General features: G+C 43.2%; 1 protein-coding gene and 1 long non-coding RNA gene across 2 annotated transcripts; one reads left to right on the top strand and one right to left on the bottom strand.

The window, feature by feature from the left end:
• Nucleotides 1-41,748: 41,748 nt before the first annotated feature.
• Nucleotides 41,749-142,635, bottom strand: FNDC1 (fibronectin type III domain containing 1). The gene is made up of 23 exons (XM_025422664.3): nt 142,527-142,635; nt 116,402-116,596; nt 114,017-114,103; nt 113,517-113,585; nt 97,821-98,027; nt 92,277-92,375; nt 90,604-90,721; nt 88,547-88,734; nt 87,703-87,810; nt 84,735-84,923; nt 80,368-83,058; nt 78,578-78,678; nt 76,306-76,417; nt 74,948-75,367; nt 63,652-63,720; nt 61,712-61,855; nt 59,408-59,638; nt 56,079-56,187; nt 51,434-51,513; nt 48,051-48,080; nt 47,089-47,250; nt 45,401-45,523; nt 41,749-42,539 (listed from the first exon to the last, which is right to left on the bottom strand). The coding sequence occupies exons 1-23, from the start codon at nt 142,633-142,635 to the stop codon at nt 42,424-42,426; spliced, it is 5,757 nt and encodes a 1,918-aa protein (XP_025278449.3). The 3' UTR covers nt 41,749-42,423.
• On the top strand, nt 95,461-98,498 carry LOC112644382 (uncharacterized). The gene is made up of 2 exons (XR_003126342.3): nt 95,461-97,178; nt 97,348-98,498. It is a non-coding gene; the product is annotated as an uncharacterized LOC112644382 (long non-coding RNA).
• Nucleotides 142,636-144,179: the final 1,544 nt, after the last annotated feature.

Here is a 144,179-nt window from a genome sequence, read left to right as displayed (position 1 = left end):
CTGGAAGAAATGTCCCCAGGGTGTGTCAGGACAGTGGGAGGCGGGGTGGGGGCAGCAAGTGACAGCAAAGAACAGTCCCTCATGTCCTGTGTTTCGCCTGTTGCCTCAACCCATTTTCAAATCTGAAAACTTTGCAAACGTTGCTACAGCCCCAGTTGAAAGTTTTGTCATGGGGATGAAGATGGGCCATTGATTAGAGACTCTTCTCTCTGAAGGTGGAAGGGAGGCCGTTGGGGCACCTCAATGCCATGTGGGCCTGAAGCTGGCAGGCTCTCAGCTCTGTTGCCACAGGTGGGGGGCGGGGGGCAGCTTCCACAAGACACACTCACCTCCTGGAGCTGTAGGAGAGGAGTCACACCTGAAGGGGGATCCTGAAGCAATTCGGGATGACACAAAAGCTTTGTCTGAATGTTTACTTGAAAGGCAGCTGCTAAAAATTATGTGCTCTGCTCCACAAACACCTGTGTGAGGCGTACTGTGTGCCAACACTCGCTCAACACTTTCTAAGTGCTAACCCAGTTCTTGAGACAATCCACATGGCAAGTACTGGTTTTGTCTCCACTCCACAGAGACTGCAAACAGTGTCCAAGAGCAGAGCTCCTGAGGGGCCCCACCAGCCCCTTTTGCCCAGGCCTCAGGATGTCTGTGGGCAGAGGCCCCGACGGGGACTCCACTTTGTCATAGCCCAGCTATGGGGAGGCCTCCCCAGAGAATCAATGCCAAGCTGGGATAACCCTTGTCAGGTTTTTTATTGTGTATTAGTGACTGTGACCTTCCCATCACCACCACAGGGGCCAGCCGCCAACAAGAAGTGTCAGGTGAGCAGCAGTGCTGGTGATGGAGAGCAACCTCTTTGCTTCTTTTGGGGAGTATGAGGAAGAAGAATCGGCAAAGTAGGGCCTGTGAAGGTTTGGTTCTAATATACCCTGAATCCTCAGCTAGAAGGGTTTCCACATCTGTTTCCATTGTCAAGCTGGATGTTTGCTTTTTCTTTCTTTCTTTCTTTCTTCTTTCTTTCTTCTTTCTTTCTTTCTTTCTTTCTTTCTTTCTTTCTTTCTTTCTTTCTTCTTTCTTTCTTTCTCTTTCTTTCTTTCTTTCTTTCTTTCAGATTTATTTATTTATTTATTTGAGAGAGAGAGAGATAGCATGAGCAGGAGGGCAGTGGGAGGGAGAGAGAATGTCAAGCAGACTCCATGTCTCGTGCGGAGCCAGATTCAGAGCTGAATCTCATGACCCTGAGATCACAACCTGAGCCAAAACCAAGAGTCAAAGGCTCAACCGACTGAGCCACCCAGGGACCCCAAATCGGATGTTCTCTCCTTGTTATTTCCCACTGTTCTTCCTGGGGAAGGTCAGTCTCTGCTGTTTCCGGCTCTAATCTCGTGTACTTTGAAGCTCTGTGATTAAGAGCATAAACATTTAGGATTCTCTATCATCTTGGTCATTGGAGCCTTTACTATTATGAAATTACCTTCTTATCTCTGAGAATTTTTCATTTAAAATGGACTTTGCTTGATATTAATATAGCCTGCCCACTTCCCAGTTTTCTTTGATTAGTGTTAGCTTGGCATGTCTTCTTCTAGGCTTTCATTTACAGCATATTTGTGTCTTTATATTTAAACCGTGTTTCTTGCAAGCAGCAGAGAGTTGGGCCTTGCTGTTCAACCCCATCTGACAGCCTCTGCCTTTTCGTTGAGGCAAAACCCTTCTGAGGACTCTTCTCGCTGCTGCAGCAGGGGTGTATCTAATCTGGCAAGAGAAACAGCACCATGACCGTCCCGCATCAGCCCCAGCTGCTGTTTCCTCTACCCTGTGTGGGTCTTCTTCTCCTGCAGCTTCTGGGTTGTGTGTGCACCAGCTGATGGGTTCTCTGCAGAGCACCCGAGCAGACTCCATGGGTGGCTCGCCCTCTCTCCCTGTGAAGTCCTCCCCTCCCTGCCCTGCATCCCAAAGACTCTCAGGGCCGCACACCAGGGCGATCATGGGCCTCAGTTTGCTGGTTCCCTGTTTCTCAGGGATCATTGTCTTTTACTGCCTGACGCTTAGTGCCTTGAAAGCAATTGTTTCATATATTTTTCAGTTCTTTCATTGTTTGAGGAGGGAGGGCAAGTCTATCCCTGTTTCCCTGTCTTGTTAGAGGTGGAAGTGACCAACCTGGGCAGAACCCACCGCTCTGGATGAGCAGAGGCTGAGCGCAGAGGGCAGAGGTTGAACAGGAAAGGAGTCTGATGAGCGCCCCCCCATTCAATTTTGAAGAACAGTGTGCTATTATTTTTGAAGCAAGCCCGAAGCATTTATAAACTGAATTTGGCCACTTACTTATTAGCTATTTCCATCTCAGATTTTACTGTCTCGGTGATTTCCCTTTTCTGTGAAACATAAAGAAAATCTAAAATCATGGGGAAAAAATATATTTTTTACAGACCCCAACAGACAAATTGATGCATAAAACCTCAAGGGTATTGGCCAAGCATGTGAATCAATCCTGGATATATCTGTTTCCCCTTATAATCGGGAGAAAATCTGCTTCATGTAGAACTACTGTCATACCTCATAACAGAACAAAATATCCATGCTATCCAAATATCCAAAATATCCAAAATATCCATCCAGTGAGAGGACATGACTCTACTGGCAACTTTCTTTATATTTAAGGATTATCTCCATGTAGAAAAAAAATGGACAATTAAATCTTTCTGCAGGGATAGGAAAAATTAGATTTGCTGCAGGTTCTCTCTTATCTCTGTTAAAAAGGAATTGAAATGTTTCTTGATTTTGTAAGGACCCCAGGGATCGGGCCTTGCTACTTGCTGCAAGAGGGAGCAGGATCCCTCTCAGAGACAAATCAGAGAGGTGTCAGGTTATAAGTACTCAGCAAACCTTACAGAGGCCGGAAGGATACTTGCAGTGGGAGCAAATTGTCTGGCATTAGGAAGAAGGAGGAGACCAGGAAATTGGAAACAAGGAGGGTCTGTACTGGGAGTAGCGATAGGAAACAGGAAAGCAATGACTCTGAGCTGTCAGAGAAGGCCTGAGCATGCTGCTGGCGGTGAGACCCAGACCATCAATCGAACTCACTCCAATTTCCTTTGTTGTTAGAAGTGAGACATGTAAACATAGTGTCTCTAAGGGTGTTTTAACTGCTCAGAACATTTGTTTAATTTAACGAGGCACCAGGTCCCAGCCATCCTCCAGCTTAGCCTTCTGTAGGGCATGATTCTCATACCACCCGATTTTGAATCATTCATTCCAACTCCAGGCAGAAGGGAAAAGATCAAACAGTGGGTGGGACCTTAGGGAGGTCTTCATCTGAGAGGGAAAACACTTCCTGTTGTCCTGCTGTTTATCAATATCCAAGACAACCTTCCTTCCCTGTGCCACAAAATGCATCTAAGACTAGACAGCTGTAGAGGCCAGATCTAGATGTGTATGGAACAGAGTTTTGGAAGAAAGCTTTATTCTCGACTCTAAAAAGAAAGCATGGGTGACTAGAATATTAAAACAATCACAGGTATAAAAAAAAAGACACTGTTTAGGGTAAATTTTCTATTGCATTAGACTCCTAGATAAGTGTGTTGATTTTCATATCCCTTGAAAGATCCACTGGCAAAAGCAGCGTGTGTCTCCATCCCCGCTGCGAGTGAAGCTGATTCCCTTGGGCTGCGCTATGCTGGGCTCTTCTGAAACAATGCCAGACATACTTTGTCATGGCTCAGGTCACACTTTGTCTCCTCCAACCTGCTTTGACTGGGTTTGTAGAAGTGGTTACATCCATGAGTGACCACCCTATCAAGACCACTGTAACGGCACCCCCAAAGGCTCTCAGGAGAAGCAGCTCTTCAGGAACTCACACTAAACTTTGGGCCATGCCTAATAATTTAGCTCATTTACTGGAATGAAGAAGTTGAGTGGATTTCATTAGCTGGAACTATACCCTGAGATTGCTCATGACAGTTCTCCCTAAGTGATAGTGTCTTACTTAGTAGTGCTTAGTAGTCCTCATTGCTACCAGCTCAGTACTCGTTTTTTTGAATATTCCAGAGGTGGCCTGAAGTGATTGGCAGGGAAAAGCATGAATCAGCATCAAGTGAAATCAGACCTAGTGGAAAGCTCACTAAGCAGTCATCCTTGGGGTGAAACAGACATGTCGATGTTTTGCATGCTTTTCAAAAATACTCTGACAAGTAGGACACAATTTGGGAAAAGTTCTCTCAGTAGTGAATAATGCCAAAGGAAAGACAATAAAAGTTCTAAAATTAGTAATAATCACCTAAAATGGGCAACTTGATGTAAAGACCTAAAGTAAAAGCTTTACTCATGTGATTCTGAACTTTGCAACATAAAATACATTTCAGGGAATCACTGCTTCTACCCCCAGATGTATTATTAGTGTCCACTGAGTCAGAAATAGGACAATGTTAAAAAGCAATACTTTTAAACTAATTTATATTTTGCTAATTCTAAAAACATCTACATACATTTTAAAAATATTATATGATGCATTTATTGTCCATATGGCTTTATGAACCCCATGCCCTTTGCCCAGAGTTTGGGGATAACTAGTCCATTTGATGCAACATCAATGATACTAAAAGGTTAACTATAGGAGAAAGTGAAGCCTCTGGGATTCACTTAGCTGTGGTTTCTGTAATCAGTGGTCCACTTACCTAGGTTAACTCTCAAAAAAAAAATGATCTCTAGAGATGCACACTTTCCTCTTTGCTAACCACATTATCTTGGTTGACTTTGACCTGAAAATCCTAAAAACATTCTCTTAAATCAAAGATTGCAAGGGAATCCCAGTTCTTTAGGCAATTTGGTTTCCAGAAAAGATAAGAATGGAGATTATGTTTCTAGAAGGAATCCATTTATTCCAAACCTGAGCAGATCCAAATTTGTGTTTGTCTAGACAATGCTAGGCCCTTTTACAGATAGTGCTGTAAAGTTTTATGCATAAATTGCTCTTATGAAATGGGTTTTGCCAATTATATAAATGTTTTTCTAAAAGTTAAGACATTTGTTTTGCTTTTTAAACTTCAATAACTCATATTTCAATAAGAAAACATATTTCACATAAAGCACCATTTTTCAAAAGCCTGAACATATGTAGTTATGAAAAAGTCATAGTGTGCTTTTTTGTTGATTTGTTTTATGGGTCTTAATAAAATAGCTGGTTTTTATTAAACCGCCCTAGACACTGTGGACAGGTAAGAAACCTTACTGCAGAGCTCCAGACAGGAGCCAGGGCTACCTGTGTATGTCTGACGTTAAAGCTACGCACATGGCCAGACCATTTGTATCAACCACTGAGACCATTTTCAACCACCAAGATGGTGTTGGACCATTTTGCCTATACAGCACCCTGACCGAGTCTCAAGGTGAGTTCTCAAGCATCAGGGACTCTCCCTGGGAGTTAAATGTCCCCTCGTAGACATGATCTCTTTGGAAGCACACTGAAGAAGGTCTGTTGGGGAGAAAAATATGTAAATATGTTTTCTCTCTCCCTGGGCATTGTTTGCAAGGAACGAGGAAGAAGCTGTAGATGACTGAGGGCAGGAACAAAGAGAATCTAGAATGAGGGGCTGAGAGCAGAATGAAAGGAAGCTAGGTAGAGAGAATAGGAGGAAGCAAGTAGAGGGGATGCCTAATGCAGCACCACCTTCCATGGGAAGAGGACCTCCCAAGCCACCTGAGTTCTGCTGGAGCAGGGGACACAGGGTCATGGGCATGACAGGCACCACTGGGACCCCACCCCTCAGCATGGCCAGAGCAGAAAGAGTGGGATGCCCATGCTCATATGCCACAGAGCTGCATGGGAGTGACACATGCCACAGTTGGGATTCCCTGGACTGCCATGGGAGAGCTGCCGAGTCCGCCAGAGATGTGCCTGCAAAAGCCACATCAGCAAAGGCTGGAAAGCTGAAGGCAACTGCATTGTCCCTACAAAGCAGCCAGCTGTCTCTCAGCTGCCCACTCCCACATGGGGGTCCTCGAGGGCTGGAGAAGGGGAATAAAAAGCCACTGTCACTGGATTAGGAATTGAATAGGACTCTTTTGCCACAGATCACAAAAGCCTAGGATGCTCTCTTTGGCATGGCAAACACTCACTTGTGGCCCTGCTAGTACTGTCACCTGCTCTGTCCTATTTCTCTGGGGAGCATCAGGGAGAAAGCAACTCAGCTGACAGGAAAGCGGAAACCCACTTTTGTTATTTCTGTGCTGAAATATGTCATCATTTCTCCCCTTTCTTGCTACCTTGGCCCCATGGGCCCTGTGATACTTGAAAGGGCAGGGGCACCCTGACACTTAACTCCATCCTCTTCTACAGCCCTGTAACACCAGGTGTCGGAGGTTTGCAGGACAGGTGAGATCCGCTGGAGACTGTGGACACAAGAACAGGCTGGGAAGAAAGCCCTGGGCTTTAGTGGTGGTTCCCAAGGTGGAGGAAATTTCTGTAGAGTCAATGTCTTTTTTATAGCCATCCAGTTCCATCCAGTCTCCTTCTAAACGGCAGCATTTCAGAACATTAAGGCTCAGAGAGGGTAGCTGACTTCCAGGGTATCACAGAGTGTGTTCAGTGGCAGAGCTGGGGTTGGAACCTGCATCTCTCGTCTAGTTGCAGGGCTCTTTCCAACTAAGCCACTTTTTCCAAATGTGGTGAGTCTCGACAGGAGAGCTTCCCACCCCCTCCCCTCTCGCAGCCTCAGTGTGCATTCTCTGGTGTCTACTGTACTTCTATTCTGTTTACAGAATTTCACATCTTTGCCTGCTTTTTTTTTTTTTTTTTAAATTTTTATTTTTTTTTATTTATGATAGTCAGAGAGAGAGAGAGAGAGGCAGAGACATAGGCAGAGGGAGAAGCAGGCTCCATGCACCGGGAGCCCTACGTGGGATTCGATCCCGGGTCTCCAGGATCGCGCCCTGGGCCAAAGGCAGGTGCTAAACCGCTGCGCCACCCAGGGATCCCCTTTGCCTGCTTTCAAGCACACAGCTTCCTGGTCCATCTCTGATTGCTCCCTTTTCATTCCTCCCAATTCTGGAATGATTTACATAATCCTTGACTGGTGGTGTTCACAATGCAAGGGCTGCCAGCCCCACAATATCACACGTAGACTCACATGCACACAGGCAACCGTGCCCACAGCTGCCACCACAGCCTCCATCACTGAACCTTGGACCTACTCAGCCATTCCAATGAGAACACTTCACTGGAGCATCAGAGGAGGGCTGTCCCCACCCCTCTCTGCATTGTCCATCTGGCAATGGGGGTGCAGCATGAGGGGGAGTGGGACAGGAAGAAGGAAGGGAGAAGATGTGGATGTAGCCTGAAATCAATGAGAAGTGGGGCTGCATGCAGACCAAATCCACCCCCACCTCTCATCCAGATCACGGGATAGTGTCCCCCTCTTGTACACAAGCACCTCCTGATCCAGTGGTTATGATAAGGCACCAGGAAGCAGCACAGCTCAGGCGCAGTACATCAGTGGGCAAGGAAACACAGGGTATATTGTCTTTGTGGGCTTCTGCTCACAAAACTGTCTATAATCTCTGCTGCTGGGAAGCCCATTCAGTGATTAAGGGCCTTCTTTCCTTTAGTGGCTCATCCCCACCCTTCCCATCCCCTGAACCACACACGTGTCCCTGTCCGTCCTGGTCCTCCTCTGGTTAATTTCACAGCTATCGGTGGAGGGGCAGCCTCCTGCCTTTGAACATGAGCTCTGGGCTTTCCTTCCTCGTGTCACAGTCAGCCAGCTGCCAGCGAGGCCGGCTAGCAAACAGGGCGATGGAAATTCAGCTGACGAGTGGAGGAGTGCCAATATAAATTTCCCTTTTCTCGCCACAATTTTATAGAACTTTGCAAAGATGCACATCAGCACTTTTGCAAGCCTGGGCTTCCTTCTGAAAAGAATCAAGCCTGTCAAAGCTCTAAACTTTTATGCTGTTATTTTTAATGGTTTGATCAATTACCCAGCACATTATGTTCCTGTAACCCTATCCTATGCCATAAGAAGAGGGTTTAAATTCCAGAGTTCCAGAAAAGTCTGTTGGCCACATCAACCCGAGTTTTATGTAACCCACCTTTCAAGCTCAGGGACTCTTAATTACATTTTCTCTTGCATTCTCAGATACTGACCTCCTTTTATCCTGACATCTCATTACCATTTCTTTAGTATATGGGAGTACATTTAAGGCCTGGCTATACAAGGCAGCATTTCCATAAACCTTCTTTCTAGTCTTTGTTCATAATTGAATCTCCAGCAGGGAGGGCTGGCTTGCTTCAGCTGACCCATTCCATGGGATAGGACTGAAGTGAGAAAGGGTTAGCAAAGAGACAGTGCTAGATAAAAACACAAGAAGTTCTAGCAAGTTCCAAAAATGCTTTAGAGATTCTTGATTGCATTATGCCCTCTGTGGCAAAGGAAGTTACTGTGTACTTAACTTCACATTTCTGCACTTCACAGAGGAAAACTCAGAGTTTTCAAGGGGGAAAGTCGACTTCATTGTCTTGACCTTAACCCTTCAAAGTGAATCAAACAATAGTGAGTGGCTAGAACACACTTCACAACTGATCATGGAGATTTCTTTAAGTTGTAACATTTTCTCATTTAATGTGCCGAAACAAAAACTTGGCAAAAAAAACTATTTTGACTTAGACATCTTACTGGTCTTATACAAATGAGCTCCTCAAGGGCAAAACTGATGGGTCATTACCTTGTTGTGTGGACATCTCAAAAAGCAGTTTTTGTAACTGAATGGAGCCTAACACCAAAGGCTGGACAATCTCCCAGATCCCAGGAAGTCACAGCATTCCTCAGCCCCTGGCCTTGACTTGCCTCCCCGTGTGTGTCACCTGACAAGGCAATACCTGCTGTCTTTCAAGACCTCCATTTTCCAGACATCTTCCTGGAGCCCCTCCCATCCTCTTGCATAGAGGAGATGTGATCACCCTGCTTGTTGAATCCCCATTGCATCCTGAGCAGTCCTGGTACCATCACATACTTAACACTGTATTGCACTTGTAACTCTACCTGTGCATTCCTCTTTCCCAAACAGGGGTTCTCAATCTCTCTACTATTGACATACTGGGCCACATTTCTTTGCTGTGGCGGCTGTCCTGTGTGTTGTGGGACTTTTTTTAAGAGACAGAGAGATAGGTCACAAGTGGGGGTGTAGGGGCAGAAGGAGAGGAGAAAGACAGAAAAAATCTTAAGCAGGCTCCATGCTGAATGCAGAGCTTGACATGGGGCTGGATCTCATGACCCTTGGACCATGACCTGAGTCAAAATTAAGAGTCAGACACCTAACTGGCTGAGCTACCCAGGTGCCCCTATTGTGGGATATTTAACATCATTGCCAGCCTCTACCCCCTAGATGCTACTAGAACCCCCTCCGTTAGTAGTGACAACCAAAACTATTGTCAGACAGATGTCCCGCAAGAGGGAAACTCACCCCAGTTGAGAATCACCATTCTAGACACTAAGGTCATGGGGTGATAACAACATTTTATTTATCTTTAAATCCCTCGCACCTAGCATAATCCATGCTCTATGGTGGCATTTGGTGAGTATTTGTTTAATTTTGAGAATCAAGTAAACAATATATGCTCAGACAGTATTAATACTCAACATATTTCTATTACTTTTTGCTGCTACAATTATCCGGAACTATCAGCCAATCTAAGCTACAGGTAGTGATGATGACACCTACTCAGTAATAGGGGTGAAGATTTGCTATATGGTGCAAGTGCTTAGCGCCTGTGGTTTGCAGTATTGATTGACTCTGAATTTGGGCTGGCCTCTGCAATGGGTCATGATCATTGAACCCAGACCTCTGGTGATCCTGGCTTCTGGTCTTCATCATGGTTACTGGCTTTAGTTGCTAGAGCTTGCTTCTGACTTCTGATGGCAGGCCTGACCTAGCTCTGCAGCCTCCAAACCTCTCACCTACCCTGACTGCTCTTGATCTGAACCACTGCCCATGCTTTCCTGTCCCAGTGGAGCGAGCCCATGTCCTACACTGATTTGTCTTGCCACCTTGTGGGCCCCAGAATTAAGTTCTTTGCAAGCTGTACAAAACCTGCAAGATCTCATATATTTGCCTTGGCCCTGTGTATATCTCCTAAATAGAGCCAATTGAAAACTATCTGGTTCTGTTCAACAATTAAGCTGGGGGCTCAGTACCATGTAAAATAACCAGACCAACTGATATTTTGGTATCTGACTGCCTTGGCGCTATGCAAACATCATCCATGACAGGATTTAGTAAAATACCTAATGAGAACTGGTGATCTAACGACTATTGCCACATTATAAAATTACCACCACAGAAACTCCACATTAACTATTCTCCTTTGAGATCCAGGCTAATGTAAGACAAATGATGAGCTAGGCTCTCAGCCTGGGCAATATTGGTCTCCAGCAGACATCTATGGCCCCTATTAAGCCATAAAACAACAAGCAGTGCCTACTCAGAGGTGTCACCTTGACAAAAGTTAAGGTAATTTGTACCTTTCTCCACTTTGCAACCTCCACTCCTAATGCTTACCCCCTTTCCCTAGTCATCATAGCAGCATGCATCCCACAATAAGGAGTATTGACATCAGTAGAGATTGGAAAATCTATCCATAAATGGGACTTTCACCCCTAAGAGCATTCCCCACACTTGGCTGTTCATTTTTTCATTTCTTTGGCCATTTATTTATTCATCCCCTGTCTATACATTCACTTATGTGTTCATTCAGCAGACATTTATTCAATCACTGAGGTGTGCCTGCTGCTGTGCCAACACTAGCATGCTGTGGCGAGTGAGGATGATCTTGTTCCTACTCTCCTAGACTTTTGGATGAGTGGCAAAGACAAATAATAACAAATAACCATGAAAACAGAGGTACAATCAGCCCTGCAGTCAATTCTACCTCAAAGTCAGGGAAGGATTCGCTGAGGAAGCAATGCTGAAGCTACACCCTGAAGGACAGGTAGGAGTTCACTAGGCAAAGTGTCAGAACAACAGAGGCAGCTTAGAAAACATACTAATTTCTAGGAGCTGCCTTCAGCAATTCTAATTCAGAAGGTTTGAGGTGGTCCCAGAGTGGGGTATTCCTAAAGACATGCTGGAGGACTGCCTCAGTCTGTGCAGCCTTTACAAGGGGCAGGGTCCATGACCAATGAAGGCTCATCCCATCTAGGTGACACATGTTGCCTAAGAATTGGAAGCACATCCATGTGGAGACCGGGTGAAGGTAATGCAGGTTAGAATAAGCCTGATATATCCTCCAGCTACAAGACCCCTCTTCCTAAGTGAAGAGCCCAAAATATTCTGATTCTCTTTGACTCTTCCCCTTTTAAAGACAATTCCCATTAAAAAAAAAAATTCTAATGCTCTTGGCCTCTAGCTCAAGTGAGCATTGTTGGTGTTGGTTTCCCGTTCTGTTGGATATTGGCCAAGCTTATTTATCCTTTTGTTCTTGTTGCTACCGTTGAGTATCTGTGTGAGGCTCTGGATCCCATGTAAGAGAGCCAGTTTCTTTAGAACCCTAGTGCTTGAAAAATGTGTTATGAAAACTTATCCCAGAAAGGGAGTCCAGAGTCCTCTTTAGATATTTATGAGTGAGCAATCAAAAAGCAGATTTGGTTAAATGATTTAATTTGTCATTTTTTCCTTGTGTGATTCCAAGTTCAAATCCAGCAAGACTGAATCCACAAATAGTATGATGTAAGTAACCTGTAAAGGCTCTCCAGCACTCTCACAGCCAGGTCAAGGTCTAAACAGCTCTAGACCCTGTGAGGCAAGAATCCAATTACCAGACACCTGTTCTGCTACCATTATAGCACAAAGATTCTGTTTCTCTTTATTCTTATTTTTTTTTACTCTTACATGTACCAGATTTAAGGAATGTAGTCAAACAGTAAGTTCCAGAGGCCTAACTCTGACCTTAATGGTTCAATGAAGTGCAGAATCCAGTAAGTCCGTTTAATGGCATTATGATAAATATGGCCCCTGGAAAGTCTTTTAATGTGTTACTGAACTGGTGTCAAGAAGAAAATGTCAAAATACTAAAAATGGACTGAAGTTAACAATCTGGACTCCAAGTCCACTAGAAGTTTATTCGTTCTTCTTATTTTATATATACAGAGGTGATCTCACAGTCACATGGTAATGGGAGCAAAGTAATATGAAAACAATCAGATGGGCTGCAGAAAGGTCCAAAACCAGGACCTCGTGAGTACATGACGAAGCAAATGGCCCTGAGTGGTGCTAAGGGCTGACTATGTGCTCAATCTGCTCAAATTTTCCCTCAGGATAAATCATTTCCACAGTTTGTTATTTTTATCAATTCCCACCACAACTGTATGAATCATATCTAGCTGATTTACGTTCCTTAACATGTGTAGAGCTGGAAGGATAGCCAAAGATCCTCTCATCTAGGAGTTTTCAAAATGTGTTCTTCAAATTGGTAAAATGCCCTGCAGATGCTCCAGGGGCCTTCAGAAGACTGAGGTGGAGGCTGAGGGGAAGCGAGATGGGAGTCAGCACTCAGACTCCAAGCTTCAGTTCCAACAAGAAACATTGTGTTTTTGTTTGTCATTTTTATTAAGGTGCTGAATTTGGATCATTTTGAAAACAAATGCTTTAAAAATATTGTCTTCGCTAACCCCATCATGAAACTCAAATATATAGAAGGGTTGAGAATTGCCCATGATTATACAATTGATTAGTGGCAAAGCACAATGGAATCCTGCTCTTCTGAGTCTCAATACACTTTGCAGGTTTTGAAATTTTGATCTCGATTTCCAATTTCAAAACTCTGATTAAGCTCTCAAATGCTTCTTTGCAATAGTGTATGAATCTATGCTATGAGTTGTCCGGAAAAAATTCAGTAAAGATTCATGTTGTTTTAATTCATACTCAACTGACAAAATCTTGTAATTACCAAGCCACTTTATTTTCTTAAGCACAAAGCCTGCAGGCCCAGACCCAGATGAAATTCTCCAATTTGGAATCCATCTGAACATTTATATAATTTATTCCAGGGATGGATAAAGGTTTAGTTAACATGCCAACACTGATCGATTGGTAGTGACTAGTTGAGAAAGATCCTGGGGATACCGCTGATTACAGAGAAAATGCAGCAATGATTAGCAATGTCTGCCATGGACATGGGAGTGGAGTGTGGTATGATTGTCTTATCTGTGTCACCCCTTCTCTCCTAAGAACCACTCTTTGATTTATAAATTATCTTGAAATTTTCTCCTTTCCCTATTAGACTACAAGTTTTCAAATTTAGGGACCATGATAGAAATTCTTAACAAATTGTTATATATAAATGTAGGTGCTAATAAATATAAATCAGTGAGATGGAACTGAACCACGTTGAACTGAATCAAATCAAATTGAATTAAACGGTTTATTTCCAAGGGACATCAACATAAAACTCAGTGAGGGAGGCACATTTATCTACTCAGTGACCAAAAAGATATTTTCAGCAAGCCTTAGAAGTCAAAACATTCTATATTTCATTTAAGAATATCTCCCAACAAGTACATTTAAATTGGCCCATGATTTCCAAAATTTTTTTTGTCTGTAGGGTATCAAAGCACAGGGTCTTGGAACAAAATTAAATCCAAACAAAATTAAATGTATTTATAATTGTGCTTTCCTTGGCTGCTGAATTACCAGTAGTCATGAAAAATGGAGATGTAATTAATGGAAAATGGATTCTCTGACACTTTTTAAAAAATGATTAGAAACAGGAATGAGTTAGATCACAAAAAGAAGCCAACTCTACAGAGATTTGCAAGCATCACGAGGATAGGATGTTCTTCCCTGTAATGTTATTTTTGAGAAAATTATCCCTTCTCATACCTTTACTCTCATCTCTCCTCAAAAGCTTCCTTTCGTCTAAGCAAAGTGGAGAGTAGAGTGTGTCTGAGTCAATTCGGGCTGTTATAACAAAATACCATGGACTGGTGGCTTAAACAACAAACATTTCCCTCTCACAGTTCTGGATGTTGGAAGTCTGAGATGCATGGTCAGGTTCTGGTGAGATTTTCACTTTCTGGCTTAAAGCCAGCCATTTTCTGGATGTGTCCTCACATGACACGGGAGAACGAGCTCTCTGGCATCTCTTCTTACAAGTGCTCCACCCTCATGACCCAATCACCTCCCAAAGGCCCTACATCCTAATACCGTCACATTGGATTAGAGAATTCTGGAGGGACACAAACATTCAATCCGTTGCACAGCATGGAAAAAATGGGGGTGAGGTGTCTAGGGCCAACCTTTAGGGCAGTCTAGCTCTTCCCAACTCATCTGATGAGGGCGCATCAGCAAAGGGGCAGAAGAGGTGAGGTCACAGAGGTGGGAGGGAAGCTGGGAGGGTGCCATGTCACAGAGGCCATGGAGAACCACCTATCCTTCCCCTTCTTGCAGTGGTGCCGGCACCCTAAAGCATCTTTCTGTGCTGAGTAGTATATGAGTCTATGCTATGAGTCGACTGGAAAAAATTCAGTAAAGCTTATTTTTGGCTTACAGATGTGTTAAATGTGCTTTGCTGCTCTTCAACATGGGTTTCAAGTACAGAATATCTCTAGGAGGAAATCTTATTTGTAGCTAATAGATATAATTCTTAGTCTAGTATATGAATAAAAGCATCACTTTTGTTTTGAGCCTAGCAGCCCCTATTCCAGTGGGTGGCAAAAACTGAATCTTAATTAATTGGATCCCCCCTCCTCTTACTCCAGGGGTTGTAGCTAAGTTCTGTGGGATATACATTGAAGCAAGCCACCATGCATGTGGGAGTGTGGCAGAGGACATACTGGTCTCGATGTTATCTGTCCAAGAGTGTCTGCTGAGATAACCATCTTCCCGACAAGTCTGAGTTAATCAACTCATGTAGGTTCCACTCATCTGACCCATTGCAGACACAGGAGCTTAGCTGTCACTTCTATCCATTGTTTTGATGCACAGGGATTATTCTGCTCCTGGCTTGGAAACCTTGGTGAAACTTGCCCTTTCTGCCTGGATTTGCTGATCCTTTCTCAAGACCCAGCCATTTGGGCAGGACTCTTGCAGGCCCAGCACATAGATTCCCTTCTCAGATTCTTCTGATCTACCCCAGGTTTTGTTGCCTTGCCAGGAAGCAGAGTGCAGGACCACTATCCAGGGGAAAGAGAAGGAAGACCAGCCATTGTCTTCAAAGCTCCTGTCCCCAATGTCTCAGTCATGCTTGAACTCTGATTCCCAGTAAAGATGCTGGAAGCACAGAGCTAGAAAATAGCATGGGCTCCATTATTCATAGCTTAATCATTAGAACTAATATCTGTGTCAGGCACGTAGCTCAATAAGTATCTATGGAATGAGTTCATACCTGAATAAATGAGTCAATATCTGCTCTCCACACCACTACACCCTCTTGAAACAATGAACACAAAAGCACCAGCCCTGCCATTTGAGGGGAAAATAGAAGAAAGAAATCTTGGGGAGGAGAGGAGAGGATAATATTTCTAAAATATTATACAATCACATGTACTTTGACCTGGGTTTGTAAGGAATTCAAAGACAAATCTCTGTATTTTAAGATTCCACTTTTAAAATAAGTTAGACATCGCCTAGAAAATAGTTTCCTGTTGACTAGGATTTATATTTAGGTGAATTGGGAGCTAATCCTAATATAAGAGGATAAATATTATCCTCTCCTCTCCTCCCCAAGATTTCTTTCTTCTATTTTCCCCTCAAATGGCAGGGCTGGTGCTTTTGTGTTCATTGTTTCAAGAGGGTGTAGTGGTGTGGAGAGCAGATATTGACTCATTTATTCAGGTATGAACTCATTCCATAGATACTTATTGAGCTACGTGCCTGACACAGATATTAGTTCTAATGATTAAGCTATGAATAATGGAGCCCATGCTATTTTCTAGCTCTGTGCTTCCAGCATCTTTACTGGGAATCAGAGTTCAAGCATGACTGAGACATTGGGGACAGGAGCTTTGAAGACAATGGCTGGTCTTCCTTCTCTTTCCCCTGGATAGTGGTCCTGCACTCTGCTTCCTGGCAAGGCAACAAAACCTGGGGTAGATCAGAAGAATCTGAGAAGGGAATCTATGTGCTGGGCCTGCAAGAGTCCTGCCCAAATGGCTGGGTCTTGAGAAAGGATCAGCAAATCCAGGCAGAAAGGGCAAGTTTCACCAAGGTTTCCAAGCCAGGAGCAGAATAATCCCTGTGCATCAAAGCAATGGATAGAAGTGACAGCTGAGCTCCTGTGTCTGCAGTAAATGTATTAAATGTGGTGAATGTAGCAAAGATTGGATGAAAAGGCCTTTACTGCTAACCAGCTGTGTGAATTCCCGGGGCTCAGATTCCTCATTTGTAAGTAAGACAGTTGGACTTTTCTTTTATTCATTCAACAAATGTTGGTTGCCTACTTAGAGCTCCAGGCACTGGGCTGGGTACAAGGATACTCGCTCCCAACTTAGAGAAGACATCAGCAGTTAAACAAACACATAGTTACAATATATGTCAGATGTAATGAAGAAGTCCAGAGGATTGTGAGGAGACCCAAGGCCCCTCCCAGCTCCAATAGTCTGATTCTGTAGTGATTTCTGTTGTTTCCATTCTGAGGTCTCCACATTCTCACAACGGGGGCTCTTTTAAGGTATTGTGGGTACCATCAGAGGCATGAAGAGATGCTGGAGTCTAGTGTCCTGCTGGAATGCCACCAAAGGCACGTCTCATGAAGTCATCTGATACATTTCTTTTCCTCAAAGCCTTACAAGGAAGATAAAAGTCAGCTGTATTTAAAATATTTTCTTGGATGAGAATGTGACATTTCTTAGAAGAACTTTCACCATTAAATTCTTCCTTGGCTGTAATCTAAATCTTTCTAGTTACATCATAAACCCATCTGTTGCTGCTTGTCCCTTTGGAGATGGAGAACACCTGGCTGTGGCCCATTATCACCACCCACAAGGCCACTCTCGAGGTCACCCCCCTCTGCCTTCTCTGCAGACATGCTACCATTTCTGTAAAGCTAACTTTGCAGGTTTCCTTGTCCTTTCCTTTAGACACTGCTCCCCCTTCCCATTCTTTCCAAATCTTCACAGGGACAAGAGCAAAACTAGGTCCAATATCTTGGACAGGCTTTCACCAAAAATAAAGAGCATTAGGTCTTAACTGTCTTCTCTGCTCCTTTTTAAACTTTGGGCAACAAACATTTCTTGATCTGCTAGATCTCAAATAACATTTATACTAGCTGGATTATTATTCATTTGCTAATATATAACCTCCTAAATACTGGCATTCAAAGTTTAAGACTTCAAAACAACATGAAAAGCCAATAATACAACCATAATCCCATCACCATAATGGTATTGGCTTGGTAAACAGAAGGTGCTCTGGACAGGTCTATGTCACATTTCTGAGGCAATGAGCACATAAGTAAGTCATCATCTGTTTGTATTGCAACCCAAAATTTGGCCTTCAGAAATATATCCAAATCAGTTAAGACAATAAAAACAAGAGACCTTAGTTTGGCATAGATTTCATTATGAAATGCGACACTTATATTTTCTCAAAAAGTCTCTGGATAAAATCAAAATTTTTGTTAGTCTGTTTTTAAATAAAAATATACTCGAAACTTGGACGATTCTGTAGTTTCATATTATTCCTTTCCTAATTCTACTTTATCATCCTTCTAAGGATATTAATACTGGGCAACAATGAAATTTGTAGACTTTTTTTAAAAAAATTATTTATTTATTTGAGAGAGAGAGAGAGCAAAAAAGAGAGAGTGTGCAAGCAGAGGGTGGGGCAGAAAGAGAGGGAGACAAGCAGACTCCCTGCTGAGCAGGGAGCCTAACATGGGGCTCAATCCCAGGACTCTGAGATCATGACCTGAGCAGAGATCAAGAATCAGATGCTTAACTGACTGAGCCACCCAGATGCCCTGAAGTTTGTAGACAGTTTTGAAGATTTCTCAAGTCAAAACAAAAGTTGTAAATAGAGGAATTGAAATTGAGTAGAAAGAAAGTATTCTTTGCTTTACAAGCTGTGCTCTACAAATTTAAGCAGCCCTACAAACTGTGCTACACAAAATGTATAAACCTAAAGTCCTATGTGATCCATAAACACAGTAATGTCAGGTTCAAGGAGCTTAGTTTAGAGGCCAAATGCAATTTAAAAAGACTTCCACCCTTCCAGTATCTCTGAAGAATATTAAAGAAGATCTAAATACATGATTTTATACTCTAGAATCTTTACTAGATTTACTAGTAAATTTACTAGAATCTTCCCATCCCCTCCTCCCCTCAGCTGCCCCACCACCTCTGCTTCACTCATGAACTCATCCTGTAAGACTCATCCACCCGAGCTCCACGTCACTCAGCACCCACCATGCCAAGCCATGTAACCTCTCTTAATACTTACTTAATAATGTCTTAGGGAAGTTTAAGACTCAGGGGAGTCTGTGAATGTCTCACCAGTCATGTTTTTCCTGGGTCTATTAGTCAGGATTGCTTGAATCTCAAGTCTCAAAAGTCCAACTGATATATACACAGAAAGCTAAGCTATTGGCTTGTCTAACTGTGACATTACAGAGTGTGTTCCTGCAGACGTAATTAGATCCAGGTGCTCAAGCCATGTCTTCAGGAATCCATTTCTCTTCATCTCCTGATTTTCTGTGTGTGTGTGTGTGTGTGTGTGTGTGTGTGTGTGTGTTAGCTTTGATATGTAACAGGCTTTTTCCAGTTGGTGGCAAGATGGCCACTAGCAGCATTAGACTCATGTCCTATCGGCCTGATGACCCTGGTGGAGAGAGAGCATCTCTTTAAAAAATGTTACAGAAAGAGTGCTGGGCTTGGGGCTCATTAGCTTACTTGAATTAGGGACACCCTGACTTGTAAAGGATGATATACTCTTTTTTACCTGGCTCTTCTTATCCACCCATTCCTGGAACCAGAAGATAGTACATCTCCAGATCAGATGGGCAGTGGATGGAATCTTGGTGGTCTCTTGGAGAAAATGGAGGAGCATTTATTTGAAAAACAAAAACAAATACTGTGGATGCCAAAACAACAGATGGAAGTTAGGATAGAACTGGCTGATCTAGGGGTAACAAATAACCTCCAAATCACAAGAAAAACCCAACAGAAGCCGATCCTTCCTCCTGCTGCACATACAGTATAAGTTGGTGGGAAGCTCTGTTCACTGTGGTCACCTAGAACCTGGGTGGTCAAGGATCCATGACAGCACTTGTCTTCACAATCCCCAAAGAGGAAGAGGAAGTGTTGGGATGCCTCACATGGGCGATGAAACACTTCTGCCTGGAGGTGATACACATCACTTTTGCTGAAAGGACTAGGAATTGCAATCCTACCAAATGCTGGGAAAGAGGAGAACCAGAATATTTAGGAAGAGCTGCAATGATAGCCACTGTCCACTTATTAATAAAACCATAATGTCTATAACAGGGAAGGACTCTGGACACTATGGACACCTTTCTGCAATGTTCACACAAGCCTTACATCCTACTGTCAGACCTGAATTGACTTCTACAGCCAAAGATGCAACTCAGAGAATGAAAACAACTCACCGGCCAGAACTCTCCTACTTTCCCCCTTAAATATGCAGGCTCTCACGTTCCTACAAGGATTCTCAATGCTTTGTCATATCTGAATTTTCTCCTCACTCCAAAAGAGCAAAGAAACTTTGGAGGAAATGAGATTTAAGATTTTCCTTGCAATGCCTCCATTTGGAAGGGCCGTAGGTTCCATTTAGCTCTGTTAGCTCTCACATCTGGTCAGCAGCCAAGATGAGAGCAGCCAGTGGTTCTGGGGCATTTGAGTAACTTGGTACATTTAATGAGAAAAGTACTTTGTATATTCTAGTCTAAGTGAAAGTTAACAGTTCAATTTTACTTCAAATTTGGCAACAGGTTTTGATTATTTGAAATATGAGAAACTAATATAAAGTGGAGACTGAGTTCTTAAAAATCTTCTTTATAAACCTGTCTTCCCACATTTTTGCTTGGTGTGCAGCCTATACACTGCTACATGCATAACTATAGCAGCTCAGTCTACCTATTGTGCAACCATTTTTATAGATCATTAAGGCATCATTAAGTATAAGTGTCTAGAAAATTCTCCCAATGTTCAGGACTGGCTGCATGCTGGGTTTACAATGCTAAGGAAAGTCATACATGTAGGATTCACCCAGGATGGGTTTTGAGACCTTGTACAAGTAACTTGATTTTTCTGTAGAAACAGACCAGTGTAGCTTCATAATTCCTAGCTTACGTATGATATTTTATTTCCATATTTACAAAATTTAAGAAACTCTTTTGTGATGGCGGCAAAATTCAGGTGATTTTCTTTAATTAAGTAGGTTCTATCAGCAATATTTGATAACACATGGAAAAATCTTCCAGGATCTTGGTGGCTTTTTGGAAGAGAACGAAGCTAGAGATATCTACTTTGCACTCGTTACCACAGCAGAAAACAAGGATACTAAGTATGAATCTTTCATAAACTGAGGGCTGCCCATATTGGCCCAGATCAGAAACCAGTAAAATTAGTGAGGTCACTGTTTTAGATGGAATTAAGATTTTTGTTATTCTCCAGGTGCAAAAATGTAACTTTTGCATTTTTTTCACAAGGAAAAGACCATCTTTTGGCTCCAAGAAAATAGAATTTTAGTCAATGAGATAGAAACAGATTATCAATGTAGGGATCAAGTTTCTGTTAACAGGTGGATGGTATGCAGAAGCATAGAAAGGGGTGCACAAATGCATTTGGAGTTTTAATCAAACCCACAGCAGATGATAATTTCTCAGTGATTGATGAGCCCATAACTATGTCAGGGTTTCATCTGCCATAACATGGCAAGAGACAGGAAACAGCAGCAATCATGAACATGTGACAGGCTGTGACAGACCATAGACCTGAGTAGAGACTGTTCATCAGATAAAAGTAGTTGCAATTTACCGAATAGTTACTATATGAAAAGCGCTAAGTACGGTAAACAGGTTATATCCGGAGCCCTCACCCTGGTCTCCTGAGGAATTATCCCAGTTTCACTCCTTCCTACTGCGTGTGTCACTTTGGGAATGTTACCTCACCACTTCTGCCTTGGATTTTGCACATACAAATGGCCTGGAACAGAATCTGGCATGATTCATTCAACTATGTGCCAGACATTGTTCCAGGCACTCAGGATACCCCAGATCCTCCCTGCCCTCTTGGTGTTTCCATTTGTGATGGCTACTTTTACACGCAGCGTTGACTGAGCTTGCGGGGGCCGGGAGGGGGGCAGATATCTGGTAAAACATTACTTCTGGATGTTTGTGAGGGTGTTTCTGGAAGAGATTAGCATTTCAGTAGGTTCCCTGCGTAAGGCAGATGATCCTCAGAATATAAGTAGGTATCATCCTCATCCTTCATGGGTCTAAATAGAACAAAAGGGTAAAGAAGAGCAAAGCTGTTCTCTGTATGAGCCAAGACATCTATCTTCTCCTGTCCTCAGGCATTGAATTTCCCACTTCTTGGGCATTCAGACTCTGAATTGCACCACTAGCTTTCTTGGTTTTCCAGCCTGCAGATGACAGACCATGGAACTTCTTGGCCTCCATAATATTGTGAGTCAATTTTTATAATAAATCCATCCATCCATCTCTCCATCCATGCATCCATCATCCATCCATATCCTATTGCTTCTGTTTCCCTGGAGAAGCCTGATTAAAACACCATTTCTGGTGTTTTAATCTGAGACTGACAGTAAATAAACATAGTGTGTTACAAGATGGTAGATGTTGTGGAAAAAAGAAAAAAGGGCAAGGTAAGGAATATATGGAGCACCTAGATGAATACAGAGGTGGACATGGGAATTTTAAATGGATAGTAGGGATAGACCACACTGAGAAGACCCATCTGAGCAAGGACTTAAAGGAGGAGAGGGAGTTAGCTTCACAGATATCTATAAGACTATTCCAGAAAAGGGACCAGTCAGTACAAGGCAGGACTGACATGCCACGGCTCATGCTTTAGAAAGCCCTACACATCACAAACACTCTCACAAAATAAATCTATTGAAACAATGCCCAGGTGCCTGGGTCATTGGGCATCTGGTATGCAGAGCTGGCACAGTGCCACCCATAACCCCAAACATCTGCCGTTATAGCAAGCACTGTTCAGGCTCTAGGGCAATGCCTCTCCATAGGTCTTGCTGTATGTCTTTGAAACAAGAGGCAACTGTGTGCCAAAGCACCAGTGTTGGGCTGAACTTTGGCCACCATCAGAGTGCAGAGAGGCTGAGCATGTAGGGAAAAGAAAAGACAAGGTGATTAAAATGATCAAATCCTCAACATGAATGCACTAGATTCTGGAGTTTTTTGTTTTTGGGTTTTTTTTTTTTTTAATGCACTGGATTTCTGCATAACAATTTTTTTTCTTTTCCCAGTGGTGTCAAATATCTATTTTTCTTTCTTCTCTTCATATTCTAATTCCTGATCTGGAGTTCTCATAGATGACTGTGGTGTTTGCAATAGTTTCACATGGAGGTTGAAGAATATTTTACAATGGTAATTCATCTGACTCCTCAGTTTGTATATATATGCATTAACAAGCATGAAGCACTGCACCAATTCTTTCCATTGACAACGAAATGTTGAATCTTAAATTACAAAATGGTAAAATTTCTATTAAAATATTCAAGCTGCCTTTATTAAAATCCCAAAATATTTTGGCTCTACTTAACTGATATTTTTTAAAAACTGTGATATTAATAATTATGTTTTACATTTTGCCTTAAACTTCAATAGATAGTTCTGAATAATTTAAGAGAAAAATGACTGCTGAAAACATGAAAAAGTTTTCAGTTTTCAATTATTTACATTTAATTTATATTTGATGAAAATGCCTTAAATTTTTATATACTTTGATTATAATCAGATGTTAATTTTTTTACATTTATTTTTCTTAAGATTTTATTTATTTATCTGAAAGAGTGAGCAAAAGTGAGAGAGAGAGAGAGAGAGAGAGCACAAGCTGGGGGAGAAGCAAAGGGAGAGAGAGAAGCAGGCTCCCCACTGAGCAGAGCTTGATCCCAGGACCCTGGGATCATGCCCTGAGCCAAAGGCAGACGCTTAACCAACTGAGCCACCCAGGTGCCCCTCCTTTGACTGATTTTTATAGATATACCTAATTTTACTACTTTTGTGCTTCCTACTCTTCTTATTCATAATCCTTTTTCACTCAAAAAGTCCCATTTAACTAAAGGCTGTTTTAGTGATGAAGAATTCCTTTAGCTTTTGTTTGTTTAAGAAAATTTTTATCTCTCATTTTATTCTGAATAATAGCTTTGCTGGATAGAGTATTCTTGGTTGCAGGGTTTTTTTCTTTCAGCACTTTGAATAATTCATGCCACTATCTTCTGGCCACAAAGATTCTGCCAAAAAATCAGGTGATGGCCTTAGGGGGTTTTCCTTTGATGTAACTGTTTTCTTTTCTATTGCTGCTTTTAAAATTATCTCTTTATCACTACATTTTGCCATTTTAATTACCATGTGTCTTGGTGTGGACCTCTTGGATTGATTTTGATGGGGGCTCCTTGTGCCTCATAGGTTTGGGTTTCTGTTTCCTTCCCCAGATCTGGGAAATTTTTAGTTATTTCTTCTTCAAATAAATTTTCTATCCCCTTTTCTCTCTCTTCTCCTTCTGGTATCCCAATAATGTGAATGCTTGATGTTATTGTGCTTGGTGATGTTGCTGAGTTCCCTTACCTATTTTCATTTTTTATTTTTCTTTTTGCTCCTCCCTGTTCAGCTTGATTGTTTTCCATTACTCTGTCCTCCAGGTCATTGATGGGTTCTTCTGCTTCCTCTACTCTACTATTTCTTCCAGTTAGTATATTTTTAACTTCAGTTACTGAGTTCTTTGTCTCTGATTGGTTTTTATATTTTCTATCTCCTTGTTGAGGGTCTCACTGAAGTCCTCCATTCTTTTCTCCAGTCCAGTGAGTATCTTTTTTTACCATTACTTTAAATCTTTATCAGGCATAGTTCTTATCTACATTTAATTTAGGTCTCTTGCTGTGATTTTATCCTTTTCTTTCATTTGCAACATATTACTCTGTCTCTCCATTTTGTCTAACTCTGTGTCTGTTTCCATGTGTTAAGAAACTCAGCCATGTCTCTTATGTGGTGCAACGTCTCCTGTTCACCAGAACCTGGTGCTTCAGGCATGTCTCCTATGTGTGTTTCATGTGCCCTATTATTGTGGTTGAACCTCTTTAGTCTTTTGTCCAGTCATCTGCAATGGCTCTCTTTGCCTGTTGTGGCCAGGGTTTGGTCCCTGTGTCATTAACTGGCCAGTCTAGGGCCACTTTATGCTTGAGTTGAGTCAGACCACACATGTATTAGAGCTGTGGTAGCACCAAACTGTAGGGTGCTCTTCCTGTGTTGTCCCTTGAGAAGCTTTTATTGGTGGGTGGAGCCTGCACTCAGACCAGATGTCACCACCCAGCCACAGTTGAGCTGTTATGTATGATTTTCTTTCCTTCTTCCCTTGGCAGGAGTCACTTTGGAGTGGTGCTGACTCCTGTTGGAGCTGCTGGCACACTGCCATTCTTGTGGGACCTTTTGGATGGACACCTGCCAAGGGTGTGTTGGAGGGGCCAGGACCACAGAAGAGTGTGGGGACAAGGCACACTGTAGACAAGCTAGGTGAAATGTTGGCACTGCAATGTTTCCTGCAGGTGTCTAAGTAGTTAGGCTGGGGGGTGGGGTGAGGAGAATAGCACCTGCCCACTCTTTTATTCTTAGAGAAGTTTCCCAAAGATCCATTCCCCTTTAGAACATGCTCTGATATTAGTAAACAAATCTCCCTCTTGTATCCCCCCTGCATTTTTCAAACTGCTGTATGTATGCTGTATCTCCATAGGCTATTTGTTGTGCTATTTCCTTAAGGGAGGGAATTCAGTTTCCTATCCTCCTCTGGCTCTCCTAGAGCTGAACCTACTGACTTTTAAGTTCCAGGTGTTAAACCCCAGTGATTGTAAGATCTCATGAAGTTAGGCCCCTCTGGTTTTCAAAGCTAAATGTTACAGGGGTTCATCTTTACAATGCCAGTCCCTCATGCTTGGGTTGCCTGATATGAGGTCTGTTCTTCTCCCCTTACCATCCTTCCCTCCTTCCCACAGATAGTGCTATGGTTGGATAGTGCTATGATCTGGAAAGATTGGGAGTGTTGCCTTGAAAAAGTTGTTTGGTATAGCCGAGTCTCTTTCCCACCTTGGAAAATAGAGCTGGTAGATCCTGTTCTATAAAATAATGTGGAGAGGAGAGGATAACAGATTGAGGACATCCATTCTGTCTGCTGGAAAATATCTCCAAAGTTTGAGGAACTCTTCTCTTCCAAGCAATTCATTTAGGGCTGATTCCATCTCCTGGCTTCGGGGGGCTACATGGGCCTAGGTTTTCCAGGTCTACCAGTAAAGAGTCAATCCCTGGATTTTTGTTGAAACCATTGGGAAAAATCCATTTCAAATAAACCTGCTGAGTGTCCCCCCCCCCCCCCAAAAAAAGTGGTTTTTCTTTTTTAAATATTAGAAACGATTTATTAGAAAATTCTCGCCCTGAACTGGTGTAGCATGTGATATGGAAACTGCCATTTACTAAAATTGACTGGAAATACATTCATTTCCAAAGTGGTCCTTGTACAAAATGTATAAAAAGCAGCTTCTGGGGTGACTTGTGCTCTGCCCCTCAATATCCCAAAATATCCCACCAGTAGCTCTGGGTACCCATTTTACAAATGGGGAAGCTGAGGCACCAAGCTGGCTCTTGCACTGGTGGTTACACAGTGCAGTGGGCGTTAGAAGCTGCCTTTCTCTGCATGGCCCAGGCTGGAGGTGATGGGGTAGAGGTTGATGGGACGGTGAGGGCAGGTCTGTGTGGTGTCTTCCCCAGTCCCTGAATCCAGGAGAGAAGGTGCTCAGGGCAGGACCACCATGTAAGTGGGGAACTTCTCAGGAGCCACCGAAGGTCTGCAAGGGACAGTCTTTGGGAGAGGCAGGGAGTTGGGTAGGTGAGAGGCCTGTGCTGCTGTGTGTTCTTTTAGTTGTGTTGACTGTGTCTCCACCCTTCCTACCCTCTTCAGGATCATTCTTTCTTTACATTTAAGTGTGGGGAGTCTGTTCTGTCATCTTCTGGTTATTTTCTTGGTTATTTACATTGATGTGGGTGTTTTATAGGTATATCCTTGAGCTGAGGTGAGCCTAGGATCCTCCTATTCCACCAACTTCCCTGGAAGTCTCCAAAAGCTATTCCTTTAAAATGATCAATCAAATTAATAAAGATATAAACAGACAACCAAGAGAAAGAGAAGGCAAAAATTAGTCTTGTTATAAACGGATGAGAGGATACCAGTATAGACCATGCAGATATTAAGGCAATAATAAGAGAATGCTATGAAAATTTTATGCCATGAATTTCACAACTTATGTAAAATTAATTAAGTTTTTGAAGGCACAAACCATCAAATTTTATGTTAAAAAAAAACAGATTAAATTGAAGTGTCCTCTATCTACTAAAGAAATTGAATATGTAGTTAAGAACCTTCCAACAAAGAAAACTCCAGACCTAAATGGCCTCATGGGAGAGTTTTATTTAACACTTAAGGAAGAAATAATAACAATTTTATGTAAATTCTTCAAGAAAATAGAAGGGGATGCAACTTTTAGAACTTATTTTATGAGGCCAGAATTACCCTGATATCAAAAGAAAATTAGAGTTCATTATCTCTCATGAACATAGATACAAGAATGGTTAACAAAAATACTAGCAAATTGAAATTATCAAAATAATAATAATATATTATATATTATATAATATATCACATAATGTATAATAATATTTATTATTATTATTCATCACGGTGAGATGGGGTTTGTCCCAGGAATGCGATAGTGATTATATATTTAAAAAGCTGATGATAAAATTCAATATATCAACAAACCAATAAAGAAAAGCTATTGAACTATCTGAGATGCAGGAAAGTTTTTGAAAAATTTAATATTCAATGTGATAATAACTCAAAGGAAACTAGAAATACAAGGGTGTATCTACAAGAGAAAGGGAATCTATAATGTTAACTTACAGCTAGCATCATACTTAGTGGTGAAACACTAAATGCTTTCCTCCTAAAATTAGGAACAAGGCAAAGATGCCTTTTTTCATGATTCTTGTTCAACATCATACTGGAGGTCAGCCAGAGTGATAGACAAGAAAAGGAAATAAAATGTATATAAACTGAAAAGAAAGAAAGAAAACTGTCTCTATTCACAGATAGTATGACTGCTTATGTAGAAAGTCCCAAGATGTCAACCAAAATATCTCCTAAACTAATAAGTGAGTTTAGCAAGGATGAAAACACAAGGCCAACATACAAAATACACTGCAATCCTACATATTAGCAATAAACAATTGGAAGTTTTAAAAGTTTTAAAGTACCATTTATAGTAGAAAATCCAAACAGAATGTGAAATACATAAAGTCCAATAAAATATATGGAGGATTTGTATCCTGGAAACTAAAAACACTGATGAAAAAAGCAAGCAAGTTCTAAATAAATCAAAAGCTATACCGAATTCATGGATTGTGAGACTCAGTTTGTTAGGATATAAATTCTTTTCAACCCTATCTTGGACTCAATGCAGTACAAAATCTTACAAGGAATTTTTTTTTATAGAAACTGACAAACTGATTCTAAAATTTATATGGAAAGGCAAAGGATTCTGAGTAGCCAAAATAATTTTACAAAAGGACAAAGTTATATAACTCATATTACCTGATTTCAAGACTTATTCTAAAGCTACAAAATTTGTTTTCAAAGACTGTGGTATTGGCATAATGATAGGCCAAAAGACCAGCAAAATAGAACATAGAGTCCATAAATAGACCTACACATATGTGGTCAACTGGTTTTCTTTTTTTTTTTCATTTTTTAATTATTTTTTTATTGGAGTTCAATTTGCCAACATATAGCATATCACCCAGTGCTCATCCAAAGTGCTCCCCTCAGTGCCCGTCACCCAGTCACCCCCACCCCCCACCCACCTCCCCTTCCACTACCCCTTGTTTGTTTCCCAGAGTTAGGTGTCTCTCATGTTCTGTCTCCCTTTCTGATATTTCCCACTCATTTTCTCTCTTTTCCCCTTTATTCCCTTCCACTATCTTTTATCAAATGAATGAGACCATATAATGTTTGTCCTTCTCCAACTGACTTATTTCACCCAGCATAATACCCTCCAGTTCCATCCATGTCGAAGCAAAAGGTGGGTATTTGTCTTTTCTAATGGCTGAGTAATATTCCATTGTATACATATACCACAGCTTCTTTATCCATACACCTTTCGATAGACACCAATAATAACACAAAGGCAATTGAATGAAGAAATTTTTGTTTTTCAACAAATAGTGCTGGGAACATCATTGAATATACAGAAAAAAAGAAACCCATACCTGTATCTTACATAAAAATTAACTCAAATTGGTCTTTTATAGACCTAAAAGCTAAAGCTATAGTTATGAAACCACCAGAAGAAATTATAAAACTTCTAGAAGAAACTATTTGTAATTTCTTATATATTTCCCTTCAGTCATAATCCGTAAAAGAAAAAACATGATGCATTAGACTTCAGCAAGATTAAAAACTTTTGCTATACAGAAAACATTGTTAAGAGAATTAAAAAGTCAAACTATACCCTGGAAGAAAATCTACACTAATCATATGTCTGACAAAAGACCTGTTTTCAGACTATATGAGACACTTTTATGACTCAATATAAGAAAACCAACAAACTGGTTAGAAGAAATGGGTAAAATATTTTAAAAGACATTTCACCAGGGAAGATATAAGTATGGTAAATATGCACATGCAAGGATGCACAATGTCATTATACATTAAAAAAGTACAAATGAGAGACGCCTGGGTGGCTCAGTGGTTGAGTGTCTGCCCTCCACTCAGGGGAGGATCCTGGGGTTCCGGTATTGAGTCCTGCATCAGGCTCCTGACTCAGGGAGCCTGCTCCTCCCTCTGCCTATGTCTTTGCCTCTTTCTCCGTGTCTCTCATGAATAAATAAATAAAATCTTTTTTTTTTTTAAAAAAAAAAGTACAAATGAAAACCACAGTGAGATACCACTCCACACCTGTTAGAATGGCTAAAGTTTTAAAAATAAATTGACAAGTCCAGGGCTGGCAAAGATGTAGAGAATCTGGAATTCTCATACATTACTGGTAAGAATGCAAATGGTACTGTCACTTCGGAAAAATAGTTTGACAGTTCTTACAAACTTAAACATGCATATATTTACCACATTACTAAGAAGTCTCCTCCTACAGAAATAAAAACTTATGTTCACACAAAACCTATACATGAGCATTTATAGTATGCATTCATAATCACCCCCAAATTAGAAACTAATCACATGTCCTTCACCTGATAAATGAATAATTAAACCATGACACTTATATAATGGAATAGCAACCTACCAAATTGGAGAAAATATTTGTAAGTCATATACCTGAAAGGTGACTAATATCCAAAATATATAAAGAACTCACACAACTCCAAAGAAAAAACCTCCAACCCAATTAACAAGTGGACAAAGGATCTGAATAGACATTTAAAAAAAAAGATTTGTTTTTCATGAGCGACACACACACAGAGGCAGAAACATCAGCAGAGGGAGAAGCAGGCTCCCTGCAGGGAGCCCGATGAGGGACTCAGATCCCAGGATCACATCCTGGGCTGAAGACAGATGCTCAACCGCTGAGCCACCCAGGCGTTCTGACATTTTTTCTAAATAAGACATACAAATGGCCAACAGGTACATGAAAAGGTGCTCAACATTATTCATCGTTAAGGAATGAGAATTAAAAGTAAATGAGGTACTGTCTCAAAGCTATTAGAATGGCTAGTATCCAAAAAGCAAGATATAACAAATATTGGTGATGATGTGAAGAAAAGGGGACCCTTGTGCACTGTTGTTAGGAATGGAAATTAGTGTAACCCTGTGGAAAACTGTATGGAAGTTCCTCAAAAATTTTTTTAAAATAGAAATACCATATATCCCAGTACTTTCACTTCTGGGTAGTTATCCAAAGAAAATGAAAACACTGAATTGAAAAGATATATGCATCCCTATGCTTATTGTAGCATTATTTACAATAGCCAAGATTTGAAAGCAATCTAAGTGTCCATCCATAGATGAATGGATAAACATACACAGTGGACTATTACTCAACCATAAAAAGAAGATCCTGTCATTTGTGACAACAAAATGGACCTTGAGAGCATTATACAGAATGAAATAAGTCTGACAGCAAAAGACAAACACCATATAATTTCATTTATACATGGAATCTAAATAAAATAAAACAAAACAGAAACCAAAAAGCTGAACTCAGAGATACACAGAACAGATTGGTGGTAGTTGAGAGTAGATGAAATGGGTCAAGAGTCTAAAGGTATAAATTTTCAGGTGTGAATAAATAAGTCCTAGAGATGTAAATCGTGGTAACTATAGTTTAAAAAAAAGAAAATAAATAAAATCATATGGTGCTTACACACAATAGAATGTTATTCAGCCTGACGAAAGAAGGAAATTCCGCCATTAGCAACAATATGCATGAATCCAGGGGCCATTAGGCTAACTGAAATAAATCAGATACAGAAGGACAAATACTACATGACACCACTTATTTGAGGAATCTAAGAGTCAAAACCATGGAAGTAGAGAGTAGAATGGTGGATGCCAGAGGCTGGGTGAGGAGGAAATGGAGTCAAAGTGTATAAAGTTTCAATTATGCAAGATGAATAAATCCTAGAGATATGCTGCCCAGAACAGTGCCTGTAATTATTGCTACTGTGTTGTATACTTAAGATGTTACTGAGAGGGTAGGTCTTCTGTTAAATGTTCTTATCACACACTTGCAAAATAATAATAAATAAAGAGGGTGGAGGGAACTTCTGAAGGTGATCAATATGTTTATGGTATGGATTATAGTGATGGTTTCTCAAGTATATTCTATCTCCAAACTCATCAAGTTCTATACACTAATTATATGCAATATTTTGTTTTTCCATCTTACCTTAAAATGATTTAAAAGCCAAATAATAATAATAATAATAAACAAACAAGGAATGAATCTGTATTTGGAAGTCTTTGGCACTTGGTAAGGACTTACTGAAATTGGATGAGTATGAATGTGTGTATGGATGCATTAATAGTATTCACTTTGTATTTGAACTGTGAACCAATCTATACATAATCTATATACAAAATACAATCTATTTTACAACTCAGTAATTACCAATTAACTCAGAAATATCCTGACTACAGATAAAACCCTAAATTAACATCAAAAAAATCTTCTGGCCTGGTCAACAAGTGTTGTACCTCCCAGGACACCATTTGTTTCTCATTAACTAGAGCATTCCCAGTGGGGAAACAGCATTTTCTAATTCACTATCAAAAACAGAACAGAATTCTGGTCATCAAATAAATATTTCCTATAAAACAAGGCGACCCAAAAATGCTGTAAATGGAATTTAGAGTCTGAAAGCCCCTGTGCTTCACATGAAACAGAACAATCAAGATGACAACACAGAGATACAAATAAATACAAAATATCTATCATATAGGTGCAATTTTCCCCAATCTTTTAAAGAAGTCCAGTTTTTCAGGTATTGTTTCAGGGTAGACCATGAACCCTGAGATAGGCATGAGCTATGTGTATTTGTTATTCATTCAACCCCCCTGGCACATATTGCTGTTGAAAATTTGTTGAATCGAAGAAGGGACAGGTCGACACATTGCTTCTAAACATCATCATGTGCTGAGGGCCCAAATGAAATTGCACCCACTCTCCCGACATTAACTTAAGTCTTAAGTTGAAGCCCTTGAAATCCTGTGTCAAAGTGAAGTGTAATGCCAGGGACTCTGCATCACTCATGCTTATTCCTGAATGAACCTCAGACCTCTACTAGAGTAGGACTACTTCCCATACAGAACTTTCAAGATCCATCTTGGAATTCATCATCAAATTCATGTTTTTTCAACTGAACCAAGTCCATAAATTTCCAAACCTTCAAAGGAGATGGTAGTGTGATGGGGCTTGTTAGGGTCTTATAGGGTGGGCAGATGGTCTGTATGGAGCCTGTGTGGAGCCAAGTGGGAGAGCAGTGAAAACAGTGTGATGGCTCCCCACTGAGGTAGGGACAGAAGGAACACAAAGCTCCTCTGAATCTGACATCACAGAAGGTGGCTGGAAAAATGGCCAAAAGTAATGCCAGGGTCAGCCCAGCCACAGGGAGAGTGGAATGTATGCTTTTCTCCTTAAATTTGACTAAACCTGTGAGGGCAACAAACACACCTCTCTCCCTTTGGCCTTAGCGGCAGTAGCACAATACCAAGTACATAGTAGTGGCTTGTGAACAAATCCTTGATAAATTGAATTAATCGAGGACCTAGTGCTAAAGAAAGCCAGAGTTGTCAACTAAACCCCCAAACTGAACACTGTTGGGGAGAAAACACTAATTTGATTCAAACTATCATCCCCCTCCCCCGCCATTCTGACCACACATCAAGGAGCCCTGAGAGTAGATTAGTTCTTGCCAAAAATCCAAACAAAGAGACATTTACAGCACAAGATGGCAAACAGGTTTGAACTTGACTGCTGGCACTGTTCAGTGAGAGAACTGGCCAGAGTGATGCCCTGGTTAAATGCAGGTTGTTGGGGTAAAACCGCCTTGATTGATTAGCTGTCTTCATGGGTCAGGGGAAGCCGAGTGGTAGCCTCTGTGCTCATATTTGTCACTCCTGCCAGTGAGTAGAATGGGACCCGTGACTCAGCGGGTGGCTTTGGCACATTATTTCAGCTTTCAGGGTCTCAGTTTCAACTCTATAATGATTTAGGTGAGATGCCTTGTGAAGTCTCTACCAGCTCCAGGAAGAGAAGGGAGTTTGAAGTCTCTTTCTATTTAAACGAGTGCTCTAAAAGTTGTCCTTAACTCATTTTTGCTAATGATATCATAACATGCTAAAAGTAACTAATGATTGTGAAAAATGAGTTATCAATTCCCAGATGTGGTGCATGCTTCTAATTTTCTGTCTTCAGTTACGCTCGGTTGCTTCCTCCACCCTATTCTCTGCTGCAGGGCCGACCTGCTTCAACCTCATCAGCCAGCTTCCTTGTCACCTGGCTTCCAGATGGGTTTGGGCAATGGGGAGCTGGCAGGAAATAGGAAGAAGTGGGAAGGGAAACAGAGGAAGCCAGGAGCGGCCCCTTGACTGAGGTCATGCTTCTCTAAAACTGGCCTTTTCTATAGACCCTCCCTCTGGATTCTGCTAGTCATTTCTTCCTCTGGCCCTTCAGACTCAGGCGCAGTCACAGCCCACTGCCACAGTATTCCTTGGGGGCCTCACCCACACCTGCATAACTACTCCCTTCCTTCAACCTCCTTGAATGATTCTAATTTGAATGTGACATCTGTTTACCATTGGAATGCTGATCCACCATCACCGTGCCTTATACAAGTTAGTAAGTCATAAATGTTTGCTTAATTGATGAAATATGTATAAGATCTGTGTCTGCTTGGATGGTTGTATCATCTTTGAAAAGGTCTGACTAAGGTTGTGGAGAATAAGGATAGAGAATTGTGAGCAAACATCCTGAACCAAAAAGCTTGGCTCTTCCCATGTGTCTCTTAATGTCTAAGCCTCACTCTTGGTGTTACTGTTGAAATCATGGTGGGTTTCACCCTCTGTACACCTATTATCTATCTATCTATCTATCTATCTATCTATCTATCTATCATCTATCTATCATCTATCTATCATCTATCATCTATCTATCTATCATCTATCATCTCCCTAAAGGGATAATCTGATGGATGCATTTGAGGGTCCCTACAGTCACCCTCTAGTTCCAGCATCATCCTTGTCCAATGAGACTTGGATAGGACACCTCTTTCACAAAGCTTCTTTTCTCAGAGAGGGACAACAGGTGAAAGTGTAACTTGCAGGTGCCTTGAGGAGTCCTGGCCTATCCAGTACAAGTGGACTGCAAAAGAATGAAAACAGGCCAAGGGAGGAGTAGGAAAGCAAGCAGTCAGTACAAAGACCCATCTTTAGAATCCTTTCTAGCCATGCCTTCCCCAGTCTGAGACCCAGCTTCAACCCAGACCCTCCTGCTACCTAATGTCAACTGGCCTTCTGGAAGACTAGGCTAGGAGAAGATTTTAGGGGGCTGCTATTTGCGTGGGGTTTCCTCTCCTGCTCAATTGTTCTTGCCCTTAACTGCAAGTTCTCCTGCTTTTCTGGGAAAAAGAAAGGAAACATAATAGTCTTGAGTCACCAAGTGTTTATATTCCAGGTTTTATGTTATAATGGTATATAATGCTATTACTATTATATCAGGTCTCCAATTTCCAAATGGAAAAAATTGCATAAATGAGAAACATTATCACAGAACTGGGAATAAGCTAACTGAAGACCTAGAGAAGCTACTAACTGGAGACACTGGAAGAATTTCTCCATGTTAGTGAAACTTCCTTGAGAGAATGATCCTGGCCTCATATTCTTTGCCCTTTGAAAAAAGCTGAACAGAGCCAGTAGATTGAAAAAAGCAGCACACCTAGAAGAAATGCAATCAGAGGAGAGCAACAGAGAATGCATTCATCTATTCATTTGCTCATTCATTCTTTCACCAAAGACTTATTTATTGAACACCTGCTATGGGCCAGGCTCTGTGTGTGATGCCAAGACATGACAGTAAATGAAAGAGCAGATGTAGCCTCTACCTTTATGATGCTCATAATTCAGTAGTCAGTGGAGACTGATATGGCAAGTTCCCCCAAAAGATGGACATCAATTGATCTCTCTGTTTAAGGGGAGATACCCTCTGTTTTGAGAAAATTACAGAAGAGGCCTTCAGCCATCCAAACATAGAGTAAGTACCCAGTCTCTATCTGAAAGGAGAATGAGGTCTAGCTCTCTGATCTCTGGATGAAAAAGCCGGGCATCCTGGGTGGCTCAGCGGTTTAATGCTGCCTTCACCCAGGGTGTGGTCCTGGAGACCCGGGATCGAGTCCCAAGTCGGGCTCCCTGCATGGAGCCTGCTTCTCCCTCTGCCTGTGTCTCTGCCTCTCTTTCTCTCTCTCTCTCATGAATAAATAAATAAAATCTTAAAACAAAAAAAGAAAGAAAGAAAAAGAAAAAGACTCACTGTCCCTCCCCTCTTCCCTGGCGATGTCTGGGCTTGAATATGGGTGACTAGTTCAGTGAGTGGATCTGGACTGTGGTCAGCAGTCTCTTGGGTGGGACGGGATCTAGACTCCCTTCTTATGGTGTTAGGATTATAGCAACATAATCAATGAGGATAATCCTACTGCGTTCAAAGACCAGGAAATGAGTATTATTTTATTTATTTTATGTGTCAAGTCTGAGATCCCATATGCCCAAGTAGAAGCTCTTTAGGTCCAATAATTACTGGTGCTTCCTCCTACATCCCACTTTCCTTCTCTCCCGGCAAATGGTATCCTAAGTCTGTCCCAGAACAGAGCATTTGATGGGCATTTCCTGCCCCTAGCCCTCAGTTGCCTGTGACACAATCATCTTCTCTATGTTCATTCACTTTTATCAGCTTACATCTGGTATACTTGTTTGCATATTTTTCATCTGCTCCATAATATATAATCTCTGTGAGGACAGGGATTGGGTGTATAGCCACAGTATCTAGAAGAAAGTTTGGCACTTATTTTGATTTTAACTGACATTAGCTAGGTGAATGAGAGAAGGAATGACTTGTTCCTAACTCTGTGTTCACTCCCAGGCCAGCACAGCTGAAGGCAAACACCCTCTTGCTCCCTGCTGTGTGTCAGTGGAAGAAGGCTCAGGATGGGGTCAGCTAGAAACCTCCAGGAGCCCAGCTCTAGTCTTAGTGGCTCACTGTAGTCATCCTCAATCTACCACAGCTCCAGGCAGGCAGGTAGGAATGGCCTGCAGGGCCCAGATACATCTACCTACCATCTTGGGGGACATATCTCCTTCTCTACTGTAACTTGTAAGGCAATCATCCTTGCCCTTGCATATCTCTTTAATATGCCTGTATTTTTTAAAAGAAAGTCAGAGGAGAAAGTTGTCTTCAGGTATTGTCGAAAGTCCCTTAAACAAAAACCGAGAACACTAGGGTGGTCTTTTGGATCCACAAAAGGAAGAACCATGTAGAGAATGGTTCAAGAAGGACACCCTGGTCAGCAGTCAAGTGTTCCAAGCCTCAAAACTGGAAAAGACTGAGCAGTGTTCACTGGGTTGAGCTACCAGAGAGACTAGGACCTGGGAGAGCTGAGTGTGAGGTGGGTCACAGAAGCTGGGGTTTGGTGGTGTTGAGACAAACATTTAGGAATGAGGTGGAGGGCCAGGGAATGGAGTGCAGGTGATTAATTTAGGGACTCAGCTCAAAGGAAAGCACAGCGTGAGAGTGGCCGAGGGGTCACCTGGGGTGGTAGAAAACATTTTTCAATTCAAATTTAAAACTTTTTTCTAAGGTGAGAAAGACTAGAGCATATCTGAATGTTGAGGAAGAGTCTTTCAAGACAAGAGGGAGGCACCACAACATAGAGATCAGGGCACTGAGCCTGGGCCTGGGGGGCATCTCAACAATAGGATGGGCATGCTGTAGGCTCATGGGAGACCAATGGCTCCCAGAAGTGAAGAGAGATGAGGAGTCTCCTGAACGAGAAGCAGCAGAGGATGCAGGTGAGTGCTGATGGGGAGTAGATGTCAGGACCCTGATAAATGTTTGTGGAAAATTGCAGGGAGCTGAAGTAATCCGAGACTGGAGGGTATGTTTTGCTCATTGATAATCTTGGACTGAAAAGTTTTGTCTCTTTAATTCCCATCTATATCTTAGCCATATGTTTACTCATTTGATGGATATTTACTGTGAGTCCACTCTGTGCAGCAGATGGGTAGGCAAGCGGTCAGAGTAGTGGCAGGATTGTTGGTGTCAGTGGGTATGTTGGGGGCAGGTGTGGGGTGCCCAGATCATGGAGCATCTTGGAGGCCATGTGAAGGACCTAGAAATTTACCCTGAAGTAGCTGGATATCTCAGATCACTGAACAAAGTGCATCCTCTCATTTCTCCAGAGCCTGGAGTAACCACCTCCCACCCCCATGGGTGTTCTGGGTCAGTTACTTCCAGGGCTTTCAGAATTTTATTTTCTTGGGACGCCTGGGTAGCTCAGTGGTTGAGTGTCTGCTTTTGGCTCAGGGCATGATTCCGGAGTTCCAGGATCGAGTCCCACATCAGGCTCCCTGCATGGAGCCTGCTTCTCCCTCTGCCTATGTCTCTGCCTCTCTCTCTGAGTGTGTCTCTCATGAATAAATAAATAAAATCTTTAAAAAAAGATTTTTTCTTTTTTTTTTTAAGATTTACTACTTGTTTGAGAGACAGAGTACATGGGGGAGGGGCAGAGGAAGAGGGAGAGACTCTCAAGCAGACTCCCTGCTGAGTACAAAGCCCAACACAGGGTTCATTCCCATGACCCTGAGATCATGACCTGAGCTGAAATCGAGAGTTGGATGCTCAATTGAGAGTTGGACGCCACCCAGGAGCCCCTCAAGAACTTTCTATCACTGGTAAATTCATTGCATCTTGTTCAGGAAGACTACGTTAACATCAGTTCATTCATCATTGGCCTGGTAACAGAAAGCTTCAGAAACACTGTGTATTGCTTTCTTATCTCTCTTCAAAATTTTAAAATTTCCTGGAGCATCTCAGACAGCAGAAGGAATGTACTCATTTTTTTCTTTAAAAACATAGGTGTGGTAGAGTGCATCTAGTCTATAATTTAATTATAAATATTTGAAATTGTTCTCAAACTTCTTTCAGTTAAGAAGGAAGGCTACCCCAACGGCAGCTAAAAGGACTAGAGATTATGAAATGTAAAGTCTTAGTGAACAATCATGAAATTTTGTGATTTCCTATGTGAAATTTTAAATGCTCAGTTGCCTTATAAAATGACTCACTTTTCTTATTTGATTTCTCATTCACCTATGTATGTTTGTCCTAAGATATCAGTCATTATCTTTTTCCACATGCAAATAGCCCCTGTGCAAGGGTAGGCATAGGCAGCCTTGTTTCCACCAGGTGACAGTCCCACATAGGAACGGCTAATTAGAGCAGCTGTTGGGCCCTTGCCCCAAATCTCCAATCAGAGCCTGGTCTGGATATTTAGAACTGGATGCCGAGGGACTTAGAGAGTTAGCTGACAGAAGCAGAGTTCCAAGGTCTTGTAGACAGATCTTTGCATACAGTGCAGCAGCTGGACACTGCACTTGTACATGGCAGCCCTGTGTGAAGCTAAGGTCTGGTGGCATTTGAGCCTCATGAGTCCAGAGAAAGCCATCTGTAGGGAAGAGAATGGGGCCAGGCATATAGAGCTCGAGAGAGAACAGACTAGAGAGAAAAGGAGGCAAGAGCAACTACTCGTCAACCTGTCAATCCCTGCAACCCCACAGTATCTTCTGCACATTACTGCCTGTTCTGAGACTGTGTGGTCCAACCTTACGTAAACCCTTGACTTAACTCTGGAGGTATTTCTATTTTTGGCCATCAAATCGTCTGTGCCTGAGAGAATGTTGCTTTTCCAATCTAGACCAAGATTTGTGTGTGTATGTGTGTGTTAAATTTATTGGCTTCCAATTTTATGTCAAATTTATTTCCCCTTTATCATAAACCCTGTGTGCTTAGCTCTCATTATGATTTTTTAAATTTTGTACATTAATAATCTTACAACTAAGATTTAAAATCATACCTTCATTCATACAAGTATGCTCTGTGGTTTCATACAATTTTATTGAGCTCAGTCTGATCTAAGAATGATTGGAAATGGATGGTTGGGAAGATACCTTGCTTTCTAAATTCCCTTATCTCCAACTGCAAAACAGTTACACCTCAAGGAGATGATTTGAAGGCATCCACAACATCCAAGATGCTACACAAGTACGGGCTAGTTGATTCTATCAGCAGAATCCTCGTACTAGAGACTAAGAGCTGATTTCTGTGCTGAGAGGAACACCATTGTAACTGCATTCGTCAGCACATTCCCAAATTCCCCAGCCCCCTGAACTGAGCAGGACACGTGGCTTGAGTAAGTCAAAGGGGAGAAAATAAGTCAAAACTCATTTGGTAGAAACTGGAAATTATGTTTTAACCAGATGGTGATAAATATGCATGAAGTCTCCCAAAGAGCTTGTCACCTCCTGAGACCTTAGCACAAACAAAGGGCTTGCCAAATGGAAAAATTGGGAACCCAGGATCCAACCACTTGGAGAGTTCAGGCGTTAGGTGCTAGAGATATTCAGAAACAAATCTAACTCCAGTAAGAGAAAATGGAACGGGCATCTATTAAGTAGTATGTGCTAGTATTTAAATTAGGACTATGCTTTAATCTTTCAACCTCAAGAAAACGGGTACACAAACTTTTCCTTACAGGATAGGATAGCATTTTAGGCCTTGCAAACTACGTAATAGGGTCTCTGTCACATATTACTGGTTTTTTGCTCGTCTGTCTGCTCCGTTTACAACTCTTTCAATGTGTAGACACCGTTCTGAGCTCACAGACCGAGAAAAACAGGTGGGGGCCTCTCGTGGCGAGTTTAGATGTTTCCAGGTATACCTAAGCTTTTTGGTGATGGACATTGCGCTATTTTTTGACGAGGCCCATCTGCTAATGGACTTTTCCAAAACTTCATCACATTGAACCAAATATTCTTTTAATTTCCACTTGTACCTACTTTTGACCTCTAGAGCTGGCAAGCTCTTCTCTCTCAGAGCCTTTGAAATAGAGGAAGCCTTCTTTAGGGAACCAGTACAATAATTTCCTCCTAATCTGATACGAAATGGTTTTGAGACCTGTGCCCTCCAGATCGGACACAGAACTGGAAACTTGATGTGGCCACTGTGCACTCATTTGGACGCTTATGTAACCTACTTTGGACCGAATATCAGTAATGATACCATCTACCTATGCTTATATTCAGTGGTTGGGTTTTTTTTTTTTTTTTTTTGGCTGCATTTTTATCTGGGGTTTGTAGTCATTTCCATCAAAAAAAAACTGCAAACATTTTTTTTTAATAGAAGTTCTGATTTCTGTAACGAAATACAGTCTAAGGATCTAGGCAGGGCTCGAAAATCATTGCACGAGTGAATGCCGGGGAATTTCTTTGTATTTCTGTGAGGTGAGCATAAACTCCTTTCTGAGGGACACATGTCCTTTAGGATGTACATGACCATACAGCCCTTCGGGGGTGAGGCAGGGAACGCGCCCTTCAGTGTGTGAGTCACAAAGGAGGTGGTGCCTGCCTTTCAGTGCTGATCTGGATCTCTGTGTCTTCCAAAGGGGGCCCCATCACCAAGACAGGCTTGTGGAACAGACCAAATGGCTCTTCTCTTGCACATGCTAATGAATTATTTATACCGGGGGAGGCACTTTCAGGAAATGTGCAATCTGCTGGTGCTCTCCCAGACGAGGGCCTCATTTTGGCATCTATTCTCTGGTCTCCGATAGCAGGCAAGTGGAGGCTGAAAGCAGACAGAAATTCGGAGGGGTGGGTGGGAGAAATGAAGGAAGCAAGCTGTGTGTTTATCAGGAAAACTCACTTCTATTTAAAGCATTGTGACATCTGTTTGAATGTTAATTTGTGTGAAAAACAAGGTTTTTAGGCCTTTTTTTTTTTTTTTTAATAATCCCCCTTTCATGGACAAGAGCCCTAAAAGCTACTTAGAGCTTCCCATCCTGGTTTGCGAAACTGTAACACATTAGAACTGGGTATCTAATCTGTCCCCCTAAGGAATTCTAGTATCTTCCCAAGCTGTCAGAATGCTTGCATTTTCTTTACTGTGGCTTATTGTGGAAAGGGGATCGTGGAATCTGAGGAGAACATTGGTTTTCACAGCCCCATGGAAAGGACCCTGCTAAGTCACTTGTTTCCTTGGAAGTTTTCCCTTCAAACCCACCAGATACACCAGGTTGCACCTCAACACAGTACTGGCAGTGAAAGTGACCCCAGGAGGCTGGACTGCATTCTGCTATTAAATCATGCATTACTGGTACAGTCTGGGGGCCCCAGAAAAGGATATGCTTCTAGCTCATTCCCCCCACTGCGTCTCCGATGCTGAAAGCTTTATGAAAGAAAATAAAACCTTCATGCCACAGAGCTGCCTGAGGACACAAGAGAGCCAAGCACATGGAAAGGACACCATGTTTTAAAAAGAATTAGAATAAAATGTGTCTTTAAATAAATGTTCTTGTGTTGCAGTCAAAAGGGACAATATGCTCGTATTTCAAGGAGGAGATACTCGGGCAGGAAAGGGGAAAGGATTTTTCTTCAACTGGATTTTTAAATCATTTGGGACCTCAAATCTTGATTATTCTGGAAACATACTGGATATGTCCCCATAGAGGCAACTAGCCATTTTCACCCGGGTCTGGAAAGATCATCTCCTCAGGTAGAAAGCACTTGGTTTGCATTTAGGTCACTGGTGTTAACTGCTGTTACCGCCAGCTCCCCATCACTCCCAGAGTCCAGCAGCATTCGCTCCGTTGTTCTCATCACATGGAGTGCAGATTCTTTGGACGCTTCTAAAAGATGTTAATAAACAGCACCTTTGCTCCAGAAAGTCCCACACACATTTATCTAGTGAACAAATACAAATTTAGCAACTTTAATCAATGTTCTTGCAGACAAGTGAGGATATGTATATGCCTATATACATATATATAATATCAAAATTGAGAATTTACAAATATGATTTGATACATTTGGTCTAGCAGTGGATAAGTCCGCGGAATAAATCTTAGGATATATTTCCTTTGGTGGTGTTTTTAGTAACTCAGTTCTACCGCATAGTGAGACATCTGAAGCTTAAATTCGGCTAATTTTGGAAGAGTCCAGTGAGAAAGAAGAAAGCGTGTAGCATTCCACGAAGCAAGCACAGCAAGTTTATGCTGTTCCCTGGAGACACCGATGTGTCTGAATTTTGGGCCTAAAAAGTAGGAAGCCTGCACTGAGTCAGTGGGCATCCCCTGTAGCTGTGTGTTTCTGCTGTCTCTGGAACGTGCTATTACAATCCAAACCTATGGAGAAGCCAAGTTAACAGCAACACTGAATTCTGTGTGTCGTCCAGGCCAAGAAGTAGGACTGAGTTCCCGGCTGAAGATGCTTGAAATGTGCAGTGTCCGTCACATGGCCTTGCTGGTCCCAGGGTCAGTGGGGCGGGGGACACTGTCTTTTCCTGCTCACAGTCTCTAGTGCAAGTTAGTCAAGCGGGTTGGACGGGCGAGCCCTTGGCACGATTGTCCCGTGGTTACCACTTCCCTGGAATGGAGACCCCACACTCATACCAGCCCACATAGTAGTAGGGAGTTCCAAACCCGATGTTGCCAAAGCTGACCGGCTCCTGGCGATACTGGCGGAAGTAGCCTAGAGGGTAAAAGAAAGAGAGGGAACAAAAATGGAGTCTGTGATATTGTGATTTATAATAAGAACTATATATTTGGTCTTCATCCCTGTTCCTGGCACACAGCTCCTAAAGCCCTTGGATTTCCTAGTGATAAGAGTGGTAAAGGTATCCTGATATTCCTAACAAATCCCTTTAGACTACACCTGAGTTTATGTTAATGGGATTACTTTCAGAAAGCATCTTCGGATGGTGCTAGTCACCAGAGAGGCCAACCATGGGATTAGAGAGGCCCCTCCTGGCCTCTGTGGAGGCCCTTCAATCATGAACGGCCAATGATTTCTTCAATCATGCCTATATAAGACAGTTATCTTATATAAATTATAGTAAATAAATTATCTTATGTAAATTGAATTATATAACTATAATACATGAGATAATTATGTTACATAAATAATAATAACAAGAAACCCCAAAGCGCAAGGTTCTAAAAGCTCTAGGTTGGTGAACATGTGCTCCCAGAGAGAACATGGATGCTCTGCGTCCTTTCCCCACATTGTGCCCTTTGCAGCTCTTCCATCCAGTTGCTCCCAAATTGTACACTTTTATAATAAACTGGTACGAAGCCTAGTAAGTAAAACATTTTTTCTGAGTCCTGTGAGCTGCTCTTCCAAATTAATCGAACCCGAGAAGGGGGCAGTAGGAATCTCCAATATGTAGCCAGTAGCTCAGAAGCTCAGGTGGCATTCTGGACTTGTGACTGGCACCTGAAGTTGGTCAGGGGAGGGCGTCAGTCTTGTGGGACTGAGCCCCTAGCCTGTGTGATCTGACGCCACCTCTGGGCACAGTATCAGAACTTGTGTGAATTGTAGGACTCCCAGCTGGTGTCCAAGAATTGCTGTTGCTGTGGGGGGGAAAAAAACCCATGCTTGGAACTGATGTCACAATTGTAGCATCAGAAGTGCCCAAGCCAACAGAAAAAATTCTCATCCTTACAAACTCCATTCAAACAGAAGACCTCTGATAAATTGTTTTTATGAAAAATACTACTTCCAAATAAACACTACCATTTTACGGGAAGGGTCAATAATCCCTGAGGCTTATACCAGGCATGTTTTGGAGGGATAATCCAGTCCCCACATATGTGTGACACAGGTAGGAAAGAGTTCATTAGTGCCCTATTTCTCTCTCTCCATAAAGGAAGATCATTGTAGCCGCTTGCTGTGGAGCACTCGCTGCAGGGCGGACAACTTTGGGCAAAATTCCCGCTTGGTCCTCACAGCACGGAGGGCCCCCGACGTGCCTAGAACTCAAGCCTCCAGGTTTAGTTCTTGAAGTCTGTGGTAGGCTTTTAGATCTTTCAGGTAAATCTCTCAAAGGAAAGAATTTTTGAGTATTTTTGAGCAACACCTCTTTGGCCCTGTTTACTCTTGCCAGATGAACAAATACCCACCATCCTACCAGGCAGCATGCTGATTAAGTAGCGTCTCTGCTCAGGGCCAAAACTGTGACCACGGTCATGGAAACACAGTAAAATACAAGTAATGCTCAGTAACCAGGTCAATGCAAGATCTTGAAAAAAATGAAGAAACATGATAGATTTTATGTGACAATGGGGCTAGGCCACAGTACCCAGATATTTGGTCAAGTATTATTCTAGATATTTCTGTAAAAGTATTTTTATATGAGATTAACCTTTCAATCGTCAGACTTTGAGTGAAGTAGGTTACTCTATAATGTGGGTGGGCCTCATCCAATCAGTTGAAGGCCCTAATGGGAAAAGATTAACCTCCCATGACAAAGTGGGTATTCTGCTAGCAGACTGCCTTCAGGTTCACACTGCAACACTGACTCTTCCTTGGGTCTCCAGCCTACTACTGGCCTGCTCTGCAGATGTTGGACTTGCCAACCACCATAATCATATGAGCTAACTCCTTAAGACATTGCTCTCTCAGTCTCTCTCTCTCTCTCTCTCTCTCTCTGGTTCTGTTTCTCTGGGGAACTCTGACTAATATACTTACTTTACTGTTCTATTTTACCCTATCTTAATTCTTTGAAAACAAGTAATTTGTGTTTACCAAACTATAGTATTTTTTTTCCAAATTAAAAAAGTTGATAGAACATCTCATGTCTGGAAATCGCCAGATCACTGAGTTGAGTGCATAATGGAAACAGTGCTGGACTTCATTCAATTGTTCTGTTTATTTTATTTTTTTGTTTTGGCAGTTGAGGGAGTTCATTAAATACTGTGAGCTGTTAACCTTTGAGATTAATATATTTGTTCTCACCCTGTGATACCATAATGAAATAGTTGCTACATTACCTACTGAAGTATATGGTAAGCTACAGTTGGTTTTCATGTTTGTTTACCTTTCCTTCTCTGTACCCATGTTCATGTCATTCTCTGCCCCCAAAGACTCTAATCTTTGCATGCCTAGTTTTTTCTATGACTCAGCCCAGACTCTACTTTTTTTCTGATAGCCTCAAGCAGCCTGACTCCCTTGAATTCAGAGGGTGACTACAATCTGCAAAACTACCTAACAATGGGACAACTATGTGACATAACTCCTGTCATTATCTGTACTTTAAGTTGTTCACTCTTAGTTACCTTTCACATATTTATTTTCTTTTCCCAGTTATGGAGCAGGAAAGAGATTTTTCTGAGAGTAGGGACAATGTCTTATATTCCTTTTATCCCTGCCTCTCCTAGGTTCACCTCAGTTCCAGCACATGGTTGGAGTATTCTGTTGGTTCCTTATTTGTATGATTCAAAATGCTGTTAACATCCATCTTTAAATGATAAACAAAATGGTGGTTTTCCCTGTATATTAGCTGACCTCTCCCAACCCGCAGGATAGTATAATCAGGCCTTTGTCTGAATTACCTTGAATGGTAGGGAGAGCTTCTACGTAGGACTGAGGCCCTGTTCTTCCATCAAGGTGTGAATCCACAAACTGGCAGTGGTCTTCCCCTCTTCCCCAGCTGTCCCCAATGCTGTAGAATGTATCTGCATAAGGGAATATCATAGGTTAGTGAGTAGTTGAGAAATATACTTTAAGAGTTTTCCCGAGCTTTGGAGAACATTTGAACTGTGTACTTAAACTTGGTGTGTCATATTTTCCATGTTGGAAAAACAGTGATAATAGCACCAATGTCAAAGTGTTGTAAAGATTCAGCAAGATCACGTATGTTAAATACTTAACAAGTCCTCAATAAATGGAAGCTATTAATATTATAGGCAATTTCAGCCTATACATGGCAGGCCTTTTATACTCCTTGGTTTTAAAAAAGGAATAGATGAAACTGTGATAGATGAAATAAATTACAAAGGGCATGAAGATCTGTAAAAAAAATAGAAGAACCTATTTTCATACGTCACTAGAAGTGGGGGGTGTATCTGTGGCATAAGGTGCTGTCCATGGTGCTGTCCATGGTCCATGTGGTATAATGTCCTGCTGCACAGTAGGGCAGGTGTTTCTGTTGACACTGGGATACTGGAGCTGCTGTGTAACTGCTGCCAGGAATTCTGATGCAGGGGATGGAAAGTACAGTAGTGAGAGAGAAAAGAAAGAGCAGAGTGAAGCATATAGGCAGTAGGTATTGGGAGAGGCATGTACATCGAGAAAGTGGAGAGTGGTAGGAAAGACTTTGTTTTGACATTGTCTTTAAAAGATCACCACTAGCAAGAGAAAAAAAAACCTATAGCAGCTGAGAAAAAGTTTTAAAAATATATGTACTAAAAATGTAAAAGGTTGCACATTTAAGAAAAAAAAACAAATTTGTGTAGGTGAGTGAATCAAAGCCAGCTGGGTAGAAAGGGCATTTTGAAATGTTAGTAGTTCAAGGTGTATATGGTATTGTTTTAATCCCCTCCCATAATGAAAACAATGTAATTTTTATTCAGACACAGAACAAGTAACACTGGTGTATGTTTCACCATTTACATTTTTTCTTCATAAAGGTGAAGGCAAGGAAGGAAGAGTGGTGGATTTTTCCTTGATACTTCTAGCTTACACTCATATTTATTATTATTGAATTAATGTCAAAGAAAATTGGCCTTTAAATTTCTTTTTTTTAAGATTTTATTTATTTATTCATGAGAGACAGAGAGACAGAGAGAGAGAGAGAGAGAGAGAGGCAGGCAGAGACACAGGCAGAGGGAGAAACAGGCTTCACTCAGGAAGCCCGATGTGGGATTCGATCCCAGGTCCCCAGGATCAGGCCCTGGGCTGAAGGCAGTGCTAAACTGCTGAGCCCCCCGGGTGCCCAGCCTTTATATTTCTAACAGAATTTGGGATCTCATTTCTAAAATATAGTGGACTTTTAAAAAATTATATGTATATAAATGTATATATTTATATTTATTTATTTATATATTTCTAAGTGTCAAAGTAAAAACAAGTAACTCCAAAGTAGAGCCTGAAAAACTGATTTATGTGTGAGCCACTGTGAAATATAATGGGTCCACAGCTCAAATACAAACGTTCTGATGCACCTGTTATGTCAAGTTAGTACCAAATAAAATAAAAAATTTCCATACCTTCCCATACCACACCATTCTCAAAGACCTACCTTTCAGGTTGTCACTGAGGTAGATCTTATACCGCAGTGAATTACAAAGAACAACTCCCACAAATTTTCTATACCACGTCCGCTTCACATACTGCCGGCCGTGGCAGTCGGTGTAGCTAGGGTCATGTTTGAAAGCAAATGGGATCCAGATGGGCTCACCACCTTGACAACACAAGACACACGCACTGGGTCACAGCATTCCACGGTGTTTCGTCTCACACAAAATATCAGAAAACTTGACTTATTCATTGACCCTTCCCTCCTCTCTGGGCTTTCCCACCTTCCCAATGGGCACTCTTTCCCCTCATTCTCCTTCTTTCTTGGTCCGGAAGTACAATTAAGGAGATCCTTTTACCTGAACATATTTAGTATATTTGAATTTCTATTACAGGATTCTTAAAAGTAATAAAAACCCCTTAAGTCAAGGAAAATAAGATATAATGACATATTTGATCTTTTGGGACATGCCATCCTACCTGCTCCCTCCAGAAGCCCCTCAGCATAGACTCTTACTGTTCTCATCACTCCTAAGATCTGTCTTGAACTTAAACAACAGGGCTTTCACAGTTTGTTTGAAATACAGAGTAGAATTCTATTGCATATTTAATGCATTTGGCTATCTTTTCAGCAATTTCAATTTCATTGAATTTTCTATTAAATTTCATATGAATTCCAATATTCAATGAAATTATGTAAATAAAGTTATCGATTTTATAGCCATTGGCCACCACACAGTGGTTTCTTTTATAGATATTGGTTGCTATGGTCCTATAAAAAAATTCCCAGGTCACCCTTTTCCCTAGATCAGGATAAAGGGTACAAGGAAACCAAAGAAGTTGTCACGAAATCATAAAAATGCAAAAGTGGTCTAGCATTTCTACTTGTGAGTAGTCACAGCAATCTCATATTCAATATCCAACTTGATTACTAGAATATCAAGTTTGTCAAGAAAAGAAACTTACCTGGTGGCCTCACAACAAGCAGAGGATTGTCTGCAGAATGAAAAAGAAATAATTGACTTCACTATCATATTTCACAACCATGTAACTGTCGAAATGTTTATTGTGACAGAGAGAGCTAACCAAAGAGCTCCCTGGAAAACATACAAATGTAGTTAATTTGAACTATGCCAATGCTTTCCTTTGTTTCCTAGGAAATATCCTTTGCTAGTTAAACTGCCTTGTCATTTTATAGAAGTTGTAAGTCAATACAGTAGGATTTTGATTTAGGGTACTACAGAATAATTCAGTATTCAGCATTTTTAGAAGATGCATCTGTCTTGAGAAAACAGTTTGGTGGTTTCTTAAAAAGGTAAACATATACCTACTATAGGATCTATCTATTCCACTCCTAAGTATTTGTCCAAGAGGCATTAAAACGCATGACCATGCAAACACTTGTACAAGCATGTTCATGGCAGTTTTATTTGTAATAGCCAAGAATTAGATGTAGCTCAAATGCCTATGAACAAATGCATGGGTAAGTTATGGTACAGCCATATGACAAAATACTGCTAAGTAAAGAGAATGAACTATTGGTAATAAAATAATATGGATGGATCTCAAAATGATTTTGCTGAGTGAAAGAAGCTAGACAAAAAAGTTCATACTGCATTATTTCATTTACATAAAACTGTAGAAAGTGCAAACTAAAGTGAGAGAAAGCAGATGAGTGGTTGCCTGTTAACAGAGGAGACGATGGGTGCATGGTGTGGGGCAGGGGAGCCGGGCTGAATAGCAGCAGTGAGTATATTGGGGTGACAGCGATGTTCACTAATTTGTGATGACAGCTTCAAGGGGGAAAACATACTTTAAAACCCACTGAGTTGGGGACGCCTGGGTGGCTCAGTGGTTGAGCGTCTGCCTTTGGCCCAGGGTGTGATCCTGGAGTCCCAGGATCGAGTCCCACATTGGGCTCCCTACATGGAGCCTGCCTCTCTCTCTGCCTACGGGCTCCCTACAAGGAGCCTGCCTCTCTCTCTGCTTATGTCTCTGCCTCTCTCTGTGTCTCTCATCAATAAATGAAAAAAATCTTAAAAAAAAAACCCACTGAGTTGTACTCTGTACACGTGCACAGCTGATTGTAGGCCACTTGCATTTCAATAAAGCTGTATGTGAAACATCTCTATATCTTAGCCCAAGCAATGCCACTTGAGAAAATACAGTGGCACCTGGGTGGCACAGTCGGTTAAGCGTCTGACTCTTGGTTCCGACTCAGGTCACAGTCTCAGGGCTGTGAGATCAAGCCCTGCATTGGGTTCCATGCTCAGTGGGGAGTCTGCTTGAGATTCTTTCTCCCTGTGCCCCTGCCCTCCACTCTCTTTCTCTCTCTAAAAATAAATAAATAAATCTTTAAAAAGAAAGAAAATATAGAACTAGTTTGTAAGGAATTCTGCTTTAGAAAAAGTTCATTTTTATAAAATAACATGGGCCATTCTCCTTTTTTATTTAAAAAAAAATTATCATTGAATAAAATTACTCTTTTTAGGCAAATATCCTATGAGTTTCAACACATGCATTGATTCATGGAACCCTACTATAATCAGGATCCAGAATATTTCTATCACCCCCAAACCTTCAGGCTGTCCCTCTATAAAGACCATTCATTCACTCCCACAGAAGAGTGGCCTTCCATTAGCTGTAAGTGTAAATGCTCATTTTGCTCTCCTGCTCTTACATTTCATTAGTCTGCCGAAAAATTTTCAAGTGCTCCAGGGTGGAGGGGAGGGGAACTTACAGAACAACAGCACAACACAAACATGGAAAGTTTATCCCGTGGTGCAGCCTACGCTACACATATACATCCGCTTCATGTATTTCTATCTTTGGCAAGTGCCATAATTCAATTACCTGGCAATTTTCCTGTTGTTGACCTAACTGCTTTCAGCAGGGTTGTGCAAAGTGAAGGAGGAATTTGAACAAACTGACTGAATAAAGTGAAGATGGCCAGAGCAAATAATTGTCAAATTCCAAGTAACTGTCAAATTGTCAAATGGTGTGCATGAGGATCTCCTGGGAGCTGACTACAAAAGAGTCTTATTCAGAGGTCTGGGTTGGGGGGGCCCTGGGGTTTCATCACCCACCCTTTAGAAGCCACAAAGAATAGGGTGGGTGTATGGTGGGGCTTTTCTGAGAGGGGGAGTAGAAAAGAGGGGTCTTTTCCAAATTATACTGCAGTCTCAGAAATTACATTTATATTTCTGTTCTCAGATTTTGGGACAGAATTTCTTGGTAGCTTTCTAGATTTGAATTATTTTTTTCTTATAGATTTGTATCATGTTAATTCTGATCATTGCCAAAGATCCATTCTTTTTTAAGGAAATGTAGCCATGAACACAGACACGTTTCTTACTTTAGCAAATTAACTCTTGAAAATGGTTTTCTTTGACTCTTTCTTAATTGCTAATGAGGAACACACTCCTTAAATGAAAAAAATGAGAACACTTTTGAGGTCCTTTGTCAACATTTCCAATATGAAGCATATTCTCAGGAAAGATTTTATTTTTTTCCCACTTACTGTGATTTGGTAGATTTCAAATCATCACACTTAAAAATATCTTCCAATTATAAATGTTCTGGGGTCAAGCTACATGTGGGAAACAATCTAACCAAATAGAAGCTAGAGCAACTTTAGGGTACAGCTGGTTCAGTCGAACTTCTGAAGGGGGCCTGGCATAGAGGCATAGGTACCAGCTCCCAGTGTGACTTCCTATGTGGAAAGGCTGCTAAGCCAGGACTGGCCAGCTCTGTGCATATCGCTTCAGACCACGACCTCAGGAACATCTTACAGAAGGGCCAGAGAGCTTTTCTGTATACTAGCATCCCCCAGGGCAGAGCCATCCTCCAAGTGACACTGCTTATAAGACTGGATAGTATTCTAATTAAACTTTCCTTTTTAAGTAAAGACATCTTTATCTCCTAGTAACAGAACCATCATGGAGACCTGACTAATTGGAAGAAGCAAATGCCTCTCAGTCCCCATGACATTTATATTCTTCAGCTGTTTGTAATAAAAAAAAATTAGCTCTGCAACTAAATCTTTCACAGAGAGATTCAAACTTATCTTTCCCACATGGTTGAAAACTAGATTTTTTTCCCTTTTATTGGAATGTGACCTTTCCACTTTCCAGGCAGCTCCAGTGAAGATTACTTTTAATTTTATTAACCAGATTTTAACACAGCACAAAGAAAACGATGTTTCTATTATAAAGTGATATCCAATATGAACTTATTAAATAGAAAAGTAAGAATTTTACTTCTTCGGTTTTTGTGCTATTATAGTCATGATTCCAAAGTATTTGTCTTTGAGAAAAAAGAAAAAAATGAGAATGTGAAGGCGCAGATACCTGATTCTGTAACAAATGAGACCGAAGGGCTGATGGGTCCGTAGCCATGTGGATTTTTGGCTTGAACCTTAAAATAATACCTGAAATTAGAAGAAAACATTTTTTTGAAAGAGAAGCTTGTTTAATTTCTGAGTAATAAGACAAATTCCCAAACTATTGAGCACTTACTCTGTGGCAGGGTTTGAGTGTTATTTTTTTAAACAAATGTATACATCATGGCAATTCATATTTTTGGTGGAGCTTTCTCATTTCCCAATAACTTTTTGAAATAATACAATTAATAGTATTGACTAATGTGGCTCACAGCAGCAGGAGGAGCATATCAGGCAAATAAGCCACTGGGAGAGCATATGTTCCTTAGTGCATCAAAGCTGCATGGCCCCATGCAGGCTTGTCCTTGGATGAATGCCCCTCTCATCCTGTTCTCAACCCACTTGAGTTCCGCAGCTTAGAGTCTAGAAGCTGGAGCAGCAAGACACTTACAGAGCAAAATTCACATTTAACCTAATTCTTATCACTGCACTCCATGTGAAAAAGCAGGATGTTTGACCCAGTAATGATGCAACTCGTTGTTGGCGGGAGTCGGGCAAGCCAGTCCCAACGTTGGCCTTCTCAGTGGAACTAACATGACAGTGATGTTTTGGGTGCATGCCACGTGCTATGGTTGGCTCTGGAGCTTTAAAAGTCACTGAGTTTTGAGCTTCTGTGCCTCAAGTAAAGAGAAGCAAGTCCAAGAAGTGGAAGTGGAAAAAGCCCGGAGAGCTTTTGCTGCCGGATTAATCCTTGTCTTGGAACAGAGACTGTCCTCCATCATCTAGAAGGAGACTGATAGGCCAGGCAGGTTGGGAGTCCCCAGATATCTTGCTCAGTGCTCTTAGGAGCTACAGGACAAAAAGTGGTGGCGAAATACTACTGGAGACCAACACCGCAGTTGTGACCCACTGACTACGCCAACTGTTATCTTCGTGTTTCATGTACCTCTGGGACCCCAGATATTATCTGTACTCTCGCAGTCCCAAGCTACTCACAGGTGAAGAAGAGGGTAAGAGGGTAAGAAACCCCTGCAAGTGGTGGCACTCTGCCACTTCAGAGAGCTCCTAACAAGCTTTCTCTGCCATGAGTCTTGGCACACGGGTTCTGTGCACTAATTAAAGTACACTAAATGTTCACAAGGTGAGTTATTTAATCAGAGAGCAAAGGTGTCTGTCTGTTACCCCACTGTCCTGGCACCAAGCCTCCAAAGCTCCTAAGATCATCAAGGGAGCCAGGCTTCACAGTTACACAGAGATATTTGACTTGGGGTTTGATTAAAGAGAGCCAAGAAAGGCTCATTTGGTAAATTTAGCCTTCTTTTAAGCCCTTCAAGAAAGTCATTCACATCTCATTTAGAAGAGAATCCTTTTTAAATTTCATTAAAAAAAAAAAAAGATATGCACAATTAAGTACATAAGAGTTTCCAAGTCTCAGTTTGCTCAGTAGTCCGTGTTTTCCCAATTATGCATACTTTATTCAGCGGTTATGGAGTTATTTAAGGCAAAATCCTGCAGGCAGTGGGTTTGGCATACGTCAATGATACTGGTCAAACTTTACAGATACTTTTTCTTTTTCCTTAAAAAGGGAAATTAAAACCTAAGGGATGACATATCCTCAGAGGCTACATGGGATATTGCTGCTGAACATTTCCTCAGCTGTTGCTTGAGTGGTCCTGACACCAGAAGGAATCAGGGCTTGACGACTCTGGAGATGGCACAGGATGCCAGACTGGGCTGACGCCTTGACTGTATCAATTCTGTCTCCCTACTGAAACCCAAGCATTCTTCTCGTCTACTTTCTCCATCCACACACTCTGTCCTCCAACAAAGTCCACAGTGGCCCAATTTCAAAGATGTATTTCCATTTGAACCTCACCTAATGTGTCAAAGCAAATTTAAATACACAATGCTGAAAAACATGAAATTATGAGGGAAAAATAAGGTTCCTATGTTCAAAACCACATTACATTTAGTTTCTTCCAGAAACCAAAATATATATCTCACACTCCGAATAATCTCTGCCTCACCCAAGTTACAAGAGCAACCCATGCCTTATCTTCTTAGATGAGCTCTTGACACCTTCTTTTGAATAACCTCCCACAGTTGAAATCTTTGTGTTTTAAGTATTGATGAAATATGCAGGTTCAGAAAGTGATCTGGGACAGAATTAGGTGAACAAGGTGTGCAATACCCCCGTAAAGTCAAAAACAACATTCAGTTATAAAGAACCAAAGCTGGTATTTTCTATTCCAGATCATCTTGAGGGGACTGACTTCTTGTGTTTCCTATAGGGACTCTGCGGTGCGTTCCTGAGAAACCCTGAGGACAGTACTAACAGGCACATGCAGCCTCCATGGAGGCTGGATGGAGGCATGGAAGAAGGTCATGGATCACTAACATGGGCCCACCAGAGCTGTTCTGCATCAGTGTAATGCAGGGAAACAATGAGCATCCTTACATCAGGCTGTTCACAGGGGTTTTGAGGAAATCTGTGGAAGAGCCATGTGTGGTCTGTGCCCCGGCCAGCACCTTCCATCAGAAGAAGGAATAATTGAGCAGGCATACCAGGGAGAAGCTACAGTAGCAGCTGCTGTTCCTAACCTGTCTATCAGGACACTGAACATGGGTGGAGGGTAGGACAGAAACTACAAGAGACTCCCAAGCCCACTGGGACCAGCCTGTCCAGTCTCCTCTCCTCCTGCTCCCACCATACTGGCTTCCTTTTCTTCCTAGAACACACCATGCTTTCGGCATCCCTTTTCTGCCCAAAGCTTGGCATCACCCCACCCACCTTCCCTAAGTTAAATGCTGCTTATCTATTTCCCCAGGGAAGCTCACCTGACTGCCCTCCAATCCCCACAAGCTCAGGAAAAAAGTCTCTCTTAGGATACTGATTGGTCAAAGTTTGTATTTATGCTGTTGCTAAATTATCTGTCTACCAAACTGTGAGCTCCATGAGGCCTGGGCCATGGTGTATCTTACAGCCCACGCCTCCCACCCTACTGCACTCCCCCATCCCCTCCCCCTGCTGCTCCCACCCTGGGTCTGTCCTCAATGCAAAACCTGGTGCCTGGTGCAGAGCAAACTCTAAGTGCGGATTGAAGGAACGGTGGGCACTCCTCTATACCTGTTCAAATAGTGACTACACAACCATCTCCTGATATTCAAAACTCAAGATCAGCCTGGCAGCAAAAGTTGTAGAAAGAACATTGGCAGGAGGGGTAGGGTGGGGTGGGTAGCGGGGTCAGGAGAGGGGGATTCAAGTTCTACCCCAAGGCTGTGATGGGAAAGCACTGTCACTCTGCACACAATGCAGAAAATCGAGTGTTGACCCCACTGTCTTAAATGTGTTGTTTTTGTTTGCTTTAATTAATCCATTTTTCCTCACTATTAGGGAAAAATAAAGAAAAGTATTTTCTCAGGTTCCTGTGTTGGTCCTTGCTTTTTATTTGTCAGATCCTCAAATTCATAATAGTTTGTGAATGTTCAGCTCAGGTAAGCTCACATGGCACCTCCAATGCCTGGAGAAAAGTTCTCAGCTAGTTCGGAAGTGTCTCGGTACCCATGGCTATTAACCAGTTTTTATCTCCCTTGGCACATTTCTATCGAAGGAGAGTGTTTTGTTTCAATCTTCTCCATGTTCCTACAACTATATAGGAAATGATAGGTCTCAGGCTCACAGACCCATCACTTAGAGCTCTTTGCTCCATAAATTTAGGGATGGATGTGACCATGGGATGCTGGACTCATTTGCTTGGGCTTGAGAGAGACAATCATTAAATATTCAAGAAACTGCAGGCCCCCTGGAAGCCTGGAATTGACCATGGTGGAAGTATTACACTACAGAAAATGGTAAGCACCATAAACCAGGGATTTTTTTTCCCCAGAGAGCTGGTTTGCACACACACCATGCATGACCCTCACATGCTTGGTGCTTTGCTCATTTTCACCCACCAGGAGAGCTTTCCTGATGATCATTACTATCAAAACCAGATAGTGTAAAGGAGGGAATATACCCACTCTCTTTGTAACGGTGGAAACAAGCCTTGTAGCTTTCATACTGAGCGCCACGAACTCTGGCTCCTACACAGACCTCTGGCCAGCCAGCGCCACCCAGTTCAGTAAGCCATGTTTGTGCCCTTATTAGTGTGTAAAATTCACCTTTCTAAATGGTCTTAACTTCCACATCATAGAGTCTGAGTACCAGTTAACTTATATGTTTAGCAATCGCTGCCCCATTAATGTCACATATGATACACATAATTTCACAATGAAAGCTATGCTGCCTAATGCCACCATCTGCACATGGATCGGTTCTCTTTCAACACACAGAACAACTTTTCTTTCCCCAATGGTAGGGAGCATTTAGTCTCTGTAAAATCAGTAACAGGATATAAACACAATAGACTAACAACTATAATGATACAGTATTTTCTTCTAAGAGAGATATAGTGACATATGGTGCATATTCATTGATATTCCATGGGAAGTAAACAGACTACAAAATAAATCATAAAACCTTTGCATCGATCTTTTCATTTTCAACCTGAGGATACCTGTGACCACACACCCAGATCCTTCTCTGTCTCTTTCTAGTGACTGATACATCATACCTTGTGTTTGGCTTCAGGTTCTCAATGGGCAAATGAGTTACTGAGGAAGCTTGGGTGGACCACTTGTTCCTAATGAAGTCTTCATAGGATGCACTGTAAACCAGGTAACCTGCAAGTGGAGACAAAGAAGAGCCTGCTGAGCATCAAGGAAACCACATCACCCAGGAGGCATGCGTGATGGAGGAGGATGGGGAGGAGGCAATGGCACAGAAGCATTCCCTTCTGAGAGAACAGTTGAAGAACAGGAGCAAGTGCATGTTGCGTCTGGATGGGGTATAAAGTTGGTACCTTCTGGTGAATTCAGATGTGGATAACAAAATTGCACACACTTCTTGACAACTGCTGGTTCCCTACTTCTCTTCCTTCTCTTTATCTCCTACATTTCCTGGCCTTCTTCATTTCCTCAGAACTAATCACCTTGACTGACCTTGACAGCACAGAGGAAAGGGCGGCAGAAGAAAAAGTGGTGACTTCCACACAGGTATTTAAGAATTTCCTGGCAGAGATATACACAATTGTCCTTCACATGAAATGAAGGGATTGTTGATGGTGAGTGCTGTGTGTGTGTTTGTGTGTGTGTGTGTGTGTGCACATGTGTACAACTGAAAGACCCCCAGACTCTTGGTGGCCTCCTCATCCATCTGGTGAAGGCTCTCCTTTGGTTGCTAGTTGTTGAATATCTGTGACTGTCCCTGACCTCAATGTCTGGTGACAGCAGTCAGGCAGCTCTTTCTGCCCTCTTTGCTATGTATGGACGCCAGCGGGCCCCTGACACATGCTCAGCCTTCAAGGAGGCCTCAGAAGGGCCGAATGAAATTATGTCGCAGCTCAGCACCTCCTCTACATTAGTCTCCCATGTTATACACAAAGGAAGAAAACATTTGTGAGGCATTTCCTTTGTGCCAAATATTATTTTAAACACATTCAACCAAGTTTTATTTTGATTAGTTCTCTGGCTCCTAATATGTAAGCATTGATATCCCCACTTTGACACAAGAGACAACTGAGTCTTAGAGATGTTAAATATTTTAGTTCACATCCATGAATTCATTTAACAGATATTTACCATGTGCTTACTATTTGTCAGGCACTATACTCAATGCTGGAGTAAATTGATAAAATGGCAACTCATTTTATCAGAAACTGAAGGAGCAGCAGGGCAGACAGACAAGCAGAATTATACGGCTGTGATGAGAACCACAAAAGAGTAATCCATGTGCCTGGAGGGGTGTTCTGAAGGGGTTCTGAAAATAGGGCCAAACGCTGAAGGATGGAAGCACTTAAGGAGCATGATAGGAGGTAGGGAAGACTCCAGGTGGAGGGAATACCAGGAAGGAGGATAACGAGGGAGGAACCAGTAGGAGATGGTCTCAGAGAGATATGGTGGGGGAACAAGCATGAGATGAAGCTAAGGAAACGCAGAATAAAGAAAATGGTCAGTCCCCTTGGGTCATACAGGTTTTTGCTTTTCATTCTAAAAGAAAGGGGAAGACATTACAGGGTAGCACAACCACATTGTCCTGGATGCCTCCCTCTGGTGCTGAGTGAAACAGATCAGCTATGGAGTATGGATTGGGTGGTCTAGCCAGCCAGCCACTTTTAGAATATCCAAGTGACAAGTGGCAACAGCCCAGGTTAACCTGGCAGTTAAGGTAGAGAAATGGATGGTTTCATGAGAAACTTGGAAGGTAAAATTGATAGGATTCAGTGATGAATTGAATATGGTGGGGAAAATTAAAGAAGATCTAAAGACAATCCCATGCTTACAGAAATGGGGTGGGGAGTGGAGTCATTCTCTGAGACAGGAAACCCAGATCAGCAAGTTTGGGAATAAGAAGGATCATGAGTTTGATTTTGGATATGCTGAGTCTGAGATGCTCTGGAGACATCCTGGTGATGATACCAAGTGCCGATCCCATTTTAGTGTTTGAAGCTCGGAGGAAAAGCAGGCCTAGCCTTGAGCTATAAATCAATGACTCATCTCCAGGATGAATTAAAACCATGTTCCTTGGGTGAGATCCTGGACAGAGAGAGGATGGAGCAAAAAAGAAAGAGGAGTTGAGACCAAGCCTTGAGAAGTTCCAACATTTAATGTTGGGGCAAAGCAGACAAGCCTGGGAGAGAGACTCAGAGGTTGAGAGAATAAGGTCACAGGTCGAGGAGGAGGAGGAGGTCAACAGCATTGAATGCATCTAAGATGCAAGCTACTTTACTGAGCAACCTGTGACTGCTGATTACTTTCGCAAGAGCAATTTTGGTGACATAAAGAGAATGGATTGGAGTCACGCAGCTAACCAACGGCACACCGGAACTAGAAGCAGGTGTCCTGGGCCCTAAAGCCCTTTCCACACTGTTCCCCAGAGGAATTCATTCTTCTCTTTCTGAAACAAATACTGTGTGAGAACTTGTGAAGAGCTGCGGCTCTCTGCACAGGATTTCCTCCTCTGATGATGACAGTGATGTCAAGCCATGTGTGCTTATAGTGGTGCGGTACGTTACAACGGCTGGTGCTCATTTCATTTACTGATAAAGAACTCCCATTATTTCCTCCTTTAGCCTTTTGGGGTATGTTGCTTTTCCTGCGCATTGCAGGGCTGTCATGTGCTGAAATGTTCTATGGTAATCAATTTAGCAGCAGCTGGCATGGCTTTAAATTGGGAATGTCCAAGTCCCTGTAAATACCTCATCCACATTATCTATGCTAGGGGCATGAGTACCTGTGATTAGGGCCCTGAGGTTTAGTTTCAGATTAGGTGTAGGATATATGATACCAAATTTTCCAGGGAGCTTTGGACAGCTTGGGACTCACATTAATAAGAACACGTGGTTCCAAAACATACCCTCTATAGGGTAATACAGGAATCCCATCTGAATTAAGTCCAGAGACAGTCTTGGTCCCAGGGTTGACTCTTATACGAAGCTGGTGCACATTATGAGGTCTTTCATCACCTGTGCTGCAGGATCTGACCTTACAAGTGGCTATGTGGACTCCCTGACCATGTGTGGGATTATAGAACGTTAGAGATACAATCATATTTTGTAAGGAAGAAACCAAAGTCCAGAGAGATGAAGTAGCTAGTTCAAGGTCATACAAACCAATCTGGGACTGAGATTCAGAACTTCTGACTTCCACCCAGTACTCTTTATACTACTTCACAAGGCTTCCCTTGTGGCCTATATTTCATCCTTTTAGAAGGAGGCATTTGCATTCATCCAGCCAGCCAGCCAGCCAGCCAGCCATCTACTTATCCATCATCTATTCATCCCTTATATTCTTGATTTTCCACCTATAGATCAATGGGAACTCTGAGCATCTGCCTTGGACACACCTGTTACCACATCTCCTGGGGTGGCTTTGTCCCAGTCCACAATGACAAAGGAGTGGCAGCCTTCCACAGCGACCACAGTGATGTTGCGAGGGGGATGCTGAGGAGCAAGGTCACTCTTCCTCATGTCATTTGGAATGATTTCATCCAGGCTATCCACTTGAAAGTGATCCAGAGCATCCGTCAGAGAACATGGGGCTGATGGGTCTTTACTTAGGTATGTCACATAAGGAGCTGGAAAAGAAGAGAGATACCCAACTGTATTGTTGGAAGTTTTCTCCAGAGGCAGAATCATAATGTCTGGTCCATGGAGCAGATCCACCATTCAGTCTTTCCATGCTAGACGGAGGCTCCAAGTGCCATCAGCCCTGATGCTAAACTCAGAAACACATCCTTAGCTCTCCTTATTTGATCCACACGTTTACATCTTCCAATGTAGTAGTTTGTAAAGATCCTGTCAACTCATCAGCATCAATGACTATGTGTTCAAAGTAACTCTGAAAGACCCCCAAACTATAATTCAATGTAGTATAAGTCTGCAGCATTCTGCCTTTTGTATGCCCAGACATTTGGGAAGGTATGTGTTGGGTCCAACTAAGACTTACCTAGAGCTCTCTTGGCACCATTCACTCCCTAGACTGTCTTGGAACAAAATATACAAACAAACAAACAAAAACCTTGATCAGGATATATAGCTTCTAGCCTTCCATCCTGGGTGGCCTTCCCTAGAGCTTCAGGGATACCCATAACCATCTGGAATATTTGCACAAGGCCAGGTCTGATCAGCCTTTATAACATTACTGCTAAATACAATAAAGTTATTCATATTTATGGACAGGTTCAAGGTTTTCTACACACATTATCTCATTGGATACAATTTCTACACTCTATCCCTGGAAATAAAGCAGGACATGGACTGATATCCCATGTTTCAGCTGAGCCTACTGATGCTGAGAGGGCCCACGAAGTTAGGGTCAAAAAGGAGACTACATCCAGCCCACATCTCCTTATTATATACCCTCTTACATATAAGAAATGTCAAGGAATGGGAGCTGGGGCTTCATACATGCAAGACTCTCAAGTGCTTTTAAGTAACAATTTCTAGTACTTTCTAAATGTTCCATTGCATCTTTTGGTACAGATTCTCATTCTTGGTGGCCACTGGGGCTAAAAGCAATTTTTAGATCTTCTATTTTCCAATAATTTGCATGCAATCAGGTCTTGAGAGCCTGTCAATGGATCTAATCAGGAGGTTCTGGGGTTTAGATGAAACCACTAAAATCTTCTGTGCTACAGACATAGGACCAGCCAGACAAAAGTAAGCCTTCTGGTCTTCGGTAGAGTTCTGTGGAACAGCAAATGATAGCGCTGAAAGCATTTTCATTTCTGTCCTGGAGCCACAGAGAGGAAGACCAGAACATCCAGTGAATTCAGCCAGGCTGCTTAATGCCATGGGCCAGCATTAGCGCTTGCCTCAGGAATGCTACCTCACATTAATATTCTTGTTCTTCAAGCACATGAAATTTAGACACTCAATACTACATCTTGGCTGGCAAGAGCAGTTCTCTGCTTATGGCAGAACATTTGTTTTGGAAACAGAAAAGTGTGATATTGGTTTAAGCTGTTGCCTGTCTCCACTTGGTAATATTTTTTTCCACTTAGTAGTGTATTAATCTAACTGTCTCGTTAGTGAAGTTCATTAAGGGCATGGGAAAAGAAGACTCCCGAAGGGAGTGAAGCACAGTTTAGTGAAATAGAGTTTTCTCTCAAAATTGTTTTATAACTGAGAAAGAAGAGTAAACTTCTAGATCCCAAGTCCCCGAGGCTAATGAAAATTACAGAAACAGAAGAAAACCAGCTTTGGCTCTGTGGCACCGTAAGAAGTATCAGTAGCTCAATTCAGTAAGCTGCTCATCTTTTAGGAAGAACTTAACAATGTATAGGCAAGGCTTGGACACCCCAGCTTGGGGAAAGTTACTGGAACAAAAATAGTCATGTGTTCTGGTCCTGAGGATGTTTACGAGTGTTCCTTCCCCTTGGTCTATACGAGGCAGCCTCTCAAAGCTCAACTCTGTTGGATACCAAACATTTTCCTGTATAATCCCCTCCCTTGACTCCTGCAGAAAGCAAGCTTATGTGCCTTCAAGCAGGACTGACTCACTGAGTCACCCCAAATGGAAACTTCACTCTGGGAAAGCTTCTGCTCCAAATGCGCTGCCTCAGCCAGGCCAAGAAATTAGTTATGCTCTTCCTCAAAGAAAAAAAGTTAAAAATCCATGTTTCTCTGATTAAGGAAGTTCTATTTACCAACAAATCGTTTCTTTCCAGCCAGATCGAACTCTTCTCCAGGAAAGGAGCTGATGGAGCCTTCCACCGGGATGACCTCGGGCACCGCAGCCGTGGTGGAGGGTCTCGTGGTGGTCGGTGGCCTGGAGGTCTCAAACTCATAATCTGAAATGATATGAAGGCTTTGCATTTGGGCCCTTCCAGAAAAGGAGCACCATGAACAGCCAAGAGATACCATCTCAACATTCAACTCAAAACTAAAGCGCACACACATACACCCCAAAAGAAATGCTGTGCCTGAACATAATCTGTTCCTAATGAAACAATATTCTTCCCACTCAGTCCCCTCAGAAAAGCAGCTGTAGATAAAAGAAAGGAAGAGGAAAAGGAAACACGTATGAGCAGAAAAATGAGGTTTTACAGTTAGAGCTGGAACCTTAGCATTCAACCGGTGTAGCATGCTCCTGTTCCTGGCCCCTGGCCATTCTCCGCCTACATAATTTTCTCTTTCAGAGCCATAAAAGATTCACATCAGAAAATAAACTTGATTTTTAAAAAATTTACCTTCTGCCTATGGGCCTCTTTGCTGGGGAGGGGGTGAGATGAATTCTATTTTAAAAACTAATCCTTTAATGTTTAAAAAAGAAAACTCTGCTCCCTTTCAACTGCTCAAGATAATAAGAAAGTAAGAAACAAGCACAGTATTTTCAAAGGTGCTAAGAAACTTTTTTCTTCTGACATCTGTTGTTTTTAAGTTAGTTTTTTTCTTAAACTGTGAGATGAGGGGCACCTGGGTGGCTCAGTGGTTGAGCATCTGTCTTTGGCTCAGATCTTGATCCTGGGGTCCTGGGATTGAGTCCTGCATCAGGCTCCCTGCAGGGAGCCTGCTTCTCCCTCCACCTAAGTCTCTGCTTCTCTCTGTGTGTCTTTCATGAATGAATAAATAAAATCTTTAAAAAAAACAACTGTGAGATGAAACCACTAATTCAAACTTCACTATGACTGCATCAAAGGTGACATTATTCTCACATTGGTGGTTTGATGGCACTGGAGCCACATATATCAGCAGACAAGGAAGAACCAAAGTGAGAATATCCTGAGTGTCAAAGGCCAGCCTTACAGTGGGGACAAGATGCCCAAGCAAAAACTGCAGACACAACTTATAAAACACACAGAACCGCCACAGAGTCATGAATAGAATAACTGCACTGGTTACATTTACTGAATGGCTGCTCCAGATTCTACCCAAGGCAATTTGCATTCTTAATCTTATAAGCTTACCCCTACTTGAAAAAATTCTGTGATAAAAAAAAATCAACATTTCCATAGCATTACTTTTTTTTTTTTTTTTTTTTTTTGAGAGAGAGAGAGAGAGAGAAAGTGACAGAGCATGGGCATGCTCACAAGCCAGGGGAGGGGGGGAGAGGAAGAGGCAAAGGGAAAGAGAGAATCTCAAGCAGGCTCCACACCCAGCACAGAGCCCAGCGGAGGGCTCCATCTCATGACCCTGAGATCATGACCTTACCCAAATCAAGAGTCAAATGCATAATCAACTAAGGCACCCCAGCACCCTCAGAGCACTGCATTTTTAAAAAGAAAAAATCTAATTAGAAAAGGAGAAAAAAGAGAACAATGAAAGGAGCCAAGAGAGAAAGCAGAGTGATGGGTTCAACCAGTGACAGTAGAAGTTCACAAATGGCGGTGGAAGTGGAGGTCCAGACAAGCAACCCGGGAATTCCAGGGTAGGGAGAGAATGAGAGCTGCAGTATGGGGGCCACATTCACATATGAAGCCCACTGTTTTTCTTTGGATCAAATATGAACGGGGATGGTAACTTATAAGCTGGGTTATAGCTACCTTCCCTGAGTATTGCCATGCAGCCCAAGTTCTGAAGGAAACTCCAAAAATTGAGATCCACTTAGTAATCAAAATGAGAGAAACTGTGTAAAATCAGTTCATACCTTCGTCATAGATAACGTACGCCTCTTCTGTGGGCATTGCAGTGTCAGTCTCCAATCCGGAGAAATCATCTAGTGAACAAAGAGGGGTGAAAGGCTTCTTCTCAGTGGCTGGGAATTGTGCCTGGGGCACAGTGTTCAACCCCTACCATCCTTCCACAGGGGTCAGCTGCCAGGCCAGGGCCACCCAGCTTTCTCAGAAGGAAGACTTCCTCTCCTGTACTCTCAGAGAAGGTGCTCAGAACACCACCTGGGCATCAGAGGAAAGCCACCTCTCTCAGCAGCCCACTCCCCAGTATAGAGTGCCTTCTGACCTCCCCTCCACACACCGTGTCCACCCACCCACCTGCCCAGGCAGCTCTCAGGAGGCTGGCTCAGCAGGTCACAGGCCTGAGAATAGGCATTCTCAGAAAGCAGGAGAGTGGGAACTGCTGCCCAGGGTGGGGATAAAAATCCTTCAACCTGTGAGCTCCCTCGTTCATCACCCCTTCATCCTCTCTATGCACTCAATCTTGCCACAATCACATGTTCTGGAAGCAAGATGATTTTCTGCCTCTCCTACATTCTACCTTCGGGCAAATCACACCAATGTAAGTTCCCTATGATTCACTGCTTGCCTTCTAACCCCCCACCCTTTCTGGTAGGAAGCCCACAGCCCAGGGCCTATGAGATGCCCTGACACCTGCTTCACTATTGAGATGGTGACCCTCGGTGTGTTCTGATGGGGCCAAAGGATGTCAGCAGGACAGAGATTGTAAATTACCATCTACCCTTCAGGGCTCAGACCTGTCATTTCAAGAACTATTAAGACATAATCTTTCCTTAGGTCATTCCAATGTCAATATTCTTGGATCCAAGAGGAATTACTTCTGGGTTGTTTCAAATCAGACAGTTTTCAAGTTCACACCACCCAGTTTGGGGCTATCTTGCCTTTGTTTCCTTGGATGCCATTTTCTTTTCCTTGTCAATTTAACTTTTAAGAACATAATCTTGTTTTTCTTCATTCTTGGTTCACATTTGTTTCTTTTCATTATTATTTTTAGCCAAATCAAAAAGGAATAATTGAATAAATGAATACTTTTTACATCCCAGAGTGAAAAAGAAAAGGGAAAATGATAACATTTCCTTGCTGGATTCTCTCTGTTGAGTATAATTCCTGAGGTGCTGGAATACTGGAGTATGCACAGCAGGCCACAGAAATAATGCCTTTTACCTGCAAACTGGGATTGCCTCTTCAGAGAGTGTCGGTTAGGTCTTCTGGCAAAAGTAAACATCCTACTGAGAGATTTAGTGCTCTTTTTTTCCCTTAAGCTCAAAGTCAGGCATAATTTTCCTAAAATAGCACCATCTTAGCTCCAAGTAAAAGTAACTTCCAGATGTAAGAAAGTGTATTTTTTTAAAAATTGGCCATAAGAATTTGTCCCACCTGATTGCCATTTCGAAGCATTTGGAACTACATAAAACTAGATGCTTTCTACATCAACTCAGCGTCAATGTCAAAAGCTTCCACTTCTTCACATAAAAGAGCCACAGATGGCAGCCACCAACATGGTAGTATGGTTCATTCTCTTGAGCAGTGTATCCAAATGGTCATGAAAAAGAATGAGTGTAAGATGTCACCAAATATTTAGGGCTTAGCTCAAGAGATATTTAACAAAACTATTTAAAAAATTCTGAGTAGAAGTTTAGAGAAAAGGTAAAAGCCATTTGAAAACCAAGGATATCTGTAAACTGTACAGTTGGTCCAGTTCCACTGAATTTTCAATTATTCCCCTTGTATTTTCTGTCTTGAGAGTGAGCTGTAGATGGGTAGAATGGTTTTCCATAATGACTGATATTTTTCTGACACATGTTCCAAGATCATGTTACAAATTATTGAAGATGTTCAGCTGGCTCAAGCATGCATGATAATCCACTGTAGAAATGGAACCTGAAAAAAAAAATCACTGACTTTTACTTCTCAATTAGAAAAATGGAGAATGCCTATAGCTTCAGATATTGCTTAGATACCTGAAGATAAGTAATTAGGTATCATGAAGAATATGAGATGAAGTAGAAAACACTGTCTCTACTGCAAGAAGTTTATTATCTAATGGGGAAGTCAGATCAAGCAAAAAGGAGGTGTGTGTGTGTGTATGTATGAAGAGAGGGAAGTGTAAAATCAACAACTGAAAACAAGCATATAATTTACATCTGTGCTTCCAGGAATATACATAAACATATGGCATCCATAACAAATGAGGAAGTACATAAATACTGCTTGAATTCCTGGAATGACTGAATGACACCAGGTTATTCCTAGAATGTTATTTTAAAGTAGTGCTTTAAAGGAAAAGGGGTGCATGATTTAACCAGAGGAGTCAAGACTTTGATATTTGAAAAGATTATTTTAAAATTGGAGGGCTAGAAACAAAAATTTTGGACTTTGCCAGGGGAATGTAATAACAAATGGGTGACTAGGTGGGGGGTGTGGAGTAGGGGGTCTTAAACGGCAGGTATTCATTCAGTGATCACTAATGCAGGTGCTAGAACATAAGCACTATGACAATGAACATTTCAGGCTACTAGCCTGCAAAGTGCCATGGCCAAAATGTTGCTCACTAAATGCTGGCTATGTATGCCTGGAGCTCCAGCACTAATGGACTGCACTAATACAACAAAAGAGAAAGTGCATAAGGAAAACACAAACTTGAAAGCACAGTTAAGAGGCATGGAGACAGGATACAGGTAGTTCTGCAGTTCATGTGTGAGGGGGAGTCTTGGGACTGTCCCTCAGCTGACATCAGAGCCTCTTAATCTCTTTGCTTTTGGTATCATTACAGGAATTACAAAATAAATATCAAGGCCACTACGAGGTGTTTGACCAAGAAATGACAAACTCCACCGTATTTCATAGATAATGCACAGGATTTTCCAGAGTAATTGTGACGGCTTTTCATATTATAAGCCATCTTTAGAAGCTAATTCCCACTGAAGATGCCTGCTCCTTTGCTTCTATCCAACATTGGCCCTGACAAGTTTCATCCCAATGATGAATGAAGCAGGGACTCTGTGTGGTAGCCCCAGGCAAGTGGAGGCTGGTGGAAGGAAGCCCAAGAAAGAATAACAATTTGAGTATTGGGCCAAAAGGGCCAGCCTAGAGATGGAGAGAATAATGCAAATGTAAGAAGTATGATGAAGGGGAGCAGATGATGGCAGAGTAGGAGGACCCCTAAGCTCCCCTTGTCCCATGAATACAACTAGATAACTATCAAATCATTCTAAATACCCCAGAAATCAACTTGAAGACTGACAGAAAAAAACTTCACAACTAAAGGGAGAGAAGAGGCCACACTGAAGAAGGTAAGAAGTGTATAGATTCAGCTTGGAAGAGAAACAGATCATGGCTACTGTGGTGGAGAGGGAGCCACCGTCACAGAGAAGGGCAAGAGACATACTAGCATGCATGGGAAAAATGAACCCCCATAGCAACTGGCTTAGAAACTGAGAAGGGCCAAATTTTGTGACTTCTAGCAACCAGTGGAGCTTAAAGCCTAGAGTTTTAAAGGTCAGTGGGTTTGGCTCTGGGAGAGCCCAGAGGACATTGAAGCTGCCCTTGAAGAAAAGAATGAGCAAACAGCCATGGATATACAGCGTGGAAATAATGATCTGGAGAACACCTGGAGCACATAATGAAGAGGTTATTTACTCATCTCGGAGTGAGTCCCAGAGAGTCAGCACTCACAGAGAGACCACTCCAGGAACAAAGGAACTGTCAGGCATTATTTCCCTCCCCTGCCTATCCACATAAGCACAAGGCCACCTACAGGAAGCAGCTCACAGACACTAGCTACCAGACTTGCTTACACCAAGCCCCACCCCCCAAACTCTGGAAGAACTGCCCTTCTGAGTCACAGATGCCTCATTCCCAGCATGACAGGCCCCCTCCACTAGAAGACCAGCCCAAACTGCCGCCAGCACCTCATCTTCTGACCCAGGAGTTTTGCAGCGCCTCAGTTCTGGCAGTGGTGGTGACAGGTCTCATTTCACAAGCAGACCAGGACATACCTGGTCGAAACTTGCCAAATTCAGACTAGGGACCAAACACTACCTACAACAGACAAAGAGAGCTTATGTAGATGGCTGGCCTGAAGGACAAAGTGGCCAGGACACAATAGCAGTAGAGCACATACAGCCCATATTGGAGATACTCTTAGAAGTACCAGGCCCTGATGAATAGGGGATACTGCTCTGCAGGGCACTAAAGGACCTCTTCTTCATAAAGCCATTATCTTCGAGAGCAGGAGACATAGCTGACTTTCCTAATACACAGAAATAGGCAGAGAGACTTAGACAAAATGAGAAGACAGAAGAATGTGTCCCAAATGAAAGAATAGAACAAGGCCACAGCCAGAGATCTAAACAAAACAGATATAAGTAACATGCTTGATGGAGTATTTAAGGCAGTGATCATAAGGATACTCATCAGACTTGAGAAAAGAGTGGAAGACATCAGTGATACCATTAACAGGGAGATAAGAAATAACATAGCAGAGATAAAAGGCTCAATAAATGAAATGAGAAACATGCCTGATGGAAGGAGTGGCAGGCTGGAGGAAGCATTGGGATGAGTTAATAACCTAGAAGACAGAATAATGGAAAGTAATCAAGCTGAACAAAAGAGGGGAAAAAAGAATTATGCAAAGTGAGAATAAACAGGGAACTCAGTGGCTCCATCAAATGTAATAATATTTGTATTACAGGGGTCCCAGAAGAAAAGAGGTAAAAGGGGGCAGAGAATTTATTTGAAGAAATAATAGCTAAAAACTTCCCTAATCTGAGGAAGGAAACAGAAATCCAGATCCAAGAGGCACAGAGACCCTTCCTCTGCCAAAAACCAACAAAAGCAGATCTACACTTAAACATATTGTAATTAAAGTGGCAAAATTTAGTGATAAAGAAAAACTATTAAAAACAGCAGGGAAAAGAAGACAGTTACATGGAAAGGAAATCTGATAAGGCTATCAGCAGATTTTTCAGCAGAAACTTTCCAAGCCAGAAAAGAGTGGCATGATATACTCAAAGTGTTGAGTGGGAAAAACCTGCAGCCAAGAATACTGTATCCAGTGAGGCTATCATTCAGAATAGAAGAGATAAAGAGTTTCCTAGACAAACAAAAACGAAAAGAGTTCATAACCACTAAACCAGCACTGCAAGAAATATTAAAGGGACCTCTTTGAGTGGAAAGGAATGACAGTATGAAGGTAGGAAACACAAAAGCAGTAAAAAGGAATAATTCTGTAAAAAATAAGCCAGGGAACTCACAAAATAAAATATGTAAAATATGACGCCATATATCTAAAACATGGAGGGGAGAGGAGTACAGAATGGGTTCAAACTTAAATGACCAGCAACTTAACATAGACTGCTACATGCAGATGATGTTATATATAAACCTAATGGTAACCACAAATCAAAAACCCCTAATAAATATGCAAAGAATAAAGAGAAAGAAATCCAAATATATTACTAAAGAAACCCAGTAAACATCGAAGAAAGACAAGAAAGGATCAGAGAAAATCTTCAGAAACAATCACAAAACAAGTAATAAAATGGCAATAAACATATAGCTATCAATAATTACTTTGAATGGAAAGGGACCAAATGCTTCAATCAAAAGACAAATGATGACAGAATGGATAAAAACAAGATCCATCTAAATGCTGCCTACAAGAGGCTTATTTTAGACCTAAAGACACCCGCAGATTGAAAGTTAAGGGATGGAGAAACATTTATCATGCAAATGGATATCAAAAGAAAGCCAGAATAGCAAAATTTAAATCAGATAATATAGACTTTAAAACAAAGACTATGATAAGAGACAAAGAAGGGCACTACAAATAATAAAAGGCACAATCCAATAAGAGGATACGTTAATTGTAAATATTTATGCACTCAACATAGGAGCACCTAAATGCATAAAACAGTTAGAAACAAACACAAAGGAACTACTCAATAATAATAAAATAATAGTAAAGGACTTTTTTTTTTTTTTAAGTAAAGGACTTTAACATCCCACTTACATCAATGGCCAGATCCTCTTAACAGAAAATCAATAAGGAAACAATGGCTTGGAATGACACTAGACCAGATGCGTTTAACAAATACATATTTAGAACATCCCACCTTAAGACAACAGAATACATATTATTTTCAAGTGCACATGGAATATTCTCCAAAACAGATCATATATTAGGCCATAAAATCAGCCTCAACAAATTAAAAAAAATTGAAATCATACCACACATTTTTTTCTGACCACAATATATGAAACTAGAAGTCCACTAGAAAGACCACAAATACATGGAGGTTAAATAACATGCTACTAAACAATGAATGGACCAACCAGGAAATAAAAGAAGAAATTTAGAAAGTACATAGAAACAAATGAAAATGAAGCATATATACACACAAAAAGAAAACACAACAGTTCAAAATCTTTGGGATGCACCCAAAGCTGTTCAGAGAGGGAAGTTTATAGCAATACAGGCCTACCTCAAGAAGCATAAAAAAAAAAAAAGTTTCAAATAAACTTATACCTAAGTGAGCTAGAAAAAAAGAAGAACAAACAAGACATAAAACTATTAGGATAAAGGAAATAATAAAGATTAAACAGAAACAAAAATAATAAAACAGATCAATGAAACCAGGAACTGGTTCTTTCAAAAGATCAACAAAATCGATAAACTTTTACCCAGATTCATAAAAAAAAGGGAGAAAGAGGACTCAAATAAATAAAATCAGACACAAAAGAGGAGGAATAATAACAAATGGTACAAAAATACAAAGGATTATAAGGGAATATTATAAAAAACTTTATGCTAACAAATTGGACAACCTAGAAGAAATGAGTAAATTCCTGGAAACATATAACTTCCCAAAACTGATTCAGAAAGAAATAGAAAATTTGAACAGACAATTACCAGCAAGGACATTAAATAAGTAATCAGAAAATTCCCAACAAACAAAAGTCCAGAACCAGATGGCTTCACAGGCAAATTCTACCAAACATTTACAAAATAGTTAACACCTATTCTCTCAAACTATTCCAAAAAATGAAAGAGGAAGGAAAACTTCTAAATGCATTCTATGAGGCCAGCATTATTCTGATATCAAAACCAGATAAAGACAGCACAAAAACAAAAAGAACTACAGGCCAATATCTCTGATGCAAAAATAGATGCAAAAATCCTCAACAAGATATTAGTAAACTGAATCCAATGATACATCTTTTAAAAAATCACTCACCATGATCAAGTGGAATTTATGCCTGGGCTGCAAGGGTGGTTCAATATTTGTAAATCCATCAACATGATATATCACATCAGCAAAAGAAAGGATATGGGCAGCCCTGGTGGCTCAGCGGTTTAGCGCCACCTTCAGCCCATGTGATCCTGGAGACCCTGGATGGAGTCCCACTTCAGGCTCCTGTATGGAGCCTGCTTCTCCCTCTGCCTGTGTCTCTGCCTCTCTCTCTCTCTCTCTCTCTCTCTCTCTCTGTGTGTGTGTGTGTGTGTGTGTGTCTCTCATGAATAAATAAATAAAATCTTTTAAAAAATAAAATAAAAATAAAATGTGTATGGAACTACAAAATACCCTGAATAGCTAAAGCAATCTTGAAAAAGAAAAGCAAGGCTGGAGACAACAGTATTCTGGACTTCAGAGTTGTCTTAATCAAAACAGTATGGTACTGGCACAAAATAGATACATAGATCAATAGAACAGAATAGGAAATCCAGAAATAAGCCCACAATCATATGGTCAATTAATCTTTGACAAAGCAGGAAAAACTATCCAATGGGAAAAAGACAGTTTCTTCAACAAATGGTGTTGAGAAAACTGGACAGCAACATGCAAAAGAATAAAACTGGACCACTTTCTTACACCACACACAAAAAGTAAATTCAAATGGATAAATGACCTAAATTTGAGATCTGAAAGCATAAATATCCTAGGAAAGAACATAGATAATAATTTCTCTGACATTGGTCATAGTAACTTTTTTTCTAGAAACGTCCCCTGAGGTAAGGGAAACCAAAGCAAACATAAACTACTGGGACTACATCAAAATAAAAAGCTTCTGCACAGCAAAGGAAACAATCAACAAAACTAAAAGGCAACCTATGGAATGGGAGAAGATATTAGCAAATGACATATCTGATAAAGGGTTAGTACCTAAGATATATAAAGAACTTCTACAACTCAACACCAAAAGAAATCCAATCAAGAGATGGGCAGAAGACATGAACAGACATTTCTCCAAAGAAGACATCCAGATGGCTAGCAGACCCATGAAAAGATGCTCATGATCACTTATCATCAAGGAAATGCAAATCAAAACCACAATGAGATATCACCCCACACCTGTCAGAATGGCTAAAATAAAAAACACAAGAAACACAGGATGTGGCCAGGATGTGGAGAAAAAGGAACCCTCGTGTACTGTTGGTGGGAATGCAAGCTGGTTAAAAATAGAAGGACTCTACAATCCTGCAATTGCAATGCTGGGTACAATCCTGCAATTGCAATACTGGGTATCTACCCAAAGAATACAAAACTAATTCAAAGGGATGCATGCACCATTTATGTTTACAGCAGCATTATTTACAATAGCCTGGTACCCTGCTGGTGGGAATGTATAATGGTGCAGCCACTAAGGAAAACAGGTTAGCTGTTCCTCCCAAAGTTAAACACAGAGTTACCATTGGACACAGAAACTCTCTTACCAAGTATATGCCCCCAGATAATTGAAAATGGTGTTTTAAAAAATTGTACACACTTCTCATAGCAGCATTATTATTACAGCCAAAAGGGGAAAACAACCCAAATGTCCAATCAATAAATGGATAACCAATAAATGGATAAAATGTACTTTACCCACACAACAGAATATTAATCAGCAGTAAAAAGAATAATGTACAGATCTGTTTTACAACATGGATGAAACTTGAATACAAATCAGGCTAAGTGAAAGAAGCCAGACATCTTGTAGGATTCCATTTATATGAAATGTCCAGAATAGACAAACCCATAGAGACAGAAAGTGGATTCGTGGTTTCCCAGGCATTAGGAGGAGGAGGGAATGAGGAACAGCAGCTGATGGACATGGGGCTTCTTTTAGGGTGATGAAATTGTTCAAGAATTTGATGGTGGTGATGGCTGCACAACTCAGTGAAAATACTAAAAACCACTAAACTGTACACTTCAGAAGGGCGAACTTTATGGTATGTGAATTAAATCTCAAAACTATAATTTAAAAATTTTAAAATAACTATGATTAGAATTAATACAAGAAAGAAAATAAATTTGTTAATGGAGCAGCGTAAATAAAAAAGGGAGATCAGCCATATGGAATATTTTTTAAAATAATAATTATCGTACATCATAACATTATATAAAGATTATATGTTCCTCTCCGTGAATTTACTTTTTTCCCAAGACTTTGTATTGATTTGTACTCATTTTGAAAATGCTGCCTAGAGGCAAATTAATAATTAACATTTGGCTACTAATTGGGCCTGGGCTCGGGAAGTGAAAGGATGACATAAGTGAAGTGAAAAACATAACCATATATCATGATTTCCCCCTCAAAAAAAAAGAAGAAACAAAAATACCGATAAAAACATGGACTTTCATGCCAAATAAAAGTCCAAAAATCCGAAGTAAATGAAAAGAAGATGCCATAAGCCCTCCATAAATATAGACCAAAGAAAATGCAAAATATTCATAATGGTTATAATTCAATCCAAATCCAATATAGTTACTCTTCTGTTTGCAATTATTAAATAAATAATTGTTCCAATTATACTTAGATTTAAAAAAAAAAAAAAAACAACACATCAATGTATGTAGAAGTAAAACGTCAAGGGAAGCACATAATATTTTCATACCAGAAATCCAAAGGTAAATTCCAATTCGTGCTCACTGGAGAAAATGATAGTGTGCGAATCTTCTTCACGATGGCCCTCCTATCAGCATGTTTCCTTGTCCTTTGGTGTCAATTTTTAGATGTGTCCAATGTTCCTGTGTATTTGGGGCTTTTCTGTGAGAAGACTGACTTCAAACAGAATTCCCATTTTGAATACAGCATTCAAGTTCAAGCTTATTACAGTCAACAGGGCTGCGTAAAGAATTCTGGGCGTGCAAAATGATTCCTGAAACGAAGCACCTTCACTCTGTATCAGCTTAAAAAGACGTAAGTTTCACAGCCTACATTGTGATTCATTTCAACCTAAGGGAAAGAAGGTGAATTTGTCTCCTCCGAGCCTGACATAGATGCAAGATGACCTCTTCCAAAGCAGCCTGAACAGAGACTAAGCCTAAAAGATGATGACTTTGCAGCTCCACGATGACCCGGCCAAAGTGTCCTTGCTTCCATTCTTCAGGGGGTACTGGCCATTTTCAGCAGGAAGACCCGGCGGGGGCAGAGGACAGTCCTGACTGGGTGCCCCACAGCAAAGGAAATAGCACAGTCCTACCCTGCTGCCCCCAGAGGCCACCTATGCAAGGATTAGCATTTTGCAAAGGGAGAACTGATGGAGAAAGTGTTCAGCTGGCAAATGCACTTAGAACATTCTACTTTTCTTGGAACTCACAAGGAGCTTATTCAATGATCTGAACAGGGACACCTGGGTGGTTGGCTCAGTGGCTGACCATCTGCCTTTGGCTCAGGTCATGATCCCAGGGTCCCGGGATCAAGTCCCACTTTGGGCTCCCCGCAGGGAGCCTGCTTTTCCCTCTGCCTATGCCTCTGCCTCTCTCTCTGTGTCTCTCATGAATAAATAAATTTTAAAAAATGATCTGAACAATCCAACAGTAAGAAATCATTAACCTTGTTTAAATCTAATCACAGAATCTTCTTTTAAAATAAAATGACATGTTGAAATCTACAAATGTCTAGTAATGCACACTTGGGGAAACGCTAGTGTATACTCGTAATGTTTCACATTTTAGCTAAATTTTTGACGTGGGTTATGATAAGGGTTGCCAGATAAAACACAGGATGACCACTTACATCTGAATTTTAAATGAACAGCAGATAATTTTTCATATTAAGTATGTCCCCTGTCATACTTTTATTTGCTAAATCTGACCACCCTGGTTGTGACACAGGACCCCTGAACGAAGCTTGGGTGACTAGAAACGCCTCTAGTTGCCATCCTACTGTGCCCCCTCCTTACTCCTCCTGGAGCCTTTGGGACCTTACTCTGAAATGCTATATGCTAGTTGCTCAGGCCACCATGACAATGAAGGCTGTTACCTTCTTCAGGGTAGCACTCTGGGAGCCCACTGGAGCCCGTTATGAGGTTGCCATCTTCATCATGCCGTTCTAGGGTCCCAGGGGGACAAGTGGGAGTGGGGGTGGTGGGTTCAGGGGTGGTGGTGGTGGTGGTGGTGGTGGTGGTGGTTGTCTGTGTAGTGGTTCGAATGGTGGTTGTTGGGCGCGTAGTGGTGGTCGTGCGGCGGGTGGTAGCAGTCGTTGGCCTCGGGGTCGTCGTGGTAGGTCGTGTGGTTGTGATGGGGGCACGGGTGGTTGTTTTGACAACCTCCAAGCCCACTAGAGGCTTCCCTCCAAGACTCAGAATAGGCTTATCCTGGGCACTGGCCAGGGGTTTGCCGTGCCGCCCCTGCCCAAAGAGGGGCAGGCCATCAGGGCTCACCACAGGGGTCCCTCCCAGATCTGAAACAAAATCAGACAAAAGCTATCTTTGGAAATCATCCAGAGAAAGTAAAAACCAACTGCAAAGCATCTTCTCAAAGTTTATGGCTTCTTAGATTTGAATCAGTAAAAAGCAAAGGAAATACTAAAAGCATATCCAGCAAGGGTAGCAGTATCTGCTGCGATCCAGAAATTTCTGGCCTTAGTATATTGTCCCTTACTCTGTATTACCTTAGATACTGTGTGAATATTTCATCAATATGCCCATTACCCTGAAACAGCTCTTAGTCTCTAGTCCGGAAAGTAATTCTTTCCTCCTCTTGACTCCTACAACTAAGGAGGAAGAGTGTTACATTGTACTCAGGGTGGCAAACTTAATCTGTCAAGGGCCAGAGAAGATAGAGGGCCAGATATTTTAAATTTCATGTCTCAGCCTCTCAATTCTGCCATTATAGGGGAAAAAAAGCATAGAGAATATACAAACAAATGAGTGTTTCTGTGTTCCAATACAACTTGGAATATGGATACAGAAATGTGAATTTCATAGAATTTTCACGTTACAAATATTATTATTCTTTGATTTTTTTTTTTTTTTTTTTTGCAATCATTTGAAAGTGCAAAAACTATTTTGAGCTCACAGACAGTACAAAAACAGGCAGCAGACAGGGTTTGGCCTTCATGCTGTCATTTGCTGACTCCTACTGCTCTACCCTGTCCTATCTCAAGAAGGAAGTCAAGCATCACCTTTTCTGGAGGGTGGAGTCTGTAGGGTGAGGTCTGTAGAAAGAGTAGAACTATAGCTGTATCAGGGAAAATGCTAAGCTCATCCCCTTTGGGGTACTCCTTTCCATCTGGCTAAAAGTAACTGGATCAAGGGCCCCCATTAAAAGTGAGCAGGGGGTTGTTATTCCACAGCTAATTCAGAACACTTTTGTTGCCCTAAAACCATCCTCACTTACCCACAATAGTGCGACCGTCTCCTCCTAGTTTAATCCGAAGAGGATTTCCTTGTGAATCCTGGAGGTACCTTCCTTCTGCATTCAATACTAACCCACGATCGAGATCCACGACCTAAACCCATGACACAGATTACAGAATATTCTGAGCGTGAATCCACCTACACAAACATAGGCACGAAGCTTCCACAGAAGGAAACCATAACAGGAGTAAGAAACATTATTTTTGCCCACATCATTCACAAGGTTTAATAAGAACAAAGTGCAAAAGGGTCCCCTTTCATATGATAATTGCTTAGAGAATATATAAAGAATATATAAATTGAATATATAAATTGAGAATATATAAATTGTCTTAAGTTTCTCAAATAATGCAAAAGATGTTGAAAATACTGCTCTCATTTAGTATGCTGTGTGTAATGCTGAAAAGCAGCAAATAACTAAGTGGTCATCAGTGGAGGGAACGGATTAAATAAAATATGGCTCATCCATACAGTGGAATACTAGGGGCCAATGAGAAGGATTTGGAAATTCTGCATATATTGACATCCACTGCTATGGACTCATATTACGGACTGACCATTTTGCAGAATAAAAATATAATCAGGGTTGCTTGGGTGGCTCAATCAATTAAGCCTATGACTCTTGGTTTTAGCTCAGGTCATGATCTCGGCATCATGAGATCGAGCCCCATTTGGGCTCTGCACTCAGCACGGAGTCTACTTAGGGTTCTCTCTCTCTCTGAACTCTCTCTCTCAAATAAATAAATAAATAAAATCTTTAAAAATATTTTTTCATTTGTGTATATAACATATATTCATTTGTGTACGTAAGCTTAAAACTGCAAAGAAAAATAATCTAGATGGACATATCCCAAACTGTTAGCAGTGGTTCTCTCTGGGGAGTGGTTTGGGGTGTTTATTAGCTTAGAAATAATATTTTCCCTATATTTCTGAATTGTTTCAACTTCTTGACATGAACATGTATTGCTAGTGTATTAAAAACATGAAATGTTTCTGTCTGGCTGTTCATGTTGAAAACTGAAGTTGCTATAACAAAGACAATTTAATTTGTCATTAAATTGCCCAATACAGAATGCAGGCAAAAATTCCATATTCTAAGGAATTATAAAACTTTTGGGGTGGGGGAGAGAAGCTATTATTATCCCTGTTAGGGATAAGCTCATGCTCTACACTGGTGGTGTAATGAAAATTGCTTACAATGACATTTTGCTTTAATATACATTCTTCCTTTGTAAATTCCTGTTCCTTTGAGAAATGACAAAAATGTATCTTTTTATCAGTGACTAAAAATTTCCTGAAGTCTCTCAGTATGTCTTCCTAAAACTTACTGCCATAAACGGGAAGTTTTGACTGGGAATCCCTAGTCGTGATTCTCTGAAGAAATATTTTAAATCTGGTGAACATTTTAGTTGTTCTGCCCATTACCCTCTAACCTGCTAAAACAAACAAACAAACAAACCCTAAACAGCCCCAGGAAGTGAAAGTCATTTAGCTTAAACTATATAGAACACTAGCAGCTTTTTTTCAGCCAAACAACAATTGTTGGAAATTTTCAAAAGGTGATCTGATAAAAACTGCCCATTTGATCCAGGGTTTTCTGGTTTGTTCATTTGCTTTTACCCTGCTTTCTTTTACAAAGGATTTGGGACAATTTACAGAAAAATGTGTATACACATTTGGCACCGCCTGCAGCCAGGGCGTGATTCTGGGGGCCCGGGATCGAGTCCCACATCGGGCTCCCTGCATGGTGCCTGCTTCTCCCTCTGCCTGTGTCTCTGCCTCTCTCTCTCTAGCTGTGTCTCTATGAATAAATAAATAAAATCTTTAAAAAAATATTTTAAAAAATGTGTATATTAGTTAATCAAATAATAAAAAAATAAAATAAAATGAAAGCTATCAAAGGTGGAGGAAAAGAAGTCCATTTGAGAGGCTAAGCATTGGGGCCCATGTAATTGCTGTGGGGTTGGAACATACATTTGTGTGATCTTCCTAACCAGTCAAAGCAAACAAGAAATAAAGGCCCACTTATCTTATTAGCTATGAGAAGAAAGCAAACCAATTACTCAGGAGAATAAAATAAAAGATCTTTCTGAGTACTGGAAGAAACAATATACAAGTATATTAATGTATGAGTGGTTAAAACTGGAGAAGAGAAACGAAAGACCATTTCATTTATTTCTACACAATGCCCACCATTTTTCTCTTCCCAGCAGCATGAAAACAACTGGTATGTGTAAAGAAGTTTACCCTACCCACTTTGTTCCTTGTGGGCCATTGATAATTCTTTGTCCACTTGGTTTTCCGTTACTACCAGGAAGCACTTTCCCTTCTACATTTGGACTGCCATTATAACCTACATGGCACACAAAACAAAACAATAGCAACAACAACAACAAAAAAAAAACAACAGAATCTGGTAAGTTCAACACTCCTGTAAAGTTGGCTTCATACCACACTCTAACTAGTAACATGTCATTTTGAACAGAAATACTAAACAGAATTTTAAACCAATAACTGGTATATATTAGATGACAGTCTTAAATCAGGACTTCTAAATACCAAATACGGACATCTATTAAAAGTACAATAAAGTCACAGTTTTCTGACAATATTGAGGAGAGGAGTCCAGCATAAGTAAATTTTCTCAATAAAGCTTAAGACGGTAGTGGCTATAGCATTATTTTAGCCAGTTGGAAGATAGAGGGAAGGAAGGTTAGAAGGATCAAGAAAACTATCTCTAAAATAGACTAGATGCTGTCCTGGTCTTCCCAGCAGCTTATACTAAACCCAACATCTATTTCTAGCTGAATCAGGTCCAATCATCAATCACCAAGTGTAAATGCTCAGTGCTGACTTCTGTGGGCCTGCTTGAGAAACGTTTGCTCAGAGCAAAGTAGAAGGTCCAGTTAGCTGTGCCTTCATTTGCTGCTCTTTCTGTTCCTAGCACCTGCCCTTCCTCTTTATCTCTGCATTTCTTATCTGTTTCAGTTAGTAGAGGTCTGTTCTGGAAGCACTGTGATCCAGCCCCACCCATGGCACAAAGTATTTGGGCTTTCTGACAACTATTTGTAGGTCAGAGACTTATTTTTCTTGCTCAAATCGTTAACAAAAATTAAATATTTATTGAATTCCTGCTATCTACAAGGGAATGTGGATTTTATATCTGTTATCAGGGTCTTAGGTTTGCTTAAAATAGTCCATTTTAAATAGAGAACTGACCTCTATATAGGACATTGTTCTATGTCTTTACATTGGGCTAAACTAATAACAAAGTACAGAGTAATAAACACTAATGCATTCATTCAACAATCTTCCATTAAGTACCAATAGCATGCAAAGAGAGTGCAAGGTGTCCCTAAACCAAACGCTGACTTGGAGTAGATACTGTAGATCCCTGGGGTCTCTAATTCATTGTGTCCTCAATGTAAGTCACACATCTGCCTCTTACTCCTCCGTGTGACAATCATCTTTAACATGCATTTTCTGGAGGCTTTAAATAACATTCGCTGATTGCAATGTCTAAGTAATTCACACCCAAGACGTGAGTTTAATCGCAGGGTATGTTGAGAGTTTTTACATGCAGAATCAACAAGAACAAAATCCAGCCTACACAGGTACCCACTTCCTTACTGTGGATTCTTTGAATATAGCCTGGCAGGTAAGCAACTAAAAATAACCTAAAACACAGGAACCCTAGTATGGCATCTGTGACTCCTTTTCACAGATTAAGAGCATATGTTCGTGAATTTAAAGAGGCAGTATGCGGTGGAGGAATGGCAGAGGACGGGAGGGCTGCAGCCCCGCCACATAGCTTGTCTGACTTCTGGAACCGCTCAGATCCCTGAGTCCTAGTCTCCTCCACTGAAAACCAGGACAAACAATGCAAGAGGTGGTTAAGAGGCCGAAATCCCCTTACATCTGTAAAGCTCTTCACGCAGTGCTTGGACACAGCAGACACTCCATAACATAAAATAAAAGCCTCCCTAGAATTGCCATGAACACTACTACTGAGAACCGCAGAGAGAGTTCAAAACGAAATTACCTTGTCTGGTGGGGGATCTGGCAGGCTGGCGCGAGAGAGGGTTCCGGAATCTCGAGTTCATCATGCGCTGGCGCAAGGACAGCATAGGGGTGGTGGAGGCATGGACGGGAGGGGCGCGGGTGGTGTACCGCACCCGGGCCGGGGTGCCCACGGTGGGGCTTGGCGTGGCAGGGCTGCGGTGGGGGTGTCTGGGCGGGGCGAGTGGGGCTCTCGGGGAGCTGCCAGGAGCGGGCGGAGGGGCGCGCTTCTCCTCCTGGGGGGGGCTCACCCTGGGAGGCGCGAGCACAAGGGCAGGGTCGGTCTTGTCCTTAGCGATGTTCCCATCCACATATTTGCTGCCCCTGGGGCTGGAGGAGGGCCACTTTGGAGCAGAGGAAGACAGGGGGTCCCCATCCTTTCCTCCTTTAAAAAACATCGTGCCTTCACCCTCCTCCTCTGCCGAGACCGACTGCTGAGATTTGGCGGTCAGGGGCTCCTTTTTGGACGGTGCGCCCTGGGAGGCGCGCTCGCTCTTGCCCGCAGCCTGGGGCCCGGCTCGGCCCGGGACCCGGGGGCGGGCAACGGGGTGCGGGCGGGGGCCGCCGGGCCTCAGCAGGGAGCCCGGGGGTCTGCGGAGGTGACTGTCGCCCGCGCCCCCCGCGGGAGCCTCTGGCTGCCGGTGCTTGGGAAGGGACAGGGTGGGATCCCTGGCCCGGGCCGGGTGTGCGGGCTCCCGGGCGCCTCGGGCCTCTGCTTCGACGCTGTCGTGGTGCTTTCCGACAGATCTGGCCTCTGGGTCCTCGTCCCGACTGTGGGGAGACGTGGGGAGCACCCCTCGGGAGCTCGCCGCGTGGGGGGACTCACTGCCCCTGGCTGCGTAGGGGTCCGAGAAGGAGGCGCTGTCCTGCGCCCGGGGGTGGGGACGCGCAGCCTGGGGCAGCTCGGGCTTGGGTTTGGACAGCGGGCGCCCCACGTCCTTGCTCTGGGGGCCGCGGGGCTGCGGCTGCGACGCGGAGACGGCGGGGGAAGGCTGCCCTTCGGGAGCGGCGGCCCCGGCACCCAGGCCCTGGCCGGGGGCCATCCTCTTGGGCACGCCGGGCCCGGGGTGGTGCTGGGACCGCGTCGCCGGCCGCCTAGCGGGGGCCAGGTGCGCCTTAGGGTAGCCGCCCTCCGCACCCACTTCTGTGCTCTGCTGGACGTCCAGCGCCTTGGCGGGCAGGGGCTTGCCCTGAGGATGCGCACCTGCCACAGGCCCCGTGGATTTGGGGTTCTCCGCCAAGGGCTCCTTCTGCTGAAGGCTCGCCCCTCTCTGTGGGCCTTTCCTTAGGTGGTCCACGGCCAGGGAGGCAGGCTGCCTGGAGGAGGAAGACACGTGGTCGTTTACCACGGTGGCAGGGAGTGGCTTCTCGTCTTCTGCTTCGCTCTCTGCAGCGACCCCGTGAGAATTCACCCTCGAGTGAACTCGGGGGGACACAGTGGATGGCGGGGAGCTAGAGGGATGCAACCGGGGTCCTCGGCCGCTGCCAAACCGGCTTGGATATCTCGTGTGGGCAGCAAAGGGCTTGTTTCTGAACAAATTGAAATGTCCAGAGACAGGCGACCCTGCCGGCAGCCGCGCCCGAGAGGTGGGGGCGGTGGCCTCAGCCTGCCTGCCTCTATCTTCCGTATCATTGTCACCATCGCCATCAGAGGCATCCTCTCCCTCAGAGCCCTGTGTCCTAGAGGAGAGACCAGAAGACGAGGAAGACCTGGACTGTGATGGCACGTTGGACTTGGCGGCTGCGGCGCCGTAACCATCCTTCCAGCCCCTGGACAGTGGAGCCCCGCGGTGTGGTTCGGTGGGTGGCAGCCGAGATGACCCTCCCTGGGGCGGAGAAAGTCTCGAGGGTGGGACTGAAGCACCCGAATTGTCCTCCCTGTCCCCCAAATGGGGTGCTCTCCGCGCGGGCAAGGCTGGTTTTGTGCCGTGGTGCACGGGGCTTCTGTCCCGCAGGGCGCTGGAGGTGGCCTGGCGGCTGGGCCACAGGGCCGGCCGGGCGTGGGAGGTGCTCTTGGGAGGCAGCCTCTGGGAGGCGGCGTCCTTGGGGTCCCGGGAGCCCGCGGCTGGCTCCTCCTCCTCTTGGCCCACCGAGTCATTGTCAGTGGAGCTGGGGGGCGGGTTGGTGGAGGGCCCCGCTGAAGGGCGGCGAGGGCTGCCTTCCATGCGTATGTGGGGTGCAGACGAGGCTGGGGCTGAAGGGGACACTCCTGGCCGAGGATAAGAAGCCAGAGACGAGCTGCCCCTGTCGATGCCCTCCTTTCGGGGCAGCCCGGGTGTCTGCACCCTCACTGGGGTCCTCCCAGGAGCAAGGACCGAGGGTACAGATCTACTTGGCAGCCTCTGCTGTGGCTTCTGGTCTTGGGTCTCTGAGGGCAATGTTGGTGGGTCCCCCCGGGAATCCGGCTCCTCCTCATCAGTGATTTCTGTTGACTGCAGATCCAAACCTTCAGTCTTCTTAGGGTGAAGCTGGGGTTTTCTGGGCACCCCGCCGTTGGCCAGTATTTTGTTCTTCAAGTCAAGAAGAGGGTTCTTGACATTTCTGCCTCGGGGAGAAACAGGCAAATGAGTGTGTTTCGAGGAAGTGGGAGCTTTGGGAGAAGTCTCCGGCTTTTTAGATTTCCAGTTATCCTCTGGATGGGTCTTCTGCTGCACATCGGACTCACCAGAACTGGCTATAATAAATTTTAAAGATTTTAGCCGTCAAAAAAAAAAAAAAAAAAAAAAAAAGAAAGCTGTGCAACATCAGGTGAGTATTTAAGAGGGCAGTGTGGAGGCATTTGTAATTAGTCATTATAATTAATAACTTCTCATTCTTTAGACATTGAATACATTTTCCAAATTATGGCAATCTTTTAAAGATCTTTTTTGCTTTAAGTAATGATACAGTCCCAGGAGATGTGTATTAGATTTCTATTAATGTAATCAAGTTATGTCACAGCTTATTATTTGCAGGAATTTTTCAAAGGAGTACTTTAAAGTGACCCATTGATTTTGTAAATGCAAAAATCTTATGTAGGATTTTCTTAATGTAACTGTCAGGATACTACAGATGTCTTAAGCCACTCTTAGCCATGTAGGGAAGAAATACACATAAGTTTGCTATAAAATGATGAATGTTAAATGATCTATACTTAAAAATAAATGGGGATGTGTTGTGTGTGATTTGCAAGTGATAGGGGAGCAACAAATACATAATTTGGGGGGCATTACAAAGAGTTCTCTCTTGCCCCTAACATGTCTGTACTTGTTTCCTCCTTCTTACTTAAAATTCCTTTAATAAAGTATACATTTGTAATCCCAAAATAAAGCTTAAGATTAAAAAGACTCCTGGGGTAGGCAGAGCATTATATTACATGTGCTCTATAATTTATCCTTTCCTGAGAGCAAGATTGAACCAGGGATGCTGTAAGAAGAGGGGAGTTTATATGGCAGTGGAGGACCCAGAGGAGCAAACCTCATCTATTCCAGTTTTTCCAGCACAGAACTGTATAATGTTGTGGTATACTGTGGATCCTCACAGCACACGGTTAGGGAGACAGCTACCAATATCTGATGTAAATATGGGGAAGCAGAAAAGAAAATACAGTCCAAAAATACCATGCTCCAATTTGGGAACTTATTAACCTGCTCAATCTTGATAGTTATCTTGATAATTTATATATATATATATATATATATATATATATATATATATATATATAAAACTCCAGTTATAAATGAGGTAACTGGAGTTCTGACTAAAGCTGCACTCCAAAATAATGGAATATAAATGAAAAATCTTAAGTGCTTTCTAGAAATTGAAAAGAGCTAACAATTAGGGCAGCCCCGGTGGCACAGCGGTTTGGCGCCGCCTGCAGCCTGGGGTGTGATCCTGGAGGCCCGGGATCGAGTCCCGCATCAGGCTCCCTGCATGGAGCCTGCTTCTCCCTCTCTCTCTGCCTGTGTCTCTGCCTCTCTCTCTCTCTCTGTGTCTATGAATAAATAAATAAAATCTTTAAAAAATTAAAAAAAAGAGCTAACAATTAAAAATGTCATGTGTATTATTACACCTGTAAAAATGTCCTTTCCCTGTCAGCATAAGCCCCAAATTACTCAGTGATATAAGATTAATCACATAATTGATACATTCATGTTACTGTAATACTGTAATAGTAATTCATGTGATAAGCAATCAATAATATTTTAGTCTCCAGGAAGACTAATTTCTAATGGGACAACAAAAATATTTTAGAACTCAACAGACAACTTTAGCCCAAAAAATCATCAACAGAGTATGATCAAAGTAACACACCACAATTAGCGGTAATGAAGAGAGACAGAGAAAGAGCCACAAACACATGATGCTTACTTGTTGGTATAGCGACAATGAAGGCTTTGGAGTGAGGCCCCAGTCCTCTCCTGTTTGCCGCCCGGATTTTGAAAAGATAGCGTTCCCCAGGCTGCAGACCATCCACTAGGGCAGAAGTAGTCTCTCCAGGATAGGTGAGGGACTTTGCTCCAAATGGTTTGAGAGCCGGGGCGTATGAAAGAATGTATTCTGAAATGATTTGGCAGACGGTTGGAAGGAGGAAAGTGAACACAGTCCTGTGTCCAGCAGACAGACTGTATGGGCAGGATGAATTAGAACGTGCATTACTAAAATTAATACTCTAGCAATGCACGCCAAGTCAGCAGCTGGAGCATAGAGACACGGTGGAAGGTGAACTAACATTCGTTCAGGCTACCAGACAGGGCCACGGAGGGAACCTGCTGGCAACTTTCCATTTTCAGCAAATTAAACATATGGAGCCCAGGAGGCCAGTCTTCATACAACATACCAAGACTATTTACACTGCGTCGGGAGTTTTTCTTCATTGTGCTTATTTACTAATTTACTATGTCAGCATTACTATAGCCCAAGTAGAAGAAGCTGCAGCAGATTTAACTGATGATGGTTGGAACTGAATCTGGAGAGCTGCCAACGCCTTTAGGACTCTCAGTGTATTGATCTGGGCTATTTTTCTTTGCACGTTAAGCCAGATAGATCTCATATTTGGGGTGTAATTTCACTTCCACAGGAATTACAATCGTGGCTTAATATACGTAGGTCAGGATATTTCACAGTATTTAAAACTGTGAGGAAAAGTTGCTGGTTCATAGATTGATGGGATGTCTAACATTTCCATCTTGAATCAGTGATGTTACATTACAAACATGTAATGCCCTTGAACTTTGAAAATCAGAGCAAATTCAGCCCAAAGAACTAATATAGCTCCAGGTTTCTATGGAAATACTGCAACTTAAGGAAGCCATATTTTAAAACAGCATTTCCACCCTCAACTAAAAACCGTCATGTCTGTTTTCCTCTCAATGAACTCAAGACTTACAAAACTTATCAAATTAATGTGGGTAGGAACTAACCATGAAAAAGAATTTGAATCACAGAAAAGCCAAGCAACTGTCATATTGTCTATGTTGTATGGAGAGGAGCACAGAAGACCTTTTCTCTTCCCTGAGATCTAATCTTTAATAAGCACATTAATTAAAAAACTTCAACCAAAAATGCTTTTGCAGCATTTGTCTTTAAAAAAAAAAAAACACATTCTTTTCTCTTTGAAAATGAACAAACTAGTCATTTATGATGGTCAAAACTAAGAATTAAAAGAACCCACTGTCTATAAAATTTTGCAATACAAACTTTTTTATGAATTCAATTCATCTGGAAAAAATGTAACCATGTCAAACTATATTCTTCTATTATGTTTTATATTTGTCATATATATAAATTCCCCAGTGGGGAATTCAATTATGAATTTGCAATCCCACTACCATCCCTTTATGAAAACTGCCTGAGCAGGGTTATGATACATGAGTTCTTTTGGACACAAAAACTCAGTAGCTATTATTATTTCTAAAAATATTTCATTGACTACCAGGGAGGTTCATTCGCCAAGGAGTTATAAATATAAACTAAGATGCGGGAGAGGGAAAGAAAGCAAATAAGTAGCATGATAATAAAGTCATAAAAGGAGGAACAATTGACTTTTTTATAACTAACAAAAGTCGTCAGCCAAAAATGTCTTTATGCAATTTTCAGAATCCTTGCCAGCATCACAACAAACTGTCATAAAAAAGGATGATTAAAGGGGCCAACTAAATATGTCTTGTCTTCATTTGCTTCTGATTTATTCCACTGGAAAAAAAATGAGTAAGAACAGTACAATATATTCTTTAAAAACTGCAAAGTGAGAAAGCATTAAGTTTAGAAACTACTACTCTACAACTGCCTTCTTTAACTTCCATTGTCCTATGGAAAGACATCCTTACAGGTCCTCAAAGATAATTTACAGTCGAATACAAGAGAACCTGTTAGTTTTTTCAGTTAAGAAATTCTCAGGGCACCTGAGTGGTTCAGCCCCTTTAAGCATCTGCCTTCGGCTCAGGTCATGATAGCAGGGTCCTGGGATCGAGCCCCACATCGGGCTCCCTGCTCAGCAGGAAGTCTGTTTCTCCCTCTCCCCCTACTGGTGCTCTCTCTCTCTCTCTCTCTCTCAAATAAATAAATAAAATCTTTAACATATCCTTAAAGTACATCTGTATAGTCAATGTCAGGTGAAATCCTCCAGATAGCCTTCTAAAATGTCTCTGAAAAGACTTCTGGAAGGTTCTTGAATGTTTTTACACTAAAAAGAAGTAATCTGTGTTTTTATTTCATATTCTCAACAATTTTTAAATTTAAGAATAGCTGTATTTTATTCTAATTCTTTTTCATCTTTGATCTTTTTTAATTTTAAAGTCATTATTTTTCCTAACCAAAAAATATTAATTAAAAAGGCTGACAAGAAAAAAATCAATTTTTTAATTTCATTACTTGGTTTTTCAAACCCATTTTTATTATATCATTCAAGACATTTGTCATTCCACAGGGTTCCTGCTTATTCCCATGTTCCACGATCATATTGGTACAATGAAAAGACCCATAGCATGCAACACAACGTTGTTCCTTGTATGTGTAAAGGTTATGATGTCACACCCATACAATTAAAAACACCCCTCCTGAGAGCAGTACTGAAATCACTGGGATAGACTTTTCATCTTTCATCGAAAGATGGCTTTTCATCTTCATGACCACCTGGATCTTACTGACAATGAGAACACATCATGAAGTACCCTTGTCCATTGGGTTAGCGTCCCATATACGTATGTTGCTTCCCTATTGATCTTCCAGTCACCAAGCTTGCTATTAGAACGTTGTTTATCAGAGTCAACATACACATCTCTATTTGGGGTATGTCACTCTTGTGTGCACCTGACACCTTAAATAATGAAGTTCCTACCTTTCACTTTTCCCTCGGTCTCGGGCAGTGCATCCCAAGCTACAGTGACAGCTGTAGGTTTGCCATTGACTGGCCAGACATTTAAGTTTTCAGGAGCTGTTGTCGGAGCTGCAAAAGGACAAGGACCCAAGGTTTAAACATGCCTTTATGGATATTCTGAAAGTAAGTGACAGATGGTTCCTACATATATATTTTCCACTGAAGCACTACTGTGTTCATTTTTATTACACATGACAGAAAGCTCTACACTCTCATTACTCCTTATGCAAGATAGTGATTTATGTCAGTGCTACTGACTCACGTAGCAAGTTTAGACACATCTAGGGCAATGCTTTTAGAAATTCAAAATTTCTTTCATTGTTGAATAATGAAATACATAAAGAAGATTAAAATCTAGTTCAAACTTCTTTTTAATAAAGCTTTTAAAGACATTGTTTAAGATAAAATAATTGATACAGAGCAAAATTCTCCCCCAGAATCAAACAGAAGCTCAGCCTTAGGAAAGAAGAGTACCCCCTACCCTCCAGAACCATGCATTACCCAGGGACACGCATGCATATAGCAGTGATTTATGATTATGCTATCCTGGGATGTAATGTGCTCCACATATCAGAATAACATGCTAATGAATATGGCCAGCAAAGGATAAAACATGGACCCAAGGTAATAGTTCCTGAACTTCTTTGTATTAGTACGTAGAAATAAGTCCCAGAATTAGGGTCAACATTACTTTAAAAAACCTCTCTGCTGGCTTTTATCACCATTGGCTTCTTAAACTATCTTTAAATCTTATTTTCAGAGTAATTCTCAGTTTGAAAATCCAAAGGCCATTTTAAATACAGACCAGATTCTGGTGTTCTCTGGAAGACAGACGTACTCCATTTGCCATCTCTTTCACCCTGTGAAATACGGACTGCGAATTCGTACATAGTGTCTGGAATCAGGTTCTCCACCAGCACACGTCTGTTGGAGGTCTGCTTGTGATCCCACCTTGCCAATTCCCCCTTTTCTCGATAGCGCACAGTGTACTGTCTACAAGAAAATGCAAGGCAACAATGTACCCAGTTGATCACTTTTCTGGAACTGAACACTAGGCTCCTTGCTATTTTTTTCTTTCCCATGAATAATGAATTCTGGAGGTAAGTAGAGAAATTAAAGAGAAGAAAAATCTAAGTTTTTGACTATGTTATTAAGTTAAAGAATTTATTCTCAAGTTCCAGGAAAGATGTTTAAAGTAGGCTAGGAGAGATGGAACTTACTGTGTCTTACTGCACATGAGATCAAGAGGAGATTGAGAAGGGAAGGGACAGAAGGGGGACAGCTTTGACCAGGCAAGTGCCTTCTGAGGGATGTGTGTGTATGTGTGTGCATGTATGTGGTGTGAAAAAGCAATAGCAATAACTGAAGTTGGCCCAAGGTATCTTGGCTCTCAGGAAAAAAAAAGATAAGAAGATAAATTTCATGCCAAAGCAGGCATGTTTTCTATAGGTTCAGAAGGAAAGGCAACATATGGTTTTGAGTAAACTTATTAGCGTTGGAAGAAGCAAAAATGTGTAACAAACAGAGCAGGATAGAGGAGTTTACCAAAGAAACTATACTGTGTGATTGTCAGGGAGAGAAACAGTGGGAACAAACTTGGTAATAACAATCCCAGACATAAGACATCTACCACACTCTAAGAGTTGCAAATGACATTTATTGTATTCCTTTCCCTAGAAATTTTCTTTGCAGCCACTTGGCAGTAGAAAGTATTTGAAGCATTAACAAGGTGATATTTAATAAGTCAAGATAAGACTTTAGTTGCAGACACAGCCCAGCCCACCAGTTAATACAAGAGTCCTGCTAAAAAAATTCAAGCCCTCTTTTGTTTTCATCAAGATGTTGGGAATCAAAGTCCAGTGGTAATCAGGAAAAAACAGCTAGGAGGAGAATCACTATGAGCTTCCGGAGGTCTTTCAAAAGAAGGAGATGTCTTTTTGTTGTTGTTGTTGTTACTAACAGACAGTGACAGAAACTATATCTAATACAAATAATGGAATATATGTAAAATACATATATAATATCAACATTCCATTCCATTCATCTTTTTAAGGGACATTCACTTTTCCTGGTTGTAGATAGGTTCAAAAGTTAATACATAGTGCCCTGGTGGCCACCAAATCTTTGGCTTTCTCTTGGTAATATAAACTATTCAATCATTTAACACATAAAATTTTGATGGCTATAATAATCTACTGCTAACAAGGAATGGTGTTTTCCAGTGGCTTTTTTAAACGCAAAAATTATCTTAACCTTATGATTAGTTTTTCTTCTACTGTTATTGCAAATCAGTATAAAAATCTGAATGGCATAAACTCATGGCTTGAGGACAAAATAGTGTCTTTTGCTGTGCACAACTGAGCTGGATATAAAGCAATTCAGGCTTTGAAGGATGTCTGAAGAACTATGGTGTGGAAGGCATTCGACAAATGTCCACCTCTCTACATAAAAATCCTTCCTACTGCCATCCTTCCTGGATAACAGGAGGAAAGATAAGATTCCTTCTAAGATGAGGCCATATCTTGTGCACACAAATAGATTGTTTTGAGGCAAAACAAAACACAAATTGAAGAAACAGAATCTAGGGAATTTCCAGACACAAGATAAAACTCTGAGCAAGTGAGAGGCAAGGTTCTGCTGTGTGTGTTACACACGAGGCCCTGGTAGTATCTGATCTGCAGAAAATGTGTGACCACACCTGAGATTAGCCAGTTTGTCATAGAATAGTCTGCCCTTCAGCTACAGAAGAGGCCAACATTCAGATATGTCAAGAGATACAGTCATTCAAATAAACTCATGTCTCTTCAGGGTCAGAAAAACCACATCTCTCATACTTAAAGACAAAGAAATAAGGGAAAGTACCTTGATGCGACAACTTTCTTCTGTTTTTCCAAAACAGGATCCACCCAGGCTACAAGCACAGATTGGGATGACATGACCCGGACATTGATGTCTTCAGGCACGTCTAGCTCATCCTCTTCTGAAATAACAATGGGACACATTAAAGACTACTCTGCCCTGAGTTCCTCTGGCCTCCAGAGCTCATTATTCATGCTGTATAATTTTTAAATTGCTTATACTTAAGGTAGATAAAATGAAATGCATAGAAAGCTAAGCAATTGTTTGATTGGTCAATGCAGAAAAACCAAAATCTCCATTCTTGTTTTTCTTACCCATAGTCTAAGAAATGGGCAGTTTACTTGAACAGCTGACCAATTCAGTGGACATAAAGAACAGTGCAGAAGGGATGCTTTGCCTTGGTCCAAGATACTCCAAGTGACTCAGTGTTTTCTTAACACATACTGTAAGTTTCTGGGAAATAATACAATCTTTACAGGAAGCAAAAGTTTTGAGGGGAGAAAAGGTCAAGTCATGGCATTTCCTTAGCGATCATGGCATGAAATGAGGTTCTGGTTCAAACAAATGCATAAATCACATTGGGTTCAATATCCTTACATTTTAGAAAATGTGGCTCCAAGACAGATTGCAAGTTACATTGAGGCATAAAATAGAACTCAGTTTGCCAATTTCCAAGAGAATACCTCGTACTCACAAAGCCATAGTTTCTGTCCAATCTCTACCATAAATGAAGACTTACAGGCTTTGGTTTTGCATTTTAGTCTCTTGGGGATATCGTTTGTTGTGTTTTTTCTTTTCCTGCCTCAGGGACCATGTTTCAAAAGGATATGACTTTTGCTACAAGTGGGGGCGAGGTGTAGAAATAGCCTGTTAGAAAAGCAATACAGTCACTTCTACTATAGCAGTGAACAATGAAAAATGAAAATGCAGCATCATGCATTTGAGACTTTTGTCACACAACGTAAGCAACTATAATCATTATAAAAGTAAAATGATAATATAGAAATATACATAATAATTTAATGCCTGCTCTGTCCTATAAAACTGTAATCACAAATACATTGTGAATTCATGAAAATAGCCACACTGCAGGTTGTCTCTTTAAATTGAGGCATAAGATCCAGAATAGGTATGTGTAATTTATTAAGGTGTGAGTGATATAAAAAAAAAAAAATCTGTGAATGGATGGAGGAAAAAAACATCTCTTAGTAAATGACCAATGATTAGGCTATGAGCAAACCTCACTACATTTTTCTCACTCTTCTCAAGGTTATGTTTGGGAGATTTTAGCTAAAATGAAGTATGAGTGTAGAACTTGCACACTGCTTCCTCCACACTTCTCTTATTTCTCTCTGCTCAGGGTCTGCCACCAGGGCAACTGATGTGTGGGTTACGCTGTGATTTTAAATGGAGCCAAGGCTTGGCTGCACCTATTGCAGCAAATCTGCTGCAAAGGAAAGCCATTCAAGATTATAAAGAGAAATATACTTCTTCGGGAGCACACTCTCATCTCCGAGTAAAAAAGAAACGCACTCGTATCCAAGATGTGGCCAAGCCTTGGGGTTTCCTTCATACTCAATGAAATCCATGTAATTCTCACTCAGGCAGCATCATTTGGAAACAACAATGCATCCACACAGACCATGACATGAGCAGATGCATCCTTGAAAACATACCTGAAATCTTCCGTTTCGTTAGGGCAGCCCTGTAGACAGGCTGACTCTGGCCCTGTGAGTTCATGGACTGCAGGGAGACCACATACACCGACTCCGAGGCTGTGGACCAACCGGCAAGGGATGAGGCTCTGCACTTGGCTTTCCAGAACGCACACCCTCACTCTCTGCATACCCCCTCCCTTCCCATCTCGTCCTTCTGGGGTATTCCAACTTCTTCAGGACAATTAAAGATGAGACCAAGAAAATTAGAAAGTAGGCTCACTGTTATGTAAGAAAATGCAGAAGTAATTATTACTTATAATTTTTTTTAAGATTTTATTTATTTTAGAGAGAGAGAGAGAGAGCAGGAAGGGAGGGACAAAGCAAGAGGGAAAGAGTCTCAAGCAGACTCTGTGCTGAGTGTGAAGCCCGACACAGGGCTCGATACCAGGACCCTGAGATCACGACCTGAGCTGAAACCAAGAGTCAGCCGTTCAACTAACTGTACCACCCAGGCACCCTTATTACCTGTAATTCTTAGGAAAGGGGTCCTATCTCAACATCAAAGAAAGATGAACCATGTTTAAAAAATAAAATAATAATGTATTTGCCCACAGAACTCCCCCAATTTCTTTTTACCTCCAAAATAGAGAAGAGAGGTCACTCAGTTTTTTATCTGTCATCAAAAAGAAGAGAGCGAGACAAGAACAGTGAGTATATAGGTTAGCAGTCCAGAGAGGATCCTAGGCCCTTAGAAACTGAAATCCTCAGAACTGAGCCTCCAAAGATTTGCTAAGAGCAAATGTAAGAGTTTAAGCATGTCCTTTATTTCTGGATTGTTCTTTCAGTTAATTCCCTCCACTCTGCTCCCCAAATCATACACTGGGCCCACTAGTATCCAAATGAATCTAAACTTGAAAACTATATTTTGAAAAAAAAATTACAGTGATGAAATAGAACTTGAAACTTTCAAGTTACCACAGAATCTTAAAATCTGGGATCCAGATAAGACTTTGATTAAATTCCAATTTGACCTTCTTGTTTTGTAGGTAAGGACATTAAGACATGAGAAACTTGACTGATTTGCACACGGGCATGCCCTAAGAAGGACCCATAATCTTCTCTGAATCCAGAGTAGCTAATGCTTAACTCCAGGCTCTATTGACTGAGCTTTCTGCAGCAGCCTTAATCAGTTCAAGAATAAAAATGAGGCGATATGACATATTTCTTTATTTTTATTTAATTAATTAATTTTTTTGAGATAGAGTGAGCACAGGGAGGAGGGAGGGTTAGGGGGAGAGAGAAAGAATCTTAAGCAGGGTCCACACTCAGCAGGGAGCCCAACAGGGGGCTCGATCTCACTACCCTGAGATCATGACCTGAGTGGGCTCAGTCAAGAGTCAGGGTCTGACTGAGCCACCCAGGTGCCCCAATATGATATACTTCTAATGCAGATGACAACACCATCAGGTAATACCTAAGCAAATGAGCAGAGGTAACACTGAGATGGTAATGAGAGCTTGCAACACTGGAGGTCTTCCTTTAGGCATTGCAAACCTTCACAGTAATGGGAAAATAAACCTTTTGTTTTTACAAACAACATGTCAACTAAACATAAAAGGAGACCAGTGTTCAAAAACCTCACATGGAGAAACTTATTTATGTAAACTGCTGTGACCAGTCACATTTCAGGGCAAGGGGATAATATCTGACAACCTTTGAACATCCTCTATCTCTACACACACACACACACACACACACTCACACACACCAGGTGAAACTCATGCTGTGAATGAGTAACTTAATATTTAGGCTAAGGCTCTGATGTCTTATTCTACTATCAAATTTTAAAATGTATGTTTTATAAAGGGGAAAAATCAAGTTTGTAACACTTGGATTCAGAGAGCATCGAACTAAACTTCCAAAAAAGGGAGTCCCTTCAGGTCAATTTCTTGGTGCCATTAACAAAGGAAGCAGCCAAAGTTCAGCAAAGAACTCTGCTTCTAAACTTGTGATCCAGGAACATGTATAAAGAAACTTAAAAAGCAATGGCCCATCATTTATCAAGAGCCACCAATAAAGGACTAATTTCCCACAATTGAGGTGTTTACATATTTCTGATGTATTTCTTAAAGTTCCTAGATTGTTTTTAACACCCAAATTCTTGATTTGTGAGCTCTCCACTGTAAACTTGGCCCAAGATTATCATGAAGGAAGAGTAAACCACAACAGTTCACATATCTGGGTCTGGTCTCTTGGCTATGTTGAGTATGTCCCATCAGCTCCTCATTTAGTTCCTACAAAAGCCCCATGAGGAAGCTACTCTTATGGTCTCCTTTTCAGAGAAGAGAAACCAGGCTCAGGGCGATGAGATGACCTACCCATGGTCATGGACTAGGTGGCAGGGCCAGTCTGACCCCCCAGGTTTTGCTACAGTGGGTGAAAGGGGAGGAGGGCCCAGAGCCAAGTGTTGGCTGTGGAGCAACCATCTCTTTTTCACAGAAATAATGAAGACTCACTGGAATAACAACACACTGCATTCTGGGCCCCTGATTATTATTGGTAGTCTGGAAATAATATTTCCAAAATGAGCCCGGCATCACCAGCTCAGCGCTCCCTGAGACCCCAGGTACCACGGCCACTCTTTGCTGCCAGTGTATTGGCTCACTTCCCCAAATTCAAGTGTATGACTCAGCAGAAACTCTGGACTTCAGACTGGTGTAACTTCTGGAAGGTCCCCCAACTCATGCGCTCTTTCTTTATTACTCTTCAGCTCCCACACGAGCTCCAGTGCTTGCCATGTCCTCTGGCCTCTGGGTCCTATGGCCACCCATGCTTGCCTGGATGGGACTCGGCCCTGGGCACCCACCACAGCACTTCCTGCCTCCCAGGCCTGTTCTATTGCCTCTGCTCTCAAGACACACTCTGTGGTTTGTCTCCATGGGGGACTGCTGGGACTCCAGTTTCCCCCAAGGGGCCTGACACAGAAGATGTTCAATCACATGTGCTTCATGAATGACCGAGAGAGTAGGATTTTTGCTGACAGGACCTTGGGTCCACCTTTCTCCAAGCTTCCCTGGCCATTTTCTGTGGGCACCATGCTTTCAATGGCATCTCAGAAGTGGAATTAAAATCCTACATAGGATAAAATGAAGACCCTGGCCTCCTATGACACAGCAGGCCCACTGTGATGTCATCCCCAGAATTCCCGGCATCCTCCCCACTATGATGGAGCCAGAATCAGGGATATTTTTTCCTCCTCATGGCTCGGAGATCATTCATTATGGCAAGTCCAACATTTTCTTGTTTGGTGAAAATTCAAAAGCCAACATGTTGTCATGGAGACACAAGAAGCTGTGTCCATCAGGCTGGGACTGGAGCCCAGCCCTGACCTCAGTTTCCACATGGGCTCAACTTCAAGGAGCAAACAAATCCTCCTGCTTCCTTCAGGTGAGCCAGGGGTCACTACTGAGCCAGTGAAGAGACAGCAGAACCAGTCAGATGAGGAACTTGTCTGCTCTGAACAAGGTTTTGCCACATGGCATCTAATGAAATGCTCAGAACAATGAAAACCTCCCCCTGAAAACATGCTCCCTTATAGTATCAGGAATGCAGAAAGAGTGACTCTCCTCTTCTGCTGATATTCTGGGTAGAATTTGGCCCAAGTCACCAAAACAGAGCCTCCAACACACATTCAGGGCAAGAGGTAAGCTTGGGAGTGAATGACCGAGGAGTCTCCAGATGACTGGGCCTCTGGCTCTAGGTCTCGCTGCTAATACTGAAGCCTCACAAAGCATGTGCAGCTCTGATGTCTCCACTTTCTTCTGCAATCCCATGTGGCTTCCAGTACACTGGAGCAGAGGTGGCTAGTCTTCTTTGGGAAGTCTGGAGTGTGAATTTTGAGATGGCTTGGATGCTATGCCCAGCAGAACACCCAGCAGACTTGTCCAAGGGTCTTCAGCAGCTGGCTGAACAGACAGCAGAATAGGATGATGACTTCTAGACCAGAAAGGGAATCCAGCCTGGCCTTCCACTAGTGTCTCCAACCAGATCAAATCGGCCCTGATCAGCACCTGCCATGCAGCCCAAGGGGCCAGCCTTGGGAGTCCTGAGAAACTGAGAGCTGCTTGTCCAAATTCCAGAATCTGTAGTCATGCCTTGAGAGAATGGATTGTGTTCTTGGAGCACCTGGGGCACCTAGGGCAGCAGACCTTCTTCCCACAGGCAGCCCCATTTCCACCACCACCTTTCTCACCAGGCTGTCTCCTGAGCCCCGAACTGCCGTTCATTGGTGCTGCGAGCCAGGAACCCTCACTCTGGGTTCTCCTCTCCCTCACTTCTCACATTTCTCTATCTTGTCTCCCCAGTCTCATTTCCCACCACTTGCCTGTCCCTCGTCATGTCTGACAGAAGACTTAGGTAGGTGCCACAGGCAAGACACATGTCTTGTCATGGGTGACTCTGTTCACAGCACAAACCTTCAGCTCTGTGCCCTTCTGGGCTCCTTTGCCCAGAGCCGGTCCTCCTTCCCACCTCCAGCCCACTTCACTGATGCTGGAAACTGAGCGAGGCCTGGCTAACACAAGTGAAGAGACCACCAGATCCTACTGGAGTCTTCTGGGAGGACCCAATAAATCACCCCTCCTTCCTTGCCACATACTGATCCACTTTGGAAGCGACTGAAGACTAAGCAGTGTGGCCAACATATTTATTGCTGGTATGATCTATGTTGGAGAACATGCAGCAAGTGTGCTTTCTAGTATGAGCCCCAGAACTATGCAGACTCTGCTGCCCAGCAGCCCTGGGCCCTACATGACTTAGGCCCAGAGGAGCTGAGCAGATCGTGTGCTCTCTGCAGCTTGGCTTCCCCCAGGAAGAGGACCCATAGAGGGACAACCTAGCACCTCCCGCCAAACTAATCAGGTAAGTAAGGGGATGTGAGGAGAGGGGGAGAAAACCAGGAGTTTGCAGCATCGCCTCACTCAGACCATGGCCTGCGCCACTCTCCGGGCTTATCAGTGAGTACGAGCAGCAAAGGTCAGGCCTTGCCCTGAGCTAGAACCATATGCATCATCTCTTCACGTCCCAGCAGACATGGCCAATGCTTCCTTCACCACAAAGGGTTTGCAAAAAAGGAGGAGGGCAGGCCTGACGTGCAGGCTCCAGCAGCTGCCATCACATCTCATCTTGAAAGGACCCAAGGTCCAGTGTCCTGGGATCTAAGACAAAGCTTGAAAGAACAAGACGGTGAAAGCAGAGGCAAGATGAGAAAAGCATTAGCTTCCCTCCCACATCCAGAGAAACGGCCCAGCTCAAGGAACTGTTCTAACGGGTCAGGCAGCAGTTGCTGGGCACTGGGAGGGAGGCCTGGTCCTGCCACCGAAGGTTGAAAGGATGGAGGCACAGATGGAGGACACAGCAAAGAGTACAGTCGTGAGTAATCGTCAGACCTGGAAAACGAACACAGCACCTCAAATACACCTGTCTGTCACGAACGGGCTTCTAAGTATTGGCATGATGGCAAAGGTCAGCAAAACATCGGATACCAATTAACGTGAAACTCACCCAGCTTTTTAATTTCGTGTGTCCGCTCATCCCTTGTCAGTGGGACATAATTCATCTTGCGGCCACTTTCCCCGTAGCCCAGAAGGAAACCCCGCGATCTGCGTGGACTCTTGGCTCCCGACAGGCGCGGTGCCTTCCACGCAACGGACAGCCGGTCGTCTGAGGATCGGACACGGACACGCAAGGGCTTGTTGGGCACTTCCTTTTCTTAAAGAGGACATGACACAGACATTATTAAACAGTATACCCCTCAGAGTGAGCCACTGAGTATATACAGTCTGTCCGAAGACTGAGCTACAGCAATTAGCAGTTGGGCCCAAGCAGCCGGGTTTTGACAATCAATTCTAATAGGAACACTTCTCCCCCAAGGGTATCGACACTCCACGCACGTGTCCCTCCCCACATTTCAGACCAAGGGGTCTCAAGAACTTAAAGCAAAAACATGCCATTGTGAGGCTGCCAGCCAGAAATCTTGGATGTTTTATAACATTCTTTCTCATCCATTTTGCCTTCTTAAGGCCAAAATTATATATTCTCTGGTGAGAGCGAAAGGTCAGTGTAAAAATAGAGCAAATACACTTCTGGGCTCTTTATAACGGTCCTCCAGGAAGCTTTCCACTCTAAGGTTCAAAAAAGACAGGCTTTCCTTGTCTTTACAGTAAATCGCTAAGAGCTAAATACTAACTGGTTTTTGCTTTTTATCTCAATTTCTCTTACATGGCTGTTTTGCCCCTCCAGACAAATGATGCTGTCATCCCCAGTCTCTGCTCTTTCCTTCTCGTGAAATCAACGTCTAGAAATTTTCTTGCTAAATGATAATCTCAAGAAATGCCCCGATCGCTAACTTTTCCAAAGCAATGCATTCTGGTGGCCAACGCTTAGTGGTTAAAGTCTTGCTTTTATATCAGTTAAAGAGCTGATAAGTTTGGGAACAAGGGCAGGAGGGCCCCATGATGACCACACTGCCTGGACCACACTTCAGCCCTACAAGAGGGATACAGGGAGGCTAATAAGCATCTCTCCAGTTCCAGAAGCCAAGTTCTTCCCAGGTGTTGTTCTTCAACCATCTACATTGGCCCCATCATCAATTCCAACCTAATGTTTTAGACCGGAAACTTCCCAGCTAAGCAAAGACATAAAAACAAAATCTATTGTCATGAGTTAGTACAAGCTTCAATAACACAATAAATCAATCGCCATTAGAGATGGTTATTCTGAAAAGTCAGACACATCAAAAAGAATATCCTTTTGTACATCAGCTGGAGTTACCTACTCAATTATAGGGCACTCCTATTCCTAAAGGAATACCATGTTATGGTATTCAATAGAATCTTCTCCAATACAAAAAGTAGTTATTATTAAGATTTTTTGGTTTTTTGATCCAATAGTGCAGTCAAAGGATGAAGTACATGAAACTTGCCCTTGCACCTGGTGGTGTGAGTGTAACCACTTGCCCTGGGGTTTTACTAAACTGATCTTGGTTTTGTTCCAGGTTAAGAGGTAGGCTCTCAATTTCAAGGACTAGCCTCTATAAAAATTAGGGACCACCAAGTGATTATAGAAATGATAAATATGCTCATTTATATAGTCCAAAGGAAAATAATTTGCCAAATGTGTTCAGTATTGTTAGCCCAACTCATTAATGGCACAGCATCGATGAACTGTATGAGGTCCTATATTAATCCTACAACCTGGTTATCCGTATGAGTTCCCTTCATACTTCATACCCTTCATACCATGCCCCATGGTTCTAGAAAGATCCAGGCTGCCAAAACTTATTAAGTGTTTGGACTATCCACAGGTGACTGTGCCACACAGGTGGACACGAAATTTCCTTCATCAGCATGGGTCACTGATGAACAGACCTTGTGTGGGGCCTGAGGGAGAAGAATTTTTTTAAATACTGGGGAAAATGTCTTATAAAAGCCACGTATGAAAAGCAAAATCTGAATAATGAGCAGCATGCTTAGTCTCATTTATCAACAATGACATTTTAGTTTGTTTTTAAAGTTAGCAGATTTCCAGAGGACATTCATCAAAGCAAAACACATAACCAAGTTTACTTTCTCAGGAATAGTGTTTGTGTCATTTTCAGATTTGTGCGAAAGTCATGAAACAGACTTGACATGAGCCATGAGTGAGGGCATAGAAGTCAAGAGAAAATTTCACAGGAAGCAAAAACCTCTCTTCATTCTGTCTTCACAGCTTCCAAGTCATGTTTCCCTCTGTGTGCCTCCAACACAAACTGTCACCACACACACAAAATGTAGTTTTAAAAGAAGACACTCTCATGAGTCATTACACAGAGTCTCTGAGGGTGAACCACCTGAGGTTGGGGTTTGATTTCACGGGGTGCCCAGCTTTGGGCAAAGGTCAGTACTATGTTTTTAAAAAGTTTACAAAGTGAAAATGATCTCTGCCAACAACATAGGATGTTCTTTTTCTTCTATAAAAAGCTCATACCTCCTTGAAGGAACCTCTCGCTGATAAATGATGCCTGCTCAGGCTGCCACAGGCCATTTGCACTGCTTGTTTTTTGGGCAGAAATGGCAGGGTTACCACCCAACCATGGCTGCCACAGTCTATTTCCTGAGGCACAGCAACAAACAGGACACATGTCTATGGTGCTGTTACCAACTTGACTGCCCTCAGTGTTACGCCTCGCCCCATCTCTTGTCCTAAAGATGAGAGTGGCCTACGGCAACACTCTCACCACTGCAGAAAGCAACACACCAACATGGAAGTTCTGGGACGATCTTCAGCAAGATGGGCAAATGTACCGAACACACACACACACACACACACACACACACGCAGGTCTTAAAGGGGTCAGATCAAAAATAAATTTTTGAACAGAGAGGGTATTCTCTGCCCTGTGGCTCTGCTTCAGTCCTGGGACACTTCCAGCCACACACGCCACAGTGCAAAGTGTTCCTGGAGGGCGCACCGTCACTGCTGGGCCTTGGGAACGCGGCAGGTCTCTGCTCCACACAAATAACCCCTGACACTCAACAGTAAAGTCCTGACAAAACCATAATAAGGGAAAAGATCACTGGAAAAGTGACAGGGTCCCTGAGGAAGCAGGAAGGAGTAAGATTCCAAAGACAAGGAGTTCAGTCTCAGACGGCGCAAGTTTATTGCCTGAAGTCCCCAGCCCATGGCTCTGTCTTGACCCACGCCAGGCCCGCCCCCCCAATGGCAGGGACAGTAGCTGCCCCCTCAAACTCTCCAGGCTTTCACCCCAGGCTCCAAGCTGCTGTGTTGCCACTCACATGCCAGGGCTGGAGAATGAAGCTAAGCCTACTGAGCAAGAAACTCAGGGGGGAACAGGGCCGAGGCTAGCCCCCGGCCACCAACCACACTGCCTGCCTTACAGAGCTTCACAGTTTGCCACAAGTCCTCACATAGTTAAATCGTCCTTCCAAGAACTTCCAGGTTAAGTAGGATACATGTCATAATCCCCAACAGAAAATTGAGGTTCAAAGAGATGAAGTCACTGACCCAAGGCCACAAAGCTACTAGGTGCTAAGTGGGGACCTGACTTCAAGCTCTGAGGGCCGAGTTCCGTCTTCGTCTGACTAGATGCCTTCCAGTTCTGCTCTTGCCCCACCCCGTGTGCCATCCCACCAACCACCTCTGCCAATGAAGGTGAAGCAGGTGCTGAACTGGATGAGCCCCTTACAGGGTGTGAGCATAATGCCTGGCACAGTAGGCATTAAGTGTGTGTCTGTGTGTGTGTTTGTATGTGTGTTTAAATGGACCAGACAGTACACATAGCAGGTAGCAAATGAGTAAAAGAAGGCTTCTCGCCAGACTGTTCCCACACTACACAGAGGTCACCGACTCTGAAAACCAGAGTAAGGTGAAAATGCCCCCCTCAACAAAGCCCTCTTGTCTTTCAAATCTTGGTTTTAGAAAAGCCAACCGTAAACCTTTTCCAAGTATTTTGAAAATTTCCTTTCTTTAATATTCTGAACTACGTACCATCAAACACCTTTTATGGATCTTTTATGGATCATCTGGTATTCTTCTTTTAAGCTGATGTACACATTTTAGAAAAACTATCCATATGGCGCAGATTCACTTGCCATGAAATGATTTCAGTGTTTTCTCTGAGTCATATGCGATAGCTTCACGGAAGGCCTGTGAAATCTTTCTGATAAAGCTCTGTAAGTCTTTCATCTTGAAAACAGGAAGTCACAATTGCCATGTGTAATCACATTCACACCGACCAGTGCAGGGTGTATTTTAGACTTGGCAGGACACATTCCCTCCGTTGCTGTGTTTTACAACATAATCAGGTAGCTCTTACTCAGAACTGGCCGATCACAGAAGACCTACAGCGGTTAATTACACGTTGCCTACTTGGCCGGTCAGCTGGGTGCAACAATCACCACCTGGATTACAGCAGCCCTCAGAAAGCTAGGATTAGAACATCTCTCCCGGTCTGTACTGCCAGCTATGCAAATTGGCAAATATTCTGAAATTAAATGGAATCAAAATTGGTTCTTTTCGCAAAAAAAAAAAAAGAAATAAAAAAAATCAACATGATGCTGTGCCCATCTGCAATCCAATGCTAACTGAACGTGGTTGCTTCTGCATTGGGCTTCCATAGGCACTGAAGTCCAAATCTGAGTCTAGGACTCCCTGGCTGTGTGACTTTGAGAACTTTCGCTGAAGCTCCATTTCCTCCTCTATGAAATATCTCTAGCATATTGAGTTTTATAATATAATCCACATAAAGCATTTAAAACTGTATCGGCATCCATTAAGCACAAATTAATTGCTAGATGTGTTTGTGGTTGTGATAATAATGAAACCCCTTATGTATTAGACTCACTGGATGGGTGGGCCGCCCTCTCCAGAACGTGAGCCATGGTCACACCACAAAGCTTACCTCGATGCCTTTCACACAAGGGATGCTAAAAAAAAAAAAAAAAAGGTGTCTCAAAGAACCAGACATAAGCAGAAGAGATGCACTATTGTCAAAAACTCTTTATGTTGATAACTGTCTCAAATATGAGGCGGTCTCATCCAGACCTCTTTTTCTACACCATAAACTGAAAGCACTGTTCTTCATCAACATCTAACAATCATCAATTGCTCTGAGCAAGTCCCTATTCTTTGTTGGCATAAGAGAGTCCATAGCCACTGCTGTCCTGTGACTATTTTCCTCCACCTGGTTTCACCTAATAGGACATTCTCATTTTCCAGCAGCTATCGCTTGATGCACGGCTCCACTGACCAATCTGACACCCAACTTTACCACCCTCCCACCTTCACAGGGACAGACAACCCTTATCCCCATCCCCGTGGCCTGAAAGGGCAGGCCTGTGTGCTTGCTGGCCTTCCATTCACCCATCCTCTGCCTCTAGCAGCTTCGCAACAATGCCCACACATCAGACCCCAAAGCAGGCAGGGACACTGGTTTGTACAGCAGGGAACAGTCCAGCCCTCGAGGCTAGACAGGTGGCCCTCACACTGCAGTATCCAACAGGGTCACCTGGAAGGCTTGTGAAAACATGTCCCAGTGCCCACCTCCATCAGGGCAGATGGGAGTCCACAGCTGATGTGCACTTTTGATGAAGAAGCATGATAAGGAAGAGGACGGAGGGCAGGAAGAGGAGAGGGAGCAAGCAAGCATTAGAGGGGTGAAGATGAACTGTGGACAGCCAGAACAGGACATAGGCTTTGCCAGCCCTACTCAAAGCATGGATTCCTGGCCAGTGACATAGGCCCAATGAATGACATTGGGCATTGGATGACATCTACTACGGGCTCCTTCCTGAGTGGGTTCTGACACATAATCTCCTGAGACACCTCTGAACACTTCACAAAACCCTCCTTCCACACACTAACATTTGTAACACTTGCTGCTCTGAAGGTTTTTTCTTTTCCAGGGAATATCCTTAATACTCTGACCACTTGGCTTTTGTGTGATATTTGGAGAGGCCCCGCTATTTAACAATAAGGAGAAAGGCTATCTCATTTCTTGATTTTAGAACAGTGTCTGTTGCCACATCACCAATCTTCATAAGTTATTGGGTCCCTACCAGGCAGAAGGCATTTGACAAACATCTTCAGCATCACCCAGTAACTTCCCATTTACAGACAAAGAAAGTGAGGCTCAGGATGGCTAAGGGGGAATTCTGAAGCCAGACGGCAGGGGTGACAAGCCAGCCCAGAACTGCGGTCTGGTGGATCTGTAGCCCTGATTCTCCCCACTTCTCTCCTTTTCAGGCTTGGGAGAAGACAGATGGTCTTAAAGGAAAAAAAAGAAAAGAAAGAAAAATAATCTTGATCTCCCCCAAGCTCACCAATGCAATTACTACTAATGTTACGGATTGTGGAAGCCCAAAGAGCCCCTTTTCTAAAATATCTAACACTAACTCTTAAAACAAAGAAGCCAACCTGAGTGCCTTTGGTCAAGCTTCTTCCTGCCCCCAGCCCCCGGACATGTCCAGTTCTTCATAGCTCTTCTCTCCTGCTCTCTGGGATCACGCAGTGATGTCTAGGTGTCACCAGATGAGGAACCACAGGGCATCCTACTCTGCATGGAGTCAAGAAAGGATGGAGTAATCACAGGCCAATCCCACAGGCTGGTGCAAGGCTGCCAGCACTTTCGCCCTCACGCGTGACACTCAAAATCCAGGAGGACTGTCTCAGAAACAAAGCAAATACTTTAAGCCATCCTAGGACCACTCCACGGAGGCCATTTGATTTTGTTTGGCTGGCTGTTTCACAAAATTGTGGAATCCCCTTATCACTTAGCAGAGCTCCTCAAACTCTTCATCAAAGGGACGGTGTCCTCCCAGGTTCTAAGAAGCCCAGCTCTTAAAGCCCTGGCACATCACCATCTTCAGTCTGGCATCCAAAGTGTCAATCAGGGGTGACTCTGACCCCAGCAGTGCTGTGAACATCAGTGAAAACTACTTCATGCAATGGATTCCACCCACACAGGACCAGGGCTGCAAAATGCCAGGTCGCCCAGGACAGGACTCTGAACAAGTTGGCCATGAAGCCCTGCCACAGGCACGAGAATGAAGAGGTACAGCAACCACTTGCAGAGGGACATGTCCCTCAGTTCTTATCGATCCTAAGCCTCTTGAGGGGTTTCTCCCTGCACTAAGCCGGTAATCTTACTGTGTAGACAGGGAGGGTCTGCTACCTTTTCATGACAGTGGCTCGTCTAGAAGCTAGAAGAATAGTACCAGCAACCGATATCCTCGGCCACCTGCGACGGGAGCCTGGGAGGAGCCCAGCCCTGGCCCAGCCCCACTGACATAACATGAGGGAATCAGGGAGCTTCTCCAGCTGTGGTCTCCTCCATTGGAGGTGGGCAGGTGCAATCACTGGAAGCATCCTCTGGGGGTGGTGTCGTCATCTCCAGAAGCACTTCCTGAGGACCCATGAGAGTCACAGAAAGCAAAGGGAGCAACAGCCCTTTCCTGATGTCCTTAGCGGCTGAAATGCAGCCATCCGGCACTTCTTCACCTCACAGCATAACATAGGGACAGCCTCGCAGACTATGGAAGCCAACACGAAGGAATGGGAAATATTCTGAGGAAAATTATGTCTCAGTTCCAAGGTTCATTTGGTTTGGTTTGTTTGTTCTAGTCTAAAGCTCTTCTGCATTGTTTTCATTCCAGAGCAGGACAGTAAGTAACACACTAGGTTTTCTGGAAATGAAGGACTTGTTTCTGGTGAGTGGCTACTGAGTAATTCAGCTTCTTACTATGATCCAACATGCCCTTTGCAAATGGAAGACCCAATTATTATACATGAATGGCTGATGGGTTAAAAGGGAGAAAGCTTGCTTTCAGGACCAACATCTGCATTCGTGATCCCATATAAGGACCGTATCCCTCTTCCACAAGCTCACAAGGCCCATGCCTGCCCTCTTTTTCACTCAGACATGAAAAGAAAAGCTCATGATGGGGATGCAGTCAGACAGTGGCCACTGGTCCCAAGATGGTGACCTCGTCAGAAGCATTGGGTTTATCAACAAGCGCTGGACGTGAAGGCAGAGTCGCCTTCACTCAGGGCCACACATGTGGGGGCGGCTCATCTCTCCAGCGTTCGCCACCCTCCCTGGTGTGGAGCAGTCACTCGGGGCTCTGAAGTGGGCACCTGCCCCACACCTGAGGAAAAGGCCTCACTCCTGTCACCAGCTTCCAAGCAGCTCACTGGTGACGGGAAAATCTGTGAGCACGTACTCACATTCATCTGGGGGGAAGCACCCCAGAACGCCGCTGGGAGCCCCTCCAGTCAGCAACAGCTCCTGGTTTCCTGCCAGGGCATTTCTGTGGGGACTGGAGCCACTGAGGGCTTTGCTCCCACCCAAGAACATTCAGCTTCAGGAGAAGTCACACAGCTCCAACAGCCTCCACAGCCTACTTTTTCCTTATTGAAGAATGGGCTCGGGGCTCCTGGGTGGCTCAGTGGTTGAGCCAGAGCATGATCCCCAGGGTCCTGGGATCGAGTCCTGCATCAGGCTCCCCACAGGGGAGCCCTCCCTCTGCCTGTGTCTCTGACTCTCTCTCTCTCTGTGTCTCTCATGAATGAATGAATGAATGAATGAATGAATGAAATCTTTATTTGTGTGTGTCTCTCATGAATAAATAAATAAAATATTTAAAAAAAAAAAGAATGGGCTCGAAGGTTGGGAAAGTCTACACTCTAATGTGAGAGGTGACTTTGAAGCAGGCACCCTGATAAGGATATGGGAGTCCCTGAGGAAGAAGGTGCAACCTCACAGCGGACAGATCATGCTGTGTACACATCTCGCCCCCACAGACAGCCGCCTGGAGGCATTCCAGTCCACAAATGTACCTGGTGTTATTCTAAGAATCAGAAGGCAAGAGTTAGGATCTTGATTAATGGCAGCACTGTTTTGTGGCCAACACGTTGGCCGGCCCAGGACCACCCCCAGCAGCAACAGCTCGGCTAGACAAGGGTGACCGTGACCTTTTGTCACACAGGTCTGTACCTCGCAGCATCCTAGCTCTGGTCACTGCTCACCTCCTCTGCCAGGGCACAGACACAGAGTGGAAGCAGTCTTCAATGCTTTTCTTCCTTTCCTTTCCTCTTTCTTTCTTTCTTTCTTTCTTTCTTTATTCATGAGAAACACAGAGAGAGGCAGAGACACAGGCAGAGGGAGAAGCAGGCTCCCTGCAGGGAGCCCAGCGTGGGACTCGATCCCAGGACCGTGGGATCACACCCTGAGCCAAAGGCAGATGCTCAACCACTGAGCCACCCAGGCATCCCCAATGCATTTCTGTGTAACAAACATTTATGGAGCACCTACTGTGTGCTTGCCCCAGGCCATGGAGACACAGATGAGAAAATCAAAGCACCCTGCCCTTGAGGCACTCACCATCCGGGCTGTAAACCCGAAACTGATTTTTGCCCTGTAAACTGCACTTAATAAAACTCATGATTGCATGAGAGAGCTACTGAGAAAATCATGCCACAGACATTATTAATTCCCTGTTGGCCAGGATGTTAATTGAAACTAGCGTGTGAAAAGAGGACCATCTGATTATAATTAATTTAAAAACTCTGAATTGGGGTACACTTTAAGCACAAGTCTGGCACACAGCAGCTCCATGGCCTGGCTCCAGCATTATCTGACAGAGCCCCAGAGGCAGCAGCTCCGTGTGTGATTTGCCCACTGGTGGGCTACACTAGCAGCTTTTACCCAGAGTGACAATGACATATGTCAGTTTAAATAAGTTAATGGGGCCTTCTTCCTGGCTCACGTGGTGGTACTCCTGCCGTCATACACAGAGAAGGGGAGGGTGGCACAGAGAAGGGGGCTGTTGGGAGAGGTAAATCCAGTGGATCACTAGAGACAATTCTTCCTTCTGTGTACCTCTGTGTGCTCAGGCACAAATCCAACCCCCAGAAACTGCAATTCAGTGTTTCTCCCTTTACTAATATGATATTTTAGTTTGCTGATCTAAAACAGTCAGAGTAGGTTGGGAAAAAAAAAAGGCACGGAGCCATTTCTCAGGACTACAAATGGTTCCCAATTGCTTACAAAGCTTAAAATCACCCAATAAAAGTGGCAGAATCAATCTGTTTAGTGTCTTAAATTCACCAAATCTCCCAAGCTGAAAGGAACCTAGAGCCATGGCATAAAACTTAGAACCTGAGACAGTTCTTAGAAAGGAGCCTAGAAACTTCTCATTAAGTCCCAGCATTTTAAAGCTGCTGAATTTTATAGCTACAGATCCAAGAATGTGCTGGATCTGCACCCAGGGCCAGCCATGCAGGAGTGGACTGGGTGGGGAGTATAGATGGTGATTATGGAAAGTCAGGAAAGGGCCCATCGCAGGACACCTAGGGTTAGAATCTCCACCTTACACATCATTCACATTTAAATAAGTTGGCAAGGGGATCCCTGGGTGGCGCAGCGGTTTGGCGCCTGCCTTTGGCCCAGGGCGTGATCCTGGAGACCCGGGATCGAATCCCACGTCGGGCTCCCGGTACATGGAGCCTGCTTCTCCCTCTGCCTGTGTCTCTGCCCCTCTCTCTCTCTCTCTGCGTGACTATCATGAATAAATAAAAATTTAAAATAAATAAATAAATAAATAAATAAATAAATAAATAAATAAATAAATAAGTTGGCAAGAAGATATACCTAAAGGTCAGTGCTCATTTTGATGAACTATTGATAGAAAAGAGCAGAATTTGTAATTCTAGATTATGAAATATCCATTTCTCATATGCCCATAGCTATTTCCTATGAAAGGAATGCCCTGGAAGGAATTAAAGGTGCCAAACTGGTTTGAATGGTTTCTTAATTTCATTGTTTCTATGTCAAATAATTGGACAATTTTCAACAGCAGGTATCAGCTTTTGAGGCAGGCACTAAGGGGAATAGTGAGACTCCCATGATGAACACAAACCCAGCCCTGCTTTCGGGTCTGGCCATGCATGCAAAGTAGCTTCACATGGATGAAGCCAGCCTTAAAAAGTCATGGAGACAGCAGTTCCCCTCAGAGCCAAGAGGAAGGAAGGGAGAGGAGGGTTTGGAAATCATGGGAAGTAAGAGAAGCAGTGTCATGCTGATGAACTTTATTTCCCAGGGAGGCAGAAAGCAAGGCTAGAAGCAAGAAGAGGACGGGAGGAAGGAGCTTGAGTCAAGTGGCAACATTCTGGACCAGCCAACCTATGGAAGAAGGGAATAACCTGAGTCAGGCCACATAGAACAATTGCCAAGCAGCACTGAGGACCCAGTTGGAGTTCACAGACCAGCTGTAAGGAGTCACAATGGTACAGATCAGCTTAGCTCTTTGCTTTTCCCACAAAGCTCAGCAATTCACATGCAGGAGGAAAATCGGGGAGGTAGGGGCCCTGGTATGGGGACTAGCAGGCTGCTGAGGCTGTCCCATGGTCAGGGGAGCTGGCTGAGCAGACATGAGTGGGACCAGGATAAGACAAGAAATGAGCCAGGAGATGATTCTGGACAGTGGAAATGGGAAGAGTCTATGGACTCAAAGCCTGAGTAAGTCCAAAAGGGAGCTCAGGACAGTTAGGGAGTTGAGAAAGTGGGATGACTGTGGACAGGAGCCATTCTACCACAGGCAGCAGGTGGAGGCAGCTGGAAACCATGAGGAGAGGATGTTGCATGGGCCACCATCATGGAGGACATCCGTGTGGACAGGCCATCATGAGCCAAGCACCAACATGCTATTTGTATTTTGAGAACAACCAGAGGTCAGGGAATGGTTGGGCCACTGATACACCAGTGTTGGTTGAGAATGGCCAAGGAGAACTGTGAACTCAAGTCTAAGCTATAATTTGTCTAAAAAATGAGCAAATTTCCTGGACTAAAATATAATGTAAGAAAATACAAGGTATAAATTGGACTTTTATCTCAGTACTCTATTTTGAGCACCATTGCTTCAGGACAGCATGGATGATTAGATTTTTAGAAAACCATCACTTCGGAGCCTGGGTGGCTCAGCGGTTGAGCATTTGCCTTTGACCCAGGGAGTGATCCTGGGGTCCCGGGATTGAGTTCTACATTGGGCTCCCTGCATGGAGCCTGCTTCTCCCTCTGCCTGGGTGTCTGCCTCTCCCTGTGTGTCTCTCATGAATAAATAAAATATTTTTTTTAAAAAAGGAAAGAAAATCATCATCTTATTAAAAATACACATGATCCTATTGAGAACTAAAACTTTTCAGATGAAGAGCCTGGTGAAAGCAGAATGCCCTGCACACTGAGTCCCTGGGTTGGTGGAAGCAGAGCTGGGCCGTGGTCTTGTCCTGACCCTCGTGTCTGACTCAACACAGACCAGATGACCCCACATCCGGTCACAGAGGAAAAAGAGCTAAAACCACTTCAGAAAAGAAGTCTGCCGGGAAGGTAGATAATAAGATTCCAATATCTGAATAGACTTGGGACCTCTCTTCCCTGGGGACAAAACAAAGAGATATGGGTTTGCATCTCAACGGGAGGGATTTCACATAGAAATACAAAGAAACCTTTCAAACTAAAAGATATAAGACGAGCTGCCCAAAGCCAAAGCCAAAACTTCTGCCAAGAACTTGGCAGTTCTGCTTAGTCCTCCTACTTTCTGAGCCCTAAGGGCTTTCAGATTTGGACGAGTGGCCGTCTGAGGATCACTCAAGCCTGCCTGGCATGTTTTTCCTCCTCCTCACGCTCCCCCCAGCCAGCAGTCCTCATTCCATCTCTGCCTGGTACCACCATCTTAGCGCCTCCTGGGCTCCCCCACTTGGCTTTGTCTATACCTCAGTGTTGTTCATTTTTCAAAGAATCTATGATTCTGCGACAGGCTGAATTATGTTCCCCCTCAAACTCATATGTTGAAGTCCTGACCCTCAATTACCCCAGGATGTGACTGTCTTTGGAGACTGGGCCTTTTAAGAGGTGATTAAGTTACAATGAGGCCATTGGAATGGGCCCTACTCCCATCTGGCTGGTGTCCTTTTAAGGAGAGGACATTCAGACACCTAGAGACACCAAAAATGTGCGCTCACAGGAGGGAGACAAGCCGAAGAGAGGCCCCAGGGGAAATCAAGCCAGCTGATACCTTGATCTTGGACTTCTGGGCTCTAGAACTGTGGTATTTTGTTATATAAATATAATATATATATATTATGTATTATATATAATTACCCTCTGTGGTATTTTTTATGGCGGCCCTCATAAACTAATACAGATTATATGCATTATTTTTTGCTTACATGTTTATTGTCTTTCTTCCTCACTAGAATCCAGTCTTCGTTAAGGCAAGCCCTTGTCTGTCTTACCCACTATTGGATCTGTAGCATACAGACCTGCGCCTGGAAAGCCAATGGCACTGAATGAATGAATCTAATGATTAAGGAAAGACAATGAGGTCAAGCTAGGTCCTAGCCACAAAAGGAGGTCTTCCAGAATTTGAACTGAAACTATTTCCAGCAAAGCAAAAGGATGGATTTTCCTCTGGTTTCAAATAAAATACTCAAAGAAAGTGAGATGTTACCAGTCAAAGCACTAAAGGAAACCCTTGGGGCCTTCCACCAGGAGCCAATGCCAGACCCTCCCTTTGAATGAAGATAACTGGGATTCAGAATACTTATTTTGTTTAACAGGATTGTCAATTATTAAACCATTTCTCAGAACAGCAGCAGAGCATATTTTCCAAGCCTTACAGAAGAGGCATAGATGTAAAAAAGAAAAAAAAAAGAAAAGGCATAGATGTGCATGCTGATCAGTTATTGATAACTTTTCATAAATTACTCTTATTATTTTTATTAACAATGAAATAGAATTTTTTTCTGGAGCACTGTAACCAAGTCTGTGCATTCTGGATATTCTTTTTTTAAAGATTTATTTATTTATTCATGAGAGACACACTGAGAGAGAGAGAGAGAGAGAGAGACATAGGCAGAGGGAGAAGCAGACTCCATGCAGAGAGCCCAATTTGGGACTGACTCGATCCCGGAACTCCGGGATCACACCCTGGGCTGAAGGCAGATGCTCAACCACTGAGCTACCTAGGCATCCCCGGATATTCTTTTTTTTTTTTAAATTCTGCTTTATATCATATGTTGCAAATGGTTACAGCTAGCAATTTTTTCCAGTGTCTTTTAATCATAATGTATAATAAATACAGTATTCCATATTATAGAAGAGTGCTCTTTGGCACCTAGGACATACAAAGTCTCCTACAAAGAGAGGTCAAATGATTTCACAGTACATAAAACCAATAATGAGTTGGAGCAGGATTGTCTGTGAGTCCCAAGTCCCAGCATTTCTGTAATTTGTGCTCACTCAGAAAAGTTACAGACATACATACAAATACAGATACACACACACGTGTTTTTATTAAAGAAGGCATAAGAAATTACTTAAGAAAAAGCAAAAGAAAATCACTTGTTCTAAAACTACTGTCATTCAGAAAACTTTATCAGAAAAATTATAAAAAATAAAATGGTAATTTAAAATACAAGATAAGGCATTGAACATCTGTCAGTAAAAAATTTACCTGTGCCTCTTCAGGGGTGGACAATCTTGAAATAAACACCCATGCCTATTTTGCACATTTCCTAGCTGTGCTACCATCTTGGTTGCTCAACTGTCATCATCCTCTCAGATTTGACCTTGGCCTTTTGCTCTTGACCCTCTTGTCACCCTCATACACTCTCTGCTTCCACTCTCACTCTGGAGCTTGACCCCAGAATCCATGCCTGCCCCTTACTTCTCTCTTCCAACTTTCATCTCCTCACCTCTAATAGTCTCCAAGATGTCTCCCTTCCAACACCCCGTGGTTGCCGCAAGCGCAATATATTGGAAGGGAAGTACATCACCTTTCCTTGAAAGTCAGCCTCTTTTTCTGATTGTTTCATTTTTTCCACCCCTTTTTTTCAGAAAAGGGACTTTGAAACTGCCTACACCCATCAAATCTGACCGGAGATGCAGATGACAGTCATTGATGTCAAAGTACTCACCTTCCTCTCAACAACAACACCAGATTGAAGTACTTAAAAACACCGTTCATGAAAACAGTATATAGGTCCTCACCATATTGCCTTAGAGATATTATCCAACCATATTCCAAAACAACTGCATTCATTTTGCATTCTTTTTTCACCATTAATTAAATATATTCAAAAAAACATACAAGAAATATAAACACTTCTCTCAACAAGTGAAACAATATGACTAGACAACATTAACATCCCAATGGTAAAACAGACACGTATACAAATATGGAGCAGAGATGGAAGGCAAGTGCTCTAACATATCACAAAATATCCCATGCTTATAAGAAAAGAGAGAAGAACTCGATGTAACATATTAGCCAATAAAAGCCACTTCTTGGTGGATTCCATTCATTTATGCATCCACAGATAAGAACTGTAAATATCCTCATCAGGCCAGGACTGCCATCTCAACCACCATATTTGCCTGTTAACAGTGCAACAGTATCCCCAGATGTAGACGCAGACACGACCCCACACCAGAACATGAAAGAACAGTGTGAAATGAGCAACACCGGCTGGCTGCAGTCTGGGCCATCAGGTGCAGAGCAGATTGACCAAAAACCATGTGGCATGTGTGTTAGTTTAGCGATGGGAACTAAATGAAGGTGGGTGAGCACATGTGTGTGACAGAAGCACAACCCTCTTGCAAGATGGTGCTTCAGTGAAGACATGAACCGAATGAGCAAATAGTACCTGTGACGGTTTCATTAAATGGTCCTGGACCCTTAATGGGAAAACCATCAATCTGGATCCATTCACCTCCTAAATGAGGAAAATGCAACTTCATAGTTAGAAACGAGGACAACTGGATTTTCCACATTTCAGTGCAGCTCTGACGTACGTTTAATGGTCTTTTCAACAGTCCTCAAAAGGCTCCTCTTGGGCCACATCAGTAATGAGGCACCTAAGCTTTCTGGACAACACGTCTTTTTGGTCTTTTGCACATGGTTTACTCGAATGAGTACTCAAAAATTTAGAACAAAACACTAACAACAACCTACATTAAAATTACTTTAAAAGAAGGGCTAAGTCTCTCCTACTTTTCAATCTTTCAGCTTGCTATACAAGTCTAAAAGAAATGCTTGCTCAGGAACTCTTTAAAGATTCTATATTTATACAGATCTGAGAAAGGAGGGATGTTTCTCCCCATCCAAGAAACAAAAATACAGCCTCGGATTCTAGGTAAGACTTACCGGGAGGGCTTTCAGCTCTGTAAACTGGACGGCTCACTCCATTGTGGTTTTCTGCAGTAACCAGCACAAAGTACACTACCCCCGGCTCTGAAACATATGGTTTATATCAAGCCACCATTTCAAATCTCCAAGAATGACAGTTTGACTCACTAACTGTCTTCCCTATGTATAACCAAAAATAAAATTCTGAATTAAGTGACAAGTCTAACTACAGCTCTCTCACTTTGTTTAATCAATATCACTAACATGCCTCTCATGCAACGAAAATACACCTGACCCAGAGAACACGGAATTTATTTAGCAAAGTACAAAGTACATGGCATATCTAATAAACCTGAATTCATAGTCAACAGAAAAGGCTTTTGAGCTTCTTAATGTGAAATTAATGTAGGAAATAGGAACACACTGTCCACTAACTAGGTGTTTTAGCCGATAGCATTGGTAACTGCAAATAATATCTTCCCCTGGAAGTTCCACACAGAAACCTCAAAAAAAAAAAAAAAAAAAAAAAAAACAGTATGAAAATGTCAGTGTAACTTATAAAATTTAGCACATGGGACATCTCATCACAACACATAAAGCTTCATGAAATTTTCCCCTTCTGGCAGTAAACTACTCCCTTTACTAGGTCTCCATGTTGTCTTTGACCATTTCAACAAAAATCTAGAGAAACAACTGTTGGAACCTTGGACATGCTAATTCTGAAATAACTGGGCTTCACTTTTTTATTTGCATCTAGGGGTCAAGGTCAAACAGCCATGGTCTCTTTGGCTGAGCTCCTGAAGTCAGTGGGACAGGAAGGGAAGCCAAGAGGCCACATTATCAGGTGAATGCATCCTGAGTTTGTAGCTACAGAAAGTGAAAATCCAATAGTGCTGATTTTCCTCAAAATGAATCACTGTGAAAGGTGAGTAAAGGTGCCAATTGCTTGGAGTGAAGGTGAGCATTTGCAGGAATTAGATGGGATGGATGTTGGAGAGATAAGAGGCAAGACGGGTCATGTACATTTCTCAAGGTGAGGAGTGTTCCTGTAATGGAACTTCGGTTCTCTGGCCAGAGGCCCAGCAACAGGGACATAGTAATGCCAGCTACCAACCCTGCTGTGCTCGAGGCCAGTAGGACTTCTGTCTACTGCGGCAGGGCCTGGTGGCATTTAGGGTTTGGCACAGCCTGCCAGACTAACTGGGAAACCCTCTCTAGAGTCAGACAGAATGCAAAATCATGTTTCGCCAGGCGCTTTCTCTCTTCATTCTGAGGCTATTCGTATTTCAAAGAAATTTAATCCACATGTCTCTGATTCCCATTAACTCATCAGTGAGTTACTTGGAATACACTATTTGATTTTCAGTGAGTTCTAGGGCTCTCTTTTTGCCTGTTTTTCTTCTCTGCAGCAATGGGAACAACCTCAGGTTTGAACTAGCAAAGATGACCCTGCTCATGCCTTTGATCCAACAGAATCTCCATTTAACCTCACTGTCAGACTTTGTAGGGTCATACTAATGTAGAAAAGATTCAGAGGAATGTATGTTTAGCTGGAACTATGAAAAAGGAAATCTGGCTTCCTTTATGTCCCTTCCATATACTTTCTGCTCCGTTCCTCAGAAAGCCTAACGTTACAATGCAGGAGGTGGAGAAGAAATGTGTGTAGACCATGGCCAAGAATCTGAGGAGCCATGAGTTGATTTTGATCCACTAAAGGGAGGCAGCAAAATGCTAACCTGGCACATGGAGACCTCGTTGTCATAATGCTGACCTGTTACTTCCTTATGATCCATTATGAGGTTGGACTGTAGAATAAATGGAATTTCAGGCTCATAGGATCAAAAAAGCAAAAGATAGGGGAAGCTCAAGGCTAAATTCAAAACCACCTACACCTGCACTTATAATATATTTAGGTAAAATTTTAAGTATTACAGACTCCCGGGATCAAATTTAATGGGGAGAACATCACATCTTTGAACCAGATGTGGCTAAGCATGACATATCACACACACCCTCAAGGGGACATATTATTTGAGTAATCTCTGATTGGTTTATAAATTAGAACTCTCAAGATTAGGCTGCAAAGTAGTCAAGTTTCTATACAACAAAGGACCAACATGTCTTCCAAAAGCACATTCAGAAACCAAAAAAGGGCCTCCTCCATCCATTTGAAGAGCTATCCAGAAATACCTGAGTTCAAGTGCAGAATGAGGAAGCCCAGAGGCAAGATAAAGGTTAAGCAACAGCCTCATGACCTTGGTTACCTGTTCCCCCAAAAAAACATGAGGTCCCTGGAGCCTGGCCACACTGTGTTTCACAAACAGCCATCCTACCTACGAAAGGGACTGAGAATGTCGGTGTACAGTTAGTTCTGACTGGGAACAAGACCAGAGTGTCACTTACCCACATCCTCAATAAGGAAGGAGTGCGTCTCGGCATTCACCTTGATGTATTTAAGACTTTTCAGTGACTTCCCATAGGCAATGTTGTAATGCTCCACAGGTCTACTGGTAGCATCTTTGGGTGGGTCCCACGTGACTTTCAGGCCCATTTTAGTGGACAGCAGTTTCACGTGCCTTGGCTTCAGTGGGTGGTCAGCTATGCAAACAGCGCAACTATCAACTTATGGGAATGGCAGACTGAGAAAAGGAATTTTTTTTTCCAATGTTCTCTGATATTATTATCAAAAGAGCAAATGACTTTTGTCTGGTCCAAAAGACTTTAAGTACAGTCATGTTTGAACATCGTTACAGTATAAGAGCAAAACAAACATACCAAACCCACAAGCTTTTATGTATTTTGGATAACTGTGGGTGGTAAATTTAAAACAAAAGTGAAACAAATCAAAACAAACTCTAGGCATTCTCTGGCTTGATTATGCTGCCTTGCTAGTGCAGGAATAACGAATTCAGAATGTGACATATTCTCCAGAGGCATTCATATATCAAATAAGCTCTTAGTGTTCTATATGGTACAGTTAGACAATATTTAAAATAGCTCCAAGAAGAACAATGTAAAATTGTCATGATGAGGACAACTATCCACTGCATCCAAGGTGAGATAACAGAAGCATTCATTTCCACAAAGAAAACAAGCCAAGATCACCAACACCTTAAAAGGAAGATAAGCCTCTGGTTTATCTGCACATAGCTAATTTAAATGTTTCCATATTTGGTCCCAGAAGAAGAAAAACAAGTTATTAAGAAACACAATTATATTTTAATCTTCAGTTATGAGGTTCCATAAAAGTATTCATGACTTTCAAAAATGACCCAAAAAAACATAACATTTGTCAAACAACATCTCTCAGCTCACATTGTAATGGATCCCACAACATTACATAGTATAAATATACGCTAAACGTTCACATAACAGTCAAATTTTAGGCAAATCTGGATCTGAAACTGTTTATTCAATGATGCAAGACACTCTCAGGAAAGAGAAAAGTAATCTTAAAAACCCAGAAACCTTTAAACTGAGTAGCATGAAGAAAAATGAATTTGGAACCTCATGGAAGAAGAGGAAGGAGGGTTTTGTGACAACACGTGGATTGGTTAGTATGTGACCTTAATACCAGGTGAAAATTCTGACCACAGATGATGCTAGCATGCATCACTCATTCCTCCCCAGACTGTCCCACTACCTCAGGAGTAAACGGATGAGAAGAGGAGAGAACACGTGCAACTCCACTCAAAGAAATCTAAGAAATGAAAAAGAAGAGAATGAACCTGATCATTTCAAAGCAGTAAAGAAAGGGGTGCCTGTTTTGGAGATAAAAGCATGTTGTCAGACTATGGGCACGAACCAAAACCTCCAAAGCTTCCCCTCCCCAATTCCAGGAATGAGGGTCCCATAAACCCACAATGGGAGAAATCATAGACCAGAAACCTAGCACTTTATGTGAAATGTGGAGCTGAGGAGACTGTACGTGCAGCATGTTGGTGATTTTCTGGGCACTTACTAGCAATCGTGGCTACTCTCTACAATAATTCTCATGTACCCCCTCCTCACCCACAAGAAACCTGCCAGGACTTACTTAGACAGAGGACTGGGGGTCGGTCGCTTCTCTTGGTTCCCTTTATTTCTCTCAAGGCTTCACTACAAAAACCTCTCCTCCTTCCCTTCCATCTGACTAGCTTTTTCTAGCTGTGATCCCTCTTTCCCCAGTAGCAGCACTCAATCCCAGGAACCCAATATTTCACACTGACAAGGTGTGCAAGAGCAAAGTAGGGTCCCCTCAAACTACAAAGGGATGCTCCTGGTTGGGGGGATGCTCCCAAGGAAGAAAATAAATGAATGACTACGTGAACAACGTTTTTCTTTACAGTTCGATTCCAAATCTTCCTTAAGAAAAGTTAGTTCCCAGATGGACAGCTAAAACAAGAGGCCTGTGACACCCCCGCACCGTTATGTTTTTTTCTTGGGTGCTCGAGATTCCATCAGTACACAACTGCCTGGGCCTGAAAACAACGGACTTTCATTACTGATCATCTGAGAAGAAGAACAGTTGATAAATATCTTCATTGCTCTTCCCAGCTCTGCTTTGCATCTATCCTTGGACGCAGCATAAAAGAACTTCCAACTCGCATGAGAGTCCACATTCAGACGGTTGTATCTGAATACAAGCCCCGCATATGGGGAGACACTCAAAACCTCCAAGGAGCTCCAGTTAAGATGCACAAAATAAAGTGCAAGAGGGAAGGACCTCCAGGTTGCCAAAACCCAATGATTCTCATTTCACTGTGCTGACACGATCAGAGCTTCCAACTGGGTCCATGCACAAATTTGTTTGTTCTCCCACTGCCAATGATCAAGCACCATCACTGTGTCTTCACTTGATAATTGCCTGAGCCAACATTTGTCTGCTGAGAGAAAGGCCATATGGTGTGCAACTACTTTAAATGGGAGAGGACAGTGGGCAGGCAGAGGGGGCTTTGGAGTGCCCACCATCCACTGCCCACTGATCCAAGCACCAAACCCTACATGACATGAGGTGCTCAGAATACACACAACCTGGGAGGGGTCATTTTCGAACTCCATACTACAGAAGAGGAAAGAAGGCTGGGAGCAAGGAGGTTAGGGTTCACCCAGAGTCACACAGCTGCACCCGGGCAGGAGCCAAATGCAAACCCTGCTTTGTCCAGTTCCAAAGCCCGGCTTTCCCTGCCGCTCCCCACAACCCAGCTTACGGACCCTCAGAACCCACCCCTGCTCAGACATGACCTGTGATCATTGCCATTGAAAATTAATTAGGAAAAAAAAGAAAAAAAGAAAAAAAAAGAAAATTAATTAGAAAGCCACCACCCTTCTGAAACAAACTGTGAAGCCTCCATAGTTGTGTTTACCATCTTCTCCACCACACCACTTTCCTCCCTGGGGAGCACTCCTGCCCCCCCACCCCACACACACTCAGGGCAGCTTGTGTTAGGTTCTCTCATCCTCCCCTCTCTCCAGAAAGAATGGAAGAAGTGGACGAGGTGCTCTTTCAGGGGCATTTGCATTCCTATGACAAAACCTATGACCAAATGACTTTTCTAGTAGTGACATTTGAAGCCTTAGAGAGTCTCCTAACGAAGGTGATTCTTTAGCACAAAGGCCTTTGGGAGACCCGGAAATCACTTACAAAGCAGCCTTAGGGTTACTCTCCTTAAGATCTGTCCTGAATTTAAGGTTTTCCTAAGGCCTTAGGCCAATCTACCAGGACGCTTCCTCCTACCCTTTCCCCAGCACAGGCAAACTGGGTCATATGTTGGCTTGATTAGCAGATATTTCCACTCCCTGGATTGTCATCAGCTTTGCTATTTCACAGTGATGTCATTTTTGATGCTTTCTAGTGAATATCATCTGCGTCCCACTCAGAAAGAACTAGAGGCAGAGAAGAAGAGGGGGCCTGGATAGAAAGCAGTCTGCTGCCTTGCCGGCCCCACCCAGAGCCCCTCATGCCTGAGCTCTGAGCAAACTCATCAAACCAGCATCTATCTGGGCAAGCACAAATCAATGTGCATGCACTTGGATTACTTGACAGAAAGCTTCTTCTTGGGACTAGAAATGTGACAGCACGTTCTACTCCTGATGATTGTTTTCTAGTTCTCCTGATTTCATTCCTTAAATGTAAAGTAAAGGCAGAAAAGCTGTGAAATTGGTCTCTGGGTCTGCAGATGGCCTTCTGGTTCTGTGTTGTGGAATCAGTATTCTGGGAGCATAAGGGTGAAATATGACCGAGTGATTCCTGATTTAGTCTAACTGTTCTTAGAAACTTAGAACAGACCGCCCTCTCTGCTAGAGAAATGCAGCACACAACCTTGTGTAATAGTTTTTCATATTCTTGTCTGATAAAGATGATACCAGGTACATCCTTTAAAGCTATATATCCCATGGGGCAGCCCCGGTGGCTCAGCGGTTTAGTGCCGCCTACAGCTCAGGGCGTGATCCTGGAGACCCAGGATCGAGTCCCATGTCGGGCTCCCTGCATGGAGACTGCTTCTCCCTCTGCCTGTGTCTCTGCCTCTCTCTCTCTCTCCTCTCTGTGTGTTCTCATAAATAAATAAATAAAATCTTTAAAAAAAAAAAAAAGCTATATATCCCATGAACTGCTTCTCTAAAAAAGAAAAAGGACAAACCCATAAGTCAATACAATAGGAATTCTATGGCCCAAGAGGGGGAATGCTGGGAGGTAGCCTCACGGAGCCTACACGACATGTTAGGGACTTGATAAACTGTTTTTTTCCTTCTCCCCAGGATGCAAAATGAGGAAATGAGCTTAAGCTGCAGCCTAAGTAATTTTAGGTTAGGTAAAAAGAATTTCCTGTCCATGTCTTTTCCCATTTCTCACCATTCAAGGCGTCTTTGAATGGAGCAGATGGAAGCTAGAAGAGTATGCTATGACTCCAGCAATTTCATACCATGACAAAGTCACTTCCATAGTTCATGCCAGTAAAGATTATCTAGATTCAAGAATATTTTGACAGGTTTCAAGTGACAGTAGTATTTTGGTGATCTTTCAGATACCCGGCAACTGCCCAGCCAGACATTTCTGAGCCACAGCTCCTATGAGACCTCTACTGGCTTGTGTGGGAACAGACATCAAGGACAGAGTCCTCACCTAGAGCTGTTATTCTGGTCCAGCTCCAAACTTTAGGTTTTATCCAAATGGGCTCTTGGAGGCCAGTTTGGTTCAAAGGTCAAAGTATGGATCCATTTCTGCTCAAAGATGGATACCAAAATTCCAATGGCTCTAGGATGTCTGCCCTTGGAAGGTCTTCAGCTTCTGCAGAGTGACCTCAAGGGATTCTCCAGGACTGACAAATGCCCTCAGGATGCCACAACTAGGTTCCCAGGACCAGGCTGGCCTGCCCACCATCTGCAGGGCCCATTTCTCCCAGTGGACAGAGGCATAATATCTCATCTGCCCCTTGCTCACCTTCCCACTCTGGCATCTTTCTTGACACCAGATATTGACCACACACCTGGTGCTCACTTAAATGGCTGATGGACTGAAGAAAAAGATGTTAGATTTCAGACTCATAAGGTCAACCAGGATTTCCAATCCAAATGTCTCTAAAGACTAGGAAGATCAAGCAAAAGGAGTAGTGTCCACTGTGTCTAAAGGTACAATTTAGTCTCACTTTAGGTACAGATCAGTTCAAGGACTCATATCTCACTGCCAAACCTCCCTCAGTCCCCTGAGAGGTGTAAATGCTCTGAAAAAAAAAAAAAAAAAAACTGGCCTGGGTTCCAAGGAAAAAAAGAAGCTCCATCCCAGGATGGCCTTGGGGAGGGGAATGTGGGATGCTACATAGCCCTTGGCTACTAGGAAAACCAATGACTGCCACATGTCCAGCACTGGCTTCACCATCCCAGACCAACAGTCCCTACTGCCTATTAGATAGTCTCATGTGAGTTCCAAATGGAACATGTTTAAGGTGAAACTCAGAGTCTCACTTCTCACTACCTTGGTTCAGACATCACTGCCCATCCTTAAGTGTATAGGCATATCCATGACAATTAAAAATACATATTTTCCTAGAAAGGGAATTCCATGAAGGGCTATTTCTCAGAATAAAGGGAAGGAAGATTCAGAATCAGCTGATAAAATGAATCAATGGTAAAAGTAATTCAAAATGGACATATAGAGAAATCATGCTTTGAAGACGACTCAAAACACTAACTGGATCTATCTGGATCCATAGCGTTGTTTTTGTTTGTTTCTTTGTTTCATTTTACTTTTAAAACATAACATAGTGACTTCTGTTTACTCCCCCTATAGGTGAAAAATCAAAGTATCGGGTTTATTATTGGTAAGGTTACATTAGAGAGGATGGATCTAATGTGTGACCATCCCCATGCTTCCTATCTCCCTGTCCTCTTCACTTCCAGGCCCTCGGGTGAACCCAGAGGGGAGAGCTGAGCCTATGGAGCAGATCCCCTCAGGGTCGCTGCCTCACAGGTGGGGAGAGAGCAACAGGCCTGAGCCACAACCCAGTGCCTTCCCACGTGGAAGCAGGAATGGAGCCTAGTGCAGCCTTCCTGCAGGAAGGCAGACCCGAAGAGGAGACTCACATGTCTATGTCTCCTAACCCATTAATGCCATGGAGTAGGGAAAGTAGACCAATGGGGACTGGGCTCTAACCACTCACTCCTCAGATATAGCAAGCCTCAAGGAGGACAGGATAAGGACAGATACCAGAAGCCAAACATGAGAAGAAGAAAATGGAAATCCCCTGAACATCTCTGGAAGGCTATTCCCTGGCCCCAGTGGGCATGACCATTAACCTGAGGTCAAGTTGTGGCTGCCTCTTCAGAGTGAGGATCATGACCACTTGCCCACCTTCATGGGTCTCCCCAGTACTAATCACTGTCCCACTATTATCCTCCTGGGGTTACAGATGGGGGGACCCCTCCAGCCCCCAAAAGGCTCTGAAATGAGGAAGGCTTATTCTTTAGCCAACTCCAAAGCCACACTGCCCTTTAGGCTGAAAATTCACCCCTACATGTCCTTTCCCAATCCCATATTTTGTCTGGTCCATGCTCTCCAAAATAGCCCACCAGAGTTTAAGCAATGAGATGAAATGATTTCATACACATATTCTGATAATACAACACCAGCACTATAAAAATGTTCCAATTTGAAGTCCTTCTCATTTTGAAATTCCCAAGGAAAATTCAGAGTCCAAGAGTGAAGCTTTCCTGGTCTTACAGCTTACAATCTAAAGAAATTAAAGTCTAAGTTTCCTTCCACTCTAGCTTCCTGTTTTGTCTAGCACCGGCCAGAGGAGATTCATCAAGTGCCCAGATGGAGTCAGGACTCCCTCGGCAACTGCAGCCCCCACCATCCTTCACTGGAATGGGTGTGAATTCTTTGGAATTCCCTGAAGTCAAAATAATAAAATCCAAAGTCTTCCACTTGCCTATATTCTCAAAGAGCCCCAAGACCTTAAAGTCTCTGTGAAGCAGCAAATCCAAAATGTGCAGTATAAAGGACACATTATTTTTGTCTATCCAATGAAGCCTCCTCCAATTTTGGCAACAGACTTCTGTTCATGTGAGCTTGGATGGCTTGGAGACTTCACTGGAATCATTCTAACTGGAGCTAGACCTTGGGCACCGCCTCTGCTTTCCAGTCATGAGGCTGTGAAGGGAGCATCCTAGAATTGCTGGTGACAGCTCTCATGTCACATGGAGAAGAAACCAGAGACAGAGAGAAAGTCCACAGGCAGTTAGAGCCCTGGTTCTAGGGCTTAACCCTTAAGGCCAGCTTAACCCCTGCACTGCCCAATGTACAGCTCCACAAAGCAATGAATTCTGGGATTTAAATGAGCTAAAGTTGGGTTTCTGCCCATTGCCATCAAACCTTGATTGATTAATTAAGATCTTCTCTGAAAGTCAAAAATAACTTTTTGAAGCTACCCCAGTAATCAGTACATTTAAGTTACAACAGGCTGCCAGTGTGCAGACACACCCAAAGAAACTAAGGCAAATACCAGCCAGGGATGACTGCCATTCCTAGCTGAGTGCTCCATGCAGCCCACCCAGTCTGGCAGTCAATGCTGAGGAGCAAGAGCGGACAACCTTGGTTAAGAAGGAAACCCCCCAAAGGAATGTTAAGAGCTTTTGAAATAAACTAGTCCCTTAAAATCCCCAAAATTCTAAAATTATTTCTTAAGTATACTCAGGATTTCTCTTTAATGCAACAAAACCTTCATGTTTATGTAAGTCTCCCTACTTTGTCTTTGTTTGAAATTCAAGTTTTACTTTCCACTGGAAACCGCCAAATACTTCCCAGACTCTGAAATGAAGAAAACACAGATCTCACTGCAACCATGAGTGTTTGACCAAAAATCCAATCGATAAACCAGAAAAGGTAAGGATGTAAATGAGAGGGTAGGAATCAACGTGATCTACGTCGTGGAGACTGTAATTCCAAGGAAAGGTGGAAAAATCCAGCTATTGTCTATAAGATACCAGACAGCAGAGGAATAATCACAAATGTAGAAATATCCAGATGGTTGGCAACACATGGGCAAAACACTGGAACGCCCAGCCAACTTTTAATAATTTGTCAAATGGATGGAATTATATTTGCCAAATAATCATGACGCTCCCTTCAAAAACAAACAATAACAACAACAACAACAAAAATAGGGCAAGTACAGGTTGTTTTGCAATGGTGTAAGGTAAAACTGATACAAGTAAAACCTACATATGGCTGGTTGACTGCATTTTCCACCTGGAAGATTGGGGCTGGGTTGACACAGTCTGAGTCTTAAAATAATGGCCTGGCTCCTCTTCTGACATTTCACAATATGAGTGGGGTTCAATAAAAGTGTTTTCCACAGTTGGCATGGCTCTCTGTGGATAACTGCTTAAAAAAATAAAACCTAGGTCTGGGAGTCTAGGTCTTTGGAGTCTTTTTTTTTTTTTTTAAGATTTTATTTATTTATTCATGAGAGACCTAGAAAGAGAGGTAGAGACATAGGCAGAGGGAGAAGCAGGCCCCCCATGGGGAGCCCGATGTGGGCCTCAGTCCCGGGACCCCAGGATCACGACCTGAGCCAAAGGCAGATGATCAACCACTGAGCCTCCCAGGTGCCCCTCTTTGGAGTCTTTAAACTTAAAAAACACTCCACAGAGCTGAAAGAACTCTGATGGAGCAAACAGAACCTCTGACCCCACCACAGGGAAGCCACACAGCACTGTCCTCACGTCAGAGAGAAACACCAAGGCAAGCAGATGTCCCGGGTCCTTTGGGGGATTGAGAGCAGCCAGGGCTCTCCAGACTCTATCCCTGGCTCACATTCCTCAAAACCCAATCCATCTTCCCCTGTCATGACGCATTCCCCACGTTACAGGGCTACACCCCCATGCCCAACGTGTCCTGTCACGTACTCGCGCTGAGGATGTACACAAGTAGAGACTCAGATTGCCTGGGGCAGCTCTGGTTCATGACTGGAGCATCCTGGCCCTCACTGCCCGCAGTCTCCTAAGGATCAGAGGGACAAGCGAGGCCACTCGGCTCAGTGTGTGCTCTGCTCACCTCTCCCCAGCCTCAGCTAAACCTGAGTTCCCTACAGTTGTCCCCAGACCCTCAGGCATATTCCAGTATTTTGATCACAACAAAGCATCATTTCATTCAGACTAAATGGTCAAATTCACATGCGTACATGCCAATGAGCTTATAAGGGCACTAGATGGTCACTGAATACAATTGTGAATCACATTTTTTCTCCATCAGCTCAAAGAAGCCAAATGGTGAAGCCATCCAAATCTCAAAATTCAAGCCACTGGCTAAACTTAAGTAGAGTTTGTCTGGGTCTGTTTCTATCCTCTCCAGACAGTTAGCCCCGCCATCACCCGCCTCTGCCTCTGTGCAAGCATTCTCCACCTGGGGTGAGTTTCAGGTGGTCACAGGTCAAGAAAGAGGCATTCTCACAAAATTGCTCTGCTGGGTCACTGGGGGGTAGGAGGGGACAGTGTCCGAGCTGCACATAAGCTGGCCATGCCCTAGGCTGCCAGCACTCCTGTCAGGGTATGGGAACTTCCCAAGGAATGAGCTGCAATGCTGCATGGGCTATACTATAATTCTTTCCTGTGTCCCCTTCTCCTTAGGAGTTGGCCTCCAAGCCCCCACCCAAGGCCACTTACACCCAACAAAGGCTGCCATTCAAATGCTATCTCATTACCCTCAAGGGTTAATGGCTTCCTATTGGAAATTTCTGCCTAGAAGATTCTAGATTCTAGGTAGCTTGTTTTTATTGGGAAGAAAGTGAAGAGAGACCAGCAGAATGTCTATTAATATAGTTTACCTCACAGTATTCCCTTTCATTATCTTCCTTCCTCTCTGTCAATCACCTTGGGAAAGATCTATAAAGTGAAAAAACACAAAAATGGAGACAACAAAATGAAGGAGCAAGTCATATTTTCAAGACAAGCAGGAAGTGGCAAAACTATAGTCAAATTCTCCAGCCCAAAGAATACTCTTAAAGTGAATCCACCTTCTCTCTCAAGATGTCTTCTGAGATGCTATAGGTTGAATTTTTATTGTCTCTTTCAAGAATGTCCAGTTTCCTAACTAATTTGTAACAGTTTAGAACTTGCCCTGAATTCAGAAAGTGTTCATGGTAGACTCTGTGGGTTGGGTACACAAGATCCATTCCTGACTTCTTCTTCCTCCCTTGTTTTCTTCCACAATAGAAACTGGGATGCTAAATATTCATGACCCTTCAGCCTTCCAGGTAGCTAAGGGTGGTCATGTGACCAATTCTAGCCAATGACACAGATGAGAAAGTTACTACTACCACTTTTGGGGAAGCATTAGAAAGGGGTCAGGATCTGCTGTGGTGCGCTTTTGACCTTTTGCACCTTCCTGCCTTTCCCCCCTCTGGGATGTCAACATGACACCTACTGATTGATGTGCAGCCATCTGGGAACCTGAAGTGACAAGCCTGAGTATGATGACCTGGCCTGGGATGGCAGACTGGACAAACGGAAAGTTCCTGGTTAGCCTCTCTGCTCCTGAGTTTATTGAGCAGTGAGATAAACAATTCTCCTACCTGTTTAGCCACTGTTCATCAGATACTGTGCTTCCAGTAACCCAGTACACTGCTACCTGGTATCATCATTTCTGGACCCATACAATCAAGTCACTTTTCCCCTTGATTTTCTAAATGAGAGCTGCTTTGCTTTAACTTTATTTCTGTTTTGTTGTTAAGGGATTCACTCTGGGAATTTAATTTTGACAATGTCAATGCTTTATTTGTCAGTCTGCCACAGACTTGAGTCAGTACATCTGTCCAGAAAATGATGCAGCCAAAAATTAGAGTAAACTTAACCCACAGTGTGGGCAGAATTTGATCATTAGGATTTAGGGTTTGAAGGCTCTTGGCCATTTTGTTCAGGAACTAATATAAGCAAAAGCTACTGTTTCAGAGAAAAAACAAGAATTCTTCCCCATCTAAGCCATCAGCTTTCCAAAATGACTTAGGAAAATGGAATTGGAGGGATTCCATAGATATATTTATTTATAATAACAATAAGAAAGCAAGAGACCCTAAAGGGCAAATGCCTATGGATTGGAAAGGAATACAGGACTCATGCCTGCTGTTGACTGGCATCGGAGATCCCACTAGACACCAGTACTTTCCAGGTTTTTGTGGGATCTTTTGCACATTCTTCAAATTCAGTTCGCAACTGAGAAATAGTTTCTCAAAGAATTACCATTGTTTGCTGGTCCAGCTTAAACTCAGCCTACTATAAACTGCTTGACATGCCAGCCAAAAAAAACTCCCTGAAAATTCATTCCTTTTCCCAAAATGTGAAAGTCATTGTCTAACTATGTTAAACACTCGGGCATTACTGTCACTGAAATCACCACTCATCTTACTCAGAAAGCTCCCTGAAAAATACCCTTAGAAGACAAGCCAAGCAAATGTTGTGGAGAGGCAGGTATGAAACAGAGAAAATGAAACAGACAAGACCAGAAGCCAATGACCACATGGACCCAATGACAGCTAAGACTGCTAATAGTCATCTTTTAAGATATGCTTTAATATTTTAAAAATAAATATTTCAGATAATCCATTAATGGTTATGAATGGGCATAGGCAAATAATCTATCAATGAAGAGAAAAAAATGCTCAACACACCTCATGAGCAAGGAGTTTAAGTTTTGGAATGAGGCCATTTGTGATCAAGAAAAAACAGAGAGGGAAGTAAAGAAGAAAGGAAGTGAAAATTTGTTATATACCCATTTAGTAAGAGCCTGACATCTCATTTATTTCTGCAAGGCATATATCGAATATCTACTATGTGTCAGATTCTGAGCTAGGCATTGGGGACTTAGAGGTGATTAAAAAGAATTCTATATTATCATAAGGTAATCTTGAATCTCCATAAAAATTGTATCGACTCTACTTTGGTATCCTCATTTTTATAAATTTTTATAAATGACGAAACTGAGCCTCATGGAGTTAAGTGACTCCCCAGGGGCACACAGCTACTAAGTTACAGTGGTCAAACCCAGACCAATCCAAAACCAAATACCATGCTCTTTGTACTAATCTTTGTTGCCTCTCAGTTGCAGTTATAACTAAAAGGGATAAATGTGGGCCTGGAGAAAAATCAGAACCAAAGGTATAAAACTGAAAGTTATTGAGGTGCCTGGGTGGCTCAGTCGGTTGAGTGTCCAACTCTTGATCTCAGCTCAGATCTTGATCTCACAGTTGTGAGTTGGAGCCTGCATTGGACTCTGTGCTGGGCATGGAGCCTAGTTTAAAAAAAAAAAAACAACTGAAAGTTATCAGTGGCACCAAAATTCATGGAGATACATGAGGTCATGTGCTGAGTGAGCACCTATAAATATTACGAAGAGTCCAGGTTGCCAAACCTTCATCTATTGGTCCTTGACTTATTCTATGTCCAACAGCAGCTGAGCCTTTCTCCTAGAAGTTCTCCTATCTTTCCTGTCCCCACAGTTACCTGCCTTCCAGGATATCATCCTCCCTGGTTTCTCTTCCACATCTCCTCCACCAGAATTCAAATGTTAGAGTGCTTCAGAGTCCAGCTTCTGGCCCTTCCTCTTCTCTGCATGCACTACCCTCCCTCTGTCTTTTCTCCCTCCTTACCACATCGAGTTCTTTGATTGAAAATTCCATCCATGCAATGATGGCCCCCAAATTCACAACTCTATCCCTGGCCTTTCATTTTTTTTAAGATTTTATTTATTTGAGATAATGAGACAAAGACAGCATAAGCAGGGGGAAGGGCAGAGGGAGAGAGAGAAGCAGACTCCCCACTAAGCAGGGAGCCCATCGCGGGGTCCTCAATTCCAGGACCCCAAGATCATGACTTGAACCTAAGGCAGATGCTTATCCAACTGAGCCACCTAGGTTCCCCTGGCTTTTCCTTCAAGCTCCAGTGTGTCCAACAGTGTATGTGACATCTCCAGTGGGACCCAAAGAACATAGATGTCGGAAGGATGATATCTAATTTGAACTACTAGTTATAAAGAAGAGAACCAGGAAAAAAGTTCCATCATGGAGAACAGAAGTGGAGAGATTTATAGGAAGAAGGGAATGTCTGTTAGTGCCAAGTCCAATAAAGTCTGAGAAGAGTCCATTTTTCACCACGTGTAATTAGGACAGGTCCACCCCCACTCAAGTCCTCAAAGCAAATATGCCACCAAAGTTTCTCTCAGAAAATATCAAACGTAATTACTTCCTTTTCTACAACTAATCTCAAAGGACTGATAGGAGAATAAAATGTGAAAGAAAATTGTAAGGCACTCAACTAATGTGGGAGAAGGAAGAGCCATAGAGGGGCTGATGTCACCAATTCAAACCCAATAGAAAATGACCCAGCATGACTCCTAGCATGGGGGCTCTTGGTCAATTCTCTGTCCTCATGTGGCAAGACTGGGCTTGAGGTCTTCATTTTCCTCAACCTTAGGAAATAGTCTCTGAGTTAAATTTTAAAATCTTAAGAGTTGAAAGGAAATCTAGATAATCTAATCAACATCCCGTTTTCAATCTACCTATCAATTCTGTGCCTACAATGGTCTGCAGTAGTTTCAGTGATCAGACAGGTCTACCTAGTTCACTTCCCACACATTCCCCCATCTTCAAAGGTAAATTTCTGTGACTGTGTTCCTCAGCTGGGTGACACAGAGTTAGCATGCCAGATGCTGCCCTGGAAATACAAGTGAATAAATTCACGGGTGTATAAATAAGAAAGGCAGTGGTCTTCAATCTTCTGAGGGAAGCACTGTATGGGCACATGAAAAGAAGGGGAAGCATATCCGACATTTAATACCAACTTAGTGCTCTAACAATGAACGTGATCAGGGCTCAGAGGGGTAAGGAAAGGAAGTCTTTCTCGAGTTAGGATGAGCAGAGAACAAAGTATGACATTGGTGGGATTCAGGGAGGGCCTTAGCCGGAGACTTCACCCATGTGTGGGAGACCTTCCCTCATTTGTGGGAGACCTTCCCCCATGTATGGGAGACCAGGCCAGTGCTTTCCACAGCTTGAATTCTAAGAGGACATTTAATTGAGTCCTTTCTGTAACTTTAACCCAGCTTACCCTTTACACCTGAGAATGTTCTGAATTGCTTCCTATAATGATAACTCATTACAACTTCAGAGCATCAGCGGATCCCACAGAATTCATCCCAAAGACCCCTAAGTCAAAATCCTCGTGTTCTCCAAGAGATACATGTGATTAATCTGCTCAGACAATAGCCCATGTCTCACCTCCAAGATTTCTTTCTTCCTAGGTATTAGGGTCAAAATGTGGTGATTACGTGACTATAAAATAAAATCAGCCTGGGTCTCAGGGAAGTTGGGGAGCATAGTGTTCTCTGCCCTTCTTTTCTCTTCCCCTTGACTGTGGTTTGCTCAGCTATCTGTAGGTACCTATGTGGATTCTGAGCGTTATTAATCATAAGAAGGTTTCAATTCTCCCCATCTATCAGAAAATAATAGAAGGAAATCACTAGGTAAGGTGAAAAATGTTAAAAAGAAAGAAAAAGAAAGAAAGAAAGAAAGAAAGAAAGAAAGAAAGAAAGAAAGAAAGAAAGAAAGAAAGAAAGAAAATAGAGCAAGGCCAGTGCATGTTACAACAGAAAAGGACATGACATTTTTTATAATATAAAGAATGTCAAAAAATTAGATATTCTATGAAGGGGAAGGCTGCCTTACCTCACCACCTAGAGGTCTCGACTAGAGACTACATTTAGATAAGAGAAAGACAGTGGTGCGTCTCAAATGTAGATGGAGTGAACATTAAAGTGTGAGGGAAAATATAGATTGAGTGAATATTAAAGTGCGGCCACCAGGCAAAGTCCTCACACTAATTTGCTGATTTCTCTTGCTAATCTTACAATTTTATGTATGTCAGTGTAAAAACATTCAGGACTTAACTCTATACCTGACAAGTAGAAGTTGATTAGAAAGTACTAGATGATCCTGTATTGCTCACATAACATTCAATGCCATAATTTATTGCTACATCAATCCCCACTTTATTATTAAGTCTTTGTATTCTATGCCTCAGAGCTTAGCATAGTCACTGGCCATAGAAGATCTGAGTTAATTACTTAATTATCTACTTTATGAATGAAGGATAGAGCCAGGCTTGATCTATGAATTAGGCCTACTGATTGTGCATAGGTCTTTGGAAATCTGGGTTGGCAGGTTGACAGTTCAGCACAGAGTACAATGCAGTGACTCATGTCTTCCTACGGCTCAACTATGGCCCACTGTTGGAAGCTGCTAGAATTCTTTCACCTACTGAAAAGGAATTGTGTTGGTAGGCATACCATATGTTGTGGGTTGAACTGTGTCTCCCCAAAAGCTATGTGGAGTGCTAATGCCCAATACCTGTGAATGTGATTTGGAAGTAGGGTTTTTGCAGTTGTAATCAAGTTAAGATGACATTATGCTTGATTAGGGTTGGCTATGATCCAGTCTGACCAATATCCTTATAAGAAGACACACAGGGATAAAACCATATGACAAGGGAGACAAGAGAATCGAGTGACACGTCTATAAGCCAGGGAACATCAAGGATTGCTGGAAACCAACAGTCGCTAAGAGGAGGCAAGGATGGATTCTTCTCTAGAGCCTTCAGACAGAGTATGACCCTGCCCTGCAGATTTCAGACTTCCAGCCTCAAAAACTATGAGAGAATAAATTTATATTGTTTAAACCCACCCAGTTTGCAGCCCTTTATATGGCAGTACTAGGAAACTAGTATCCCATGTAAATATAATTCTTCACTCCAGCTGCTTATGGACTTTCAATACAACACTCTTCAAAACTCACTGGCTGGCCTCACAGGGTTATGGTAAGAGGCAGGGCGCAACAGCAGGCTGCTGTCAGGTCATGTACATAAATATATTTAGTGTATATCACATGTGATCAACACCAAAGAAAGCACATTTAATCATTCAGCAAATATTTACTAAGCATCTACTAAGTTCCAAAGGCAGCATTCTAGGCAATGAGACTTCAGTGAATAAAACCAACAAAATGTCCTGCTCTTATGGAGCTGATTTATGGTCCAATGGAGAACAAGCAATTCTCAAATACGAAAGTAAAATAAATGAACTATCAGATGGGGCTAATGGTTGTGGAGAAAATAAAACCAGGATAAGAAGTGCTGGGGAGTAGGGGTAGGATTATACTGTTAAATTGGGGAGGAAGTGGTCATGTAAGGCCTTCTGAGACGTTGCATAAAGAATCTGAAGACAGTGAGGAAGGTACCTATAGATGCTTATGCAATGTTGTTCAGGCAAAAAAAAAAAAAAAAACACCCCAGTAAGTGCAAAGACACTGGAGCTGGAAGGTCCCTAGCACATTAGAGAACCAGCAAGGAAGCCAAGGAATTGGAGCTGACAGTGAGGGAGGGCATGGGATAGAAGATGGTCATGTGTGGCCTTGAAAAATGTTTTAGGATTTTGGTTTTTATCTAAGAGAGATGGGAAGTGACTGTGACTTCTGTGTGACATCATGCATGATGAGAATCACTGTGGCTGCAGTTTTGAGAATAGGGGGTAGGGAGAAAAGGCAGAGGCAGTGAGACCAAGGATGAGGTTCTTGCAATAATGCAGGTAAGGTGGCCTGGACCAGGGTGGCAGCAGTACTCTCCTCCTATGCCAAATTATTTACCATGACATCTCACTACATACAAAAACACTGGCAAGCTAATTGTGGTGATCTCAAGCAGAATGGGCAAAAATATTTTTTTAAAATATGCTTTTACCAATCTCAGAAGGTGACATATCATACAGTTCCATTTTTATGACATTCTTGAAATGACAAAATACATAGAAGCCCACACAAGCACACAAAACTGGTAAGATGGGAATAGTCAGTATCGATGTCAGCTTCCTGATGGACACTGCACTATAGTTACACAAGGTGTCACCATTGGGAGACACCAGGTGACAGGCATGTGAGATCTCTGAGTCATTTCTTACAATTGCATGTGACTCCAACTACCTCAGAAAACACATTTTAAAATGCTGTTTTTAGGAAATAGTCTTTTATGCCTACAGTGGAGTCCAAAACCCTGACCGTATGCTTGGGGAAACAAGCACACCAAGGTAGACTCCTGATAAATGATCATGGAAAGTATGCTCAGAAACTGAGCCACGACAAACACAACAGACCACCTGGGTCTCTGTGTCCTGCTCAAAGTGTTCTGCTTTCTAGGTGGAAGCACCTGCGTGGCACCATCACGGTCGGGAGAGACTGAGCCTTCTGTGTAGGGGATTTTATTCTATAAAATGCTGCCCCACTGAGATGGTGCCACTAAGAAGGCAGTGTGCCCCCCAGCAGCAGCCCCTGGCCGGGGTCTTTAGAAGGCCACCCTCACCTGTCCTGGCTGAGCTTGCTGCTCCCCCTGACACTAGGGGTCCCTGGCCTCTCCACCTGCCCCACACTGTGGGTTCTGGTTGCGGTGACTGGCAGTGGGATTTCACTCGCAGACAAATGTGGCGTCACCCCATATTAGCCATCACTGGGCTCCCCACCCGGCTGGCTCACTGCAATGAAACCTAGTCTAGCCACAGCCTTCTGCCAAGGACCCTACAGGCTCATCCTCCTCCACGTCCACTGGCTTAAACCTACTACCTGTCCACAACATAACAGCTGTCAGACCCTGGAACCAGTGGATGCTTAGGTGGCCCTCAGAGTGGAATGTCACTATTTAGACACTAAAAGCCTGCATAAATTATACACATTGATTTCCTCATTTCCAAGTCACCCACCGCCTGCATGAACTCCTAAAATTACTCACGTGGTTTTTTTCCCTTGGAAACCGCACTGAATTCTGTCCACAGAACCACCCTCGACCCCCAAGCCATTGTATTCAGCTGTTCAGTACTCCCATCTTAACTAGAAAGTCTACCACTCTGCCCACATGTGAAGGCATGAGTCTCCCAGTAACTTGGAACCCATTCCAAAATGGCACTGTTCTAGAACATTTCAGATAGGACTGAAGGTAAAGACAGTAGTTAGGAGCTATCAGCTTGGCCTATAATGTAATGAAGAAACCCCCAAAGCCTCAAGTAAGTAAGCAGATGTCAAAGAACCCTCTCCCCACTCCTGCCTCTACTCAGTGGCTGTGCGACCTCCCACCATGAACACACGTTCAATGGCCATGGCTACTTTGGACTATGGTCCAACTCCAGGACCGTGCTGAGCTGCCTACTGCTGACCCTTCCAGTCCTGAATGTCACCATTCTCCCAGGATGTCACTTTACAAGAGCCACCAGAGAACTCATGTTTCTTCAAATGTGTCACAAGGCTCCTCGCTCCTCTGTGCCCTCACACACGACACGGTGTTCCTCCCCCTGAAATGTCCTTCCTTGCTCTCCTTCTCTAACTAATGCCCAGTCCCCTCCTCAAAGCCCAGCTCCAACATGGCTGTCCTGGATTTCCAGTCCCATCCCCACCCAGGGACTGTCCTAACGTGCACCATCCTGTGTGCACCTCCCCTCCACCTGCCTCCACCTATGCATCTGGACAGAGGGACTACGTATTGGACTTGGTCGCTGCACCGGACATACACTGATGTTGCCGATTGAATGAATGAACGGATGGATGGCCTTTAAATGGAGACTCACACAGAGTTCGAGCCAGAGGGGCCCTTAGCCGCGCCCACAGTCCCGTCCCATCCTCTCACTTTGCAGATGAGAAACAGGCCAGCCGAATTATGACCCGCCCAAGTTCACACAGTGCAAATTAGCAGCTGGCTCAGGCAAAGTGAACATGGGCGGAGAGACGTGACACTATAAAATAATCTCTCAAAAGCCAATCCCAGCCTTTACTTTTTAAAAAGACTTTATTTATGTGTTCATGAAAGACAGAGAGAGGCAGAGACAGAGGCAGAGGGAGAAGCAGGCTCCATGCAGGGAGCCCGATGTGGGACTTGATCCCAGGATCGCAGGATCACGACCTCAGCTGAAGGCAGACGCTCAACCGCTGAGCCACCCAGGCGTCCCAAATCCCAGCCTTTAGAGAACACTTTTTTCTGAGACGTTCCAAACACCTTAACTAATGCTATTACAGTCTTGCCACCTGTAGGAGAGGTGAGGATCTGCCAACCGCACAGATCAACAACTGATGGCTGTCACCACTGTTCCTGGATTTAAATGGTCTCCTCTAAACAAACTTGAATTCTGGGAACCTCTGGTTCCAACACAAGGCTGACAGGCTCCGTCACAAGGATCGGACGTCCTCAGAGAACCACTGCCCCGAACACTGAGGGGCTCCTGTAATTAACAGGAGCACAGAGCACCGGTCTCAAGGGCAAGTTCTAACAGGAGCCACTAAGGAACGGACGTTGCCTCCAGTGAGGATCCTGCTTATACCCAACTGCCAAATATATTTTGTAACAGGGAATGGGTTCACTGCAATTTCATCTGAAGTTAAGCCCCTACTGGAGTTCAACACGCTTCCATGCGTGACGGGATCATTTCTCAACAGCCAACGGCAGTGTTACCGGAGCATAGACCCTGGAAGGGCCTTCTGAGCAAATCAGAAAGGTTGGTGCCAGCTCCCACCGCCAGCCCAAAGAAGAAAACGGGGGAATGAAGCGAGCACCCACACAGGAGCTGGGAGAGGCTGCAGGAAGCACAGAGGATGCGGATTCAGAAGACTGGGGGGCGAATCCTGAGATACCGCGGCCTACACGGTTGACTTGGGGAAGACCAGCCAAGTCCTGTGAACCTGCTTCCCTCCTGGTGAGGGGAGGATGCTACCAATTGCACAGGTGGCGACGGAAATCAGATGACACGACATACAGAGACATGGTAAACTCCGTGGCACTTTTAACTGCCGGTTAGTATTAAAAAGAAATTAAAGTGCACGCCGGGAGAACTCCATGGAAAAATGAAAAAAGAATTGTGTAGGTTAGACCACAGAGATTGTGATGCTGTTAGAATTTAATCATTTTCCCCACGCACAGGTTCCCTTGTCCTTCCCCGTCTTCCAGCTGCTGCAGCTCTGGGGGACCGGCAGGATGCCAGGGGGTCCCCCAGCGCCCCCGCTTCAGCTTTAGGCTCCAAGCTCCTCCTCACCAAGGATCAGCTGAAAATTACTAACAAGCCTCAGTTCCACCCTGAATGCACGATCTGTCCCCGACTTACTGTCCGAAGGCAGCTTCAATGAGGAGCAAAGCTGACAAGAGGCAGGCACTAAGGGAACCCAAAGCAGATTACTAACTGCACATTTGTCCTAATTTTCTTATCTCCCGGGAAGCCGCAGCTGCTCGGCGCCCTGCAAGGAGGTCAGCGGGCGGTGGAACCGTCGCCAGCAGGCCAGCAGCGCCCTCTAAGGGCCGCGGAGCGCAAGCGCGGCCGCCCGCGGGGCCCGGAGGCAAAGGAAGGGGGACGGATGTCTTCCTCATGAGGTCACCTAACTTAGCTCAGTGGCACGAAGGAAGACACCTATTCAAAATTCCTAAATTCTAACCATCTGGCCCAACTGGAGAAATTTCCTTAATGAATAATCAATGATAACACAATTCCCAAAGATAGGATTAAATTCCTATTCTTTGCAACAAGACAAGGCTAAATTCTAGAAGGTAGGAAAAGACGTGGGCTTCTATGTTTAACCAGTACCCTCATCCAAATGCCCCATATGTGCTCCCTAAAACTGGCACAAGAAATAAGCAATACTTGTCCCTGCCCCCAGCTACCCAGCTCTCGTCAAAGGCACCTGAAGTTTCAGTTTTGGATGTATTTTAAGACAAATATTCTTTGGATTAACAAGTAAATATATGTATTTTTTCCTCTCTTTTATTTTTTAAAGATTTATTTATTAATTTATGATAGACAGAGAGAGAGAGAGGCAGAGACATAGGAGGAGGGAGAAGCAGGCTCCATGCCGGGAGCCCGACGTGGGACTCGAACCCGGGAATCCAGGATCGCACCCTGGGCCAAAGGCAGGCGCTAAACCACTGAGCCACCCAGGTGGAGGATGGAGGATCCCTCCTCTCTTTTATTTTTATACCTTTAAATACTCTCCTCTCTATTTTCAAACTGAAAGAAGATCTCCTGATAAGAGATTTAATGATAATTTAAGAAATTCCCCCAAGTCCCCTAGGGAACAATGAAGAGAGCATTGCTCCTTAATCAGCAAAGGGTGCTGGGGTCCTTCCTGAAATGTTTGCTTCTAGACTCTCCCCCACTACCACCCTCACCCATCGGAGTAATAGAATAACAGCCCTCAATGAGGTGCACACCCCAACCCCCGGACCTGTGAATGTGTGACCTCACATGGCAAAATGGAGTTTGCAGATGTGATTGAGTGAAGGATCTGGAGATGCGGAGATTATCCTGCATTATCCCAATGGGTCCAACATAATCACAAGGGTCCTCGTCAGTGAACGAGGGAGACAGGAAGGTCAGAGTCAGAGAAGGCAATGTGTGGGTAGGAGCAGAGTGAAGGACTGCTGGCAGGGGCTGCTAGAAGAATATGGGCACCTCTAGAAGCTGGTAAAGGTAAGGATCAGATTCTCCCCAAGACCCTGCAAGAATCACAGTCCTTCATAGTAGCCCAGTGAGACCCATTTCAGACTTCTGACTTCAGAACTACATGATAATACATCTGTGTTGTCTTAAGCCACTAACTTTGTGGTAATCTGTCACAACAGTAAATAGGAAACTAATATGCCCCACACCACACTCCTCGCCTCCTCCCCTGCCTGTTTTCCAGGGAATGGGCCTCTATGACTTAACTAGAGATATGAATGGCCCTGGTAAGACGTACTGATAATGCTCTGGAACCGTCTGGTGATAACTTGCCAAGGACAGGAATTGTCACTCTGTAATTCTATTACAGCCTCTGATTCCACGGTTACAAATTATATGCTCAGTTGGTGAATTAAACAGTTCTCCCATCTGGGTGGGCTCCAGTGCACAAGATAAAAGGTAAGGGTATAGTCACCCTCTCTTCTCAAAGAGGACAGAAGTAGGAGGGAAACCCTACAGAGCTGGGTGCAGGCTGGGCCACAGGAAAGCCCCTGAGGACTTCTAGAGATGGAAGGAATCTTTCCATTCACTCAGACTAGTGGAGACTGACCAGCTGGCCCAAGGCTGGCCCCACAGCTTGTGAATGACAGTCCTGAGACTCAGAGCCAGGCATCCTGAGGGTGGCCCTACTTCCCCTCTATGCCAGTGGTTATCAACCTTCCTGCTCTCTGGATTCCTTCCTACTCTTAAATGAATGAGTAGCTCACAGAGGTTACATTTAGGTGGGTTTTATCTGCTGTTATCTACTGACCAGAAATGTAAACTAGGCACAAGTTCCTATGTGTATGTTATGCCATTTTAAAATAGGAGCAGTAAGTCACTTCACATTGACATGAAAAATCAGCATTTCCTAAAACAAGAAGAAATTGAAAAGTGGCAGTGTTTGGCACATCTCTTCAATAGGAGACAGCAGGATCTCCTCTCGCTTATGCCTTCAGTCTATTGCTATATGTTGCTGTGATTGAAATAACTGAAGAGGATGTTGGCCGGCAAGATGGCGGAAGAGTAGGGTCCCCAAATCACCTGTCCCCACAAAATTACCTAGATAACCTTCAAATCATCCTGAAAATCTATGAATTCGGCCTGAGATTTAATGAAATAACTGAAGAAAATGCAGCCTCACACAGGTCTGTAGTTGGAAAAGTGTTTTGACAGCCTTAGGAATAATTTTGGAAAAGCTTTGCTACTACACCAAAACTCATCAAGTAGCAGCTTCTGAAAGGTTAGTTGTGATGTAGAATCTGCAACCACATAAAGAATTTTTCACACTTGTTACATGAAAAACCCACTGGGTCATCTTGCACTTTGGCTGGATCTTTTAGCCAGGCAAGACTTGATAACATTATGCCTTGGTCACTTGGAAGGAACTGACTGGCTCACTTGGTTATGCAGGTCATCTAAATGCTGACACACTTTTACATGACAATATTTAAAACATCACATTCATTTGTCTCACCACCGATATTTGTTAGAAAAGTTTTTAAGCACTGGGCAGCTTTCAAATGATGTTGGAGATGATTTGGCAAAATTCTAATTTTCATCTGAAGGCTCAAATTGTATCACTGGCAAGACATACCATCAGTTGTTTTACTAAAAGTGGCAGGCCCCTTGTTCATTTTTGAAAAGATGTCTGCCAAATACCCAAGTTTGTCTATGGTCATTCTTTCTGATAAATACGGTGCATCATGAGAAAAGAAGCTACTTCGGTTCACAACTGAAATTATCACACAAGAGCTTTTCCTCAGGATTATCAGGATTTCCCTCAGGATTTTTCTTTAGGATTGCCACAGAACTTGGGCAGCCCATAGATGTATTTTATGTCTCTTTCCTATTCCTTCACACAGAATATTAAAACAACGTGTATTCAAGGGTAGAGATTTGGTACAATTAATAACTTTTACTGTTGCATCAGGACATTCTTAATTGAAACTGGCATATCTTTCCTTCACTTCAATGACTACTAGATCATTATGGTGCCAATGCCTCAATTCACCCTAAGCACCAGTAGTTTCACCCACCAAACTTTTCTCCCTTGCTGCAAACATCAATACTGTAAAAAAAAAAAAAAAAAAAAAAGGCAAATGGCATCTTAGTATTACTTTTAAAATAGTTTTGGCCTTGCAAATTCCCTGAAAGGATATTTAAGTTTCAAAGAAAAAAATTAAGGCCACCATAACCACCCAAAGATAACTGCTAGAAATGTATGTGAGTGTGCGTGTCCTTCCATTTTTAGAGACATGTATCCTATCGGACTGGCAAGTGCCACCATAATTTCAATGGTCGCCTAGTAGTTTTTTGTAGGGATGGCATCACTTGCTTATTTTGTTTTGTTTTAATTGACCACCAAGGTAAAGGGTTTACTTAGATCTTTAATATGCCCTGCAAATCTCCTCTGTTTTAAGGCAAGTCCCTCTGAGCTGTGGTGGCCTGCCATTTAAAGTGGCTCTGGGTGCTTTCATTATAGGGATTCTGGCCCCCAAAGGTCTGGGGGTGAAGGGTAGGGGAGGGCTTGACTTGAGCAATTTTCTGGGCCCATGCATTCATTCAGCCAGAGAAGGAGCGCTGTGCCCATGGCCTTGCTGTCAGACCCAGAGTACAGTCTGGAGCAGTGACTGTAGCTATATACGGCAGGACAGGCAGGACGCCTTCCAGGGGAACAGATGAAATAAATTATGTGCCCCATGATTTCTTTCACAGCACCGGGGAGCTATCTGCAGATTCTGTTTCTTTCCTTCTATTATTTCATTTAAAGGCAGTAGATATTCATTTCGAAATGTGCTTGTCCATTTCTAGTCTGATCATCATTTTACTGCAAATCCCACGTCAACACAGTAGAGAGAAGTGCCAGCAAGCATTCCAGCTCCCACATTCCACAGCTCAGTGGATTTACAGAGCAGAAGGCAAGAGAAGGAATAGCAGGGAACATGGCAACATTTCGGGAGCTACCTCAAAGAACCCTGACTCCAGGCACACTCAGATGTAACCCATTGGGCAGGTGGCAGTGGAATCTAGCAGGAATGAAGCTGGAATCATCCTGAAGCCAGTTTAGCATTACTTCCAGTTCCAGCCCACTTTCTGAAACAAAAACTCTTTCAACATTCAGAAATTTTAATTTCGGGGGGGGGGGGGGGAGGAGGAAGGCATGGATTGTAGATGGGGAAGTTGAAAGGCTTTTAAAAAGCTTTATTCTTGTTAACTGCTGCACCCAAGTATTCAGCGAATGCTTTCCTAGAGATTGCTAACAGAGGAACACAAAACCTACCAGTGGCACCACCTTGGCACCCCAGCATGGGCACAAACCCGCCCCGAGTGTTAATGCAGGATGCACCCACCAAAAAGAACTGCAAGACAACGTGGCCTCCCTCCAACTTGCCCTCATTTCCCTCCTATACAAGGGCAATCAGGACACGAAATAGCATCAGAGAGCAAGTAGCCTCCCTTGGAATCACATCTGAATTTTTATAACCCAGCTGGGAGTGAATACTATCAACAAAAATGTGGACTTCTTGGATTCCTACAAACTGATGGCATAAATAAAAGCCACACCGTTTCAAGTGTGAAAAAATGCCCGCACAGGAGGCGGGAGCAAGGGGGCCGCGCCACCAAAGGCTTAGGGATGAAAAACCCCACCGCAAACTTAACTCTCTGCGGGAAACGTTCACCAAATCGGACACCAGCACGCTGGCATTTTCTGAAAAGCGCTGCTCACATTTCAGCCCCGAAAGCAAGCGTCCATCCCACCTCCAGTCAGTCTCTCGGGAAAGGGAGAGAACCCCAGGTGGGTTCTCCCACAACGCACCTCCCCCCCCCAAGACCCACGTCCTCTCCGAGCCGCCAAGTTGCCACCGGGAGGTACTGGCCGCTGATGCTCGGGCGCCGGGGTACCCGCCCCCCCTCCCCGGGGCCGCTCGCAGCCTTCCATCCCCGAGGGCTTCTAGAAGAGTCCTGCTTCCCTGCCTCCCCGCCTCCCTTCGGGTCCCCCGACTGCCACTTTCCATCAGGCATCCCTGCCTCGGGGCAGGTGAGCTGGAGAAGGATGCAGACGGCAAAGGAATACATCACCCCCACCTCCACCGCAACGCCCAAGGGCGGCTTGGCTTTTCTTTTCTTTTCTTTTCTTTCTCTCTATTTCTTTCTATTTCTTTTCTTTTCTTTTCTTTTCTTTATGTTTGTTCCTTTGTCCGAATCTCTCCGGGAAGCTGGACTCGAGTGTCCGGATTCCGGATTCCGGGGCGTTGGACCGCAAGGTTGAAACCAGGGCGCTGAGCTCCCGGGCTCCCAGACCCGCGGCCCCCGCCCCCGCCTCCGCCGCCCGCCGCCCCCGCCCCGACCCGCGAGGGAGGAGGACGCACAGGTTGGCGACACGACGCGCACAGCACAGCGCGGGACGGCGGTCCCCGGAGCGACAGGCAGGGTGAGGGTGCACGGAGGGCGCGCAGGGAAGCGGCGGGGAGGCGCGGAGAGCCGGGCAGCGGCGCCCGGGGCTGCGCGTACCTGGAGCCCCCGCCGGGGACACGACGGGCAGCAGCGCCGCCAGGAGCAGCAGCGCCGCCCAGGGCAGCGGGCACCGCGCGCGCGGAGCCGCCCCGGCCTCGGGCGCCATCGGGAGCCCGGGGTGCGCGGCGGGCGGGCTGGCGGGTGGGCGCGGGGCGGGCGTGGGGAGCGCGAGGCGCCGCCGTCGGCCCCGCCGTCCGAGTGCGGGTGCGCGCTCTGCGCCCTGCCCGCGGCGCCCTGGCCCCCGCGCGGAGCTCTCCGCCCGCGCTCCGGCCGCCGCGCTGCGGACTGAGACCCCGGGCCGCCCGCCGCGCCTTTTAGCCGCGAGCGGGCGCCCCCTGCCGGCGGCGGCACCGGGAGGCGGCGGGCCCGGGCGGGCGGGGCACCGGGGGCGCGTCCCGGCTCCGGGGGCCCGAGCTCTCCGGAACCCCGCCTGGGGGATCCGAACCTTCGGGGATCGCGGAGCGGGGGCGAAGCGGCTTGGGAAGTTCCTCGCATCGTCTAACCTGTCTCACTTGCTGCCTCCGGGAATTGGCTCCTCGCGTCGGATCGCTGCGGAGCCCGAGTGCCCGGGGGTCCCTTCAATAGATACCCCTGGTCCCAACGCTGGGGACCGGAGCCGGGTCCGTCCCTCTGCGCGCTGCGGCCTCTCCCGCGGCTCGCCCCGGCCTCCCACCCCCGCGCCCGGGAAGGGGCGCTGCGGGCCGTGGACACCGCGGGCCCTGGCTGCGGAGGGAGCGCAGCAGCTCGTCTCAGAGGAATCGTGTTGAAGAACGGGAAGCCTCCAGCCCGGGACTGGACTGGCCTTGCTTCCTCCAGTATCCGCGGTGCTAACGCCGCTCACCTGAGGGTCCGCCCCTGCCCTCGGAAGCCTCGCCGCCCTCCAGGCGGGCCGGGAGCGCCCCCAGAGGCCGCCAGGACACCTGCGCCGCGGGGCCCACGCTGGGCGCCAGCGCAAACCTGATCCGCTCAGGCTCAGCGCCTACCCCTGGCTCAGGTCTCCATCGGGACACCCCAAAACTTGACCAGATTAATTCCCTTGTGCTCAGTCGGAGTGGGATTTCCATCCCATATAACCACTGAGTCCTGACCGGCAAGTAGTACATCCTTCCTCGTGAAATGCACGTGCATGCCCCCGCCTCTCCACTCGGCCAGGGGCTGAGATGTTAAATGAACTCCCTGACATTTATAAGCCCAGATGCTGATTTGATTGCAAATTTGAGAGTGCGTTTCACTTTAAAGTCCTAAAAGGAAACTTCATACTTGAGGTTTAAAAAATCTAAAAAAAAAGAAAAAAGAAAGAAAGAAAGAAAAGAAAAAGGAAAAAAGAAAAAAAAAAAACACAAATACAAAAAATGGGGGGAAAAAAGACCTAAAAAAAAAATCTGACCCAAAGTCATAAATCTCTATCCTCAGTGTGACCACCTCAAAAATAAAAGCTCTCTGAAGTATTCTTCTTCTCTATTTTTCTATTGTCCTGATAGACTTTCCTACTTTCTCCACACAATTTCTTAAACTCCTGGTTGTTGCTTCTATGTTGTTTATCAAAACAAAACAGAATGGATATCACTCTCAGGCCAAACAGACCATCAGCTATTTGGTTGTGACCCTTTCCCAGCCAGCCTCCTAGTTATTTCTCTGGCTTATTTCTAG

This window comes from Canis lupus, chromosome 1 (genome assembly GCF_003254725.2).
Source record: "Canis lupus dingo isolate Sandy chromosome 1, ASM325472v2, whole genome shotgun sequence".
Classification (NCBI taxonomy): Eukaryota; Metazoa; Chordata; class Mammalia; order Carnivora; family Canidae; genus Canis; species Canis lupus.
Note: the sequence above shows the minus strand (reverse complement) of the source record. Positions and strands in the feature narration are given on the sequence as shown.

Excerpts from the sequence above, each read along its gene's own strand:
- FNDC1 (XM_025422664.3), bottom strand. The coding sequence starts at position 142,635 with ATGGCGCCCGAGGCCGGGGCGGCTCCGCGCGCGCGGTGCCCGCTGCCC. Across the intron at positions 92,376-97,820 it reads ACACGAAATTAAAAAGCTGG|CCTCGGAGTCGGTGTATGTG; the intron begins GTGAGTTTCACG and ends GTTGGTCCACAG. Across the intron at positions 61,856-63,651 it reads GTACGTTATCTATGACGAAG|ATTATGAGTTTGAGACCTCC; the intron begins GTATGAACTGAT and ends ATATCATTTCAG.